The sequence below is a fragment of the Melanostigma gelatinosum genome (assembly GCF_949748355.1).
Source record: "Melanostigma gelatinosum genome assembly, chromosome: 9".
NCBI lineage: Eukaryota > Metazoa > Chordata > Actinopteri > Perciformes > Zoarcidae > Melanostigma > Melanostigma gelatinosum.
The window spans coordinates 5724791-5868230 of record NC_136642.1 but is presented as its reverse complement, the minus strand read 5'-3'; the positions used below and the strand labels follow the sequence as shown (position 1 = coordinate 5868230).

Here is a 143440-nt window from a genome sequence, read left to right as displayed (position 1 = left end):
AGCTTTTCCACAAGTACGCCTTGAGATTTGATTCTCTAAAAAGCAGATCCCTGGACGCAGTGCTGTCCAAATGATAACACTGCCAGCACAGGCTGCTGTCTTGTATGAATCATGCATTTTGATTGCCTATGGTGCCTGTGGTGATGTACCAATAGTCATATCCCAGGTCTCCTTTATAAACATGAAAATGTGTTCTCAATGGGACTTCCTGGTGAAATAAACGCTAAATCATAAAATCAATAAAATATGAAATGGTTTATCACAAACCTTCACTGTGCTGCAATGTCATGCAACTCTGGCATGACAACATTTACATATACTATATATATATATATATATATATATATATATATATATATATATATATATATACAGTATATGTATTTATTAGTATGGACCTGTTACCTTGTGGGGAATAGGTTTGAAATTGTACCCATTTCGCCTCTGAAGTACAGTGGTAATCGCAGCCGTCAGTCATAAACATTATTCAGCTCTTGTTAATAGCAAGTGAATCATCTTCAGCGGAGGCACCTGGGATGCACTTTACACTGGAATTGCTGCCATTATGTTCACTTTAGCCACTTTAGCCAAACACTGGCAGCCATTCCCTGACACTTCTTGACACAGTGTAACTTTGTAATTGATGTCAAATGTCTGGGAAAAGTGGTTTCTGTCAATTGAAAACTTAAGGAGTTTTTTTTCTGCTCTGATCAAAAGGCAGGGCAATATTTATTTTACTTATTATTATTTTTAACTGCTATTTTGCCAGAATTTCCCGCACTCATCTTGATTCCCATTAACAAGTAAAACAGGGGGCATCTTAACGAGCCTCCGCATTTATTAGCTTCTACTTAAGTAATTATTAAATGCATTGATCTTGCCTCCTCTGTCAAGCAGAGGATTTATCATTGATCTGTCAGTCATGGTGATTTATGACAGCATTAAATGCAGCTTGCGCACTCATTTCATCACATGGTTCCGTAATGTGAGTCTAATGTTATTATTTTATGTTCCGATAAGCACATTTCAGTTTTATGATGATGTCAATAGTTAATGGTGTCTGTGAAGAGACCTCCTTCCGCTTTGCTGAGCTGTGAGCTCCAGGCCCTGATGAGATGACAATGTGGTGATTGTCAGCGCGCTGTTGCCACTTCAGTCATGACTTTTTAATGCTGTTTTCACATGGGAGCCCTCCGCAGAATGATAAACAGATGCCTAATGCTTTTATGGATGTGCTTTTCCTCCCCTCTCATTCTCTCTCTCTCTCCATCTCTATTTTGTTCTCCACCTCTTCTACTCTTACTTCCCCTGCCGCCCTTCTTTCTCGCTACCATGAACCTGACTCTTACTTTTTCCTCTTCCTTTATTCTTTTAACTCCTCTTCGTCTCCCTTTCTCTCGCCTCCTGCAGGTGTTGTGCCTGATCACGACTCCAGTGACCATGATCCTGTCCTCGCAGCAGGACGCCTCCTTTGCCTTTGCCGCTCTAGCAGTCATCTTCTCTGCCTACATCACTCTGGTGGTGCTTTTCGTACCCAAGGTGCTTTGACCCGTCACCGACACCTCTAGGAAATGTTGCACACACTGAAAAGTACACTCGTATTGCACTAAAACCAAAAGTTCAAAGCGTGCCGGTCTTTAGGGAGAAGGTCCAGCCTGTACTACATGGTGCACGAAAATCAGAAACTTCGAAAACAGTCTGATATTTCCAATTCGATGTTTGGAGTGGTTGTGCCGTCACATAAGAAGGCTACTTAAATGATCAAACCTTTAGTCTGTTGGTGATTTTACCACGCCGGTAATAATCTGTGATCTAAGATAGTTAATAAAACAAGCTTTAAGATGTGTAGCTGCTTTAAACATTTGGTGTTCGGATATAAAAACAAGGTCCTCTGGCACAAACAAAGTCAGACATTTTAAGTGTCTGGCAGCAGCTGCATTGATTTGTTTGGAATAAATAGAGGAGCTGGGTAGTGCACATGAGCAGACAGAGGAAAGAGTGCCACCTACAGAGATTCAAACTACATGGTCAGAAAATCCAAGGAAAAAAACAAACCCTCACAATGTCATCCTCACTGCGTGAGTGTCTGGCCGTTTTTGGAGCGCAGTCCCAGAAAACGCACAGCAGTGAGCGCTGAGCACCAAAGATGTTGCCAAAATAAGCTTTCAAGTGCGAGAGATTTGGCAGCAAATATAACAAAAAAAAAAAAGGTGTTATTATTCATTCAGCACACTGTCCTCTCCTGATCTGTGTTGTTTATTGGCTTCCTGTTCCCGCGGCGGTCCAGATGCGGCGTCTCATCACGCGCGGCGAGTGGCAGTCGGAGCAACAGGACACTCTGAAGACCGGCTCGTCCACCAACAACAACGACGAGGAGAAATCCCGGCAGCTGGAGAGAGAGAACAGGGAGCTGCAAAAGATCATCCAGGAGGTGAAGACATCACATACGTCTGACATTATACAGACACATTCACGTCGTGTTTGTTGTGAAACATGCATGTCCAAAGGCCAGACATTTAACTCTACATATTCACGAATTAATTGCAATCAATTAGCACTATAAATACGAAAAAATGCCTGCAAATGCTAAATATAAGGTGAGGGGATGAAGTTAAGTGTCACACCTCTATAACAGTCTCTCTCTCCTTGTGTCTTTAGAAAGAGGAGAGGGTATCGGCGCTCCGCAACCAGCTGGCTGAGCGACAGGCTCTGCGCAACCGCCGCCGACCCTCCTCAGGCCAGAATCAGAACCACAACGCCCCGCCCCCCTCCTCCCAGCCGGACCCCAAGTCTCTGCTTCCCCCGCCCGGCTACCCAAACCCCACCACGGACAATCACGCCCTCCCGCCCTCCTTCTCAAACTCCTCCAACCTCTACCCGGCCGACAGCAAGATGAGCCGCAACCACTGTCACAACAGCCAGATCCCACTGCTGTATAAATAGGCGAGGCACTGGGGAAGGGGGGGGGGGGGGGGTTGGGGTGGGAAGGGGAGACCGTCGCACAATACACACACACACACAGGGGACACAAAACACAATGGGACACTGTGACTTTCACTTGTTTCGGCGACGAGCACAGCGGTGTAGTGACACTGTTTTACAATACGGCGTGGGAAGCACAATGAAGTGCACAGGGGTGCTTTACACTTGGCATCTTCGGGGAGAGTCACGCAGGTAAACAACCGTCTTCACAGTTTTGATCTCACCGTGTTCAACCCAGCAACGAGGCACTACTCACTGGTCAGACTAGCAGCACTCGAGGTCTTTTCAAGGGTCAAGTGAACAGATAGATCTCTCAATCATTCCTCTGCCCCACCATTCGTTATCTCGTTCTGTTGCGGAGACACCGCGTCAAGGATCTCAAAAGGAAACGTTTGTGTTTGTGTCTTTGCTGATATCGTCTCCACCTTTGTGTCTCTCGAGTTCGTTGGCTTGGCAAGCACATACAGTAGTGATTGATGTTCTGTAATAGCTGTTCTGTTTCGTCATGGAGTTGTTGTTCAATTATTTGTTTACTTTTTAGGAGAGTTGTGAAAAATGGAATTTACAAATGGACAAAGCAATGTACAGATATTTTCCCAAATGTTTCCCCCGAAGCGCGGCTGAGCTCGACTGTGTGGAAATCTTAATAATGTGCATTATTCAACAGCCATAACTTAGAAGGGGGGCCTAGGCGCTTGGCATGTATGGATGTCTGTTTTCAAGACTGTGTATTCAACACTGCATCTTAAAAATCCAGTCCTCTGCTACATATTAGATCCATTTCTAAGGAGAAAGTGATCCAAGCTTGTGTATGTAAAGGGGAACATTTTGATAGTTTTGCCATTTGAAATAATGTTTTACAATGTATTTTTTTTTTTAGGTTTGTGTTGTATCTATTCAGAAGTCTAGTACAGCAGTAGCCCTCAAATAAACCCCTCATCCTGCATCTTATGTATCGCCGGCTACTGCTGCAGCCGCATTCACTGCAGCTGATTCTCACGTTTTGTAGGGGAAACGTCCAACTTGCCAGAAGAATAGTTTGTACTCTCTGCCTCCTGGAAACGAAAGCCAATTTATATTTCTACAGCAGCAGTGCGGTGAGATGTGGGGCTTCTACGATGGCTAGTCCTGTAGACATTCAGAGAAAGCACAGTTTTTATACTCGTGAATCTGTTACACGTCATTCTTGTGAGCCTTTTTTATTTTAAAAGTATGTTTTACTTATGAATTCCCATAACAGACAATATGGATGGATGCTATTTTGTTTTGTATTTTGTTTCTTTTCCATTTTGCCTTTGGGTAAACTGTCAATGTATCAAAAAAGGATATGCGTAAAGTAACGTGACATACTGTATTTATTCAACAGTTAATATGAATGTACTATTTCATTCATGAGCTATTTCCAGATTTTACAAAAGCAATGTACCTGAACAGCTTTATCAGCAGGTAAAACAATACTTTATCAAATATTTTTAAATATATATATATGCCAGTGTGCACTTTAAACCGAACAAACTATGGCTACTCCACTTTATGTTGCTGTTATTCTAATAAATATTATTATTTCTCATTTCAGCTCAGGGTATGGAGGAGGACATCAATGAATGAAATAGGTCATATTTATTAACTGTGCAGTATCAGATAGTGTAACATATGAATGCAGACATAATTTAGGAATTGTTCGATTATCGTGCACATATACGACAATATACATGGATTTGGGGATATTTGTACTATATCTAAGATCTTAAATGTTAATATATTTCAGAGTATGTGTATGCAAATATATGGGTACCATCAATAAAATAATTGTTTTTCCATTGGTTATTTCTGTGTTGCATTGATACCTTTCACTTTAGTGGAAATAGATAAACAATAGGGAGCAAAACTGGAACAGTAGTTTTTCATCAGCAGTTTTTCAGCTCGGGTAACGCTACATCCTATAAATAAAGCCACAACTCCATGATTCATTTTTCAGCTTTTTAGCAGTACTTATAAACATGAAACAGCTCCCTAAAGAGTCTCCGTGTCCTGTGGGTTACACAGCAGAGCATGATTACATCATCCACTAGATGTCACCAGTTATGTATTGCTTTTCTGACTCCCAATGACCTTTTGAGCAATTAAGCCTGTCAGGTTGAGTATATTTGTCAGTGAAACTTGATATTTTTCTCCGGGTTGACCTGTGGGAGTCAAAGAGCTCATTTGCTCAGAAGAAGAGATCATTAAAGAAACGTGGGAAGCTGCGAAGGCCAGCGGGAACCTCGTTACTGAGGCAATAAGTGGATGTTTGTGGATAAAAAGAAACAAATGGCTCCCAAGTACATCCGAGATTTGTATGTGTGTTTTTTTTTTACATGATGACAATGTGACAAAACCAGCTGTGCTGCAGTCACACACACACACACTCCCATGTCATGTGTCTTTCCAGCTGACTGAAGATGAGGTATGTGGTAATACAGGGGGAGTGGTGTGGAGGAGGAGGGGGGTTGTGTGTGAGAGAGAAGGTGGTGGTGGTGGTGGGGGGGAGGGGAGGGGTTGTCATCGGGGAAAACCCGCTCTGGGTTGAGGCTTCTGTGGGCCTCCACCTGACACAGCACTCAACAAGAGCGCAACAAGTAGGAAATTCCCCTCATCTTGTCTGATCCAACAAAGGAAGTATTTGCTGGCTGTGGAGGAAATTCATAGCGACCATTGCCAAATAACAGACCAAACCTGCTCCAGTGTGTGTGAGCTACAGTCCTTTCTGGCTGCTGTTTGCCAACTCAACTTTCTATTTGGTATCTCAGCTATGAAATGAGTTTATCCACATAGTGACACAGACTTGTGACTTTTTTTTGTTCGTTTTTTTTCATTTTAATTAAATACATGTGCACATAAAACATATAAATAAAATATTTAACACCTAATCCCATCAATTTAAATATAAATAAATACAAATAAATACATACAGTTTGTGATAATAGTTTTGTACATAGTCCTTGAACCTAAACTCTCCAGTAAAGAGCTGTGTCTGTATCTGATACAGCAAAGTCCGGCCTACTACAATCTCAGGTCAGCATAAATAATGTAGAAAAAGTGCCTAAAATATAAAAAACAAATGTTGCAAACTGTTACAGTTTATAGGATTTAAAGAAATCTGCACTGCCTGTTTGGCTACAAGCTTCATCTCCATTGAGATTTAAATCTTTCTACATCACCATGAGATGAATAATAATATTAAATAATGTAAAAAAAAAAAAAAACGAAGCCAAAACATATGGCACTGTGCAGAGCTTTGTATCATGTTTGTTACTACCACAGCAAAGAGTAATTTCAAAGTGCAAACACGCCGAAGAAAGTATTGCCATCCTCGGTCTCCAGCTCTGAAAGCTGGTTGGTTTCAGTCCACACTTTGTCTCCTTTGTCCAGCTGAAACACTGCGCCCAGATAAATGGCGTTGTACCAGCCCTGTCCGTCTCTGAAGCCATCCTCCTGGGCAGTGTTTTGACACGCCGACCTCACCGCGTTCATCAGAGAGGCTTTCCTGCCTAGGGAGTCTGAGTAGCGCCAGATCCTGTGGCTGAGAGGTGTGTGGCGGTTTCCCGCTCCCTCCTCGCCGCCATCGCTGCAGGAGACTCTGAACGATGCCTGGCTGTAGACGAAGTAGAGGCCAGTTTGTGGGATAACGATCTGGTTGTCCACCAGCCGGAAGCCGCCCTGAGCGAACGCCTGGCCTTGACCGCTTTTCCACTCGAGCTGGTTTTGCAAACTCTCGCCGTCTTCTTCGCAGCTACCTGGAAACAAAGCAAGAAGAAGCGCTGTTACAGCCTTGAAACACTTTGGTTCTTCTCTCCACAGGGTGTTTAATAATCGACAGGTATGCTGTCAGGAAAGCGGGATGGAAGATTGACTGAAGCTAATGAATAACTTGTGCGACAACGTCCTTAATAAGTGCTCCTATCTAGCAGACTTCTAAAAAGGAAGCTGAAAATATCACACAAGTGGAAGAAAGAGTCTCTTTATGAACGCCAAGATTATGAGCGCATTGTTTGCTGAGGACCAAATGCATTATGACTCACCTTCTAAATGGATGGCTGCCTTGGCTTTGCTGCTGATTTTCCTCAGTGTGGAGTGGGGATCTGAGGAGAGGAAGACAAATGTGAGCACGTCTCAAATAATCCACAAAGACTCAACCACATCTCACAAAAAAACAAAACCGAAGCATTATTTCTTCACATGAGCACCCATGCATATAATCACCTGTTTTCTCAGCAGTGTCCTTGATTAGCGCTTCCGTGTGGCCTAATTGCGTCTGTATAGAGAGAAAAAAACACATTGATTAGAGATATTAACTCGGAAATGTTCTTTTTTGACAGAAAATACAAGATTGTAAAAGATGAAATAAAGAAAGACAGTCCCTACCATTAATTCTGGCCTTCCACTCCAGTACCAAGCAAGCAACAGGACGCCCCCCAGGCAAAGGGCCACACCGAGAAGGGCCAAGGACACCTTCCATATCCGCCCTGCGGAGGACTTCTTTTCCACCAAAACCACCATCCTCTCCTCAAGACCCATCTCCATGTCACCTGCTGCTGTTGTGTAGGCCACCATACTGTGTACAACACTGACCTCACGAGTCTTCACTGAGTGCAGTTTAGAAAAAAAATAATAATTCTACCAATTAAACACTGGACTGTGTCTGTGTCTTCAGGTGCTTCCAGTGCTCCGCGTTGACACTTCTCTCTTTGTGTTGCTATTGTGTTAGGAGTGAACTTCTGCCAGAGAGCTTGTAGTATTTATGCTGTGGCTGCTGCTTCTGCAGAGGGGAAACTCCAGTGATGTCACTCTGAAAGCGGAGACAGGAGGCAGCAGCAGCAGCAGCGCTGAGCGACCTGGGCCACGGAGAGAAAAGAGCCGCGGCCGGGAGGGAAAGTAAAGTCACAGAATCTTCGGTGGCGTTTTACCAGAGCATGGAACCCAACGGGAGTTGAGGTTGCAGGATGGGAAAGTGGTTGGTCTCTACTTTTGGGTTTTTGAAAAAATGTCAAAAGTGTAGTAACACAACCACAGACACAGACACACACACACACACACACACACACACACACACACACACACACACACACACACACACATACATTCATGCGCAAACAAAAAGACTGCACACACACTGGGACAGACACAAAGTCACAAACACATATTGAGCTCGTCACTGACTTGAGCCACCACAGAATGTAATCGCTGTCTGTAACTGCTGAGGTTTACACATGAATCCACAGCTGCACCCACACTTAGAGGTCAGATGAGATGTTTTGAAACGCCACAAAAATGTGTGGATTCTGTAAACAATTCACCTGTTCATCACCTATTTTAGTAACAGTTTACTTTAACCCCCCCCCTATTTACCAATCAAAAGCACATTATGAACATTTTAATAGACAATTTGTATAACTCCAGAGAGTTGTTGTAAGGACAGTTTCATGTTTATTCATGTACAGCATGTGTCAACTATGACTCGTCCTATGAAGCCATATCTTGTATTATTAGATCCATTTGTGTTCATAGACCAGCCCCCACTTTTCAGTGCACACGAGATGTTTTAGTTGCTAACAAACAAACAAAAAGACGTATATCTGCTATATTTTAGTGCGTTAAATGCTAAATCCTTATGTTTGTAGCATGAGCAGAGGTTTAGTGGCCTGAGCCAAATACCTAAGCTGTGAACTCAATGTTAGGTATCTGCTTTACACAGATGATTTACAACGTATTACCGTAAGTCATGTAAACTAAGGTTAAGATCTAATCAGAAGAGATCTGACTGCATTAGAATATCCATGACTACACAAAGTACAGATTTACAATGAAAGACACCTAAAAACAAAAGATAAACATTTAAAGATAAGCTCAAATAGATGTATATAGATGCATGTCACTTTTTCCTCATGACATCGTCACATGAAAGTGTTTACTTTTGGGATCTATCTCAGTCTCAAAAGAGAAAACTGTTTTGAAGCAAAACTTGGCAACGCTCGTCTTTCTGTTTCAGAACTGAAAGACGACGCAACTCAACAAACCGGTTTTTACACTTCTCCTTATTGGCTAAACTGTCTCTGCCTCTGTTTCCCCATTTCACTTTCCCACCTGACGTTTTACTCTCAAAACTGAACTTTAAAGTGTTTGGGTTTTTCTTCACAGATGAAATGTCCAGTTAGTTCTCTTTTTATCCACCAGCGTTTTTTTTAGCAACAAACTTATCTCTTTCTCAATCACTATCCATTGCATTTCAATGACTGTTTTGTTTGTTTGCTCAGGCTGAAGAGTGGCTTTGAGTGAATTGTGTGTTTGTGTATCTTGGAAACCTGTCAGGACTCGAATGCTTCGACGAATAAATATTAACGCTGTATTCGTATGTGTGTGTGGTATTTCCTCATGTGTGAAATCAGCGAATTGTTTCATTCCAACATGCAAACACAAACCGCAAAATGTGATGACATCATCATCATATGCACACACCCACACACACACACACACACACAAATAGATACATTGCTTCTTTGCAGTTCCTCCTGCTAACTCACCCACCACCACTTGATTATTCATAAGAAGATTCCCCAAATGAAGTTCATGGTTATGATATCCGGTGACCTCAGACTACAGTAAGTTCATGTACGAGTCCCAATTTTATCCTTTCAAAAATAAACATGATAGAGTTTACAGCGCCATGAAGACATTCGCTCTCTATATGTCCAAGTACAATGGGAATCAAAATGAAATGCAGCACAAACTGTAATTTAGTTGGAAGAATTCAATTAGCTTTTTCATCACCCCTCACATTATAAATAAAGAATTCAACAGCAGTGTTGGAGATTATGTGGACGCGTGAATGCTCATCCTTCAAGCATTTTCTGGTCATGTGAAAAGATTTACATATTTTTATCTTTAACCCTTGTAGGTTATGAAATTCCTGGACGGGAGGATTTTGTATCTTGGATATATATCAGTAGAAGTTGTGCTAAAAAGTGATCTGTATCTTTGTAAAATTCTACTGGTGCCTGCAAAAAACCTCACAGTCTTAACCAATAAATGTGCATTTTAAAGGATATATATATATATATATATATTTATATATATATATATGCAAGATTCTCCATGACGAATAGGGGGAAGACCGCACCCAGGAAATGGTAGAAATTGATCATCATCATCATCATAAATCAAAAGGACATAATGGACACAAGTCAGCAGGCCAAGAAAAGTACACAGCACGTGGTTCCCATTCTTTGTTGACGCTTCTCTCTCTTGTAAAATATACTACATTAGTTTTAAATGAAAACAAATTGACCATGACTGTCTGCCATTCATTCAGTGTCATTTCTATCATGCTGTACAATCTGTTGAACCTCTCCAACCGGACAAAAACACACACTTTCCAAGTCAGAGGTCATCTGTAATATGTAACTCACAAACTCCCACTGGATTCCTCCAAGAGACAAATAGCCCTTTTCATGGAGCCGGGGGAATATAGAACTGGTAACTAAACCTGCCCAGTTTGAGCCCTCATATCTGGGTGCCCTTTTCCTCTGTGTGCCTGTGTCATTATCAGTTCTTTCCTAATCGTATGGTGACATACTCCCACATGTAACTCCCCCTGCGATATCTGGAACACTTTGAAAAAAACCTTTTGTTCTTTGCAGATTTTGCTCTTGGATTGCATCATGAAATCCCAGGATTGTGCGGTCATCAAACAGTGGAGCTCAACCACAATTCAAACAAAGATTACATCATGGCGGGAAGGAAAGGAAAGGATGGAGGAAAGAAGGGGGTGGGGGCAAGGAGGCAGGAAGTGGAGGAAGGAAGCTGTTGTAGGCAAACAAGATGCCACATAGTTTCATTTTCAGATTTGGTTGGTGACACAATCACAGGTGCCACATCAAGGAGGTATTGGTTTCCCTCTCATCATTCCTTCCTCAGTGTTGCCATGTGTGGGCTCAGAGAGAGAGCTGTTGATGTGTAAGGGAATAAACTGGGCCAAAATGAGGTTTCACCACAGATGCAAGGTGGCTTCCGCTGCATAGACTGTATAGTCTGGTGGCCTACAAACCTCCGACACCAAGACGTTACGCTTCACCTACTATTAGGTGTTTTACCTCCTCTGCATCTGTCGGGAGCTTTTAGAAAACCAATAGATAAGATTGTTATCTGAATCTGGGATTTTACAACATGCCATAATTTACCATAACCATAAAATGATCTGTTGTAAAACTCAGGGAGTTTACCAAAAACATAAATAAATAAACTAAGTGATAAGAAATACATTTGTTGGGTTTAGTGGGAGAAATGGCCTTCGAGATAAGCACAGAATAACAGAGGAAGAAGATAAGCACAGAATAACAGAGGAAGAAGATAAGCACAGAATAACAGAGGAAGAAGAGATCAGAAAGTTGCTGTGTGTGTGATGTAATACAAAATATAGCTTAAATGTTATGTGTGTGTGTGTGTGTGTGTGAAGAAAGTAGCCTGATGACTTTATGGAGTGTTTTATTATTTATACTTATTCTATTGTCATTTATTTTTCATTATATCTATTTTAATCTGTTTTGTGGTATCAACATTTTATTGTTGATCTATATGATTTTGAAGTTTTGTCAATCACTTGAAAAGCGCTTTGAAGAGCAGTTTGTTTGAAAGGTGCTATATCCATGAAGTTGAATGAATTGATTGATTGACTGATTTCAGTCCTTGCACGCTAATTACTTGATTAAAAACTGATCTTCTATGTCAGTTATGATTCAGTGGCAAAATTGCACAAATTTAGGTTTAAATGTAGCCTAATTAAAATGCAAAAGCACATTTGGAATTTGTCTCGGTGGAATTAATGCTTGTCACAGCATTTGTGATACATCAAACCAGACAAAGATCCATTGTATCTACACACTCAACGTTTTTCTGTACATTAATACATTATTGTGGGTGCTCTCACTTTCAGTTTAACCTCCACATAAAGTGGTTCAAATAATCTGACCAGTCTGGTTTGTTTATAACTCATCATCATTTGACCCCGTTGGCTTTGTTTTGTCTTTTCACCGATAGAGCCCAACTTTGGTGATCATAATATTACCAAAACAGAGGTAAAAAATGATTAAATGCTGTTTTCAGCCGCTTTAATATGCTTGCTCTTCTCTGTTTTGTAGCATATTCAACTCAATAACTTTGGGGTTTATTTTGACTGCCAAAACAAGATGTTTTTGCACTTTGAGAAACTGTGATGGACATTTTTGCACTGTTGTCTGACATTTTACAGACATTTTATCGTGAAAATGATAAATAATCATTAGTTGCAGCCCCAGTCAAGAGGCAAACAGAAACGGTTACATTTCGTCCACAAAGCGTAGATAGATTGACTTATTTTGGCCACTTGGGGTGGTGCAACGAGCTGTAAACACAGCTGTTACATATCATCCTTAATGAAGTTGATGCGGGGAACTTATTAGCAAACAGCTGCCTCTTTAACGTTAACATTACACATCCTACAGGCCCGGAGCAACATTAACTTTGCATTCATTTGGAGTCATGTTTCTGTCTGAAGCAGGTCAGTCCGACACTCACTCTCTTTTTAGCTCCAATTTGATCTCTGCCAAATCCTGAAGTAAAAGTCTGACTGTTCAGCTGCTAAATGCTCCGCTGTGTTGACCCACTGGCCGCTATGTACAGTTTGAGTACATGATAAAGCACAGATAGTCATTGTTGTAAAGCGTGGGTAAGTTTATTTATAGCACCATCAGACACAAGGCAAGTCAAAGTGCTTTACGAGGGCATAATACATGAAGCAAAAGATGATAAGAACACATTCAAAAATGTGTTTAAAAGAATAAAAACATAAAGCCAGAACAAGCATAATGTAAAAAAAACAAAAAAACTAGCAAAGAAATACAAACTGATGTAAAAATAAGTTATGTATATCATTTTTTGGAAAGCCACAGTAAACAATATTGTTTTTAAGCACTGATTTAAATTAGCAGAACTCAAGTATTCAGGAAGTTTCTGCTCCTGTGGCAGAAACTCCTGTAGAAACTAAAAAGCTGCTTCGCCTTTTCGATTTACCCAGTCCGAGGTCCACTTCTCTAATCTTGAGGGCATAGAGTCCTAAATTTCATAAATTTCATGTTTTCCAGTCGATTCTTCCTATACGCTTGTTGCCTTGTTGGTCTTTGTGGCCAGATGGTTTGTTGATTTTGTTTTTGCAAACGATGATGCAGCAGCCCAAATGAGTGTAAATTCATCCCCAATTATTCCTCCTTCCTCAGACTGGAAACTCTAAAATTACAGCTTGATTCTCAGTGAAAAACCCTTCATTTGTAAACACTTTCCCCCAGTAGTCTGCTATCACATGATGAACAGATGGTCCAACAACACGCGCGTGAGTCTAAAGCTACGATTAAATTAGCCCAAAAATATACAGAAAAACCACACTGGAATACAGGATGCACATCCTGTCATCATGACTTAAAGTCTGATGATTGACCACTAGCGTCACTGATAAGACATCGGAAAGATCATATGTGTTCCCCTTTCTTTTGTGGTCATGCATGCAATACACTTACTTTAAAAACAGCTGATATTATCTGATGGAGCTGGATATGAGGCAGGAAGTGCGAGGGACATATGAGGAAGTGGCATTTTTACGTGTCTACACACACACACGATCTGTGTCTTAACTTTTAGTATTACCCGTGTACACTGATGAGATGACTTGATGCAGATATTTGAATCATCATGGTAATTTGCATAGCCATTTTCAACTAAAACTTTAGTCTATTTCAGTTATTTGTGTATAACGTGACTTCATATTTGTTTTTGTTTCTTATGTGAATAAGAATGTTACCTGCTGAAACACTTTAATTTCCCTTTCGGGTTGTATCAGGTTTTATGAGCTCATCATGTTTTCAATGCGAAAAATGCGAAAAAAAAGTACCTAAAACTTGTACTTGAGTAAATGTACTTGTGACGTACAGCTACTGTACATGTTTTTATTCGTTTTAATCTACAGTATGTTTGATTTGGAACAGTACTTTTGATAGAAAAGTGTAAACGACCCACCAGCAAGAAACTGTCTTTTTCCAGAGCATTAATAGAGCAACACACATCTATCTGTCATGTAAAGATATAGTGGAGTAATGTCTACCTGAGCAGAGAATGAAGTCGCTCTTCACTGTGCTGATAGACCAACGGCGTCCTTGCGGAAGTGTCGTAGCACCATTAGCTGCGTGCTGCCGACTGAGCCTCATTCATGCAACATTTGCACCTTCTAAAAAGTATATATTGTTTTGCTCTAAGAATGTTTGCATATAAAAGTTTAATAGAAGATAATTATAATATGTTAACACTACAACTTGCAAAAGAGACTTTGTGAAAATAAATAAAAGTGAACTCTCTGGCAGTAATTGTAGAAATGTCTGGAAGAATGAAAGAAGAGACTATTAGAGGTAATGTGATTATTTAATACAAACCAGAAATGCCCTGCAAATTGAGCATTATGGCTTACAAACCCTTAAAATGAATAAAACCCCTCTCCTGAGTGCTCAGGACAGCAGAGGAAATGTTTCAATACACAGCACACACCATCACATGCCATTATTTTATGCTAATCTCCCCCACATTACCGCCAGAAATTCCTTAACTTGTTTTCTTCCCCACGCTGTTTATTGTTTGATTATGTTTTTTTGGCTGAACCAAATACAGACGAGAACATTTCTGTTCCTGTGTAAAACTCAGAATGTCATCAGAGTCCTGGCTCAGAAGCTGATTTTAAATGACAAGCCTGACAAACAATCCCGACAGAACTACAAAGGCACAAGAGAACAAAGGAACAAGTGTTGTGGTGAATGTGTGAGGAAGTCTAAGATACCTGTTGGAGGTGATGTCATGCTGCCCGCTTTCTCTAAACCCTGCTCTTAAAGTGGCCCACATGTCCACAGGTCGTGTGAACACTGATAAGCTGAAGGGCAAGCGTGGGCCTCACACAAAAAATGAATGTTTGCCACGTCACACAGTCAAGTTAATCCTATTTATAAAGTGTTGACAACAAAGTGGGTGAATCACACAGTAATTCAACTTCTGAGATATTAAGTCAGCTTGCCTTTCATGCTGCATGTGAGTTCATGGGTTCTTTGTGAGGATTTATGTAAGTTTCTTACCAGGACAGTGAAGGTATCTTTGAAAGTGAGAAGAGTTTGGACAGACATTAGGTTCAGTGTTCAGGAGAGAGTTAAGGCTAGAATTAGAGCTTCATGAATGGCCTTTATCGTGGCTCTCGGGATTACAGGTGAAATATCTCAACAATGACATGATTGATTGCCATATAATTTTATATATGCATACATTCATTGCTCCCAGAGGATGAATCCTAAGACTGCTGTAATATACTGCAATATAGAGGTTAAATTGCACTACTGGACTTAAGAAAAGCTGGCTGTAGCCTCTTAGTCTTGATAAATCAGAGTTCTCCTGCATAAAGAGGTATAAACATTTGACCAACTTACTTTAATTGGGGTCAAATTTCTGGGCTTATGAACTTTTTAAAAGTCTTAATGTTGGCTGTATTGATTAATCCTGTTCAAATTAGCAAATAATTCTCAATCAAGCTGCTTAAAATCCATTAATAAAGAGGGGATTGCTGTGTATTTCTGGGCAGATACATATCAGCAGCTTAATTGGTATATAGTTGAAGGACCGCAGTGCTAAGGTCAGACAGACACACCATTAACGTTATGTGTGACTGGTTTATATGCACTCAGCATTGAGTCTAAGATACATTTAAGCTCTTATTGCATTAGAGGAACCGAGCTGCCACCAAGGAGTCTGATCAGAGGGTGTTTTCAGTTCAAATATATCTGTGGATGTGCTGTAAGGGAAACAGTGTGACTGATGTTGCACCAAATATGTGGCTTCCTGTTCTGCACCTGTTGCTCCTGCCTGCAAAATGCAACTCCTAATTAAAGTTGTAAAGCGTCACGTACCGTGCAGTATGTGTGTACACTGTTGGCACTAGGACAATGAGCAATACTCTTGAGATTTCTCAGGCATCCATTGGTATGTCTTTGTGGTTTGGGGAATTTTTTTAATTGATTATTGATCGATGATTAGAATGTGTTACCAGGCTGTGTAATGTTATATGTGGAAATAATGGTGAGTGGGTGACTCCCTCTTATTGAGGGGAAGGTGGCACCACCATGTGGTCAGCTGGCAGCTGAAAATACAAAGTCAGTAAATTGGTTCCAAAAAAACCAACGTTTTTTATTACTTTTTAATTTGCCTTCCCTCCTGGAAATCAAACCACAGCAATATAATATTATAATTTCATAAATTACACAAGACCATAGCAGTAAAAAAAAAAAAACAGGCAGTCACAGTTTACGTTCATTTACAATGCAGTCATCTTAACATTGTTAGAACCACCAAACACCACACACATTTAAGAGTCAGAACCAGGTGACTTACTAAAATATAGAGATTTTGCTAACGTGGGAATGATACAGTAATTTGTTTTGCCAAGATATTTTTGTCCAAAGGTCAATATGTGAAGATGTGACCTTTTTATTCAAAGGTCAGTAAAAGTTGTGGTGAAAACCTTTCTCACCCTGCGGAACGGCGCTCTAGTGTTCCATGATACCCTACAAAAACATGTATTCAATAATAGTTGATGACTCCCTGTGATTTTGAGTGAATATTTGGCACAACATATTGGAAGAAAATACAGGAGATGAACAGCCTTTCTTGAAACAAATTAGTATAGTCCTACTACTAATACGACCATACCAGTCCAACCCCTGTACAGTAACAAATCCTGGAGTCCTGCCACGCTAATGAAGCTCATAGGCACCCCAGAATGTTGACCTGCAGTCTTTTTTAAACTCACCTTTGACATCTAAGCTGACACTGTCTCCCTTTGTGAGGCTGACAATATTGGCCACCCACACCGAACCCTCTGTTGTGTCCGGGAAGGTCCCCTCAACCAGTACCTTAGGCTTTGTACCAATTGTTGGATTTCTTTTAAAAATCACAGATTTGGTCTGACTTTTCTGGTGGTGCTTGTTGAAGGTGACCTGGGCGTAGAGGAAGTAGTGGCTGTTCCTGGTGCAGTGGATGGAGTTGTTGCGCAGGACAAGGGAGCAGGATTGACATCTGGGGGGTGACTCTTGCCAATCGGGATTCCCAAAAACTGTAAGAGATTTGGCAAACTTTTCTTTAATCCCTCTGCTATGCAAACTTTTCACCTCGCTCATGAAACTTTAGGCGGTGCCATTTGAGAGCTCTTTGGCTCTGATTGTAGTTCTATCATCTACCGAGGCCCTTTGAAAAATTCACACTCAAATTTTCACCTCAACTTGAATAAAGACATCAGCTTAACAAAGTTGATCTTTAAATTAATGGCTAATTTTTGGCCGACTAAGCACCCTTTGACAAACTGTATGATGACTGTTGCTCTGGGCTGCAATTATACCTTCATTTGGTGCAGCCCACATTACAGCTCTGCGTCGGGTTTGTTGAGGTTTCAGGAACCCACTTCACAGAGGAAAAAAGCAGTGTGGTGGGAGGAACACGATGCATGAGACTGGAAACGCAACAGAGCTGTGTTTCTATCTCAGTCTGTGGATGCATGCAGATGCATTGTGTATGAATGTATCTGGTTTACATCTATTAGATATACTAGTTGTTCAACTGGAGAGTGATAAATACACCGTCCACTTTAATTTTCAAGTGGAAATGTAGACAAGGTTGTAGCACAGCTTTTTAACATATGCAAACAATTGGTTCACTGAAGACATGTGTCATCACCTGAACCCCATTTTAAAGGCATGAGAAAAGCCAGGACGAATACATTAATCTTTCATGTTGAATAACAAAAACCGTTGTAACTTTGGCAGAAAAATGTTTGTTCATGTAGGATCCCATCGCTCGTAGCAAGAAGCTGAATCAGAAAATGTTTTCAGGGACTCTATTTAGACCCAAACCCCATCTGGTCCTGTGTCTAAAATGGGACTGTGGGACTGCAGTTGAAATGAAACCAAGTTGGCTAAACTGGCACATTTACAGAAATGTCTAGAAATGTTCATTATCCTTGTAACTTTAAACTGTACAAATAAATCTGAATATCTCACTTAAAATGATAAGAATTCAAATTGGGAGTTATTTTGTTGTTATTTACTCTCTGAAACAGCCATTTCCTCTCAACCTGCTGTGTCATCATCTGCTTCACTTAAATACTTCCTACGTTTCTCAGAATGACTTTCAGCAGCTCCCATAGAGCATGTTGCACCCGGCATCTGTAGGCGTCAAATGTGGTAGCAGTTTTTTTTCTCATGCAGTAGAGGCACAATGACAGCAAGAGAGATCAGTAAAAAGTGAGAGTCAGGGCTTGTACTCGAAACACATCTTGCATTTTGGTCAGTTGAGACTTCTTTGGACAAGAAAGTGGCATCTCTGTCTCTTTTTTTATGACGTAGTTTTCTCTGTGTGACGGTAAAATGACAGCTCGAGAAAGAAGTTCTTGCTGTTTGAAGTTTTAGGCACTGACAACAGAACCTGACACAGACTGTTGATTTTAGAAAGCTGAAAATGTTTCTGCGGGCATTGGAAATATCTCATCTTGACATCTCAATGTTTACGCTTGACCAGTTCTTCAGGGTAAAAAACAACAACACTGAGAAATGCAAGATGGAGCGCTGACATTTGAACATACACCCTAACCAAAGAGATTTTTAGATTTGCTCTCAAACTCATAAAAAATACAACCGAGGAGTAAAGAAGTAACTTTGACACACGCCATCTACAGCTATCTAAAACGCATACCACACAAGAAGAAGCAATGATAATGAATCTGAATATGAACCAGAAGAGGAAGTGTACTTACTCCTGGTTAGCTGGATGTATGAGCGAGAGGATCCTGAAAAACCACATCGTTTTAGAGTTATTTGACAATGTTCACAGTATATTTTACATTCTCTCATTGATATCTTTCAGTTTGTTGTAATTTCTTCCTAAATGAACAGTGTGTAGCATTTCAGGGATCTATCGTCAGAAATCAAATATAATATATTATTAAGTATGTTGTCTGAAGTATAATCACCTAAAAATAAGAATCGTTTTGATTGGTTGCAACCTCACCGGTGCCACCTGAGATATTGGTAATGAAATCATAATAACTCACCTATTGACTTCGAGGGAGCCACACTACCGTTGACTGTAAAAGAAAAGATTTGAGTTGAAATCCAGTTTGATTCATGTAAATGTGGCGTTTTCTTATTGTTTTCATTGAAACACTCATCAAATCTTAACTTTTCAATAATATGAGGTCACCGGTACTTTAAAAGGTATTGTTTGAAGTGAACAGTGACATTTGACATCTACTCAACGTACATGTTGGATCTGTTGGAATGACATTAACTGGCTTCAGTGTTGAGACTTCTTCCTAGAAAAGATGCAAAACAACCATCATCTTCTGCATCGTCGCCATCATCACCTTCATCACCCTTGTTAGCTTGCTGTCTCACCGGCAACAGAGAACTACAAGTTACATTTTGTGTCAGGGAAAACCGTGCGTCTCCAAAATATCATCTTTTCCATAAACTTGGTGGGAAATGTGCCTTTTTTTGTTGTCTTTAAATTTTTCTGACAGAAATAAAAAATGACGGAAGCCAGTGTTCTACTTTGTGGCAAATACAACTTAGTGTCAAAGAGGTGTTTATTCAAAAGCTTTAGTACTTTCTGTGGTTGTAGTTTATGATGATGTTTGTAATGAATTGCGTTATATTGCACAGGTGTTCTGTTATTGTATCCACCCTTTAAGTGGGCATGTACTACATTGAGGATGTCAAACATAGCTCAGATCCTGTCACTTCCATTTAGAGGCAGCTACTGGGATTCTGGCCTTAACTTGTAGAAACAAATCTTATTGAAACAGAGACAGAGATCAGACAGGAAGTGCTTTGGCATAAAACACGCTTCTTTTTTGATAAAATAACAATAATATTAATCACACATTACTCGTGGTTTTCAAGTTGAATTGTACAACTGAGACATGACTTCACATGTGATGGCCATTCATTTACAACAATACATTCTGCTCACTTCATCAGTATTGAGTCATTCAGTAAACTGTTGGGTAACTGCTGACGCCTAAAGCAATCACCTGAGCAGTGAATATCAACCTGAGCAGTGAATATCAATCTAAACTCATTTTCTCTTCTCCTGTGACAGGTGTACTGACCTCAGTGGATCTTGGTTTGATTGAAATCAGAAGTGCAGCCATAACCACCATGGCCACAGTGAGCATACCACACCACACCTGCAGCAGCAGGTACTTGTGAGAGGACCTCGATTCACCCTCCATTCTGTCAAATACACACAAATACACATCATTTTTTTTTGTCATATTTGAGGAGATTGTAGTGATCTTAATTCCTTCCCCGGAGGCGTAGCGCCATACCAACATCTGCCCTACTTTTCTTTACATCTTGGCTCTTATTTTGTAGTTTTGATTAACAGTGAAGAAATTTTACTCACCAACTGGTGCAGCTAACATTAGGCAGTGGTGGAAAGTAACAACACATTTACTCAAGTACTGTTTTTGAGTACATATATTTTGAAGTACTTCATGTTTTACATGAAAAACGTACAAATCTTTGTAGGAGATTAAAGAAGAGAACTTTGCTTTTCTTCTTCTCCCTTTAATTGTCTGATGACCCTTTAGGTTTATCTTGTGACACTTTGGAGGGGCCCGCCGTCTATAGGTTGAGACCCACTGGACTAAACAAGCTAAATGTATAAAGTTGTTAAAATTAGCTCCACCATGACCAGCCAACAGTAAACTGATCAGTATTAACAATCTAAAAATGTCAAAGGGCATTTTACTCTGGAGCAAGTCCTTTTATTTTGACACTTTGAATATATTTTGCTGACGAAACTTTGAAGTGCGATATTGTATTACTTGAGAATAGTAAAGGTCTGATCTTACATCATTGCTTTTATGCAAAGGCAACAACCACAAGTGGTCAAACAGTTAGAAAGTGGACAGTGAAACTGATGAAACCCTGTCTCACTGTTAGTGTAGCTCTTAATGAACCACAGTGAAGCTGCAGCAATCTTTAACAATAAAGGTCAAAACTCATAAAATACGATAAAGGTTGTAAAAAAGACGATGCACTCACTAAGTTTTAAATCAGCTTTTTCTGGAAGACTTTGACCTGACAAGCATAACTAGACTACACACAGCAACAATGCCACATGTGTCAGATTAACTGCACCCATTGCATTATGGGTAAATGTGTCCTCAGCTCATAGCCACCATGCTGCTGCTTCTCTTGGATTTAACCTCTGGAGAGTATTTCTCTTTATTGTTTTTCTTGGTCCTGCACAGAGTAGCCTGTCAGTGTATAGTTCGTTGTTTTTTTCATTTTTATTTGTCATGACAGCGACTGTAACTCATCAGAGGCTGCTGAAATACCAGTGACCCAGAATTGTGTATCAAGTGGGCGTCAAACTCCAAACCTTTCAACAAGAATGTTACAATGGTCTGCAGGTGATTTCCAGTTGCATACTTGACATACTACAAGCACGTTGCTCCGCTTTACATTCCACTCCATTGATGTATGAGCATTTCAGGTACAGCATGGTTGACAGTGAAAAGACCAGTTGCGAGTTAATCTCTCATTGTTAACATTGCGTTTTGTTGACTGACAAATGCACTAAAATTATTATTTTTGCCTCTTTCTGATGAATACTAAGAGAAAATCGACACTGGAAAAACATATATCTTCTGTAGTGGAAACATGAAACTATTGAACCAATCAATGCTCATTTGAAAGGAGTATTTTACATCACAGTGGACAGCAGCATCTTTCATGTAACTGTGGTTACTGAAAACATCAAGTGTGTGATTCTACATCACATCCTCAGTTGTACTGAGTGTCCTATAAAGGTTAACCGCTATTAGGTTAATTACTCAGTCAATGAATACAAACAATATTCCAACAAGGCTTGTTAAATTAGTTTTTCTGTTGATATGAATGCTGCATTTGACATCTGACCACTGTGGGAATGGAGAGCATTTGAGTATTTGAACATTTGTACATTTGAGCATTTGTACAATTTGAAAATTTCAAATTGTACCAAAACATGTAATTATTTCCCTTGTTATTATGACCCTGAGGAAAACACTACAACTTTGGCTGAACTGGCTCGATATATTGGAAAAAAAGCTAAAAACATCCTTGAACACATGTCTTCTCCTGTACACACATATGTATAGTTTTTAACAACAGCAATGATCTTACCTGCAGAGCACTGAAAACCATAATCATCAAGACATAAAGACTATTGTACTTGAAAACAATATTTTGACACACATTTAAGAGAGGAACTAAATTCACTCACTAAGTCTTGACTCACCCAGTGTGTGTTGCACTGTCAGTCTCCAAATTCATCTGCTGCTCCTGTTTGAGAGACATGCCAGGTTGACAGGGTTTTCCCTTTTCACTGGACAATGCAGTGAACATGACATCTCTGTAGAGAGAGTTTGGTGAGACAGAGGAGGAGGAGAGAGGCAATGATATGTAGGGGGGGGGGGGGGGGGTTAACAACTGGTGTGGAACTTTTATTGGGTTAATAAAACCAAAGTTTAGATTCAGATAGTACAACTTTGATATGGAAACAAATGGACGGCTTCAAATCCCCTGATATGAGAATTTAAAAAAGTAAATGTAAGTAAAATTTCTTAGGTATGTGGAATAAGATGTGAAGCTATCCAGTGCTTTAGTGACACATACAGACATACGTCTGTGGTCTCGGCCCACCATTTATGTTGGTTGTGGGTGTTCTGTGTTTACCCATGTTCATAGGTCACTGACAAGAGTTTCACACCCAAACAACTATGACGGGGACTTTTTCTTCTCAACATGCATTTGATCTAAATTGAGCCGACGTGATGAGGAAATACACTTGAGTGCTGCACGCCATGACATCCCTTTTGACACGCTGCTGTATGCTGCTTCATTCTGCTTCTCTTCAGAGTCTATTTTCACAATGAAAGACTCAATAACAATATCTGCTAAAGTAGATTCAAAGTGTAAAGGACAAATTGCACAACGTTGGAGGTTTGATCTTAGTTTCTATGAAGAAAAGTGCACATCAATGGCATGGGTATTTGAGAAAGTCTCTTCTAATCTATGAGGCAATAATATTTGCAGGATTTACCACATATTTTATGAATGAAAGAAGTATGAACATTTGTTGTAGATTTAAAGATCAAGGGGTTAAAAAAAGCTGAAACCAGAAGTGAGAGTTGCATTTAGGTTTTTGAGAACATTGTGAGGTAGAGAGTGAGAGGGTCAATTTCCATTTCACGTTACTATTTTTGGTTTCATGCTTCATGCTTCATGGGACATCCCCAACTAACCAGTCTATGGTCTTCGGGATTATGTAAATGTCACCAACTTTCTCCCTCCTCATCTCTGTGAAGAACACACACACACACACACACACACACCTACACACTCAGCATGACAGACAGGTGGACTGAATGTGGCCTGTTAGGTTCTGTCCCCACTCAAACCAACAAAGGGAAGAAACTTGTTGTCTCCAGTACATCGCGACTCTAATTGTGAGTTAAATTGTCTGATGGAAAGACAAGTATGAGTTCTGCTTTTCTCGTGTCTCCACATAATTCCCCATCAGCTACGAGAGGTCAGTGCGTAAGAATGGAGGTTGAACTAAGCTTTGATTCTATAACATCTGTATTCCCCAAGACTCGATATAGAAACCCAAGTTGTTCTTTAGTTTTAGGTCATTAGTCATCACGTCAAACTTCAACTCTGCCCAACAAGAACATGATGTCACTTTGCTTAGTGCCACATAACTCACAGTTCTGATTATGTGTTCTCATACATCAAGACATTGCAGTGTTTATTTTGTGCAATAACCGCACTGAATACCAGGTGTACCGGTAGTTTTGACCATTCGAATGCCTCGTTGTGGGCGTCTGAGCTTTACTTCTGTGTCCCTGAGGGGCGGTTACTCTTTAACTTCATGGCTTCATCCACTTCCGCCCTCCAAGGCTTTATTATATGTACTTCCCTTGCTTTCTTTCCAACTTTTGGAATACAAAGTCAGTTAATATTTATACCAGCGCAACACCCGTACTTTTTCTTTTGATAGCTACACCAGTCTCCTGTCTGTCCAATCTCAAAAATATGTGTTAATAAGGGACTGTGGTTTGTTTACTTATCAATACATGCAGGAAGATATGGTATGGCTATCCAGTTACAGCCTTCATTCAAGTTATGTGAACAGGAATCTCTGTTCAGAGAACAGCATCATGGGAATTCCCTGGGTTTTTGCTGGGCGATTGTGGGTGGATCCTCTCCCTCAAAGGTCATTTTATTTTCTCAACCCAAGCTATATTTCCTGTGGTTTTAAGGACCACAAGTGACAAGAATAATGAGTGGATGAGCAAACAATCAAAACAACATCATGGCTTGCTTCCCTTTTCAGCACGGCTTTTCATCATGTTTTTGGAACCACTAAATAACTGTTAATTATGATGTAATTTGATGTTTGAAGACTATTGTGAAAGGTGAATAAAATAACATGTTTGTATTTTTGCTTTATTTGTTTCAATGTTACACTTTGACAACATGGAATCATTTTATCGTCATCCAGGATTTCCATGGTTCCTGCAACATCCTGTAAACATGTGTAGAATCAAGAGAGCGTTATTTCAGCCAGCAAGGACAGACCAAGTAAAATGTGAAAAACCATGCAAATGAAAATGGAAGTAAACTGATATTCATGCCTACCTCGATGTTAATATTTAGGTGCAAAACTCTGTAAAGGGAGATACAATTGTTAGATTTGAGAAACACTGAGATTCAAAAGCATCATCCTTTCTTTTCTTTGTTTATCTTAACGACAAACCTTTCTCTTGAGGTGGTCTGACACTTGCCAACACGCCATAACAAGCCAGGTTTTTCAGAAATGCTTTCACCAGCTCAGAGTCGACGTCACTCTGCCGGCCTACAGTCAAAGGCCAAGACGTTTACATGTGTTGATGCAGTAGACAATTTGATTTACAACAATCACATATCATAATTGTTTGTTTAAATGAACCTTTCTGGAGGTAGTAGTTATTTATTAAAGAAATAGTTCATCCAAAGATGAAAAAGGTGGTTTACCATACAGCAGGTATCTGCCGAGGGAGTCCTCCGAGTCTGTCTCATGTAAAGGTGGTTCTACTTCCTGGAAAATGATGCACTCGGGGCAGTTGGCCCACTTGCCACTCCAGAGCAGGGTCCTCCGCTCCGGTCTTCCTGCGTCAAAAACAACAAGACATGAGTAGGCTGTTGCAGCAACATGGGGATCAGTGCGAGTGACACAGGTCAACATTCTGCAGTGCACTCCCAAAAGGCTACAAGGTTATCTTAGTTGATCAGTTGATCAACATACTGCGGTGCTCTTGGTCAAGGCTGGATTACCAACTGGGTGGAGCAGACAAATGAGACGATCGTTTATTTGTTAAATTAGGCTGCAGCCAGCAGCCATTTCGCTTTGTTGAGCACAAAGAATGGAAATGGGAAACAACCTTTTGTTGTAATTTGTGTCGCTGAAAGAGGTACTTTCCCTCTTTGTCCTCTTGGTACACACTTGTTGAATTTCCTTTTTTTGCACTGGAAGTGCTGTAGAGATCACAATAACGTTAAAAACTGTCCATTTTGGAAATAATCTTTGGTTAAGTTGTAGCTTTGTTTTCAGTCAGTAGGACACTAGGACTACTTGTTTTACATGAGAGAATGTGAGCATAGATTAATTAAATGTTAGAAGTTTTGAACTCTATTGATGTGAAGTTTTTATGAATTGAATTCATTCAGGTGCCTGAAAACCCGAAAAATCCACCCAAAACTAATTTCAGTAAGCTTTACAGATGTTCTAACATAAACCCTCTGGGGTTTTCCCACCCTGCTAAGAATAGAATTTGGGAATATTACTGAATCCCTGTAATGTTTTGGGGTGAAGTTCTTATATTTATTTTAATACTGTCTTTAATCTCTTCTGTGTGCATATGTGAGTTGAGCATCTGTGAATGCAGGTGGTTTTGTTGTCACCTTCCAGTTCCACATCATCCCTCTCAGGACGTATCTTGTAGGTCCAGATCTGTTCCGTGCAGTTATCGCCTCTAAAAAGAGTGTTTGGAAAAGAAATACACATTTAGCATGAAGCAGTTTTATATTTCATCATATTATGACATAATATGATAAACATGGCATCAAGACTATCATTTTGAAAACATTTATTCACACCTTTTACACATTCTCAACATCACTTCCCTCTTTGTTTTCACTTCCCACATTTACACTTTACTGTTTCGACTCATTACCAACTGCTTTGAAATTCATTTAAAACCTGCATATCGGATCAGTTATTGCCACGATGTCAAAACCACAATGTTTTCATTAATATTAGGATGTTTGCGTGAGTGGTCCTTTAACCTCATTACCACATGTGTGTTAAGAAACATCTTCTTGTTTAGACTTGGTGTGTGGGTGTGTGTGCATGCTTATTTGCTGCCTTACATGCGCATATGTCCAGTCAGCAGCAGTGTGTCATTGACCGGTTCCTCAATGGTGAACCACATGTTGTCCAGTCCTTTGAACGTCTGAATGTCAGCCTCTCTGTGACTGACTGCTGCTTTAAAGTACCATTTCCCCAGATACTAAAAGAGACGGAGACACAGCGGGGTGGCCTGACAGTGTGAGGCTGCAGCAACGGTACAGGAACAAAAGCTATTTTAAGATATAAGCCCACAACTTGAGAGATAGACCACTTATGGAAAGAGCGGAGGAGGTGGAAAGTGTGCCGGTGTGGCCACATTTTGTTTTTATCTCGATAAATCTCTCCGTATCTGCGGTTACTGGGAAATTCCAGTGCATTACTTGTTCAAAAACACACTTAATTAAAGGGTATATATTAGGACTAACATTAAAATTAGCTTAAGTGCATCACAAATGTGTCATAGAAAACCCTGGCGAGTGACAGAAATGATCAAATGTTTTTCACTCTGTAATAATAAGTTATGGTAAACGGGTACCTTTTGCATTTTGATAAACAGAAAATCGAAACATTTCGTTTCTCACCTGCTGGTGGTCGATAGTGTTGGCAGACAACAGCTCAGGAACTAAACATGGAGCAAAGACCTGATACAACAAACCAAAATATGACAACGCTTTATCCAACATAACTGAAACCTCAGAGCAAACACTTGAATACAGTGAACCTGATGAGAAAGTCTGTTGGTCCTGTGTACAGGAATCTGTTTGTTCCAACATGTGACTTTAAAAGACGGGGTGGTGGTAAATTATTAACATGTACTGCTGCAATACCCCTGATCTCTCAGTGAGGCGAGTAATGGGTTAAATATGGGGTGGCTTTAGGATTAACACAATTATAGTCAAACTAATCATTCTTTTACACAGTAAGCTTTACTCATGTTCCAAAATCTGCTCAACGGAGAAACTCACGTAAAAGCCCTCTTCCTTCTGAGTCATCATATGTAGGAGGTGGTTGTTTCATTTAAATCCTTTCAACAAAGCAACAGTTAATCATAGAACAGTTCTTACTGTTGGCAAGTAAACTAGTATGCTGCAACCTTAAGTACACTTTTCGAAATACTTAACCAAACAGTGCATTGCGTGTTTGTTTGAGTTCGCGCTGTCCTGGCAGAAGAAGTCCCACTCACGATGATAGGACATAGGACAACCTGAAACCTGAAGTTAGTATGTTTTTGCTTAAAAATGACTGACGTAATTATCAAAATATTTGATTAATTTTGTTTTAATTGACTAACCATTTCAGCTCTAACACGTTATCATGAGGTTGAACTTATAGTCTGAGATCAGGTTATAAAAGTGTTCGACACATACTTCCACAAGGTGGTGTCACACGACAAGCTTGTCTGCCCACATTAAACCTGTAGAAAGTTCTCCAGAAAACACACGTTTTGATGTCAATGGCATCCTAAATCAAACCCACTGATTTTCACATGTCATGGGGATAGGATTGTATTCAAATGAATCACAACTGCAAATGTTTCTGTTATCTTGGACATCTACATTACAAAGTGTTCATATGATGCAATGTAAAATCATAATTAGATACATTTTTCTGTTGCAATCTTTTCCTCCATGTATAAGTCTACTTCTAGGTCCTGCAGACTAAATTGTACATTTACTACTAAAATGAGTTGAGCAGAAAACCGCTCTTCCCTCCTGACATTCACACTACAATATGATGTACAGAGAAATACTCTGAAGCTCATATTTTTGAGGCTGTAGTTGGCACAGCTGTTCACTTTATTTGACCCCCGTTGTTGAATACCACTTTGAATTGAATGTCAGTTGAACAGCTAGGACTTGTGGATGTGCTGAATGTACGGTCACAGAAACAATCTTTCCTCTTACATATTAGGTTAAAGGACTTGTTGTATCCCTGTTTTTGAATATGGGATTTGTTTGCTTTCCGGTGGATTCTACAAAACGATTTTTCACACGTGAGGTTTGGAAGTAGCACCAAAAACAATATCAAATCTTAAGTGCTTTTATTGTTCAATTACAATGTTATTGACGGACCATGTATCTCTCTCAATAAGTGGCACACAGACTTAGTATTTAAACCAGAGTGATTATTGGATGAAGTTAAACAGTTTTTCTGTCTTTCAGGTGAAGAAAGTGTGGATAGGATGGCATGAAAATTCAGGAGGCTGGGTAAATTATGCTTCATTAAATATAAACATGTTTGGTCTGAGGCTGTGAATACTGGAAGGACAAATGTAACCCCAACAAATAAAGACAACAGATAATATGAACTCAATTCAGCTGTTCAGATAGGGACTTATAAACTCAGGCCAGGCACAGGGATTGCTTAACTTTCACTTTAAACACTTGTTAAGATGTATTTTCAAGAATTACTGTGAGAAAAACTTCGAAACCAAAAGTCAAATCTCATTAAATGAAGTTTAATGTTTTGAATTAAAGTAGAATGTGAACTTATCCAAATGCTACAACAGTATGATTCATCTATTGATTATTAAATCTAATAGTTATCGCCACTTCCTCGCCGTGTGTATAATCATCAGTGATAGAGGGCCGATCTGGGCATGTGCAGTAGCTTCTTGTTGGCTCTGGTGGTGAATCCACCTACGACTCCCCCTTCAGCACTGCCACCAGGTCTCCACTCTCCTTCAGCTCCTTGAGAATGTCCAAACCTCCGATCAGATCTCCCTTCACATAAAGCTGGGGGTAGGTTGGCCAGTTAGAATAGGTCTTGAGCCCCTGACGCACCTCTTCATCCTGCAGAATATCAAAGGTGTCATAATCGACCCCGGTGCCGTTCAAAACCTCCAGTGTCTGCCTGCTGAAGCCACATTTTGCAGCCTCCTTGTTGCCTTTCATGAACACCATAACTGGGCTCTGGTTGATGATGGTCTTCAACCGGTGCTCCAAGGTGACGGCCTTCGGGCAGGTGTTCTCCAGCTCCCCAGACTCAGCCAGCTCCTTCACTATGTCCAGTCCTCCCACCAGCTCCCCGTTCGCATACAGCTGAGGGTAGGTGGGCCAGTTGGAGTAGGTCTTCAGCTCCCGTCTGACCTCCTCGTCGGACAGGATGTCGAAACTGCTGAACTGGACGCTGTGCTCTTTCAGCAGGGCTACTATCTGCCGGCTGAAGCCGCAGCGGGGCTCCTGCGGGGACCCCTTCATAAAGAGCATGCATGGCGCCGCGTTGATCAGCTTCTTCAGCCGCTGGTTGATGTCTGTGGCGCTACTCACCGCGGCTCCAACAGGACTCCCGGCGACTGCTAAGCGCTGCACCTTCTTGGTCAGCTCCGGAGCATGAGCGCCATCCATGCGGTCCACCTTCTCCCCTGCCTTGAAGAAAAGGAAAGTGGGGACCGAGTTGATTTCGTACTTCTCCGAGAGCTCTGGCACCGCCTCCGCCTCCAGCTTGACAAACGTGGTGTGCGCGTGTTCCTTGGCCAGCTCGGCCATCACGTCGTTCATTTGGTCACACTGAGGAGCCCATGCTGCCTGGAAATGCACCACAGTCAGGCATTTCCCAGCTTTGGCTAAGAAATCTTCAAACTGCTGATTTGTTGTCGCCTCCACTAGATTCGCCATTTTTCTTTTGCTCTGTGTGGTGCATCCGGTGTTGAGCCTACGTCACATCCGTTCAGCCCTATAGCTTCTCGCAAGTACTCGAGCTTGCACTAGGAAGTAATTTGCATGTTATTTGATGATAAGAAACAGCTTCATACACTGGATAAGTTGAAAAGATAGTGTGACTTTCAAGGTAACCGCTGAACAACACACAATTGTTACACACACATACAAACGTGTGAAAAGGAATAGCTTATCGTCTCTGACATATGCGTAATGTAACGTTTAGTTTATGTAGCATTAGCTTAGCCGTAGTTAGCCGGTCAAAGTTAGCTTTGTTGCAAACGTTTCGAATTTAGGCTAAGCTAAATCCTGCTAGCAAGCCGATGCTAACTAACGATAGCTGGCTAACTGTTTCCGTAATTACTCTTAGTGTTTGAATTTGTGCTAATACCCGTGCGTCGACTGGCCTAGCAGGATACAGCTAACTTAACTTATCTAACGTCAATCCTCATCGCTGATAGTTAGCTACTGTAACATTATGATGCTAACGTTACCTAGCAAGTGAGCTTAGCTAACGTTAGCTGCTCAGCCTCTACTTATATCTTGTGAATTACCTCTGATTTGGATTAATTAGCTAAATTTACACATGACTGGGAACAAGATTTACGTGATCAGCTACTGCTATAGGTTAATGTTATTTGTTATCAACTATACTAAGGAAGTGACATTTTAAATATTGAGTCTATTGTGTGTGTGTGTGTGTGTGTGTGTGTGTGCGCGTGTGTGTGTGTGTGTGTGTATTTGATTGTATGTTATTTGTGATTCCGATATTTTTATGGGTGCAAGAGGATTAAGACAACAATTGTTTTTATTGTTGATTAATCTCTCAATTACTTCCTCTATTAATCGAGTAACTTAGTTCAGGCCATAAAAACGTGTTGAGCCCACGGTGTTGTCTTCAAACTGCTTGTTTTGTCAAAGTGTAGTCGAAAGACCCACAAATCATTTAATTTACAATGATATAAAAATGTAAGAGGCAAATCCTCACGCTTAAATAGCTGGCTAAACAATAATTTTGACGAATATTTTTCTGTTGCTCAACTAATCAAGTAATGGATTAATTCTGAGCACTAGCTCGTGGTGCAGGTGTGCAGCAGTACTGAGTTCAAGACACATTAATTAACATTAACATTGGAATAATGCTGAAACATCTTGTTAATTGAATTGGCTATCCATCAAGTGAAAATAAATTGTCTAAAATGTTGGTAAACAGGTAGTGTTATCACGTTTAATTAATCTATTAATCAAAAATGCATCCAAAACATTTCCTAGTCTCAACTTTTCGTATCTGCTGCTTCTCTTCTCTACATACTTTGTAACGCGAATATTTAGGGGTTTGGAACTGATTAGTCGGGTCATAAAATAAATGAAAGACTAATTGAGAATGGAAATTACTGTCGGTTGTACCATTGCATCAGACTATTATACTAATTTGTTATTTTAGCCTATATAATCGATCGATATCAGCTAACTAGCGATATATATCGTATCAGTGTATATGGCAGCTGACAGTACCAAGAAGTCTACCAGTAAATATATGCCAAAGATATGTTTGAAGTCATTTAGAAACATTGCCTCCCATACGTAGTCTGTCCCCAAGTTACAAGTTTATTTTGCAGATATAAAATGTCCTACTTAGTCTTGTTCACAATTCTTTAAAAACAGATTCAAGGGATCCTCATCAAATATTGATATTGGCCTTTAGAATTTAGTATCAGTCGGGCTTACTGGAACCGCTTATTTTTTGATACAGGAACACCATGGAGGAACAAACTGCAGACATAGAGGTGACAGTGAAAACACTAGACTCCCAAAGTAGAACCTACACAGTTGGTGCACAGGTAACTCATTCAGTTTCTTCTACAACTCGAGAGTGAATTCTCATTTTCATTCAGCCTTTGTGGTAGTCTGACTCATGTCTGTTACATCTTATTTGTAGTTGACAGTGAAAGAGTTCAAGGAGCACATTGCCCCTTCAGTGGGTATCCCTGTGGACAAACAGAGGCTGATCTATCAGGGCAGAGTCTTACAGGATGAAAGGACTCTGGCAGACTACAGTAAGTAATCACTGGGTTAATTAAGGCAATGCGGAACTCGATTTTTATCTTGTTTCAAGATTTGTTTTTGAGCTTCTTCCAGTTTTGTTTTGTTGGGTATAATACTTGTGCAAGTTCTGTTTTTCTTATTTATATATTATGTGCTCATTGATTCTGAACATTTGGGCCACACACATTGAGTAAGTAAGTAGGATTTTACTTTAAGGGCTGCTTATATTGTAGGAATATTTTGTTAATTTTGTGTTTTACTGTTGCGGTGGACCACTATTGTGGGAGAAGGTAATGTCTGTGATTGCTCTCAAGTACCGGCTTGAGCTCCAAGAATTCATTTCAAACTAATTAGTGCTTTGAACTCACTTGTGTCCATTCGTATTTATATAGTATTTCTGGTAAAAGTAATTGCTCATCTTGAGGTGTTCAGCAATGTAATACAGCTAGAATTTCTTTTGTTCCTCAAAACCAAAGTGTGACGTCAACACACCATGTGTACGTATGTAACCGTAGTTCTCTGTTGTTGTCCCAGATGTGGATGGCAAGGTGATACATCTTGTGGAGCGGGCGCCCCCTCCGCCCTCCCAGCCTGGCTCAGGATCAGGAGGCACTTCAGCTGATAGTGGACCCTCCTCGTCCTCCCAGGGAACATCACAAGTGCCTCCACATGATCGCAACGCTAACAGCTACGTAATGCTTGGCACCTTCAACCTCCCTGTCAACATCATGGATCCCCAGCAGATACAAGTAAACAGTTGAAACAGCGCACATGATCGGACTGTTGCATTGGAATTCATTCCTATTCATGTGGTTCAGAGTAATCTCATTGACCGGCTCATCTTCTGATTGCAAAGAGCTAAACAGCTGAAGTTAAGGTTGTGTTGTCTTGCATGGTGCGTTCAGGCTCTACACAGTAACAAATAAATAAAAACATTTGGCGAAAGGTAAATTATGTTATGATGTTTTAAATAAATGCAGTTGTTTGAAGGAGATGTTTTCACGGCAATATAAATTAGATATTAGAAAGTGAATTATGATCTGTTAAACTTCCTAACAGCAGCTCTCAGGACCTTATAATACATCATTAAATCTACTAATGCCAAGATTTTTTTAAATTAAAGCAAGTATTTAAATAAAAGTTATTTCCTATTGATATCAATTGTGTAGTTTCTGCAAATAACCACGATAAATGTTTACAATGTAAAAATAGTTTTCGAAATTCTGCAATGCAGTTGCTTAGCCAGTGCTCTACCTCTTCAGAAGCATTTATTTTGACATTTTTAGAAAAAACAAATATATCGTTTCCCTCCGTGCTTCAAAATTATACCAAGACGTATATTTTAGGCCGTACCAGCCCTACCCAGAAGTCTCTTTACAGGACTTGCGGGAGTGCCATTGCATGTGTGATGTGTGTTGTGATTCCAGAGGATATAGAAGGAAGTGAACTCACCAGACCAATCACAGTGACAATAATATAGAAGTGCATTGCTAAATAGATTGACTATTCTTTAGCTTTTATTCTAATCAAAATGGTGTATTTTCACACTGTATTGTTCAAATACCAGCATAGTACAAAACGGCTAACTCAGAGATCTCACAATAGATTCTGACATAACTGAGCAGGCGGTCCAGTGTGATGAACAGCAACTTGAAAAGCTGACCTACTTATTCCTTTCCTGAACACAAATCATAACATATGTAGAAGAAGAATGTCCTCTGGTTTGTTTTTGAATAAAACAAATAATATTTATTGTTTCATCTCATGACCGGAGGAAGGTTTGTCTTGCGTGCAGGTGCATTACTTCTCTGCTGTTATTCTTCTTGTTTAGATGTCAGTGCAGCAGATGGTGTCTGGTATGGGAGAGAATGCCAGGAATGCCAGAGTCACAACCAGCACTGGGGTAAGATGCCTGCTGATTGCACACAATCCCAGTTAATCTTGCCCTGTGTTTTGTTGATTTACCCCTTTTCTATTTCAGAGCAATGGGTCTGTGAATGTGCACATTGATATGGACCAACCAGTGCAGAGCGAGCCGAGGCTGAGGCTGGTGCTGGCAGAGAACCTGCTGAGGGACATCAATGATGTCATCCACAGGATGGAGGTGAGAGCTCACCTTCAGGGTATTTGCTGGCTCCGAATGGGTCTTTAAGGGGTGACTAAGCACAAAAACACATTTAAATAACTTCAGAAAAGAACAGAGAGAGAATGAGCTACCATGTCCTGACAACTCGCGTCAAATGGATCATGCGTTTTTATTTGTTTGTATACTTTGACCTCAGAAAGATGTCTGTATTGTCGCTCCTCCCGGATGCAGGTAGTGATTCCGCTCTGTAGCCGTTTTTGAATGGTGTGTAGCAGTAATCCAGAGTGTTTATTCCCATCGTTGCGCCGCCAGTATGTTGATGGAAGTCAGACATAAGCGACCTGCGCGCAGTGTGCTTTGAGCAAGACACACGGCGGGCCTGACTGACTGACTGTTCTGACAAACCATAGCTGGCTGGTTATCTCACTAACACAGCAAACAGATGTGATAAGCATGAGTGACATGACACTTGTCAGGGAGTGTTTATAGTTTCAACCGTTAGTGAGCTGTCTGTTACATTTCTTAAACTCATTCGGAGAGGATTAGGATCGTTATCATTCTCAGCTGATGAATCTCCTGTGGCACTGGCCACCTTTTAAGGGGTTACCAAAAATTCACATAATACATTTGCCTGGTGTCTTCTTTTCAGGGTCGGCCAAGTGACTCATCTGCTCCAACTGAGACCACTTCTGCTGCTGCTTCTGCTGCTGCTTCTGCTGCTGCTGTTCCCCCTCCATCTTCATCTACCACCTCCACTCCCTCTCCCTCTGCCCAGCCCATGGACACCTCCCCACCTCCAACAACTCCCCCTCCTCCAACCACCTCTTCAGCACAAACTGAGGGACCAACACCCCAACCTAGACCCCAGTGAGACAACCTCTCTTTCTCAGTGACTCAGATTCTTACTTATGCCACATACTTTAGATTTTTTTTATTTCAAACCTTAGTCAGGCAAGTTTGAAAATAACATGACTGTATTTAGCATAGAATCAATGTCGTTAATTCCTCAATTTTGCAAGCATAAAGGAGATTATAGGGGCCACGGCACGAGTCATTTCTTCTGATTGAAACTAACTTGTAATTTGATCCATGTATTGTGATGTCAGTTGTATGTCTTTCTGTGTAATATTCTACATTTTTTGTCCGTATACATAGTGATGCTGTATGTCTGTGTTGACCAGTTTGGTAAAGAGTTGTTGTGTTTGATTTTAATCAGCTCTGCCCTCCTTCTGTCCCCTAGTCACCCCAGACCTGCTGAGTTGGCGGCGATGTTGTCTGAGCTGCGGAGGGTGGAGGAGAGACTGCAGCCCTTCATTCAGAGAGCTCACACCATCCTGGAGACGGCCACCACTGCAGAATACAACAATAATACAGTAGGATTCAAACAGCCTAGTGATCCTTAGCATATTTCTGAAATATATGCTTTTTATAAGTGGCCCGTATATCCATATTTAAAAATCTATTGTTAGAGTTGCTTGTAGGTGAATTTTGTTATTGTTGGACAGAGACATGAGAGTGGTATCAATCTTTTCATCTGACTTTCAGCAAGAAAGCGATTAATCGTATAAACCAAAATGTTGAACTTTTTCTTTAATACTCAAAATCTGGTGTATTTAACATACCTGTAGGTTATATAGTTGTCATTTAAGATGTTGCCCAAGATGGTTTCTTGTCTGTCTCAGGAGAGAGAGGAGGACCAGCGTACTCTCATCCTGACGTGGGAGTGTCTCCGTCTTCTTGGTAACGCCCTCGTGGCCCTCAGTGACCTGCGATTGCACCTCATGAGTCCTGTGCCCCGCCACCTGCATGTGGTCCGGCCTTTTTCCCACTATGCCACCCCAGTCACTCTGCCCGGAGCTGTGCACCACCACATCCCAGTGCAAGTACGTGATGGCGAGCGTATTTTAGTTATTAATGTGAACTTTTAGTGTAATCCGACTGACTGTGCTTGCATCTTCACCGACAGATGAACCTGGGTGCCACAGTGACTGTTGCGGCTAACGGCACTGAGGGACATGCCCCGTCCACACAACCAGCCAGCCAATCGGAGCAGGCAGATCAGGGACAGACCCCGCCCACACAGACTTCCCCGTCCAATCAGCAGGCTGGACCGGGACAAGCTGGCCCACGTGTCATCAGGATCAGCCACCAGGCAGTCCCGGTGGTTATGATGCAGATGAACACGGACGGTGTGTTGTCCCCTACCGGCCACTGATTGAATGTTCCACTACCTCACAGCTGTTTGTGTGTCATATTGCTGGGCGGCAGTGCATTGGAGTTAAATGATCGCTCATACCGCACTACTGCGTCATCCGTGCACTGCGGCCACAATCCCAGTGAATGAAACTTTAAACTTATTTGATTCACTGGCTCACATTTCATAGGTTCCCTTTGTTGAATGATGGCTCTGTTATATCGTCTGTAATAGAGAGTAACACTGGCAGTAAATTGAGTATTGTATTAAGGAGTTTGTGTGCTTTGTATGTATGTACAGGCTCAGGCGCTAACCCTGCCGCAGCTGGACAGCAAATGCCTGGACAACCAGGTACATTTGGCATAATACGTTTTAAACAACACAGTGTAGTCGTGTAAAACATGGAATACTGTATGTTGGTCGTATCGCAAATGAAGCCTTCTTTTTGTGACTCCTGAATATCATTTTCTGCTTTTCTTCTGTAAGTAATGTTCTAATTTATTGGTCTCTGTGTCCCCCTTAAGGTGCCCTCCCCCCCGACTTTATGCGGAATCTCATGCAACAGATAAGCCAATACGCTGCTGCCGTAGCTACTAGTGCTGCCACCGCTACCGCCACTGGCCACCCGGCCGCACCCCAGCCCACCCCTCCTGGCTACAACTCCACAGCCAACTCCTCAACTACCACCACGGGTCCCAACACACCCACCACCACACCTACTGCTCCCCCACCCCCTCCCCATACTGGCCCCCAGCCCCAGGCCAGGGTTGTGTTCACCCGACCACCCTTTGCACCCAACATGCCCCCTCCAGCCTTCGGCACTCGGGGAACCACCATCAATGTGAGAGTTGCCATGCCGGGCCAGCAGCCAGGACAGGTGGGGATAATGACATGTGATTTGGTTCCTTTTGTTTAGGCTGATTGACCTAAATTTGAGAGTAATTGAAATATCTTTCTGCACAGCCCTTCAACCCTGCTGCTCTGAACCAGATGATTAGTGGACTGGTTGGACAGCTTTTGCTGCCAGGACAAATGCGTAAGTTAATAATATAGGAATTTAGATTTGGACTTTATTATCATAGGTCTATTATTATAAAAGCTTAAAAGTATAGAAAGATTAGTCAAGAATTGCTGCCCATCAGTAATTCTTCAATCTGTTTGTTTTTTAACAGCTGGTCAAACAGTCACATCCTCCTCCTCCACATCCACATCCTCTTCCTCCTCTCAAACATCCTCCGCCTCCTCCTCCTTTTCTTTCTCCAACTCGGGTCCAACTCCTCCGCCTACTGCAAACACTACTGATCCACCGAGCCAATCTGAGACCAACACCAGTGAGCCCCAGTCCCAGGAAATGCCCCCAGACCTCAACCAGCTCCTGGGTTCTCTCCTGGGGGTAGCCGGCGGTGCCACTGGGGGCCCTGTAGGGGCCCCTTCAATTACTGTCACCACATCTGGTGTCCCAGCCTTCATCCAGGGAGTGAGTGAATTCATGCAGCAGGTCAGTGTTTGAATATTTGACTCCAGTGCACTTAATAGTCATTGCATGTGAATTGTACCTTCATTTGCATATCATTTCTGTGGCACCTGTTCAGAGATCATGTGAAAGGAGTGAGTCTGATTTTTTTTTTTTTTTTTTTTTTTTTTTTTTTTGATGATGCACTGTATTTGCACTAGTAAATAAACCTTTCAAAATATACCCGGCCCTAGTCATCACCATGTCTCCTAATGGCCCACTAGAGGGCAGATAGGCTGACAGTGAGTGAGTTACCAGTGTAATGCATGTAGCACATTTTTTTTAAATCACTGCATTCAAAGTAAAATTAACAAATCCTTACTCCATGTTTCCATTTCATTTCTAGGCCCAACCCATCTTCTCTCCACCCCCACCTCCCTCTGGTACCACTCCTGCTCCTGCTGCAGGGCCCAACCCCAACGCCACGCCCAACGCCCCCGCAGGAGCCGAAGCCCTCAACCCGGAGCTGTTCACAGGCATCGTCCGCGGCGTCCTGAGCACCATGATGGGCTCTCTGGGTCAGGCCCAGAACGACACAGAGAGCATTGCCCAGTTCATGCAGAGGCTGTCCCAGGCAACCAACATCTTCATCAGTCCTGAAGATCCTACCGGTAACAAACAAACATAGGAATATAATGTGTTGTCAATACAGCAGCCGAGGCGAACGCATTATGATGTAATTCAGTCCAGGAGCATATCAGAAACTGACTTGGTCTGAATATTTCATTATTTGTGATTCCCAGGGTTTTTTGGAGAGCTGCTGATGTTGGTGTGCCAGACGTTCACCATGTCAGACCTGGTGATGCTGCTTCATGGCCAGCACCAGCCCCTCGGCCGCATCCAGCCTCAACTGTCCCAGTTCTTCACCCAGAACTACCTCAACGGCAGAGAGCCCACCGATGAGAACATTACTGTCAGTAACACTCACCAGTTGGAGGAGAAATGTTTTTCCTTTCAATTACTGTTGATTTCAGATCTATTAGTCCTCAAGTGTAGTTAAAAGTAGATGGAGCTAATTTACTTTTCATTATTGGTCCCACGTTTGACGATTTGTCTTTTTTATTCTTCAGTGTAACTGATGGGTTTTTGTCTTCTTCTCCCTCTATATTCGTCTCTGTTTCCATCCCCCAGGCTGCTGCTGAGAGTCTAGTGAACGAACTGGAGGAGTACATCAGTGAGAGCTTTGTAAGTCCTTGATGTCCCCGCCTCCTCTAGTACCGTCAATTAAAGTACAAAACAGTATATCATGAAATGTAGGCCTGCTCATAGTGAACTCGCATCTTGTCAGTTGAATCAGTTCACTTTTAGACGGTGTGGATATCTGATGTATTCACAGATGATGAACAAAGCCATTAAAACAATGGTCTTATGTGTGCTGATACAGGACTGTAGTGTGGGGCGGTTAGTTTAACTGACACTAAGCGAGCAGGGGGGGGGGGATTAATAGCTTTCTCATATTTCTATTTGAAGGTGAGGTTTATTGAAGAAAAGACATCGGTACTAAAAAGTGCACATGACAAATAACACTCCTAATTCAATGAAATATCAGTAATTCATTATAAAAACATACAGATGACTAGCACTACAGATGACATTTTAAAACCGTTTAGTTTAAGTAGTAAGCCTCCTGTTGTATTGACGACACCTTTATTCAACTCCCACAGAGAGAGTCTTCAGTCACAGTGTTGGAGGGCGTTGACGTCACTCAGACCAACATGTCCTTCTTCAGACAGCAGCTGATGCAGATTGCCACGCATATTCTACGTTGCACGGGTAAACTTAAGGACGTTTAAATCAGTTGGTGATGGTTTATGTGGATATTTAGGTTCCAGTTTAGCCTCCATGTGTGTTTTTAAGTGGACGTTGCAGCACTAGAACTAATCATATTTGGATTTTTAATCAGGAATATTGCTGTTAAGTAGTAACTTAACAATGTTTATTGTCACTGTCCCTGTAGGACTTGTAGTGTTGTGTATTTTTCTAATTGGTTAATATTTTTCTCATCCAGATGACTCATTTGGGCCTCGGCTGTTACAGATGTGCAATCAGGCATTGTTTGAGTGTCTTGCCCTCAACCTGCACTGCCTGAGAGGAGACCAGAGAGCTCTCACCGCCGTCATCAACCACCGCATAGTCAGTATACACTCCCTCACTAATTTTCTGTTCAGTAGGCAGTTGACTCCAGATGAAACTGGCTTTGGCATGTTCGTCAAAGGATATCAAGTTTAGTGCTTGAATGCACGAACAAATATTTACTTGCAACAGGCATCGATGCCTGATGATGGCGCCCTTGAGTGCTTGTGGCAGGAAATGGAAACTAAAAACTAAAAGCCAAACAAAGTCACGACATTATTGACCAGGTGAAGGCCAACAGTTTATTTCTCTCAGTAGAAATAACACGGCATTGTAGATTTTGAAACCGACTCAAAATCAACACCCCTCAAGTACAGAATGGCAACATCATAAGCCAGACAGATTGCATCAGATAGCTACTGTGTCCATGACATGTTTTTGTGACGTTCGAATGGTCACATGAGGAATAAGCAGACAAAACAAAAGCTACTTAAAAGTTGAACAATCCAAAGAGAAAATGCTTTATTGTCTCTTGTCGTTCCAGCGGAGGATGTCCAGCGACATCAGCCCCAGCCTGGTCAACTGGATGACCAGCATGATGACAATGAGGCTGCAGGTGATTCTGGAGCACATCCCCATCTCACAGGAGCAGATCCAGAACTACATAGTTCACACACAGGTAACGGACCAGCTGCATGCTGTCTTTTAAACATTTATTTGATGTTTTAGCTCCGTATCTATGACTTCCTATCATAATACTGATGGACACATGTTGGCAGTTGGAGGAAATCATAACTGCAAGCCTCCTCTACATCATGTAGCCCCTTCAGGCCTGAGGCCGTCAGTTACACTTGAGAACTTAAAATACTTTAAAAAGTGTTATTTTAAGTATTTAATGTCTGAAAGCTGTGTCTTCATAACAGAATACAAGAGTCCGTCTTATCTGATGGCTGTTACATATCCTGTTACTTAGGACAGCACGTCTGAAACGGCTAATAAATATTAAATGACATTCTTTCACAGACTGAGCAGTCTTCTGCTGCTGGCACACAAGAGCCCGAACGAGCACAAAGTGCAACGGTAAGCATGGCCCGTCTTTAATGCCCTTTTCAGATGAGCTCGGTTGAAGGTGGTCAGGCATTGCTCCGCCTTTTAGTTCCGTCATTTCGTTGTTCTCCACTTCCAAAGGTCGGGGACACCCTCTCACCAGCGGCAGCCACCACAGCAGAGGAGGCCATGTCGGTGTCACGCGACACGAGGGCATCGTCACGGGAAGCACGGGTGTTGCCCGGAGACCTCGGGGCCTCGGGAGGAGCTGCTCCATTATGGGGCGACATGGCAGCAGCCGGAGCCGAGGGAGGCAGTGAGGAGTCTGCTCGAGAGTCGGAGACCTGGGCGGCTGCTGTTCCACCTGTAAGAGCCCACACTGTTTCTAAACCGTTTTAACATTTATCTTTTATTTGTTTTCATGACTAAACTATTTGTAGCACCGCCCTGCTTCACATTGACAGTGTTTACTCATAACTCTGGGTAATCCCATGAACAAACGTTTCCTTGTTCTGTGGATTATAATAATATAAAGACGCACTGGATCTTGTTCAGTCAGATTTTTAGGATCTTCTCACTAGTACTTAAAGGATAGACAAACAATGTTGCACACTGGACGTTGAGATCCCACACTTCCATGTTCCACGGTGTTTGTTAGTACAGTATTCCCTCTGAGCGGCAATGGAGGAACAGCAACAAAGTGTTTTGACTCGAAAACATTCCCCATCTTCACTGTTCACTATGTGTTGTAGGAATGGGTGCCCATCATCAGGTGTGATATGATGACCCAGAGGAAGATGAAGGCTCAGCCCCCGCTGTCCGACGCTTATCTGCACGGCATGCCAGCGAAGCGCAGGAAGGTAATCAGATCGCTCGTATCTTCACTTATTACAAATGAATGTCACTTGTCGTTACCATCTTCAAGGTGTGTGTGTGTGTGTGTGTGTGTGTGTGTGTGTGCGCAGACAGGACTGGGTGGTGGAAGCCTCCTCTCCCTCTCTGATGCCGTGAGTCAAGCAGCCAGGACAGCGGGGGTGAAGCCCATCACTTCTGCTGAGCGATTACAAGACGATCTGGAGACCCAGGAGCTGAAGGAAGCGTATGCAGAACAGGTAACGAAGTCATTAGCACAAACCAGGGACACGTCATTTGGGGTTGTGATGACCGCTGTCTGGGCCTCTTGGTTTCATAGTGTTGGCCATGATATGTACATTTTCTTACCATCTTAATCACAGAGATGCATGGTTACACTGCTAGATGTATCTTAAGAACACAAGAGGTTATAAATTAAGCAAATTGTTTGAAAATGACGACGATTCATATCAGTAGATTAGATTAGTGCAGACCTCAAACAATTTGTCGAATAATAATATTGTCAATCAATTGAAAAATAACTATTTTTGCAATCAATTAATTGTTGGCATACAATCCACAGAATAATTGATAATTATAATGTTCTTAATAAATGCAGCCGAAGACAATTGTATTTTGTTAAAAGTATACTGACATCATTGTTACTTGGTTTCGTCCATTTCGTTCAACTCATCCGCGTGCTAAAGTACATCTTCATTTTTAATCTCTTTTTACTGTCAGGTCAAAGCTGTCGCATTTGTCCCCTGAAGGTCTAGGACTTATGGGAAATGGTGTTTGTTAAAGAAAGCTAAAAACAAATCGTAAATAAAGAATGATTTTCGATTGTTTTCAGAAGATACCGTCCTTCTCTGAACGCGTTAGGCGAGCCACACAAAGGCACCTTCTGACATTCTGCTTGTACGACACCATGATAATCGTATCTTCTTCTTCTTCTTCTTCATCTCAGGTCAAAGCGGACATCAAGAAGCGAGTGAGGGAAGACCCGGATTTCACCTCTCAGCAGTCCCCCAACGCACACAGAGCCTTTTCATCAGACTCATAATCAAGTTCAACTGATATGAAACCTGCAAGATTCTCGCTGTTTTTAATCTTTTTTTTAAATTTCTTTGATCTTCATCCAACTACTCCTCATCGCAGCCTCACACCCCAAACCTGTCTGTATGGCTTTTTAAGCAGTTAGGAGCTCTCTTGACTAATTGCCTCATGCTAATGTGACTACTTCTCCCAGTGCCTATTTATTTCTCTGTTTATTTTGGTCCAACATTTGGCTGAGAGAAGTTTCCTGATAAAAAGGTGTCAGATCTAAGTGAGACTACATCCGGTCACTTTACTTCAGTTTGAACACTTGTATGTCTATTCTGCCCTCATATCCTCGTGTTGCTTTGTTAATATGGAGCCTAAATTCTCATTATTTAGTGGACTTTAGACTTCCTGTCAATACTCTCCAGTGCAAGAGTATACTTTCATGTGACGAACAAGCGGTTTGTTAAATGAATATATCGTAAGCTTAATAAAAAATTTAAAAACTTGATACAGTATAAAAGTATTGTGAGTATTGTCTGCTTTGGGAAAGTTGAAAGAAGACTTTGCTTAGCACAGTTATCAGGATTGGCGATTGTTTGATGGTAAGTAACAATAAATTGCAGTACAAAAATGTAGTGGTTTAAAAGTACTTTAAGTAAAAGCAAAGTGTCGACATAAAAAGTATTGGCATCACACTATATAGTACTCATGCAGATTTCAGAATGTTTTATATCTGAATTGTAGATATAGTTGCATTCATCACTTGCATGTTGCAACTGGTGGTACTTCTGTGTGGCTATAATATAGATTTTTTTTTATTGATAATATTTTGTATTAATAATCAGATTCTGTAACTACATTTATCAAATAAATCTAGTCGAATAAAGCACGAATTGTACCATGAATATAATGGAGCAGCAGTATAAAGTAACATGTACCTGTAAATTGCAGTACTTCAGTAATTGTACTTAGTTCCTTTCCACCGCTGCAAACATGTCAAATATATGTACTCCTGATATTTCATGGTTTGTCCACCATCCAGCACAAACAACTTGATATTTCTAATATAAAATAGTTTTGTCACATTTGGGAATCAGAAACATCTGGATTATATCTTGAACTGTAGAGTTATGAGGAATGATCTCATCTATAAAGTGATCTATGAGAACGCCAAATTGTTGTGATAATTTAACCATGATTAGGGAAACCTTTTCTCTCCCAATACAGATGTAAAGTGTAAACAAACTTTTTTCCAAAGTAACTAAAAAAGTAACTTTTTTTCCAAAGTAACTAAAAAAGTAACTTTTTCCAAAGTAATTAAAAAAGTAACTTTTATTACAAAGTAACTAAAAAAGTAACTTTATTTACAAAGTAACTAAAAAAGTAACTTTTTTTACAAAGTAACTAAAAAAGTAACTTTTTTTACAAAGTAACTAAAAAAGTAACTTTTTTTACAAAGTAACTAAAAAAGTAACTTTTTTTACAAAGTAACTAAAAAAGTAACTTTTTTTACAATAACTAAAAAAGTAACTTTTTTTAAACCTAACCCTAACCCTAACCCCTAACCCTAACCCTAACCCCTAACCCTAACCCCTAACCCATTTTTGTTTCTTCAGCTGTAGCTCAAAACAAATTCACATCGACTCTGACCTCTGACAAAAAGGTAAATAAACCTTATGTTAGTGTGAACAGATCGGGGTGGGATTGCTTACCAGACAGGATCTCGGTGAAAGAGTCAAATCCCTGTATGGTCATCAACACCATCTTGCACAGAAAGAAAAGGCTGTTGAAATGTCTGCAGCCCAAAGGATGAAACCAAGTTTGAACTTTGTCGGGGTTGCCAAGTTCTTTCTCAAGCTGCCAAAAGTCAGACCGCTTGATCTGAGAACGAGACCTGCTTCCCAGATCGACCAGAGATATTAGAAACTCAAGGGACACCACCCATTCTATGAATATTGAAATATGTATAGTATATATACCGGTATGTATATATATATATTTTTTTTTTTTGTGTATTTTTTACTGTTGTTGATTTCTGTTTTGTTTTTCTTGCCGGACAACCAATTGAAACCCATGTACATGCATACATGAACATCCATATGCACATATACTTACCTGTTTTTCATTTTTCATTTTTTTTTGGTTTGTTGTGTTTTTTAAATTATTATTTTTATATATATTTTTTCCCTCCATCTCAAAAGGCTCAAGGACATTCTCACACACACACACACACACACACACACACACACACACGCGCACACACACGCGCACACACACACACACACTGACTATATGATATTTGCTGGCTTTTATCCCACTGTTCTTGTCATCCTCTTGTTATGTCAATGTATTGTCTTAATATTGTCTCGTGTCTTTCAATAAAAAATGTATGAAAAAAAAAGAAAAAACTCAAGGGCCTTGTTGAAGTTTACAGCCAAGATTATGTGCAGTAATGTCTTCAGACTAAAACCTGACATATTTCTGTACGCACCCCCATTTCAGCAAAGACCCCCTTCAGGCAATATGAGGTGACAATGTGACAAAAGCTCCACAGATAACAACCTCCGAGTGCTGGACATGCTTCAGGCACGATGCAAAACACAGCTTTAGAAGAAAAGCAGCTTCATGGCCTTTCAAATGTGGCTTTGAAGCGTTCAGCTGAGGGGTACAGTTTGGAGTGTGCTGACAAGAGATTGCTATATTTTTCTTAACGAGCAAATGTAGCAAAGAAACATGGGTTTGATGCAACACACACTACTTTGATCACTGTGAAGGAGGTATAAGACACGGTATCAGAATGTCTTATGTTGAGATGTAAGTGACTGAGGCCCTTCCTAGTTGAGAAAACAACCCGTCAACTTCTACATTTCACATGTCAACTTCCAACAGTTAACTTCATTCTTTTCAACCATCTGGGCTAATTTCATTTCAGCAGTGGTGGGCCGTCAGGGCCAGCTAAGCCTTCTCTGCTGGCCTAAACAGAATCACAAAGTTATTGCTATTTTACAATTGAATGCGTGTTTGCCGGCCGGCGTTTGGCAAAGACTTATGGTTATTGTAGTATTTTACAAATACTGGAGCTTAATTAAAAAATTTTAACTCATCACACAAAATGCTCCCAAGTTTAGTCTCAAAATGTGCATGTTAAAATAAAGTGGTACTTTTCAAATAATGCTTTTTAAATATTTGTTTGTTCCTGTAAATCCCATTGTTTTCTCATCAAAACAGAGTATGAAATCTTAAAGGACAAAAGTGCAGCCTATGCAGAAGACCGTATTTGAAGTTGTGTAGAAGAATAAAAACTTATGTTACTACATGACATCCCAGCAAACTTCACATTCTTTAATTTAGCTCAAAGCTTGCTTTTTCTTCAAGACACCAAAGCTGAGATATTTCAATCACTTGTAAATATCCAGTAAGCTACAATACCCTAACTTTGGAAAGCATACAGCATTAAACCACATTTCACACATTTGTAACAGACCCTTTACATATTACAACAAACTGCATTCATTTAAGCTTTATCCACTACTACCTTACAACTTACATGTTTGGCAGTGGTGGTGAAGCAAATAACTGTTGCAATACTGCTCCTCAGAGTGATGTTCAGAAAAAAACACATTACAAGGATTCGGTGATCTGTACATTTTGTAATAAGCCTGAACATGTGTGTCAACAATAAAACAATCAACACGTTTGTCTTTCAACTTATAAACTGAAATATTTAAATAAATATACATATCACCGTCTAAATAAGGTCATGTGATGGGTTCCACCCTGCCAATGTATGCTTGTAAATAATTATCTGTTCACAAAATGAATAGATCTACATGTAGAGTGCAGTTAATTACATGCAGTTCACACAGTGGCATATTTTACAACGCCATTGTAGCATTCAAGTTCACCTTGCTGAACTGGTTGGACCAACTGAGGAGCCTGTTGAGGCTCTTCAGTCAAATGAATCGAAACCGCCGGTGCAGTTCCTGGTCAGGATCCTGTTTGGGGCGAGGAATGTGAACAAGTCATGTGTCACCAAGTCGTCGACTCCTGAGTGAAAGCAACGCTCTCCATTAGCATTAAATCTGACAAGCAAGGCATGAAATACAACATTCTTCTTACATGTGCTGCAACTCAGCATGTTTATTTTTGGATGGAAAATGAGCATATTGTTACAAGAGAATATTTAGTAGGAATGCATAAGATGTGTTTTTTAACAGGAAACAAAGAGCAATAAATACACATAAAACAAAAACCTGGTTTCATGACAGAATGTCTATCAAGCTGCAACAGGATTGACTTTAATACAATCAATTGAATATAATCTTTTCCTGCTGTTAAGGACACCAAACACCCAAATCCACTGTCTGCAAAACACAACGTCAATGAATAGTTAGTCTGGGAGTGGTGAGCACCAATGGTGCAGTTTATTTGCATAAGGTGTGTGTGTGTGTGTGTGTGTGCATAGCGAGCAGACATCTGCTGTTAACGTCTATCACTTTGAGACAGATTTCGAATTAAAGAGGCAACGCTTACATGCACCAAGTTTCACTTCAAGGAATAGTTTTATTATTATTTGCTTTCTTGCCAAAAGTCAAGAGTCATCCAACTCAAAGAACAAGCTTATTTCCATAATCCTCGAACGACTCCTGAAAAGAAATAAAATTCATATTCACAGCAAAAAAAGTACATTTTTAATTAAAGTAATCAAGGAGAAAATATTAAAGCAAACAGATGTATTAAAAAGCTAAAATAAAACATGTCCTCAGTTCAATACACTCAGGGGTTTTGTAGTTACAGCGTCACTTGGTCTAAAGTAGGCTAAAGTTAGCAGTGAGCAATCTTTAGACAGATTCTGTGGAGCTGTCTTTAAGACTTAAGAGTGATTTTTCCCTTTTTGTATTACTGTTACACTTTATTTTACCATCATTATCATATAATGGTCATATGAGACAATACAGCAAAAAGCTGTATTAAAGCGTACAAATGTCCCGATAAGAGTGACTTACTAAGTTAAGAGGAAAAACAATTATTCAGCAGTACATTTTGGGCCTTTATTAAATTGTGAGCTGTTATAGAAAGGCTCCGGGATTTGATCGAGGATCTTTGAGATTTCTGTATCTGTGGGCGAGCCAAACTCCAAGGATCTGAAATAAAAGAAAGAGGAGCGTAAAGAAGTGTGCGAAATACAGGCGGAAACGAGACCTTCTGACACTTGAGACCGCGTGACGAGCTAAATGATATTCAAAAGATCTATTTGTCACTTAAAATGTATTTTAAAAGATCACCATGTCCAACTTTATTCTTAACGTGGAAAGCAGCAGGGTTTTTAGCCTTGGTGACGCGCCTGCAAAGCGTGCATAGCCTAGTTGGCTTGCATCCATGACATCTTGTCGGCTATATTGCGTATTGAGTCCAAGTCTTCAGTAACACTGGAGCAGTAGGTAGTGGGGAAACCCTTGATTGCCAACGGGTCTTTCGCACTCTGGCGCGTCAAGTTTTCTGAATCTTAGGCCTACAATAAACGTCAACATGCCGCAAATGTATCTTAATGTCTCAGCACCCACTTCACCCTTTACTGACCTCTGTAAAGCTGAAGAAGAGTCCGATACCACCCACAAACCGCAGCACCTTTCCCGCAATCTGCTGGATGGTGTTGGAGCACGTGTCACAGGCTGACGGAGTGACAGGCTTATAGCAACTCTAGAAGAAGTGAGGGTTGCACATTAAACAACTGCCAGAGACATCATCATGAAAAGAATATAAACATGAAAAGAATATTCCAGTCTGATTTACTTACAGCAGCACATGAGCCATTGATGGGAACAGATAAGAAGCCACAACAGTTGAGGGTCTTTTCTACGTCCCTTTGAGTGGCCTCCGATTTGTTCCATCCAACCTCCAGCAGATGGTTCTGTGAATGAATAGCACACAGCCTGGTTGTATTTATGTTTAATTTTCTATTTCAAAAGCATGAGAAAAATCAAGAGCAATGAACAAGAATAAACATTATTTGTGCAATTATAGAATTTTGTGAAATCTACACTGTTGGGATCATTAAACCCATGTGAGAGTATTTCACTTTTACTGAAACGAATGTACACAAAATAAACATACCTGTTGGTTTTTATTCAGGGCCAGACAAGCACAGGACACAGAAAACTGCATGACAAACACTGTGAACAGGATTATCATGTACTGGAGCAAGTTTAGGAAGTCGACATTGGATTTAAAAGTCTGAAATTTCGGCGTTTTGCTGCTTCACTAACCATTTAAAAAGGACAATTACAACACACGCTCATGAGAGGATTAAAAGCCTCTCGGAGCTGTGGGTTATTTACTTTTCATTCTGCTTCGGGCAGAAGGTGTGAGGTGAATGACTCGCTGTACTTCTACAAACAAACCAAAGGATACGAAGAAGAGGAGGACCTGGTGGTGCTTCAGGGCGCCGCACAGTCCCACGATGGCAACCAGGAGCAGGAAGATGCCCACGCTGACGACCCCTGCCACCACCCGGAAGCTGGAGACCAGGTCGAACCATTTCCCCCAGGCTGCCACTCCGATCAGCAGCAGACTCACCAACTGAAGAGGAAGTAAACAATGTAACCATGGAGATAAGAAGGAAGTACAATCAATGTCACCAGGATGTCTCCTCTTAAAGAAACGGGACTATCAGCCACGGTCCAGACTACAACAACAACATTTTGCTTTCCGAAAACAGGTCGATGCACAAATGTTCCCAAGCACCGTGTCCCCACCACGTCTGAAACCAAACCAGTAAGTACGGCCTTGAATAAACTAAAAAAAGTCAGTGTTGAAATTAGTTGGAAATCTTGGGCTACAAATAATTATTATTAAAATGATCAACATTCATCGAAAGATTATTTTCTTGATCAATTGTTTTGTCTAAAATGTTCGCCTTTTAGAATTTCCCACAGACGAAAAGTTTACGTCTTCAAATATGGTGTTTTATCCGACTACCAGCTCAAAACCCAAAGTCAGTTCCTATCATATATTACAAAGAAAAGTATCAAAATCCTCATGAGAAAAGCTGGAACCCACAAATATTCAGCAGTTTTTAGCCTAAAGTAATTATGCATTCATCAAAAATACTTGCAGAGGAATTTTCTGTCAATCCACTTATTCGATCAATAGACTAATGTTGCAGCTCCAAGTAAATCCATATTATTGGTGTTTGAATAATTAGTGACTGAGGACTTTCATAAAATAAACATCGTTCATCTCTGCGCTTTCAAATCAAAAGGCAACTGGATTTACTGCTAAAATAGACACCTTAGATATGCATCCATTAGATATGGATATGTTTATTTATTTACTTTTACTAAAGAATATGTGACACAGTTCTGTATGTCGATAGCAGCTCCAGAGTTATTACACAAGTAAAGTATACAATTAAAAACAGGCTCCATTAAAAGAATTAGCGTGCATTGACAAAAAGGTCACTCACTGGGTCTAATCATCACCACCAACACCTGTCCGTTTCCACAACAAGGAGACTGAACAAAACAAGCGAAACATTTGAATCTCTCCTCGTCTTAAACTCAATATTAGCACAAGCAGAGACAGCTGTTGCCGCTTTCAACCAGTTATTTCGGTTTCGGTTATTTCCCATGGATACATTCATACTTACAACATAAAGTACATTAAGAGCGCTGAGTGCGTTCTTGGTGCAAATAAATCCGCCGCATACCATCGCTGCTCGCCGGTACAGTCCTTAGAAATAAATCGATTTGACTTCTCCAGGCTTTTCAACGAGACTGCGTCAGTCGCGAGGCTCTCTGGTTCCTTCACGCGTCTTGCCTGCAGGTGAAAACGTTTCCTGAACAAATCCTGCACGCTGATTGGTCAGTCGCCTTTATCACACACACGTCATGATAGTTTTTTTCCACAGTCAAGTACTAATTAACCCAGATCATTGAGCCCCTGAGGGTAAAAGGTTACCAATGACCTCATCTTCATTTTTATCCCGCATTTTATTCACTCATACGTTTTCATGAATATACGGTATGTATGATTGTATATTTAATTGTTTCACAACAAAACGGAATCAAAATAGTTCACAATGGTGTTAAAGATGTATTGCAGGACTGTTGTGTTTGACTGCATTAGATTTAGCAAGGTGTACCTTATTGACTGCCAACTGAGTGTAAACTGAGTGTAAGACTACATCTGTCTGTAAATGGAGTTTTAGATCGCCATCTGCTGGTGTTTACTTATAGCTTAAAAAGGTCAAATCTGTCTATTGAGCCATGGAAGTCTCTCACTCAATTCAATTACATTTATTTTCGTACAGCCCAAAATCACAAATTACTAATTTGCCTCAGAGGGCTTTACAATCTGTACACATACGACGTCCTCTGTCCCGGAACCCTCACATCAGAACAGAGAAAACTCCCCCAAAAACCCCCTTTAACAGGGAGAAAAGAGTAAGATCCCTCCTCCAACAGTGGAGAGATCCCTCTCCCAGGATGGACAGAAGTGCAATAGATGTCATGTGTACAGAATGAACGACATAACAGAATTACACCACATTCAATGCATGTGACAGAGCCACGGCGGGAGGCCAGACCAGGGTCCAGGTATCACCAGGATCCACGGAAACCTGCGAGGCGAGAAAACGCAAAGACTTTTCTGTCTGTAAGAAGTTCAAGATCAAGTAAGAAGAGTAGTGTACTTCACAGATAAAGCAAAAAGAGGTCGGAGACAAGGTATCGTTTGAGACTTATCAGTACAACTAATGTGCTAACGAATGTCTACTTTGATAAAGAAAAGAAAAAAATAAATAAGAGAGGCAGTCAAAATAGCAAGCCATCTGGTGTAGTAAAAGATTTCACTGCCAACTCTGTTGAAATTAAAAATCAGACCGGTGATGGCCTGGCCTCTGCTCAGTGTATGCTGAAATATGTTCCTGTCCAAAAATATCACATCCCAAAAAGCAACACTTTGTCAGTCTTACAACATTCCACAAAAGAAGAAGTGCAGGTCGCGATCACTCACAGTTGTTTCTACGTGTCTGAAACCAAACCAAAGTTCACTCACAACAGCCTGCATTCAAACCTCTGTGGCGGTTTGACTTTTATGCTGCTGTCTTTGAGATAAAGTGAATCCTGTCTCTGATAAACCTGATAAGAAAATGGAGGAAGAACTGAATTACGTGACGGTGAAGTTCAAGAGCGATGGTGAGTCATGTTTTTCGTTGTACTTTGATGATGTACTATAGTTCTGTCTGCTGAGCTGAACCCAGAGCTGTCTAACTGAGCTGTTGAAAGTGCATTTACTCCAGTACTTACAAGCTTTCTGCTGCTACTTCAAACTTACATTTGATTGGATTTGTTTGATGTATACATTTTGTAAAGCAACATTTTTGCATCAGCAATGATCTTAAATTTCCACTTTAAGTTTCTTTCGATTTAGAAAAATCTTTTTCTCACTTCAACACATACAGCTGATCTGTGAGACATCTGTCGTTTGCGACTGCAGCATTTCAGCATTGCCACATTTTAAGATCTAAACGTAACTTCACTTAAAGGTGCTACATTCGTAATCACTCGGATCCTCCATCAATCTTACGCATCCATGGGCCCATAGAGCAAGCGCGCTCGCGTTTCCTTTAACAGATTTCACATGATCGGAGGAAAGAGATGATCTCTGGATTCATTTCAATGATCCGCTGATGTATAGATGACTCTTTCCCAATTTAAGTTTATGGGAAGAAGTCTTTTTGAGCCTAAAGTAGAACACTACACTCCCGAAACGTGAGTTTATCAGCAGACTCTAAGAAGTCTCTCATCTCAGAACTTAAAGTTCTCATTTCCTTTAAACTCTTTTGTTTTTTGCAGAGAAACCAAGCGACCTAGACGTAATCTATGAAGAGATGAAGACCTGCGGGAAGCAGGCATGCGATACAAATCCTGCCATACCAGGTTAATTAGAGTTCACCATGATTAAAACACATGAAATATGATTGATAATGATGACTATTTTGCTACAAATTAGTCAAATAAATTGATTGTTTTTTTGCTCTCGGTAGAAAATACAAAGAGAGCTCCACTGTGCACACTGCTTCATCTGGTGGCAGCGGCTTTGGGGATTACTTGTGTCCTCTTGGTGTTGGTCGTCATCACACTCAGTATCTACTGTAAGTCCGTCTACCTGTTGTCCAGGACTTTCAAGGCAGTTTGATATGAAAAGTAAGTGCAACAGTAACGGTTTCTTCCCCAACTGCAGTCAGCACAGTCATGTCAGAGCGGCACAGAGAAAACATCAACTTAACGGCACAGAATCTGCAGCTGTGGACAGAAAAGACCAACTTAGAGAGGCAGACAGAAGAGCTGACCAGAGAGAGAGACGGGCTCAACTGGACCGTCGGAGTCATCCTGCAATACGACAACTTCTCAGTGAATACACACTGCCCACAGAAAGGTGAAAACATGGTGTACTTTTTGTCAGTAGTGGAAGTACATTTACTCAAGTGTATACTTTTTACAAAGTCAAAGTATTTATACTTCACTTGAGCCTTTACGAGGCGAATATTGTAACTTTACAACATCACTCACTCTCACAGGACAGCGCCGCCACAAACATATGATGATTTTGATGTTATCTGCAATAGAGCACGATTATGATTTAGTTGTCTCGTTCTTGTTGTCTCGTTCAGTGTGTAAACCTTGCCTGGATGACTGGGTGCTGTTCCAGTCAAACTGTTACATGTTTTCAACGTCTGCATATTACTCCCAATGGAGGAGTTGGCAGGGAAGCCGCGATCACTGCACACAAATGAAGGCAGATCTGGTGGTGATTGAAAGCCAAGAGAAACAGGCAAGACGGACTTCATTTGATCTATTTTTCTGTTTTCATAGAGATAGAAATGAATCATGTCCAAAACGGTCAACACATGAAACAAAGATATTATATATTTATATATATAGTTCGTTAATCCTTTCATTATAATTGTCTACATTTAATGTTTTGCATTGCACCATACAGTTGACCACAAAACCTCCGTAAGCTTCACAGCTACTTAAATTATCAATGTTTAGGTTTATTATTACTATTTCTCGCATATGTCTTTTCATGTGTTTTTTCCATCTTTGTGAAGCACAATGTATTGCATCTTTTTGTACGAAATCTACCATCTAGCTATCTAATCTACCGAATATTATATATTGTAAATATGTTTTATGAATCTATTATAATGAGGACAAATAGATAAATCTTTCTCAATCATAACAAATGTAGGAATTCATCAATAAACACACGAAATACTACGATGATGAACGCCATGGCTATTGGATCGGCTTGAGCAAAAGGGGCGCGTGGGTCGATGGAAGCAACGTCACTGTGAAGTAAGTGCAAAAAAGTGCAGATGGTGAAATTTGTAAAAAGCAGATGGAGAAATCCCGATCAACATCTCCCTCAGTAACGCAAAAGACAAAAACTTGGCCAAAAGAAGCAAAAAGGGAGGAAGCAACACATTTAAGGAGACAACCGTTAATCATACAGTAGACTTTAGCATTAAAGGAATAGCTTGGGGAACCTTTTGGGTAAATATGCTTATGCTTAGGAACATATTATCAATCTTCTCATCTAACTCGCTGCAAGAAGCAACTAGGAATATTTCCCAAAACGTTGAGAAACACAGATTGATATCGTGTGATTTTCTTTCTTCACCAGGTACTGGAAAACACAACAACAGTCCAGACGCGGAGAACGTTGTGGTCTAATTCAGAAACGAGCAGATCCTCTGGCCAACTGGCACAACGCCAGCTGTACCATGAGGAACCGCTGGATCTGTGAAACCAGAGCCTTGATCAAACCAGATTAGCAGCCAGCTGCATTATCAATATGGGTTATAAAACATTAAAGAAATATATCGACTCGGGATGTCAAAACTGATGTATGGCCTGTTTTGTTGTTGTAGTTGTTTTTAGTAAAGACGTAAGCATATTGTTGTATCTATTTCTACAAATGTTGCAGAGTACAAACTCACCTTTGATATATATATGGCAGCTTGAATATATGTATTTATTAAAGAGACAAGAAAGCAAACCGAATAAAGACTATCAATCAATCTACTTTCTGCTTTTTGAATTTTATATTCTGTTCACATTCCTTGTACATATACACTCAGTGACACTTAATAAGGTACAACTGTACAGTTCAATGGCTCTGCCATAAATTAAATAAATAAATAAATATACATATAAATTATGATGTTACACTGTCATAGAAGTTTTGATTCAATGTTATTCGATAGCATTCCCTAACAATTAAATACTCTAATTTAATATATAAAAAAGACCTAAACAATATCTGATATATCATTTTTCACCGCACCATACAACCTCCATTAAAAAGATGAAACTATTGCAGTGGGTGACGTGTTCTCTCGTTACTTGGAACATGCTCATTGTAGTTTATTTTGAGGCACTTCCACATACCCCATGTTGCTGCCAGGAATACTGTAAAGCATCAAATGTGTATTCATCCACTCTAGTCCCCAACAAATGCACAATTTACTCCTGCTTGATAAAACCTGTTAAAATCTGTTTTAGGAAAGTACTGAGTCTTCTAAACAAATGAAATGATGTATGTGACTCATTTTTTAATACAATTGGGGCTGAGTGCTACAGACAGGAGGGGAAAGTCAGAACAAATGTTGGTACGTGGACGAATACATTGCAGGTTTTAGCCTTTCATGGGATTTGTTGACAATAAAATAACACACCATCCCCAGCATGGTGACAGATACTGATTCAGTACCAAACTTACCAGTGACAACGATGAAGACAATACACCAATGTTGTCCCTTCACCAGACATAGCGCGTTACAGTTAGACTGATCATCAGTTCAGCATTAGATATAATACATAACCGTGTCAACTTCTTCTTTTGCAAACGTTTGGAACATTTGGTGGTTACAGAAGCAGATGTATACTTTTTACAACACCCAATACATCTTGTGTACTCAATGGCCGCAAAGCCAGATTGGACCTTTTAGTATCACTGTTTGAGGTTGTCCAGGAAAAATGTGTCACAATAATGCAAACTCGGATGCTGCACACACACACACACACACACACACACACACACACACACACACACACACACACACTTTCTCTGCACTGAAGCAAGTACGGCGATCTCCGACTTTTAAGGATGGAGGCAGAACTCACCTATTCTACGCTGGTGTTTGATAATAGTGCTGCAGCTCCAAAGGGTAAGTGACTCCTGCTTTTTTAAATCGTGCATTTCATAAACTATTTAACATCTTTATCAGGTATCACATACGCTGACCCTTGTGATGTTGGGTGGTTTAGGTTCATATCATTTTGCCAAATTTACTCCTAACATGCAATATAGTACATAACGCTTTAACAACACTTTTATTCAACAGCACAGTTTCCAGTATTATTAATATTTGCTGTTGCTCAAATCAAATAATCCATACAAAGACAGCATTAGCACAAACTCCTGTGTGCGATATGTGGGATGCTGTTTCTTTTGTCTTTTGTCAAGTAATCTTTCACAATGTAACTATAATCTGATGACAGATCTTCTTTCAACTGTAACCTGGTCTGATTACAATTATTTTGTTCACACGACCACATGTAATCCGTTACTACCCAACCCAGATGATGCCACTCATGTTTCAACAGGAAGTACTTTACATCAGTCACACTTAAAGACATTTCATTGTGACATTGTGAATGTTTGTCCCTATTAAGTCACGTGTCTCTTCTCATTTCCCTTTTGTTGTTGTTTCTGTCGTTCAGAGAAAAAAGAGGACCCGACAATTTATTCTGAAGTGAAACCTAAAGAGGCTGCTATCGAACCGGGTAAATTAAAAAAAATCTGTTGACTGTCCTTTTTAGTTTAGTCAATAAAATAACGCTAAATCTGCTCTTTTTGACCTGCTTTGACTTCTAACTGTTGGGTGGTTTAGGTTCATATCATTCTGCCAAATTTACTCCTAAAAAACATCAATAAGTATTATTTATATGTCCTGTATGATTATAGAAGTGATGATAGTAGTAGAGTTTAGAATGTACATGGATCAAAAACGTATAAGTCACAGTTATACAGTGTGTTACAATACAAAATGACAATACATATTCCATAATAATAACAACAATGAGTGACTTGATTATAACTACAATTGTGATTTGAATATGAGTTTTCTCACTAGAAGCAGATGGCAAAGCAGCTGCATGCTCTCACTTTGGAGTGTTGGCGGCGTGTTTGGGGATACTCTGTGTCCTCCTGGTGGCGAGCATCAGTGTCATCATCCGCTGTGAGTTAATAATAAGGCTTTGTTGATGACACCAAATGCATCTCCTGATTGATTGACTGACTGATGTGCTGTCTCCTTCCCACTCTAGTCAGTTGTGTGATGAAAGAACAGAGAGCAAACCTCAGCAACCTCGCCGCAGAAAATGAGCTGCTGATCGAGGAGAGGAGCATCTTAAGCAGAGTCACGGACAATCTCAACTGGACGCTGGGAATGATCATGACATTTAACACCTTCCCAGTGAATGAATACTGTCCAGATAAAAGTAAGTGCGTCCTGCTATGTTGCTGGCCACATTAGCTGGGAATACGTATGTTAATACTCTGCTATGCAATGAAAGCTGAGGACAGCAGTTGGCTTTTAAAGTTTCAGAAGGATAAAACACAAAAACTCCCTCTCCCTTTTCCTTCCAGCTGTTGGTATTTTATTGGTGTTTTAATATAAGAGGCACAGCTTGTAATTGTTATACTGGATGCATACAAATCTGTTCTGTCATTGGGACCTAATACCTTTTTATTAAACTTCATTTGTGTTATTCCATTGTGTTTTTTAAACAAAAGATTCTAGTATTGCTCTATTTCTCTGCTTTTTTCATGAATGCAGAGTGTCAGCCGTGCCAGAGAGACTGGATTCTGTTCCAGGAAAAGTGCTACCTGTTTTACAGTAAAGATCTTTGGAAGACATGGAAAGAAAGCCAAGAGTATTGCCAAAAGGCAGCTGCAGATCTCGTTGTTGTTGATAATCTGCATGAACAGGTGAGCTCCAACAACATGAAGCCACAGTAACTCAAGAGGAAAAAAAATCTATATAAACAGTATTTTAAATGTTCAGAATCTATGTCTGGAAGTGTGAAATATGTTTTTCATGATCTGTCTACGGTATGAATTACAGGAATTCATCAGTAATCACACCATGTACTACTACGACGACTTTCATGGATATTGGCTCGGATTATATGAAACCGAAGACAACAACTGGGTCTGGGTTGATGGACGTAATGACACTCTAGGGTAAGAAAGTCTTTTTAATTCATTCATTAAACATTTGAATCATCTCTGGTGAGCGTCCACCAGGTCTCACCTGCCAACAACCTCATGATGAATCCAGTTACGGCTGTTACGAAACCTGGAATATATGAAAGTACCCTTAAGCAAGGCAGTACATTTCATGCAACTTATGCAACTAAGAACCTGCTGAAAAAAAGAGGAAGCGTGTTCATTTCTTTATTTACTTTAGTAGCTTGTCGTGTGTTTGGAGTGTGATTTTAAAATGAGGACAATTTTTTACGGGCAGCTTTCTGACCAGAACATCATGCAAACTAAATATGTTTAAGACTGATTTATTTGACTAATTTAAAAAAGGAAAACACAAGTTAATATCACAGAGTCCCAATAGTGTTACACGTTTATATACCTTAAGTACATTTTGACAAATAGTCTTACTTAAGCTAAGTGAATGCAAGACTTTTACTTGTAACATCGTCTTTGTTACTTTTAAGGATCTGAACTTATTTTGGTGATTGATTTTCTTCAGTCTTTATATTTAGTGATTCTTTCAATTTCAAGCTTTAAGCCAACATGGACGACAAGTCCTCAAAATGCTCAGAAATATTTATTTGTTCATGGGCAGCATATCAATACAGGTATTGATATGCATGTTGTGTCTTTGAAGGTACTGGTTAAAGGAAGACTTCACTGGTCACTGTGCACTGATGATCCCCAAGAGGAATCCTACAGCCAGCTGGGATCCAGCATCCTGTGAAATGCACAACAAATTCATCTGTGAGAGTGACGTTCTGACCCGGTCTTATTAGTGAGCGCTATGTTTGTCTTCAGCTTGTTTTCTATAAAGTAGTCTTGCTCTTCACGTTGCATGGAAAACTGTATCATCACCAATATAAAACAATAATATACTAATGTTCCTCGAATAGCCTGAGGATGTTTTTGTGTGCAAGTGTTCATCTTTTTTTTTTCTACCTGTGCTACTGTTTGATTCAAATGTATTTTATTAGAACAAATGACGAGTTTGACTGAAGGTGTGAACCGTCAAAACCTAAGAAATGACAAAACAGACGATATGTTTGACAGTATTACCTCTCACAAGAGCAGCCTAAACCTGCATCATGCTATCAGTGTAATCTTCTTTGAATTATTGCAACTATATCAGTACCCTTTACTGTGCATTATATCCAGATATCAATGTGATTCAATGTAGTGTCATTGACTTAAAAGAATATCAGTCAATGGAACACGCGTTTCCTACGATGATCCAAAACTCTAAATCCTTTAAGCAAGTGTACTTGTGCAACGTCTACACCAAACATCTCATTTGCAAACTGATGCAACAAAGTTTTGTTCCTGCATGTTGTGTACTCAAAGTTTCTGGCATTACATAAAAACAATGTGTCAAAATATGCTGTGCAAAGAACATGCATTTCATATTGTTGTATATTGTGTATTAGTTTGTCCCTTCTGTTCTACCAGTCGAACTCAAACTGTTTCCTGTTTTTTAATCCCAGGTGTCGCTCTTCTTTTTTTTTTGTTTGTATTGCAATTATTTTTCATTATTACTATTTTATCTTTACTGCCATTACTCTACCTTTCCGAATTGTTTTGTCTTCATATATTTTTTAAATAAATTGTGTTTTTCAATACAACTAAATATTTCATTACATTTTTTTCAGAAGCAACAGACAATAAAGGGAGATTATTTTTTTTCATGAAGATGGTTTCATCAGGCGCCAGTGGTGCAAGAAGTACGTTTTACTTAATGTTACTGTGATGAACTTCTTACTGGTTACTGGTTCTTCCATTACATGCAACCTGAGTCAGCAGTATAAGTCAGTCTGTGTTGGTTACTCTTTGCAGTAAACATTATGGAATATGTAATTTTACACGCACCAACATTGCACGCACTTCATACGTCAGTCGAGTCACAACTGTCGTAAGCTATTGAGACAAACTGTTGACACACGTTTTGTCCTTCCCGTCTAAAACGCAATTTCTCAATTTCTAGATCTTAAGTAATCCGGTGTACGTTAGAAAGGTCAACGTCGTTTGTGAAAAAAGGAAGAATAGAAGTAAAAAGCATATAAAGTTCAGATGTAATACCAGTAGTTTCATTTGTGTCGTCAGTTAAACAAGACGCAGAAAACCACTTAATTTCTTACATTTCATATTCTTTTTCTACTAAAATGCATATTTGACATTTAGTGGCGACTTGCTATCTATTGGCTCGTGCTATAATTATTTGACGTGTCGTTACCTAAAAACGTCAACACTGCACTGACTCATGAAGTCAATGACTTGTAGCTTGAATCTAAAAAAAAAAAAATCAGATTGATTCAGATGAACACGTTTCATGTTGTATTCGATCAATGATCTTAAAGTCTGCATCACCAGCAAAACGTAACTAAACTGACCTCATTTCCTCAGTCAATTCAGCGGCAGGTTATCGTCAATTTCACAGCTCAGATATAATTGATTGTGAAATGTATTAACTAGCGTACACGCGAGGTTGGTTAACAGGCACAATGCCTGGAGGCCATAACCGTGTTACGGGCCTGAATTACTAATTAAAGATGTTCTAACAGTTAATTTACAGAACTGTCCAATCAAAGAGCACAGCTTCCATCAAGTCCATGTTTGGCACATAACTCAGAGTGATTCAAGAGAATGCCAACTGTCCAACCAGCCAAGACCAATCTGTTTATTAAACAAATATTACTCTTTGGACTTCTTCTTTTTCTTCTTCTTCTTCTTTGGAGGAAGTGTCTCCTCATTTGAATCGTTATCTACACATGATTTGTCCCTTTTACACTTCTTCCTTTTCTGCTTTACTTCCTCTGTAACTTCTGCTTCCTCCAACAGAACTGCAGCTCTTTTCTTTTTGGGTTTTGGTACGCAGTCCTGGACCGGCTCTGATTGGCTGGGTTCTGTGTTGTTACCCTCCTCTTCCTCAGCAGGTTCACTGTGGGTTTTGGTGGATTTCCTCTTCTTCTTCTTCTTCACCTCTGTGTGCAACTCAACAGTCTCCTCCTGGCTCCTGCTCTCTGCTGCAGGCGTTCTTTCTTTGTTCTGCTCGGCATTATTATTTTTCTTTTTGTGTTTCCTCTTTGTTTTATGAGAATGGTCCGCTTCACAGTTTCCTACACAGATTACATCATCTGCATCAGTTATTACCTCAATGTCCTCGATTACTTTCTTTTTCTTCTTCTTTCTGGGATCAACATCCGTTTCAGGACTTACAGACACTTCATCATCATCATCATCATCATCTAGCTCAATAACGCTCCCAGTGGATTGAATCTTTTTCCTCTGAGAGTCCTTCACTGCCTCTTCCTGCCTCTCAGCTCTCTGGTCAGCTGACTGTGAGGTCAGAGTCGTCGGTGCAACACAAACCGGTGGAGCACTTGCCGGTTGGCTCTTCTTGCTGTACTTAGCCATGAACTCCGCCTCCTGCCTCTCTAGCCTGGCTAACTTGGCACTCATGGTCAAGCCATACCTGGCTCCTCTAGAAAACAAAAACAGAAATGGATCAGAAAAGAGATCCATTTTCATTTTACTTAAAATACTTCAAGATCAACTTACTTGTGAGCCGTGCGTCCTCCACAAGCCCTCAACAGATCAGCATCCGAGAGCCTGTTGAGTATTAATGAATAAATTAAACACTTTTAAAAACAGAGTTAAAATGTGCTTCTGAAGTATCGTAATTAAAAGCCGATTGATTATAAACAAATGGAAAAAGCTACGCAACTTTTGAGAAAAGAACAATTCTAAATCTGAACCACTTCTGCATCAGATGAAGGTCTCACTTTGTGGTGCTGGAGAGATCCAGCTTCTGGTCGTCCTCCTCGTCCGAGCTACTGCTGTCGTCTGAGCTGGAAGGCTTTGGATATGGCTGCTCCTGACCAAACAGCAGCGTGGCTGACTGAGAGAGAAGCATGGAAATAAAAACAGTGAGTCACATTGTCAGACAAGAAAGATTTGAAAGCACCATAAGTAGTAGTTTATTTTAAACTACCAAAGGATAAAAAACTGATGTTTCACTTTCAGAACAAAACCAACAATAAATTCATCCCACTAAATATTGCCTCTGTAGCTATTCCTCTGTGCCATTTACCTCCATTAATTGTTTAGCCCATGAACGAGAAACAAATAAATTACCTTGACAAAGCATCCATAAAGTTTGGCTTTAGCCAGAGCGGCTTTCCGTGGCTTTTTATTGGAGATCATTCCATCCTCTTCATCTTCCTCCACCGTCTTCTTCAACTGAACACCGTTCTGGATCACACAGGAAAATGTTTTTAGTTGAAAGTGACTTTAAAGGGTAACTTACATTGCCACCTAAATGCAGCTACATTCACCAGTGGAGGAGGTGACTCAGTGAGTGTTGAGTGTTCCCACTCATGAATCAGCTGGGAACCTTTTCAAACGCTAATACATGAACAGAATAAGTGAGAGTCAGCCCATTATCACAAAAACAGGTTACACAACTCCCTTAAATTAACATTATTAAAAATAGCAAGACAGTATCACTCATTATTCAGAATAAAGATGTCCCCTGATCATATTGCTTTGAGTCCAGGTGACTGTGAGCATGTTTGACTGTGTGTTGTATCAGAAGGTCGAGGAGTCACCTGATCAGATTCCACCTGCAGACTGGCAGAGGCCTTATTGAAGACATGATCCCACCAGTGGAAGGTGAACTCCTCCCCTTCTTTATGACCGACCTGGAAGAGAAGAGCAACATGCGAGTTTACACAAAAGCACCAGTGATGGACGTGATGAGAGCGAACGCTGCATAAAACCAGACATCACTCACCCCTCCTCTGTCACATTTCACTTTGGCCTGGACAGCCTCTGCTATGCCGTTCTCCTGTCGCCCCAAGCCTTTACCTGAGGAGAGTGGGCTGGATAAGGAATCTGCGCCTGTATCTGACACACTGCAGTGGCTGAACAGTTGCACGAAAGACATGCGAGTATCTCACCATGTTCCCAGCCGTGACGCAGGAGTTGCTGCTCTGCAAACTTCAAGGCGCGACCTTTCTCTGGTACAACCTCTGCCATCTGATTAAAAAGGACAGTTTGTAGAATATTAGGCAAACTTGACTTATTCACTTTTAATTGTAACACAAAACATCTTTAAATGCGTGGTACCCAAAACAGTTATTCTATTAAAAGTATGGTACACGCTGACATCTGACTGTGTACAGACGGTTGTTTCAAACATTGCATTTCGAATTTTTCTGATAAACTGAATATGATGCATTGCTGTAGATTAAACAACCCAACATTATAAGAGCACAACCTTAAACATCTACCACAATAAAATACAACATCAACTTTAATACAGCAGCAATAATAATCCCGAAACATTATGTAATCGTGAAACACTGACAGGATCATTTTACTGCACAATGGCAACTTTTGTTAAGTAATAGTTACGTTTAACAGATAATACTTTTACATTTGACTTAATAATAAACACTCTGCTCTGTGTAAACACTTTCGTCACATAAACATGAATTCAAAGGTTCATTTTAAATATTGTACTGCTATGTTAAGCGCACTTGCATCCGGGAAATAAGCATTTCTGGTGGATAAATCACGTTTTAAATTGTCTCAGGTTTTTCCTCTCTGGTAGGAGGGAGGACGATAACATACCTCTGAACGTCTTGATTCAGTAACACTGCAACTGACGCAGGAAAAACACATTCATTTAAACGCGGCAGCAGTCGCTAGCCATGAGGTTTCAGCAGAAGGCTGACATGACACCGGAAATACGTCACTACGGGTCCGACTTCTTTTTCTTCTTCTCGGCGTCTTTTACAGCAGGGACGCATTCAGCAGGAGGACCCGGCAGCACACGTTCATCTCTATAGAATAAAAGCACAAATATGTTTGTGGACCTGTATTAAAATGATTAAAATACCGTTTGAAGCCGAAATAATATCTCCACCTTGCTCTGTAATAATACCCGTGGTGGAAACAGTATGAAAACCCCTACATTTAAAAATATTGACATTGAAATATACCTAAAAGTACCAAGAGTAAAATGCAGATTGGCCCATTTCATATGTATATAATATATAAGTATATATGTATATATATATATATATATATTACTGGATAATATTTATTGGTGGATTTATATGTGAGTGTCACGAATGTAAATGCGAGGCTCATTTCAGCTGCTTTATAGAGTGCTTTATGGTTTAATCTAACAACAATTTATCATGATTCATAGTGAATTCATATTTTTCTAATAATAATCGGATTTATGAGTAACTAAAGCCGTCAAATAAATGTTGTGGATGTAGTTTTAAGGTTGGAAACATCTGTATCATATATTCGTCAATGGCTTGTTCCAGATGTTCCTTTAGCTAAATTATTTTTATTGAAAGCAAGCACCATCCCATCAAATGGAAATCTTCTCCGATGCATTCATTGTACCTGATTTTATACACATTGCCCCCAAATTCACCCTGACATATCTGGTGCCTTTGAGAACATTTGGATCTCAAGAATTTAAAATAATGTTGTGCAGGTTTGAAAAAAACCTTTGTCTGTATGCGTGCAATTTTAACGTCTGTCCCAGCGGTGGATCAGAGAATATCGTAGTAGCCGGAAAACATCAGGATGGCAGTAGATGGCAGTGTTTCACACCAAAATAATAAAACATATCGTTTTCAAGTTTTAATCTGAAAAGTATCCCAGGTGCCAACATGCAATGCTCATTACATTTACATTTTGAGTTCCTATAACACATTAAATAAGCCATATGTAATATATTGAGGGGGTGTTACTGGTTATGCCTGCATGCAGAAGCAAAACTGATATAATGACTGCTCTTCTCTTTGATCACAGCATATCTGATGGATGCATTAGTCAACAAATAGCTTGCAGGATTCATCATCTCCCTTTTATGAGATTCATGGTCAAAGGCCAGCTCAATACCTCAGATGTTGTCATACCGGACTGAAAACAGGTTCAGGCTCTCTGCTTCCCAAACAACGAGAGAAATAAAATAATCTAATGATACAGTGAATAATATAACAGCCACTGGGGACATTTTTTTCTCTTACTTTTACTTCTTTTAGTACATTTTCCTGATTATACTTACATCCTGAAATACATAAATGAAATAACATTTTCAATGTAGAACTTTTACTTGTAACAGAGTATTTTTTACACTGTAATCCTTAAACTACAAGGAATTTCATTTTATGTTGATTTTGGTGGTCCATGTGGACGAATGTAGTAGAAAGTTACATCCAGGATTGATCACTGACGTCTTTAAATACCTTTTCTGACCTCACAAAGACAACTAAAAGCAAATCTGAAATGAAGACATCCCCTCTCTGTGTCCTCAGCATGTTGCTGCTGCACAGCCCCTATTAGACCAACAGGAAATAATTTAATTTCCCCTTGTTCTTGGTTTCGGTGCAGTGAGGATGTTTGTCCCAGCAGGCCTCCATCCACGAGCTGTTTATCTGTGTCAGCACCCAGCAGGGGACGGACACCGGCCCTGAACAGGCTGGTTATCATGGCTGGCCTACTGTTTGGGAGGAAGCCCTCCAACTGATGCCTGCAAAGGCTGAGCCACAGTTATCTGAGAGGAGGTTATTACACAGTCAATACATCATGTGTGTGAGAGGAAGAGCGTGTGACAGACAGAAAGAGTGTTTGGACCCTCCACATACTCTATTTTATGGTACATGGTTTCCAATTAAAGTGCATCTTCATGCTACAGCATGCACATATATTCTATGCAACAGTTTGGAGAAGACCCTCTCCTGTTTCAACAGGAAAATGCACCCATACTTAAATCCAGATTTGTTTGATTCTTTGTGCTAAGCTAAGCTAACCAGCTGCTAGCTGTAGCTTCATATTTAAAGACATATAAGGTATCGATTTTCTAAACCATCAGGGGAGAATAAATATCAAGTTCTAAAAAACAAATATCCTGCAATCGATCAATCAATTAAGTATGTATGTCGGTCTATCTATAGACATCAAGGTCTGCAGGTCGGTTAAAGACAAAAACAACTCTATCTCCTCCCCTGACCTCCCTGAATCTCCTCTCTACCCCATCCCTCTTCTCTCTCCCCTCCTCCTCCTCCTCCTCCTCCTCCTCCTCCTCCTCCTCCTCCTCCTCAGTCCCCTCGCTGTCACAGTTTTTCCAGTTTCTTTGGCTCTACTTCAAGACCCTCCCCGTTGGATGCGACTGCTCTCTTTCTTCTACATGTTTACACTGCTGGACGATTTTTCTATATGAGATCCAAGAAAGAAACGCATTTTTTTTCCCCCATCTGAATTGCGTCCATGGAAGTTGGTTTCTAATTGCGATATTAGATATTATAATCCCGGAGTTCTTGGCTGGCAAGGTGAGTAAAATACTGTCAATGACTTCAAACAAAACGGGATTGTCACCGAGGATTTTGACGGTTTTTTTGAGAGCCAAAGCTTTTTATGACAACTATGATGATAAGCTCCTGGTTAATAGACTCGACAGATAAACCGTGTTTGCTTTCGCCTCTACTGTTTGTGAATGTACTGTTGTGGAAAATATTGCAACATCTATCAGAAATTTGAAGTGTCGCAATCTTCTGTGAGTTTACAGTTACTTTTACAATTGCTGTAGTCAATGGTATTTATTTGCTTAAATGCGTCAACTTCAGCACATTTGAACATACAACGGTATTGATTTCCATCTGGCTCTGGCTCTACAGGAAGACTACATTTATTACTTAAAAAAAAATAAAGATTGTATCTTCTAGATTTTGGATATTTGTGAACAATAATGGAAGAAGTAATTAAAATCTACTCCATTTACAGTTAGAGTCACACATTTAAAATGTTGCTTAGAGCAGGTGGAGAGTGACTATAATTACATTTATTCAAGTACTGTTAATACAACTTTACTTCAGGTATAATGTTCTTTATACTTCTACTGCCCTACAGTTTAGAGGAAAATACTTTGACATATGATGAACTCATGAAATGTCAAATTTGTGCACTAAACTACAACAGTAACATGTTTACACATCAGTCTAATAGTTTAACACTCACAGGACCATTTTAGAAAGAATGTACTTCCATGTACTTTTGCCAACAATGATGTACTTTTACTTACATGATATTTCCAATGCACCTTTACTAGTACTGTGTTTTTATATTGCAGTGCAGCACTGCTTAAAGGAAAGTATTAGAAGCAAAAGGTACTTCCAACTATTACTCTAACAGTAAAAGTACTCTTTAAGCAGAATGGTCCCTTTGATACTGTTATGTTACAGTATAATATTGTTTTAATATGTTGATAGCAAATGTTAATACTTTATCTTCGTTACAACGTATCATATATTAGAAGGCAAATGTATGTTTTGCACATAAAATCTTAATTTGCAAGGTAAACAGCAACTACAGCTGTTAAATAAATATTATGGAGTAGAAGTATGAAGTGGCATTGAATGAAGATACTCAAGTAAAGTACAACTACATCAAAATTAGGTAAAGTCCTTGAGTAAATACTTACTTTCCTCCACTGGTTGTGAAAGTTGTCACATTTCTTTACCATTTCAGGCAGATGTCTCAAAACTGTTTGATGTTTTGTTGCTTTATTGATCGCCGTGTGAAAAGACACTTCATCAATAAAACCATCTGTCTGTTCGTCAAGTTATGTTATATGTCAGCACACACATCAATTCAAAAATTTAATTAAAGCGCGTGCTCAAGTGAACATTGATTCCATTGTGTCACCACTTCAAACACTTTTTTTGGCAGCTCTTGCCCTTTTTTGTAAACTATCGAGAGTGTGACTCAGAAAAGCTGAGATCCTCTGGCGTGTCGTCTCTATAGATTCCTCACAGAGGGAGTTACTGGGAGTAGGTCTGTTGTTTCCTCAGTGCCCTCCTCCTCCTCCTCCTCCTCCTCCTCCTCCTCCTCCTCCTCCTCCGCCTCCTCTGTTGTGTTTGATTTTCATTAAGTGGTTAATCCGAGTTCTGGATTCACCTCTCTGTCTGTGTTTCGGGTCCCGGAGTTGCTGTGACTCACGCCAATGAAACGTGGCGACGAGGTGGCAGCAGCCCAAACAACTGTGTGACATCCTGTGTGTGATGGCGTGACTCAACTTTCATGCCGTGTCAGTGGAGTTAATCAGGTGAAGCAGATGGTTTTATTTGTCTCTGCAGATGTGAGTGCATGTGCATATTTACTGACACTGAAAACAATATGGACTCTGCTGTGTAACGGTCCACTTATAAAAGGTAATACGATTAACTAAAGATGCTTTCGTAATCTGATTGTGTCCTCATTTTGACATTAATTTCTATAGAGCCAATGCAGGAAGCAGTGAAAGATCAGCAGTTATTGATTGGAAGCACTACATTTAACTACCGGTATATGCATAACATCATGTTGTTCATATTCCCTTGTTGACAAATTGACTCACGCTTTTACAGCCATGATCCTCTGCAAGTCTATAGTCATAAAATGATGAACTGTTGCACATCCAAGCACATGTTTTGGAAACAAAGGGGGAGATGCTATTTTTGCAGATGCAGTGATTTGTTGACACATGTTTTGGAAACAAAACATGTGTCAACAAATCACTGCTTTTCCTCAGCAGAGCTGTGAAATCACCTCGTAACTTGAGCATTTCTGCACTTAAACACTTATCTGTGGCTTATGAATGAATGCCTTTTGATTAAAGAGACCGTGGCACCATTTAAGGCATTAAAACATCTGCGAAGGAAGGTGAGATATGATTAACTATCAGAGTAAATCTCAGCCACCTGGTTTGGACTCCTGAACTCACATCTGCTCTGGCAACCGAATAGCATCTCTCAGACAGCAGACTGAACTTTCCTCTGTCATTCTCCAAGTATTCCTAAAAGTACCGTGCCATTTTTAAATGTGCCATTATTCACATACATTGGGTTCATTGAAGTATGCATTTGAGAAGTAACGCAACTGTCCCGCCCTGAAAGCGTCTTTGTTTTTCTTCGGTGTCTTCATATGAGATCCTCATTAGTGGAAAAATAGCATCTCCCCCCTTGCAAATGTGTCTGCCCTCCTCCAGACTGTCTCAGCTATCAGTGGTATAACGGTGACCCATTTCTTTTCTTTCGTCTGGTCGCACCACAAACCCGTCTCTAGTCTGACAGCTGCAGAGGACTCGGGCTCAGGCGAGCTATTGGATATGTTTTGGTTGGAGATGACACTGGCCAGAGATACAAAGAGATAGGAATCGAAAAAAAAGTGGAACTGAGGTATAAGAGACATTCGTGTTAATTTGATCCACCAGTGCCTGGACATTTGTTAAATGTATTGTAACACCATATTACCCACAGTCCCTGCATGTTGTCTTTTGAAGGCCATGATTTGTTGTCCAGACATTCATTGTTCCCAGAGGATGAATCCTTAATGACGTTCATGAATCCAGACTGCTCCTCTACGCCATCGTGATGTTGACGTGAGGATTTCAGTGAAGGGTGAAGGAAATTTGGTAAAAACATCCATGTCAGGATGAATTGAAATCATTTTGTTGATCACTTAAAGGAGCAGAGAGTAGGATTTAGTGGTCAGGTTGCAGATTGTAGCCAACTGAATAGCCCTCCGCTCACCCCTCCCTGTTCAAACGTGTCAGAGAACTACGTTGGCCTTCAGGGATTGTAAAAACACAAAAGCCGTCTCTCGAGCCAGTCTTTGGTTTGGCCGTTCTGGGCTACTGTAGAAACATACAGTGCAACATATTAAGAGGACCCGCTATGTATGTAGATATGGACGGCTCATTGTAAGCTAACAACAAGACAATGATTCTTAGTTTCGGCTGGTAATATACTGATGAAAACAATTATGAATATTTATTTCTGATATTAAATCCCCCTAAATCAAGACATATCTCATGGTAAACCGATACATAGAAAGAGCTGAATGAAGATTGATCTTCATTTGTTTTTCATGGGAATGTGGATCTTTCAGATCGATTTGAGGAGTGTCAAGGATTAGCATGTTCCACATTTTATAGTAACTGCGTCATGCAGTGCAGCTCTGGTCTGGTCTTTGTCTTTACTCTGTCACGCCTTGATCTCGGTCTTGACTTGCCCCTCAAAGTCTTGGTCTTGTCTCGGTATCGATACACGTTGGTCTTGTTCATGACTTAAGTCTTAGGACTGAGGTTTAGGTTTTAGGTGGTCTTGACTACGACACTGGTGAGGGGTCTGTGGTGATGTTGGCACACCCAGCCTGTCTCGTGAACCATGCTTGGTTGGTGTGATCTTTTTTCTGCTTCATCACCATTCATAACTATACAATCAATATATTTATGATTCAGTTGTTTACAATGGCACGAAATTGTTTATCTAAGTTTTGCTATCAAAGTGCACCAGAGTATTAATTCATCTTTAAATTGTAGCATAAAAAATTCAAGGTGAATATTTCTGTATTTTGTTATATATCACAGAAAACAAAATTGCAATGTCACTTATTTTCCAGTACTGTGCAGCACTATCGTACTGGTATCTGAGTTCTCTGATATAAGCAGCGAACAAACAAATCAATGTAAACAAAAGGTTTTAGAGCAAAACTAATACAGTTAACTGGGGGTGACCGTGGCTCACTGGGATAAGAGGTTGTCTGGAAGGTCAACGGTTTGATCCTCCTGTCGGACGTGTCATGTGTCGAAGTGTACCTGAGCGATACACTGAACCCCCGGCTCCCCGGGTGCTCCCCCGGCGCCTGTCATTGGCAGCCCACTGCTCCCTATATGCAGGGATGGGTCAAATGCAGGGAAAAAATTAACCTGTTGCAAACCATTTCTCTATTTTAAGCTACAACCAGCTCGATAAAGCTGCATGATGAGGTTATGGCAGTCTGCTGTGTATGATATGGGTCTTTAGTAGGATTGGAGGTAGCTGGTACCACTCACTGTCTGAGGGCATCTTTCTTCGTGTTTCTTTAGTTTTTTTGGCTTTTGGTGCTAAATAGTCATTGGTGGAGTGTTTCTGCATTCTCGTGTGGGTGGTACTGGGTGGCGCTCTTTTTCCTTATGCTGCGTGTTGATTTCTTTCTCTGTTACACTGACTTTTATTTATGTGTAAAATGTTACAAGCTTTCCTTATGACAGTTAGCAACATGAAAAGACCTTTGTCTACTCAACCAAGCTTTTTATTTTTGATGCTAAAATAGTTGTGATGAAACAAAACAAAGAGCAGAGGGAATTCAAAAGAAGGTGACATTGGGTTGAATATTCCTACCACAGGCTTATATAAGCCTTTCAACCCCATGTGCTCTGCAGCCGTGCAAGTCATTTGCAGCAGATTGGACTGCAGCCTCGGGGGGAACATGTACAGTTTCATTGGGCTCTGGCTCAAATAACCAATCATAAAAAGCAGAGGTCGGGGGGTTTGGGGCTGGAATGGAAGGAGGAGCCAACAGCGGCTTGATGAAGTGACCACAGGCTACTTGTACTGTGGTGAGGGTCTTTCCTGAAGTTGCTTATGTTGGTGGTTGGTGGGTGGTGTTTTGGGGTGGTGGGTGGAGCAGCAGTGGAGACATTGTTCATTCAGATTTCAGGGGTTTTCATTGGTGTCTATGTCTCGCTGTGAAGTCTATGCAGGATATCTGGAACCAAGTGAAACCTGAGATGTAGAATTAGAGAAAATGCAGCACCAAATATGAGGTTCAGAGGGCTTCTCGCTTTTTTGTTTTCATATCTGTGATGAAAATGGGGTTATGTTTGTTTGTATTTGTTTTTAATACTTTCCCAAGCAAACGTGGTTGTGCAAATGGAGCGCTGAATGTGTATTTAGTCAGTTATGAGATGAAATATCATGAGTTTACCATACAAGATGTGAGTTTTGCATGTGGAAAACAAATGGCCTTTGTGTCATGCTTGGCACCAGGCGGACATGAACTGCTAGAACACTTGATGTTTTTCTTGAGCTCATACCCAAATCCACTCCACCAGCTGCGTTAAGCTATGACTCTCACAGTCGTCCATCTTGCACTTCATGAGAGGACTTATTTTCTTCTTCTTTCTTTTCATTCTATTTTCCAGGCCACTTCTGAAAGACAAACCTAGGATCAGGAAAGACAGGATGACAGATTTTCATTATTTGTCAGCGTCCTCATTTGGAAAAAAATAAAAAATTGGACACAGAAGGCAAAAAGAGGTTTGCTGTTGGAAAAAAAGTGTGAGCCAGGACAGGTCTGATGGCATCGTTCAAGGACTTTTCCTTTTACACGCCTGATTTTATTCCCAACGCTCTTCTGTTTACATGTCAGAGGAAGAGAATGTTGAGATGCAGACCTGGATGTCCATGCAAGATGTTTCCTACCGGCTTCCTATTGTTTGTCCCCGTTTTCATTCCCCTGGTGCCGCCTGGTGCAAAGATGATTGAAGACAGAACACAGAGCTCGGACCTGAGGGGCCGGGCCTGACTTTATCGAAAAACTGTAAGAAACTCAGCTGAAGAATAATTAGTTGGAGACAGACGATCATGAACCAGCGAGTTGTAGTCAATTAAAGAGTAATGAGGAAAGCATGTTAGCTTCAAAGACATTGTCAATAAAGTGCTGACAAGATACTCTGTAGTAACTTGCTTTTTAACAACTAACTTGCTTATTTGCTCATTAACTGGTAAATAGTTTGAACTAATCTGCAGCACCTTTTGAAAAGCTGGGAGAATCCTCACTGCAAATAAAAAAACAACAACAAAAGAAACATCCATGACTCTCAGACGACCTGCTGTGTTAGCTGCTTCCCGTTTCCCTTTTGGGCATCCAGAAAAAGAAAAGTGTGAACAATTTCCCCTCCACTTGGTGTCCTTGAGTTGGAACATCATACCCAAACAAGATGACAGGCTCCTGGACATTCTCCCTCCTTCCACCCTCAGTGTTTGCCCTCCCACAGCGTTGCCCAGGATGTCCTGTGTGGTGCCTTGTATCTGGCTCTTGTCTCCTCTTTGCCCCCTGTCTTCCTGTTGTGTTGGACAGACATGCATGTGTCACACCAAAAAGCCCTAACGTGTTGCACAATGCAGATGCCAGGGCTTTTAACTTAAGCACATTTCACAACGCCTCGTCTCATCTTTCTTTAGCCACGAGGCTTTCCAACAAAGTGAATTAATGGCACCCCATTAGTGGGGTTTGAAACTGTCGAGTGACACTGCTGGGAAAAGCACGGAGGATAAGACTAAGTAAAGGAACATCTCTGAGGGCAGCACACGTGGCTGAAGCTTTTCAGTGAAGAAAATATGGCTTTAACTTCCAGATGTTTGCAGGATGAGGCCAATCTGGAGAGAGGGAGGGAGAAGGAGCTTTTTGGGTTACAAAAAAGCCCTAAAATGATCACTTAATAAGTTGCAGGTTTCCGCCTTGTCCTCCAGAAAGGCAGCACACCATGTGCGTGAGCTGGGCCTGTAAATCAATGGGGTTTAACTTTTAGGAATTTACTGGCCCAGACTGGACTTCCTGGAAATAGAGATAGAGAAGGAAAGCCAATCGAGATAATAACTGATAACTGTTCTGGTGAACTCTACCTGCCTTGATGCTACTCCGCTGCTGCTGCCTGTGTTAATGTTTCGCCAAGCGTTTCCTGGTTATCTAGGTGCCTCAGTTACTGTAGATGCTTGACCACATGGGAGTAATTGAAAATGCACATTTGTCTCCCAGTGTGCAGCTCCCACTCTCCTTGCATAATGGCTGTACCACCCTACAGGCAGAAACACTTCTTTGGTAAAGCACCTATTCATTGTCCATGTAGAAGAAAGGGTACCGTAAATTAACCCTTGACACAAGTGGCAGAAGAAAGTCATCAACAACAACAACACAAAAATATGGCCACACGGTTCCCAGCTCGCTGCATTGCAGCAGCTGCAAGAGAAAAAAAGAAATTCTGCCATCCAGTCACATTAGAAGTGTTGTCTTAATAGAAACCAGATGTGGCGGAGTTAAAGTCTGTTTCTGTAAATTGCTCTCGCTCTCTTTCATACAACCGTGACTCAAAAACGTACATTAAAGCTGTTGCATGGGAACGTCATACACAACATGAAATATGTCCCTAAAACATTGTGTTTGCAGAAAGGATGATGCTTACTGTGATGTTTTTCAGACGCCGCAGACATTCAGACGGATCAACATAATCTTGTCAGGAAGCCCATATTTTACAAAACATATATCAACAAAACACAGAGATGTTTTTAGACAGTAGGCCTCGATCAATACAGAAAAGAAAATTCCTCCTAAGCACAGCATCAATTATTTAAAATAAGTTTATAATTGGGTTTTGTGGACACATTCAGCTTCCGTGCTCGTGGAGGGTTTTTGCCAAAGCAGATGGGGTTCGATTTCACACCTCTCCAACAGAGTTTGGGCAGCAGCTCCCCCACCCACGAGGGTCAAAACCACAAGAGTAAGCAATCTGCACGGTCTCCAGCCAAAAACAAAAGTGGTAATGGAAAGAAAAGAGAGCAGTGTGCCTGTGTGTGTGTGTGTGCCTGTGTGCCTGTGTGTGTGTGTGTGTGTTGAGGTACATGGAACAGGCAAGGTCTGTGTGTGCACATCTGTGTTTATGTCGATGTTCGATACAGAGTTTTGTGATGACTTGGCAGTTTTGTCTGCCTGCAGTGGGTGAGCGTTTCCCTTTAGTGGCTGCAGTCTGGTCGCCTGTTTCCCCTCGTAAGAAACTACGAGTCAAACAAGCGATCGGAGAAGTGCACTCCGGTTATGGACCATGCATATGAGCGACGGGCTGTAAAGTTTGGCAAAGCTGTGGAATAGATTGCGTTTCTTTCTGTTTTTGCATCCGTCACCACCTTGAAGTACATCCAGATGTGCACAATGCATGAATGAAACCATAGAGCCATTAAGAAACAGTAATGGAGTCTTTGAACCAATGACAATACATAATATGACGTAATAATCGTGTGACTAAATGATTCTCTCATTCTCAGATTTGAAGGATGAATCTGGTGTTGTCTTTTTTTTCAACAAAACAAAACAATGTGTTATTGCGGTGTATGTTGGATTGACTCTAAATGAACTACAGATCCCGTGTTCATCATCACTAAGAAACATGTCATCCAGTGCAACAGTGAAGCTCAATGATGTGTTTCACCCCCCCCCCCCCATTAAATAGCTGCTTGCTTAATATAATTACTGACTTCTTTCTCTTCACAGAGTTATTTTGCTCGGAGACAGTAATGTGATTGTTGCAGGAGTTCAGTGGAGATTGTTTCTGTTTTCTTAAGCTCCTCTGAAGATGTCAAAGGCTCTTGACCTCGAGCTGCTCTGTATATGTTAAAGGAACTGTGTGTACTCATAAATACGGATGAAGAAGCGTTGGCCTTTGCATAGATTTAACATGGGAACATTAAACACAGTGACAAAATCTCCTCATGATTAATATTTTTTAAAGCAGTGTTTCCCACAACTTCTTGACCCCAGAAAGGAGGAGGACAGAAATAACTTGTTTTTGAGGCGATATTAAGCAAAGAGAAAGACGTTACTATTGAATAAATCTGCTGGCAATGGTGGGAAAATGAGCATGAGGATGATGCTGTGATGTATAAAAATGGATAAAGACCGAAACCTCACAGGGCTCAATGGGGTAATTAAAAGGACAAATACAGGCTCAGGAAAATGTCGCTGTGCAGCTACAGCTCAGAGTTTCGATGTGTGTTTCATACAAACTGTGAAAGGAATCTGATAAAGTATAAAGTAGAGATGTTTTACTTTGCAGTGCAAAGATAACATCTCTAACAAGAGCAAACAATTACGGTAGTTAATCATTTTATTTGCTAAGATTCAAAATACATTCACAATGTCCAGATTAGCAAATCATAACATATAACACACAACACACAAGCTCAAATATAAGTTTAGAAAATTGTTTTGTAAATCATCACCCAAAACAACCGCTTTCTGACAAATACTTCTGTAAATGAAGTTTTCAGGTTTTGGACTGTTTGTCGGTGTCACTGTGGGCTCTTGGATATCGCGATTTTTGACTGTTAAATTATGTTTCACAGGCCAAACAATTGACTGACTAATCAAGAAAATGAACGTCAGATTAATTGATGGTGAAAATAATCGTCAGTTGCAGCGCTAATTGTTTTGTAAATTATCCAAATCACTTGCTTTTTGACAAATGAACTAATTCCTCGATGAGACTGAGGTGAGTTTAATGGGAGTAGATCTGCAATGACTAGTCAGTTGTCGATTAGTTGTCTGACAGAAAATTAATCTGTAATTATTTTAATAATCAACTAATCATTTAAGTCATTTTTAAAGCAAAAAACTTGGACTGACAAAACAAAACATTTGACGACGTCACCTTGGGCTCCAGGTTGTAGTGATTTTCACTGTTTTCTAAAGTTGAATTGGCCGAATGATTCAATGATCAATGAAGAAAATTATTCGATGAATTGCCAATTAATTGATAATGGGAATAATCACCATAAAAGTGACCCTTTTTCAACTGCCATATGAAAACACAGACCAATGCCATAACTTATGATTAGGAAGTACCAGATTAGGAAGTAATAAAACATCATGACTATTTAGTCAAGAGTCATGGCCTCATTGTAAAGTCATAGAATGATAATTCAAGAGAATGACTTGACTCAAACAAACATCCATAGCCGGAGAACAGAGCGCTTCCTGAATGGCAGCAGAGAACGAGCTCGACAGTGAAGCGCAGGAAGAGATGAGGAGGAAGCGTGCGTCTGAATCAACAACTGGTCTGTGATGCGTGCAGAAACAATGGCACAAAGGACATTCCGACGGATCAATCAAGCGTCGCAGTCATTAGAAATATCCTGCCGATAGTCGTTATGGCAGAGATCTCTTCAAATAGTTAGAACATGATTCAGCAACGTTTGACATTCTTGTCCTGTTCATCACAACTCTTTTAAGCAAATGTTAGTGGAGTCAATGTCCGTGAGTCGAACCACCACTGTGGCGCCGACTGAAATATCTGACATTTTTTTCATGTTGCTCAGAGGATGGATGTCAATGACTTTGATGATCCAGGAAACATTTCCGAGTGATCCAGTGAAATATCTCAGCATCTGAGAGGTGGATTGGCACATTATCCTCAAACATTCTTGGTTCACGGACGATGCAGCCTACTGATGCTGGTGATCCACTGACTTTTCCTCTGGTGCCACCATATGAGGTTCACATTTGAGGTTTTGACTGAAATGTCTCAACATATATTATATGGGTGGCCATTGATGTCACCTTGGTGATTCCTCTCATCTGAACATTTTAATTTGTCCAAATCTTTGATTTATGACAAAATACATCCAAACTATAACTTGTGGTTAAGTGCTTATAGGTTGTTCGAATGAAGTTGTATGTTTCTTTTTAGGGGCAACAATCTGTGTATCTAAATATATAACAACTAAAATGTCTTTTATATTGAAATGTTTTTGTCATTATAGGTACAAGCAGGAATCTGCTACACTTGAACATGAAGCTTAGTAAGACCAGTAAATCGGCAGAAAAAGAACAGAAAAAAATGCTAAATTCTTGTTGTTGTAGGTCTGAATCGGTTTCCGTTTTAGATTCTGGTTTTCATGGTTTGTCGCACCATCCCAAATTCCTTGGTGTCAAAACCTAAATTCCTCACAAGTTTGAACTTTATATCACGATGTGATAAGCCGCACTGTGGACGCAGACGGTTCATGTGACAAAACAACCGACATGAGGCGATTGTGAATTTTGAACCCCTACTTATGTTTCTTTCCAGCTGCAGCCTTCTAATGTTGTGGACTGAGAGGTTTCTCGCACGTGTTCTTCCTGTGAGAGTTTACAATGCAAAGCTATGTTTTCTGGTCACGGCTTGTGGAATAAAGCTGTGTTTTTTACAAGGACTCTGTGTGTCTCTACACCAGTATGATCCACAGAGCATTACAGCACATATAATTACAGCTCTGTATGGTCAGGTCCCTCTGAAACCTCAGCCAGGGCTGCCATTTTGGGTTTTCCACCATTTCACTCACTGAAGTTTGGATAAAACACTTGTTGTGCAGAGACCAGACATGATCTCAATCCAAGGTGTGCAAGTCTGTGTTTTTGTTTATTTTGCTCGACAGGAGGTGAGCTGGTGTATTCGTTACAGCGTCTCAGTGTTTAAGCTTGTTTTTGTGGACCCTCTGCTCTCTCTGACCATTGAAGCCACAGCCATCCTGCCTGCGGTTTTGGTCTGCAGTGTGGAGGACCAGGCAGCAGTTTGCACTGTGGGTCTGTGTGGGAGAGTGCACGAGCCTCAAACGTGTCGGAGTAATGCAACAGGGAGAGCAAAGAGCTCCGACTGGCAAGAGGCCCAGCTCAAAAAACAAAACAAAAAAAAAGGATTTCAGTGTAAACCACGTCAGACCACACACATCTGCACCAAGTAAACATTTGACGAAAGAAGAAAACGAGGATTATTTATTTGATTTTTCATCAACGTCCCCAAAGACTGCGGTTACAACAGATTTGATTTGATTCCCTGTGCAGTGATACGGTTGAATCATGTTAAATATTTGGTCATAGGGATCAATGCATAACATTGTTCTTGAGTATTATAAGCAGGGTTGGCAATCTTCAGAAACTTAAAGACTGAAAAAAATGATCCAACAGAAAAAGCCAGCCCAGTGTTTGCCAACTCTTCTCAAATGAAAGCAGTACCAGCTGACAGCCCGTCCCTTTAGGCCTCCATCCAAAGCCACTCCTCCAAAATTATCATTATGGACGTAAACGAAAAACATGGCTGTTGTTAACACTCACTGCTGTCAAGATAGCAGCATGTGGAGACTCTGGTGACCAGCATTGCATGGGAAGAATGCGCGCAGGCAGACAGGCAGCTCAGCATATTACAATCCACATATATTTACTTCTTTTTCGTTTCATTGAAAGGATCTTAGAATTGAATTGAGAATTGTACAAAATACATAAACGTATAGCTTTAAAACTATTGGTATTTGTGTAAAATGTGGTTTGTTTGAAAGCATAAATGTATTGATATTATTTTATTTTGAATTTACTCATATTAAAATACATTTCTTAATACCGGTAATTCTAAGTCTGTTCATTGACATGGATTGTTGCACCGCCTAACATTTTGGTAGATTAAGATTTAACAGAATATGTATTATTTGAATATATTGAAAATGTATTAACTGAACAAAAACTAAACTAAAAAGGTTTTATAGAATAAAGTGATGCATTTCATGAATTGGTATTTTCAGAGGAAATAATGGACTTGGACACAAAACTATGCCTGTCAACCCCCCCGTCTACAAAATGACGTGCCTGAACACTTCCAGTTTTTAAACTTCCAAACACGTTGGTAACGAACAAAACAGAACAAAAAACACTATAAAACTGCTTCAGTAGGTTTAGTAGAAAAACATCATGTTTTGGCTTAAAATGACAATGTAATTGAAACTAAACTAAAATGAAACAAGTACTTGGTTTGGTTTCGGCAACAAAACTACTACTTGGTTATTTTTAGACAATAGTAGTCTCCGAGCAGTCTCGTTGTGTTTTGTGGCCCATCCACCACCCTGACCCCCCTTATGTGGACTTTGTCGGACTCATTTCAAACGTATTTGTGAAACATCAAATTTAAACGTAATCCATGACAATTCCCTTGATACATCATCCACAATGCAGTTCTGTTGTATGGGAACGTAATTTGGGGCTGAAACAGTACCTCTGCTGTCGCATAAAATACTTTACCTCACAGAGCAAAGTATCTATTTAATCCTACGAAAGGGCAATAACAAATGTACGACCTTTGTAAAAGAAATTCAATACTTTTTACAGCCTTATTTTGAGAAAATGAAATGCATGTTTAAGACCCCGCAGGTGCCCCGAGACTGGAGTCAATACAAAATCAACTCTGTCCTCCGCTCGGCTCATGTTGATGTCCTCATGCGCTCCAAAACAACAGCATTGCCATGGTGACCTTATCACTCCGACCACTGATATCCACGGGCTCTGTTCTCCATCACCGTGGGGACAGATGCTGTCACATGAGCTCCAGTACCTTCTGACCTCACTCACAAAGGCCCTCTCCAACATCAACACACACTCACAAGCTCTATCGTAGTACTACTATAGCTATTTACCACGGCAGGAAAAGGTGTGGACATCGCACATTGCATCCTCTCACTTCCCATCATTTTAAATTGGCTTCTGCTTTCATGTTCACGTCGTCAGAGTTCATTTTTAAGTTCCATTTCTTATCTCCTGCTTCGAGGTCTTTAGTTTGCTGCAGTACAGGCCTACATTTGATGTAGTTATTGCATTACTTAAGTTTTGTTTTCATTGGCCGCTGCAAGGCGATATGAAGGGGAAATAAAGTGAATGTTAAAGACAGCTAAATGACCTCAGACCTGCTGCCTGATGAATCTGTCATTGGTTCCCCCTGGAACTTTAACTTGAATGAATGTAACGTGGGGACCGGGAAGGGACACACACACTGCATCCTGTTTTTCTCAGTTAAATAAAAGATCCCAGACCCCAATGACTGAGATTGCCAAAGTAAAGCTGGCCTGACGTTCGCTTAGAGTTGACTTGAGATGATTTTGTTCGTTTTTCCATTGCAGCTCCCCTAATTAACAGAGCTTTAAAATGACTCGAACCCAAGGACAGATTGGCAGGCAGCACAAGGCATCTGTCGTTGTATTTAAGAGCCTGATGGTACAAAGTATTTTGTTGCAGAGGATCCAGATCATTTATTCCCATGTTATTACTGGGAACTCAAGCAAAGCCGTGGGGCAGATCGGCTGACATCATTATAAGATACAGTCGCAGAATAAGGGGTCAAATTAAGACAATTAAAGAGCCTGAAAACGGAGACACAAAAAACAGACTTTGCAAAGGTGTGCAGTAAGTTCAAAAGGTCAAAAATTCTCACTTATTTTGTGTCAGTCTTGCAGATAGCAAACACAGCAGAGCTCACTCAGCGAAATTCAGACTTCCAAGATCTGTGTAAGGCCTCCCCCTCCTCTCTACTTAGATCATCCTTTTGTCACGCAACTCCCCCGAGAGCCGTCAGCTGCATTTGAGCTGCCAAGAGTTTTCCACTGAAAAGCTTTTTTTCCAGTGTGGGGGTTCAGCTCTTGTGGCAGAATACCACCTTTTTCCATATATGATGTCTTTACTGTAAACAGAGGGAAACGTGTTGACGTAGGCGTTGTGGATTTACTCTGGACTGAAGCTTCATAATGTGGTCAAATTGATGAACACCGTGAAATATGTTGGTGTGTGTTTTTATGTTAACTTTTATGTGTGTTCTCACATTACATTTTTGGGTGTGGCATGTAATTGTTTCTCACAGTCTCTGGTGTGTTGTTAAGGGTCTCTGCTCCCCCCCCCCCAAAAAAAGACCAGCCACCCACCCAACATGAGGCATAGCAGCAACTGGGGAGCGTGTGCCAGCCTCACTGTGGTCGAGCAGCCGAACCCGTCCTGCGCGCCAAGATGAGAACCCAGATGCAAAGGATTATGGGTTTTATATTCAGTTTACAGTAACTCTGGTTTAACGTGGGGGTGGGATGGGGAGGACGGGGAGACGGGGAGAGGGGACTGCGGTCGGTGTGTCACATGGAGGACTCTGGCTAATATATTTCAGTTTCTGCCCTCGGGCAGTTTTATAGATTTGTTTTTCTACGAGCTAAACTGTAAAATTGCGACGCAAACCTTCGGCTCTTCTCCCCTGTGGAGGGTATTGTTTCGATACCCGTGATTACAATCAGAGGGCGATCATTTAAACCTCCTTAAGGCGACACACAGCAACTTTACAGGCCAACTTTTAAGTGCAATTGTGCGCAGCAACGCTTTAATCATGTACAGTGCGACCATCTTGTTGCCAGGAAACATTTGAATTGATTTTCGTCCTTTGGTCTTTCCTTCTTTGTCTGTTGCTGGCGGTTTTGCCAATTTATAATGCAAACACTTTTGCAGGCCGCATTGGTTTCCCATCTAGTTTCCATGTCAAGGAGTCCTTAAAGGGCCAGCAGTCAGCCACAGACTCCTGTTTGCTACGACTGCGTCTCAGTGAGTTCAATTAGTTACAGAGCTCACTTTGGGTGGGCAAAGGCACTTGGGAGTAAAGTCTGAGACAAGAGCAATGATTCTTCGTTGCTGCTGTCTCATTGTTTTAATGGTATTATAATGGAGTTTAACCACTCCTCATCTCTCCCTTTGGGAACCACAGGTCGATTAAATCACTCCTTCAGCCGCATGTCGATGGGTTGGGCAGGCTACTTTTATTTTGAAAGTGTCTTATGACTTATTACCAGGAGAGCACAAGACGTAAATTATCTGCACTTTGATTCACACTTCTAAGCCACACAAGAATGCACCTGCAGGATCGTGTGTCATAACCTGCAGTATTTCACTATATGCTGCCTTTCTTTTGTAGCCTTGTTGACTTCAGTTGTAGTTTTAAAATAGCACACGTAATAAAGACATTAGAGGCAAAGATGTTATGCCATTGATTCTGGAAGAACATGCTGGAGTCTGCAATGCCAAGAAAAGCTCTGAAAGCTTTGAAAAGAAGAGATAAAAAGAGTCTGGAAGATGGGAGACATGCGCTGTAGTTTCTGTGTTGGACATCAGAGCACCTCGACATGAAAATGAACTCGTATTTGGCAGGGCTGTTTCTATCTCTCTTAACACCGCAGCCAATATCTCATTACGTCTACCGTATTTATTTTTCTTTCATCCATGGCATACACTTCCAGGGGGTGACTAATAGTTTCTACTGCAATTAGCACAGAGACAGAAATCTGAGGTTAGAAAGAAGGGGAACAGGGAAGCAGTTTGATCAGTGCCTTGTGCTTTACTGAGAAGTCCACCAGAATAAAAAGGCTTTTTTTTTGTGTAACCTGTTATTAGTTTTAATACTCAAGAAGATAAAATCTAAATAAAGAGGACAATTCAAATGTTCGGTAAATGTGCAATTTGTTTTTGGGTTGGTCCACCACTCTTATGACATGACACAGATTGCCATGCTATTTTGGACAGATATTCGTGGTCCCCAGAAGATTAATCCTATAATGACTTTAGTTATCCACTGACTGTTCCTCTAGCACCACCAGCAGGTCAAAATATTCAGTAATCCAGTGAAATATCTCAACATCTACGCTGGATTTGTACAATTATCGGTGCAGCTATTCATGGTCCCCAGTGGATGAATCCTAATGACTCTAGTAATCCCCGGACTTTTCCTCTAATGCCACCATGAGGTTGACATTTTTGGTTTATAGTGAGATTTCACAACAACTATTGGATGGATTGCCATGCAATTTGGTACATTCAAGTTCCCCTCAGGATGAATCGTAATAAGTTTGGTCTCCTGATTTTTCATCAGTGTTAATAATCTGTCAAATGCTTTACCCCAATACTCTTTGCAGCTAATACGATTGATAAACAACTTAAGTTAAATGTTTTCAAATTGTCAATCGTCAATCACGGCTCATGCAAGAAGAGGCTGCAAGTGGTTTCATTTGGTAATTTTATGTGTTTCTAGATTTATCTACTGTTGTTATAAAAGGCATGGTTTGATATTTTGGGAAATGGGCCGAGGCTTATAGTCTGATGAGAAGATATATATTCATCAATATTCTCATATGTGTCATATTTCAATATGAAACTGGAACCAGCAGCCAGTTAGCTTAGCTTAGCATGAGGCAACCAGAAACCTCGTGGTGACAAGACTTCTTGATATCACTGTGAAAGTCCAAGTAATAGTCCTGCATAAAACGCCTCATAAAACCACTTGTTGGTCCACAGCTTATGAAATTAAACAAACAAGATATAACTTTTAATTTGTTAACTTTATAGATACCGGTCGGCAGATTTCTATCCATAGACAGAACCAGCTGTTTCTTCCCGTTTCCAGTCTTTAAGCTAAGCCAAGCTTAGCGCCCCCTGGCTGCATGCTACATAAATAATGGACAGACATAGGATTGGTATCAAACCTTTCATCTCTTTCCCAAAATGTCAAGCTATTCCTTTAACAAGTTGTTTTTACTTCATGCTGTTCAAAATGATATTAGAGAGGGAAGTCTTGTATATTTATGGGTGTAGCCTTTATCCTGACTGTTTCATCCAATCAAACACATTTTCTAGTTGTCAGCGCTTATGTGTCCTGAAGGGCCCTTGATTTAAGCAGAATATGGTAACAACATGGGTACGAGTATGTACTGAGATGAATATAAAACCACTGCATCTGTTTTCATTTGGGCTTTGTTTTCACTGAAGCCCCCTGTGTGGTACTGTTAGGAGCATTGTGGGGCCCCTTGAACATCTCACAGCATTCCTCAGTTGGTACAATGCGTGTACGCGTGGGCCGCTGCTTTGGTCCTTGACAGAATGAGTCACTCAAGAGCAGTGAATTAGCAAAATGCTCTCAGACACCAAAAATAGTTTCTCTTTGAACTCGTTTCAGCGTATGGGACTCATTTGATGTGCGTGTGTAATGTCTCCAGAACGTGACAACACACGATCAGTCCTTGAAAGCTCTACAAACTGTGTAGTGGGTGTTTGGAGTGCGCATGCGAGTGGCTTTATGTGTTTGGTGTAAGTGTACATGCACGTACACTTGTGTGTGTGTGTGTGGTGTTTCGCCTGTTGTACACTGGTTTATAGAGCCACATGAAAGTTTCATTGCCACTGGATGAGATTGTCTGTTTTTTTTCCATTACAAACAAGATCAAAACATGTTGGAGTGACCTCCACTATAACCTCTTTGACCAGTGGATGTGAAATGTTGACGTGTGCATACAATGCCACCAGTTAGCCGCTAGCTAAATGCATCGAAACTGAATGGAAAAACAGTTGCGATACATCGTGCTACTTGTGCTTTTCTGCTGCCGAGCCAAGCTTGTCAAAGTCCAAAGGTTCAGGGCTGCAGTTTGGAGAAAGCTCAAAAGGAAATAATGATAGCTTAGGGCTGGATGTAATGGAGTAGAAGGCTATTATGTGAAAAGGAGGAAAGGGGGAGAATCAAAACAGTCCACAGTTGTGGTGGAGTTTTGTGTAAAAGTAAAATTTTAGAGTACCTGCACTCCTTCATTGCACCAAAAGGAAGGGTAGCCTCCTTGAAGAGTCCGGTTTCCAGCTGATGATGCTACCACATGGAGCACCAGACTTCTACCTGCCTTCCCCTCCCCACTGTAGGTAACCCAAACATGTGATGCAAACAACATCTGAGCTCGACTTCAAAACAACTCCGTCTGCACTCATTCAGCTCGGTTTCTCAGCATTTAAGAATTCCCATGCGGTTTGAAGCCTCTCTCCTAATGAAGCACAATTCAAATGAAAAGGTGGTAATGAAAAATATTTACCCGCAGTCCAATGAAGTGGCTGGTGAAGTTGACGAGTCCTCTTAATAAAAGCCATATGCTTGTTCTCGTAAAATTCTGTTTTTGTGGCACAAATTTTTGAGGCGTTAGCGTTGGTGCCAGTGAGTGAATTAACTCCTGGCAGTGGGTAGGAGAGTAGTAACAGGCACAAGATGTCTGCACTCACACTGATTCATGCTGCAACCCTCACCATGCCACATCTCCAGCAGTGATAACCAGCCACTGGACAGAGTTAACATAGAAGTTAATCAAGCTTCTGATTGATTACAGTGGTGTTTATGGTGGACTGCTTCATCTAAAATATCAAACAATCCATATTCTGATGGAATCTGTTTTCTGCAAAGTACCATAAAGAACTAATTTTGTAAACATACACGAAATGGCTCTGATGGGAACTGAACCGCTGACCTTGGCACCATTAGAGGCATGCATTATTCACCAAGCCACAGGCAAATCTTCTCCTCATCTTTGGGAAATTGACCGAGCAGAGTGACTGAAAATGCAAATAAGTGCATGAAAAGTGAGAGAAATATGTTTCTCCACCACAAAGTGATGACATGAAGGAAATAGGGCTTAAAAAGCAGTTTGACAGTGAAATGATGGAGTGGACGCTAGTGCCAGAAACTAGGGTCAAATCTCTAAATCATACATAGTTTTCTTATAGATTTACGTTTGTGTTGATCCAACTTAACCTTGACAAAAATCGTACCCCCTTTCTTACCAAAGTCAGACACTTAAACTCTTACTAAGCTTTTCAACTGACAACAGTCGGGTGGAAAAGGTCATGCAAGTCACAGAAATTCACAGAGGAGACACAATCCACATGGGAGAATCCGTTCTCATTTTAAGAAAGCCAAAAGTAAGTATTTTTTTGTTGTGTGCATCAGCATTTTCCCTCCAAAATGAGAAGAATTGCTGAAAATGCAAATATGTGCTTTTAATGTGAAAGAAAGTGTGTTTTGTAGTAGTTTTGGCCCAGCTTGAAATATATCTAACTAGTGGATGGATTGCCATGAAAGTTTGGACAGACATTCAAGGTCCCCAGCAGATGAACCTTAATGACCCACAGACTGTTCCTTGAGAGCCACAATCAGCCCAACACTTTATTTTGTTCGATATACTTGGTATGACAACATTTCTGCAAGACTAATGACATTCCCATCAGCTGTACTTTGCCGAGTTGATTAGGAAATGTTCGCTTGCTAATATGCTAAACTAAAATGGCAAACATGGTGGACATTACCTAAACATCAGCATGTTAGCATTGTAATTGTGAGCATGTTAGCATGCAGATGTTAGTTTATTGATTTAGTTTTAAGTTTACCTTATTTGACGGAAATCTTCCACTACTTCTTGGGGTAACATGTTGGGAAAGGTTTAGTTGCCTTAACGGTCACAGGTGATCGTGGCTTAAAACTCAAAAGTGTGACATTTCATGAAACTTTGTTGAGGATGGACCTACGTTTTACCAGTAAGAGAGACATTTGTTGTTCCTCCCTCTGAGATCTAAGATGTTTCTTCATGAAGAACATATCTTGATTGGTGTTTACAATGTCTCTGTCCCATCAGAAATCTCCTAAAGGCCACGAGTAGATGACATGAGAAGCTCTGGAACAGTAATTCTGTCAGGCGTGACTTGTTGAGAAAACGGAGGGGAACAACAGGCCTGACTGATCCCATGTCAACATGACGTTCCTTTCTCTAGAAATGCCGTTGCATTCCCACGATGCTTTTACCAGAGGGCTCACACCACTGGCCTTGCTGAACTTCTGTTCGTTTCCATGGGACATTTGTGAGGGGGGGAAAAAGGGGGAAAAACTTGCCTCCCTTTGCTCCCCGAGAGCCCAACAAGGTCCCCGTGCCAAGGCGCTCTCTTGGGCCGATGCACTGATCGGATCCAGATGTTGCTGGAGTGTGGAGGGGACAGCCGAGGACTGTGGAGGCCTCACTGCAGCACTGATTGATAGGGGTCAGGATGAAGTAGGGAGTCACATTTCTTGACTCCGATCCCCTTCTCTCTGCTTTTCTTTCTTACTTCTGCTCTCACTCTACCCCGCCTGCTGTCAGCTTGTCTCCTGATGCCTGTTTTATGAACCCTCTTGAGACGGTGTGGAGCTCGGCGGGGAGCAGACAGCGTTACGCTTTAAATCTGGCTCTTTGCCTCGCCTCTGCTGAGCGTTTAACGAACTCTTTAACAGTCAGTGGAGTCTTAACCGCAATTTATAGGTACAGAGAGCCAGCTTTCAATGAATCTTTCTATCTGCCACGCTGTGAAATGTTGATTATCGTAAATGAAAAACAAAGATTGTAAATCTCGAGTTGAGAGAAGGAATGGAACTCCCCTCCCCATTCTGTGTGTCAAGAATTTTCCATTGTACTTTCGCCTCACAGAGAGCCACAAAGTTATTGCTTCGTTTCATGGCTGCTCAGTCACTCAGTGAAGAAACTTTAAAAACACATTCACTTTTTTGGGGGATTTTAGGCTTTAAAATTGGACAATAAGGCAAGTAAATGAGTTGGACTGCTAATAATTTCCAATACAGTAAAGAAATCAAATTAAACAACCTCAGAACACCTCATTTAAAGCTACTCAAGACATCACCTCTTCAACATGGCCTTCACAAATTGCTTTGCACCGTACAAATGTTTCGTTTATTGTGCCCGTCATCTATTTTGTTGGCAAATAATAAAGTGAATATGTTTTGGCCCGGTGCTGTCCTCGCTGAAATGTTTGTGTTTTTGCATCCCTCAGTAAGTGTCTGTACTTTTCTCCCCTCAGGACCATGCCGACTGTGCAGAGCTCCGCCGCCCTGCTGCTTTTGAGCCTCCTGATTGGTCTAAGCTCCTCTCTGAACCCGAGAGACCCCAATGTGTGCAGCCTGTGGGAGAGGTGAGGCCCGCTTCACTGTCGCAAGCAAATACATGTTGCTGTTATATCATGGGTTGGTCAAGACATTCATTCATCACATCAATTACAAAGTCAACTTTTAAGGGGGAAAAAAAAAGCAGCCTCACTGTTTTATACTTGATCTGTAGCGGCAGGAACTAACTTTCCCCACTTTTACTGCTTTTGCACGGAAATTGGTTTCCAGAATAAAAATTGATGGTTGGTTACCCGACGATCAAATTAAACACCAAAATCAAAAACCACCATTACGGCTCGTGGTCACTGCTATTTTCTATCCAGAGATGTGTAGTTATTTACATGGATCCATAGCTTTCAAAAACACTTTCTACAATTCACCGAAATCCGAGATAAGTAAAAGTAGTTTTTCAAACACTGATTGGCTTTTTCTTCGTCTTCTTCATCTGAGCTAATTCTGTTACACTTTATGAATTCACAGAATTCCCGGTGAGTGGATTAAGAAAGCACAATTCATGTAACTTTTGATTTGACTGTAATGTATTTCTTAGTCGACTCTACAGCCACCGGGATCCCCAAAGTCATTAGGACTCATCTAGGGCACCAACAAACAGGGTTTTTCATGATTGATGAATCCGCTGATTATTTTCTCAACCAAACGATTAATTGATTTATGCATGAAATGTCAGAAAACAGTTTAAATGTCTGTTACCATTTCCCACAAGTCGGGGTGATGTATTCAGATTGCTTGTTTTATTTGAACATCAGTCCAAAACCAGAATGAATATATATATATATTTTTATTTATTTATTTATTTACTAAAGCAGGATATGTTTTGTATGGACGGTGAATGATTGCCAGTGCTTGTGATGTTCTGCTTTTCAGCTTCACCACCTCAGTGAAAGAGTCCTACTCTCATCCTTACGACCACGTGACGGAGGAGCCCTGCTCCGACCCTCGGACCGCCTACAGATGCATGCGCCACAGGTAGCAGCAGCGCGATGACTCTCTTCCTGTTGCGGCTGACTTCCTGTTCCTCTCAGCGGAGGGTCAAAGCGTCCTGTTTGACTGCGTTATTGTTTCAGGATCACCTACAAGACGGCCTACAGGCAGGCGGTGAAGACAGACTACCGCAAGAGATACCAGTGCTGTCCAGGCTACTACGAGAGCAGAGACAAATGTGTCCGTAAGTATTTATGGAAACATTTTTATTGATCAATTCTTCTTTCTTTTTTAAATCACTGAGACAAACGGTAGGAAAGCTGAAACAGTCTTTGAGAAGAACATAGGTTTTGGGCAATATTCAGTTCAGAGAGGTTTTAATACACCATCGCCGCAATACATGACAAAGTAAATTGACCCACAGGCCCTCGCCTTCTTTCATGCCCACCTTGTAGAGGAGTTAAAAAGTCAGGTACACAATCTCAATATTTAGATATACTTTATTTATTTCAGTTGCTTTTTAATGGTGTCATTTTTAATTTCCGCTTTCCAAGGACTGGATCACTGTTGAGTGTTCAGCTTAAGATTTCTCCTTTATTACAGTTTCGAGCCCAATTTTTCTCTCCGTTTGTCAGTCACAGAGGTACCAAAGACACTCAGGTGTGTGTCATTGAATATATAGTCTTGTCCCATAGGACCGTACCCAGTATTTATTTTAAAACATAGGTACTGAGTCCAAGTGAACTCCTCCAAATCCCATCCCTCAGAGCAGGTCAGTGTCATTTAAATGTTTCATATTTACCAACATGAACAGCTTAATCATTTACATTAAGTTACAAATCCCCCTTCACTAAGAGAAACGTTGAATACTTACTTTGTTGAATTAACAGGGACAGTGCACATTCATGTACATTTGTGTAAATGTAGCAGAAGCTATTTTAAGATTAAATTTCAAACTTATTGAGATCACTTCTAAGCATCAAAAGCAATCTTAATTGTATCTCTTTTTGTTGAGCTTAAAGTTGTCAAATCTAAATATATAGCAAAATAATACTGGAATCAGTTTGGTAAATGTCCACAAAGTGTTGGTTTAGTTATAGATTGTACACGTCTCCGTAGTTTGCTAAAAAGCCCCAAAATCCCAGAAACAATACTGAGGACATGACCCGAGTGTCCTCAGTGGTAGCTACGCCCCTGGTCCCACCCGTGGTTGTGCAACATCATCGCAAGCAAATAGTGTACAAACAGAATTACCGGTATGAAGAGTTCTCAAAATCAACTCGAAGAATATATCCAGTCAAAAAACATCTATGTAATGGAATGTTCTGTCCGGTTCCTCTGTCCGGTTGGGCTCGATACATTTGTGAATGTAACAGATGAAGAGTGTTAAACTGACTATGTCCCTTTCATAGTTTCCTGAAAGTATAGCTATTGGTGCACATGTGAAGGAGACCATGTAGTAATCCAGCACAATTCCAAAACTTTTTGGAAAGTCTTTTTTTTTTTCTTTTCCATGCAAGATGCAGAGTCAATATGAGCAGCACACGACACTGGAAGAACCACAATTATGGGTTCTGTTCTTCTCTTGCTGATACTGGCCGTTCTAACTGGAACTTTAAACTTAACTGTGTGTTGCTGACACTATGAAAACCCTCTTCATAATTTTCATATTAGTTCAAGGACTTCACATCATTTCAGCAACTATTATATCATCAACGAGGCATCTGTTGCTGATGAGTTCAGAGGGGTGGTACTGCTGCCTGCACAGCTCAGAACAACAGAAACATATGAAACACGATATGAGCAGTGTGCAAACTCACTCAGTTTAACTTTAACACTACGGACAGTTCTAATGAATACAGTAAAGTTGTCCAAAACACGAGAGACTACAAAACTATTCGACTTGTTGTATTTTATGCGTTTTGATGAGAATAATTACTTCGATGTGGTTTCGTTTTATTTTACATGTTCTGTGTCTTTCTTCAAACAGCTTGCGACCATGATAGAAACAATTACGCGCACATGTCATCCTTTAGATTCCGCATGTTTTGTAGATCCAGAAATAAAAGGAAATCAAATTAGTTTGAATGTGAAAAACATTCCTACATATGGAGTCAGTTAGCATGGAATCACCCGGAGAAACTGAGCTTTTTATGTGATTAAAGTAATCATGAGCCTATCAGCTCACTCCTAATCTTAACTTTAACGTGAAGTTCATTGTCAATTTCAGGTCGTCGTGTTTCACAATAAATGTTTGGGTGCGCTAGTTAAAATAAACAACAGTTCGCTGTTGTCGTCTGAAAATACCAAATGATGCAGCTGTCAACAGCTTGCTGACGCAGCGTTATTGCCGACAGTCAGCGGTGACATATATAAATAAAGTGAAACCATACATGGCCCGCAAGGCTCGAGAAAATTCTACCTCAGCTTTACAAACCTTTGCACACATCACTGGATGAGCTCATCAGTGCACAATGGTAATGACAAGGTTTCTGTGCTTTGTGCTTAAAAAACGGACATTTTGGAGATGAATGTTTTCATTCGGCAGAGATAATATGTATTTTTGGTTGCTTATTGTTGCGCCGCCTTTCACAGCAGTGTTGCATGTGTGTATCGAGGCTTTTGTAGCCAAACACAAAAGCCCTTGATTTTACTGACTGACATCAGAAAGGCAGACTGGAGCCTACCGATTGCCGTTTTAAGCTCTATAATTGAAATATCTCAGCCTTCAACGTGTCGTGTCACACCCACTTTCTGGACACCGTTTCTTTATTTCCTAAATACATATAATTACCTCCTTCATTGGATGCTATGTACGCCTTTTCTTAGATCCCTCAAATCTCCAGCCTCCAGTTTTCAAACTCCTTCAACTAGAGAGGAGAAAATAATCAGTTCAATTATTGTTTATTTAAAAGAAAAACACTATGTGCATTATACAGCATTTGGTTAGAAAACACTTGTCTAGAGTAACAAAAACTGAAGAGATCTCTGGCTGAATTATTAGTCTGCAGTCATGAATGAATGTCTGAATCAACTTAATTAATAGCAGAACCATTGATGATGCCGGCAGGGACCAACAACTGAAAGACTGACTTTCTCCTTGACAGTGTGAATGGCACTGGTGCTTTCAATTGTACGGTCGAGCCCAGCTGTCGCTGTTCATGATGGGTGGAACACATTTAAGAGGGAAAGAATGCAATTCAGTTGAATAGATTTTTAATTGAATAAAAAAAAGCACACCCTTGAAATAGTGCCCTTCTGAAATAGAACACGTGCTCTTTAGTAATATTAATAATCATTTCCGTAGCGCCCGTTCTTTAAACAGTGTTTCACACACAAACAGGACGCACATAATTACATACTTGAGGATTCTACAAAAAGGAAATATAGACATCTGTGATAACACCAGTAGTTATATATGCCCCGTATGAGTGATTCCCAACAAGACTATACTTCTACAGGTACCAGTGTGTGCAAGGAAAGAGAAGAGGAACTCAGCGTCTTCAGTGTATTTAGTGTTTAGCTGTACACTGGAACTGAACACTACATGCTGCAATTGAGATTGTGTGAAAACTAGTACAGTAGAACAAAGAGAAGCCTCTGAATCTAGCTAAGGATGTAATTGGAATTAGTTTGGCGCATATCAAAGTTATGAAGCACAATGGGAGAACACCGACTGGTTTAGACCTTCACTGGGTCGTCCTCAGTATCTAAATGGCAGCCAAGAGAAAAGCTGGTCGATATGGTTGAAACGCTCAGGAAAGATGCTTCAATGCTTCCCGTCTCATGACCCTTAGCATAGGGAACACCATCCTAAGGAGATAATGCCATTTAAAGCGACGCACCATTCGGCCGCTCGTAAACTCTGCCGTTGCCGTTGAATTGTACACTACGGATACATTTAAAGCATCCTCTTAGGAGGTGTGATTCTGTTTCAGCATTGAGTTTGTCACTGTTGCTTTAAAAAATATCCATAGCCTAGTGTAAGAACAGTGAGATTATCTTAAAGTAGTTAGAAAAAGACACAAGGATGTCATTTAAAAAAGATTCAACCGTAGCCAAAGTCTAAACGCATACAATTCCAGGATCCAGGATGAAAACAATCATTGCAACGATTTCCACTTTGACGTAATCACGAGTGCTAAATCGCACCAGTTCCATTCGAATGATCAGAGTTGGTGAAGTGGTTCTTGAGCTCACACAAAGAACACAGTTGGGAACCATTGGCTGATCTGATCCGCACCACATGCTGTATGTCGCCACAAAGCCGGCTCTGTTATAAAAAGTGTGTTTCCCATCAACAGCTCGCTGCACCAAGGAGTGCGTCCACGGCCGATGTGTCGCTCCAGACCGTTGCCAGTGTGAGGGAGGCTGGCGAGGAGACGACTGCTCCAGCGGTATGAATCAGTCTTTTCCCCTTCGCTCAGACATCTCACTCTCTCGGTTGCTTTTTTTTTTTTTTTTTCTCCCAGCTCTCTCTTTTCCCTCACTCTCTTCAGGTGCGCACCCACACAAATAAAAACGTGACACACACACGCAACAGGAAAAGACAACTGGCCATTAGTCAAGTGGCTGATCGTCACATACACCACTCCATCACACACAGAAGGCCTTTCCAATGGAAACGGCAAGGGCGCATTACCGCATCAACAATGAGTCATGAATCTCCGCCTCAGTCCAGAAACCAGTTTACTAGACCAGAAGGAGCTGCAAGTCCACCTCTCACTCAGTTACCATTCAAAATGAATAATAATAACTCCAACAAACGCAGCGAAATAGCACTGCGAGATGAATACTACGTGATGTACTGACAGTCCATTAAATAAAGAGTTAAGAGAGACAATAACCCTGCTTCTTCTAGTGGTTGTGTCTTCTTTCACGAAACTAAAGTCAGCAGAAATGGTTATATAATAGTTATTCAAGGCACCAACTCAGAACAGCGAGTCTAACCCAGTTTGTCTGAAATCTCCTTGAATGCGATCGTCCAAACAACGTGGCGTGTGAAACCAGAGCCACGCTTGGCGGGGCTGCTGTCCCTCTCACTGAAATCACGTTTTCCACCTTCAGCCCGTTTCAACGCAGTCAGCTGGGTCAGTGGTACACAGCACCCCCCTCTTATTCCTCTACAGAAAGAGGGAATTAGCTTTAACGGGTAGCGGTTGATGTCTTGACAGGGGGATGATGGGAAGGGGAAATGGAAAAGGTTACCCCTCTCTCTCTTGCATGGACCAGGTCTCTCTGTCTCTCCTTACACTCTCCCCCTCCTCACTTAAATTTTCTTTCACTCTGCTCTTTTCTCTTCTTCCACTCCTCCTCTTTCCAGCCTTGGCTCCACAGTATCGTCCTATAATGGAGTATTTTTGGCAGAAGGAGCCCCGATACTTCCTGGATGCCTGTGTGTTGAGCTATCCAAGTATGGGAAAGAGGAGACAGGGGGACTGAGGTTTTCATGCTGACCACTTTTAGGACTCTTTGCCCATGAATATGGAGAAAAGAGGAGAGTTCTATACATGGCAGAATGTGAAAAAAGCATTCAAAGAAGCATTCAGTTCCTTTACTTAAGTAAAAGTACCACTACCACACTATACTCCACAAGTGAAAGTACTGCCTTCAAAACCTCACTGAACAGGAATGGTATAAAAAAAAAGTCAAATGTAGAAGTAAGAAGTACAACGATTCTATTTAAGATGTAGTGGATTAAAAGAGTGCATTGACTTTGTACTCAAGTAGAGTACTTGTTTGTGTACTCTGTTGCTTTCCACCTCTGACAAAAAGCGAGGAAGAGTGGGAGAGAATGAAAAACGGGAACATTTTGGTAATTGCAATGGTTGAGGTAAGAGAAAAGCAGGAATTGCGACTACAAAACGTCATGTCAAAATATGTAATGCTTTACGTAGGCATTGTTTCAGAGCAGATTTTGATCCAGGGACGCAGAGTGCTGCAATGAAAAACGAGCAGCGAGGGTTGTTTGAGAGATCCAGGAGATGATGTGGACTTTGTACGCAAGCAAAACCCAAACCACTGCTTGGACAATTCTCAGGGGCAAGGCAAGAATTTTCCCACCATACCAATGTGCATTCCTAATAAAAGACTTTGAAGCGTTGCCAGTTCTGAAGTGTACGTCAGTCAGTGGGTTTACATGCGCGCAGTATTACAGATACTGGTATGCATCACTGTCGAGGTCATGTTCATGATGGTCTGTATAGATTACATGTTCATAACGCCATCACAGAAGTCTCCTGAGAGGACAAGTTCAGAGCGTCTGTGTGGTCGCACCGCTGTTTTGTTGCGTCACTGTGATAAATAATCAAACTCTTACATGGAAAGTTGGCCATGAATTCCCTTTGGGTGTGAAATGTCAAACCTTCTGGCAATTTTGGATTGATCTGTGCTTGTTGTTACTGCGATCACATCAAAGTAAGACACACTTAAGCCGAGTTAAGTGCATTTGATGAAGGTAAACTATAACTCGGCAACGCTTTGCTCATGTTTACGTGACGATAAGCAAACACACTGGCTGGTCGCTCAAAAACAGCAGGTCCAATCTGGCACATTTCAGCCAGTCACTCATCTTACCGTCTCTGGATGCATCGGCCCCCTCAGTTCTTGAGCCGACCGAGCTGCAGACCCTTCAGTAAATCTCCCCTGCTGTCCTGGAGAATGTCTGTGGAAACATAAATCGCTGCTCCAGCTGAGTTTATCATTAGTCAACGTGACACAGAGCCCCTCTCCAATGCCCACACAGAGAACACGTGAAGGTACGATTCATTTAAACAAAACAAAAGAAACCAAGGGTCCTGCTCCGCGTCCAGAGCAATAAACACCAGTCCATGGCAGCGCGCTTTGTTCCAGGCCAAATTTGGCTCGACTCTACCCTCTGTGTTATTATTGTCAAAGCAGTCCTTGTGCTTTTCAAAAGATGAGGTAGGGCAACGGTAGGGGGGGGGGGGGGGGGGGGGGGGGGTGAATGTCTGCTGTTCAGATAAAGAAAGACGACTCACAGAGGCCTGTATGAAATTGTTTTTAGCTCAAGTTCACCGACGGCCATCCATGCGTTACGTCAGTGCTATTGGATATCACATTTTCTCGATGATGTCCAACACAGTCGTAAGGCACCGACGACAAATTTGAAGAATGCACCCTTGACCAATAAGGCGACCCGGTGGACTGAGATGTCTTCATCATGAATTGAAACCCAAACCTTGTGTGAATCTCTGCACTGCACTCTAACCCCCGCCGGAGCCGATCCTCAAGCTTCTGGAAAATGAACCGTTTACAACTCGTCCATCTTGTGAGCTCCATGCAAATCTCCCTGCCGAGTCCAAATTATTTGTTGGTAATATAACACCGCAGGACTAAAAGAGGGAGATTCGGATGTGGAAGCACGAGGGACATCGACAGTAACGTCTGGAAGAGTCCCGAGCTCTTCCGCTCTCGCTTCTGTTTTTCATCTGTGTTGTTGAATTTAAATCAGACTTATTTCTGTGTATTTGTTTTTCATGACATCATATGTTACTTTAAGTGTACACCACAGTGTACGGGAGGAAGACAGCATGAGGAAAAACAAACCTGACACGAAATGATCGCACATGCATCATAATGCAAGTTACAATAATCAGCAGTAATCATATTTTGCGTCTGTGTTTTTATTTCGTTTCCAGCATTGCAGAGCAGGTTTGACTCAGTGCTTAGGGAAGAAGGTGAATTACTGGAAGCCGACTGCTTTGAATCGTTGAATGTGCGCAATGAAAGTGAGAATGTGTGTCGCTGTTTAACTACACGAGTAGTGGTGGTAAATACTTTTCTTGGACAAGAAAAACCTTACAAAGTGAGGTGCCCAATGAAAATACTACACCCCCCCCCCTCCAGGTAGTATTAATGACAATCTAGTTTATTCTAGAATCCAGTAAACGGTAGCATTAAATATCTCAAATTTAGAAAGTGAGATTAAACAAAAGAAAGCTAATCCAATAAACCAAACATCTACAGTCACACAATTCATATTTTAAAAACTATTTTGCATGAATAAACCAGAGTACGGTTGTGTTTCAGTATCTTGGCAGACTTCTTAATCAATAAACTACCGTTTGTCCCGTTGCCTTTCAGCCTGTGACGGCAAGCAATGGGGGCCAGGCTGCAGTCAGCAGTGCAAGTGTGAGAACGGAGCTCTCTGCGACCCCGTCAAGGGGACGTGTCAGTGTCCTCCGGGGTTCATAGGACGCCACTGCGAGGAGCCCTGCCCAGCGGGCACCTTCGGGAAGGGCTGTCAGCAAAGGTGCAAGTGTGGCACCGGAGGATCCTGCGATAAAGCAACCGGAGAGTGTTTATGTCGGGACGGATTCACGGGGACTTTGTAAGTGCACAGAAATAAAAAATCAACATTAAAACGGGAGCCTTGCATATTAGGAGGTTCATTACTTTTATCAGATTCCTAAATAAATATAGCATTTTCGGAATGGTTCCCCTTTTTCACAGTTGCTGCTGGAGGAAGTCAAGGGCTCAACAAAGACCATGACTGTCTTTACAAAACTGAATGGCAATCCATCCAAAAGTTGTTGAGATATTCAAGTCTGAACCAAACACACACTGCCATCCTTTGCTTATGCAGCTAAAATTGACACAACGCCAATTTCAGTACAAGCCATTTTTATAGTATTGTTAATTATGTAATTTAGGAGACACTTGATACCTCACTTCATTACACAGCATTACACTTTATCTTCATTTTCTCAGGAGGTCTGTCCGTCACAGATCCCAGTGATTTGTTTCCGCAACGTTATTATCCATGAAGTTAATGAGTCATCTGTTACGCCTCGTTTTTAGTTGCCCCCCCCGAGGACGAGTAAGCAATGAAAACTCTTCCCCACTAAATATTAGTGGAAACTCTTTTACTGCCAATGTGAACAACACTTCCAGCTGAATAAGAAAGGGGGCTTGGCAACACTGACCATTGGATAAAGCTCCTTGATGAATTGTGTATTTGAAGTACGGCCACATTATTTCACCTCAAGGGTGTATTCGAAAATATAATATCCCAACACGGAATTGGACAAGAGGTAGTTTTAACCAAGAAATCGTATTCGTCGAAAACACGTTCCAACCGTGCTGATGGAATGCCAAGCCGTCCAGTCATCAGAGAGCTACTGTTCGTCTTTATGGAACCTCGCCTTTTTTTGTTTTACTTTTACTGCTTTCCTTCAGAATAGTTGAGTAGAATATAATAAGACTGTATCAACCACGAACTGCTGTCTCCAAAAGTCATTATGTTTGTATACAACTGCTGGAGTTACTTTAGTTAGTTTTCAAATGTTAAAAGGTAAAATTAAGTCACACATTCAAATGAGTAAAAGCACAAAAATATCAGCATAAAAATAGACTTGATGTGTGAAAAGTAAAAGCAATCATTTTGCAGAATTACCCATTTTCTATATTATAATTATTGACAGATTAATATGTGCGTCACTTTAATGTTGCAGCTAGTAAAGTTGGGATAAATGTTTTATTTCCCACGGGGATCATTAAAGTCTTATCTTCTATAATACATCATGATTTATTGATTATGATTTACTTTATCTGCAAAAGTACCCAGTGACTAACATCAAACAACAAAAAGGAATAAAAATAACAAGATTTACCTTTTAATTGTGGTGGAGTAGAAGTGTAAAGTAGCAGAAAAAAGAAATACTCAAGTAGAAAAGCTCAACATCTTACTTCATTGAGTAAATGGACTTAGTTCAGGTGAGATACGTTTCATCTATATCGAACATTTAGAATGGCAACTGAAAGTGCTTTACATGAGCATAAACATACAAAACAAAATAAACACCTCTAAGCTGGTGCTTGAATAACCACTGTCATAGAAATGCTGCAAACATTTATTTTCTTCACTTTTACTGGAGAACAAAACATTTACTACATAAGTCCTCAGGAATGCCCCAGGAGGACACATGTAGCGTTTTTCACTAAAGTGGTCCATTAAGCCGTTATTAAGCATCGAGTCCATCCTCCCCCTCTCTCTCTCCCCCCCCCCCCCCCCCCCCCCCCAGCTGTGAGAAGGCGTGTCCCAGGAAATGCCAGGCACGGTGCCCCTGCCAGAATGGAGGCATCTGTAAAGGCAAAGGGATCTGCGATTGCCCTCCTGGATGGACGGTATGTTTTCAAGTTAAAGCGTTGCACAGACACTGACCTCCATGTTATCTGTGGAGGTTGCCAGATTTTTAATTAGCCTGACTTTCAAGCGTTCTCCAAACTTTGAACGAACAAACAGTCTCTGACTTGTTGTCCAAAGACAACCGGTCATCTCTGGAGACGTGCAGATGCAAGGTTTTCCCCTAATGTAACATTTGGAAGACATGCACGAGGGCAGAAGAGGTTGTGATCTCATCAGGGAGCAAACTAACCACTTATTTTCTGAGTAACTGCGAAAGTTGCCATGTTTGTGTCTCCTTCCAGTTCTTGCAGTGATGCATCTGCGTTCACTTGGCATTTCTTTCGGCCTCAATGTTTTTTTTTCCTCGTTACTCTGCAGGGTGCAGTTTGCACGGTGCGATGTTCAGAGGGAAGGTTTGGACAAAACTGTGCTGACGAGTGTGTCTGCCACAACCGGGGCAAATGTGACCCCGAAACTGGACAGTGCCAGTGTGCTAAAGGTTTCACCGGTACTAGGTGTGTATATGTTTGACTGTTTTTGTGCCTGTGGCCTTCCTAAAAGTCCATTCATGCCAAGGGACAGCTCCCTTCTCCACTCTAAGAGAAGAACCCAAACATATAACCGTTTTCTCTCTGGAGAAATCGTGATTCGGTATTTTGTTGTCCCCCTACATTTGATGTCCTTTGGTATTAAAGCACCACAGCCCAGCTGGGTTGGATAATACGAGCATTCTGTGTGCAGTAAAGTGATTCCATGATTTCTAGTCACTGAACTGAAATTTAAACGATTCAACATTTTTTCATTCATGTGCAAATCTCGCCCAGCTCTTCCGTGTGCCTGTCCAACGTTCTGTGTTGCTGCCCTCAGGTGTAACGAGGAGTGTGCTGCAGGCACGTATGGTCAGGACTGTAAAGGTGTGTGTGACTGCGCGAACGGCGCACGCTGCTACAACATCGACGGAGGCTGCCTATGCGAGCCGGGCTTCAGCGGCCCACACTGCAGGGACAGAATGTGTGCACCGGGCAAATACGGCATGCACTGTGAACGCAAGTGTCTCTGCCAGGACAAGCAGACGCTCAGGTGAGTTGATGGCTTCAGCAAAAACTGGTTTAAGCGACAAACATTTCTCTGTGGCAGAAATTGTCTAATTATGGTTGAGCAAAATCTCAGTGAGCAGAGCCTAGGACGCACAATTTTAGGTAAGTTAGCCAGCTACTGGATTGCCCCACATGCTAACTTAGCTCATCCACTCATCAGACACCAGTCCTTGTTGGTTAACACAGTGAATGGGCTTACATGAAAGTGGGAAGGGTTTACTCAAGGTATTTTACAAAATCAAGACTTATCTCTTGTAAATACTTCCAATAAAGCAAACATCTTACCTTTGCAAGGCTTGTCGTCATGGTTTCAAGTCCTCAACACCTCTTGCTGGTAGGTCTGCCGAGCTCGCCGCTGCCACCTGTGTTCGTAAAACAACCGCGAGTTTGTGTGCACAACACTCGTCCAGCAACATCTTATTCCTGATCCTCTGTATTTCAACCGCAAAATTTATGACCACAGCAATTAGTGCCAAAAAAAACCCCCTTCTTGTCCAACGCTCGTTCAGGCAACTCCTTTTCAAAAGTCAAACGCACCACAGGTGTTTTCATTCCACGCCATTAGACCTCTTCTGAGGACTGTGTGGGCGTGTGCAGTCTGTGCTCGATGCACATCTCTCTCTCTCTCCTGTTGCATCTGTGGTGGAGGTGGGGCAACTAATCGCCTAATCAACCACAATAATTAAAAACACCTGTGTGGGTGAGCACGGTTGCTAATGAGTCGAGCTGAACGGTCCTCAAGTTCATTGCCGCCACCAGCTGAGATGTTTTTCAAGCAATAGGATTGTTTCTGATTTCAGAGCGGCTCTGCTTGTCAAAAATGACTGTATCAATTTAAAAAAATATGGACAGAAGTGACTACCCACATCCTAATGATAAAAATTTAATTTAGGAGTGGAGCTCCTCATTGTTTTATTTTGCAGAGTCAGCACTTTCTCACTGCCCCTGTGTAGTTCTGTAGCGATTCTCATCACATTTACCTTTATTTTAATTGTCCAGCTGCCACCCGATGAAAGGAGAGTGCACATGCCAGCCAGGGTGGGCCGGACTGTTCTGCAACGAGACCTGCGCTCACGGTTTCTACGGTCACGGTTGCCTGGCGCCGTGTCTGTGTGTGAACGGAGGGGTGTGCGACAGCGCCACGGGACGGTGCCGGTGTGCCCCCGGTTATACGGTGAGTGGTGGAGTTTAGCATTATTTAGTTTGGATTCAATGAAGAAATTTATAAGTGAAGACAATGAATAATTTGACATTTTCTGTGCTCAGATCTGATTCCCTATTTTATTGTATATTTGTCTCATCTGTCATATGTGGTCTAGGTTTATCATCAAAGTTAATATTTTTAATTTTTGCAGGGGATTCACTGTGAGAGTCTTTGTAAAAGTGGCACCTACGGCAAGAACTGCTCCCTGGAGTGCTCCTGTGAAAACTTCGTCGACTGCTCGCCTGTTGATGGGACTTGCTTCTGCAAAGAGGGTAAGACAAATATTCACACAGACAGGACACTGTGAAAGAGGAACTGTTTGACTGCCTGACAGGTCAACGCTTCACTTCTTGACAGACTGGAGCAAAATTGGTGAAATAACATTCTGTCAAACGTGGCTGACGGTCCTTTGGTGTGTCTGCAGGCTGGCGTGGGCCGGACTGTTCCACCCCCTGCTCTGAGGGAACCTGGGGCCCAGGATGCAACGCCACCTGCCACTGCGCCAACGGGGCAAAATGTAGCCCTGCAGATGGATCCTGCGCCTGCACAGCCAGCTGGCAGGGGGCGCGCTGTGACCAGTCGTGCCCGGTAAACGTCTGAATATGAGGCTTTATAGCTTTGCCTATTTGTTTATGAAGTGGTACGGAGGAGAGCATCAGATCATCTCAAACTAGAACAAAATAAAGTGTTTTTCATGCAACAATTGCTTTAATCCAAGATATCGATTTTCTTTAAGGAGACAATGAAAGCAATTTTGAATACAGATACAAAAAATATATATATTTTAAGAAACCTAGAAATTGTACTATTCACATCACTCTGCAGTAGATTATTCTACCAGTTTTTTTTTAATGAAAGGTGGGTAAACTCTAACCTCCAGCCAGAGCTGACAGCCACCAATACTGACAATTATCCGTTTTATTTCATATAATTTGCATTACTTTGATGTTAACTCGAGGAAGAATTTGGATAAAAAAAGAATAAACTGCAAATAAAAAGGTAAGATAAGATAGAACTTTGTTAATACCGGAAGACATTTTTGTGCCAAAGATGCTCGTTATATGTAGAAAATATATATACTTCATATAAAATACACATGCATTCTAAATAATATAGAATACAATTAATTTACATAGCATAGGGTGCACCGTTTTAATGAAAAGATCAGCTTTAAACTCAGTTAAACTGATTATCCCTTCATCTCCCAAAGCAACAGAACATGTCCTGGACTAAAGCCACAGCGTTGCATGAAAACTCAAGTCACATAACACCGCTAACTGTGGAAGATAAGTAAAATGTACTGTACGTTTGTTGTATGTCGAGCTGAGTGGACAAATGCGCTGCTGTCTTTGATACACAAATCACAAGGGTGATAATCATACAGAACATGTCGGGTTGTGATTGGACAGTCTTCAGAAATGCTGTCCATCTTTTCATCCCTTACCTCACCCTCTGTATGTTTTAATCTGTGATTTGGACGCGTGCCCCTCGTGTCTCCGCCATGCCAACCCACCAGGCTGTCTGTACAACCACACATTGCCAGTGTAGTATTTTGTCTGACTCTGACTGAGCTGGCCCAATGTTGACGAGATTCCCCTGACAATTCTGTGCCCGTTGGCATTTGCTGACATGTGCAGATGGAGACGTTTGGGCCAGGCTGCCTGAAGAGGTGTGATTGTGTTCATGCCGACGGCTGCCAGGCTGCCAGCGGGGAGTGCCACTGTCTGCCAGGATGGTGGGGTAAGTGATGACGTCCTCCTGGCGTCGCTGCCAGCTCGGCTTTGGTACCAACAGAACTGACGGCGCCACAGGTTTTAAACCACTCGGTCTCTCTTTGATCCGGATTGTACTGTTCTCTGACTTAAAGGACCACCGTTGACTTCAAATCACCTAAAATTCACATTGTGACAAACGTTTTTTACCCTGCACCAGAGCTTTTCTACTTTCCCTGCTGCTATTAGTTTCATTTTAAAAGCTGTATAAGATGGGCAATACATGACAGAGTTTATGTTTATGCGTTTTCATTTTAACGCCATTATCACATTCAGTGTTGGAGGAAGTATTCAGATCTTTTACTTAAACAGTAAGTGGAAATACTGCAATGTAAAAACACAAATAAAAGCCCTTCATCCAAAATTGTGTGCAGAAGTACAATCAGCAAAAAGTACTTTATTAAAAGTACTCATCCATTAATAAATGAGCCCCGAGTGTTGTTTTATTATATATTGTATTACTGTTCCTGATGTATTGTGTATAAGTATCATTGTACTGATGTAGTTTGACATTCTGGGTCGAATTTTGACGATTTTAAATACTGCTGGATATTTATTGTAACAATACATCATATTTACAAAAATGTTCTGTACAGTACTTGCAGTTAATATTCTTCGTTACTTCCAACCACTGATCACATTGTAATACAGCGCAGCAAGGATTGTGGATGTTAAACACTAAAGATGTGATAGTCTGCTCCCAAACAATGAGAGCAAGAAACTACAAATAACATCATCCCTTTCACTCCTTCTCTATTTGCTTATCATTTGACGTTATACATGAATATAGTAGTCTTAGATGTTGGTGGTTCATTAAACACAGCAACAAGGAAATCCTTTAAAACGGTCTTTGATAGCAACTGCCTTGTGATTATGAATAAACTCAGATCAAAGGGACGATTTGCTCAGTTGTAGATGATTTATCTGAACAAGGTTTAAAATCTATGCAAGCTGATTTTCATGCAGTTCTAAAATGATTTAAAACCAATGTCTTTGTTCATGGAAGGAAATCAAATACGCTACACATCAGTCAGTATAGTAGTAAATGGACTAAAACGTGCACAGATTATTGCATCAACACTTTAAACTCTGAGAGGAACCATTGTTCACGTTGACTATTTTTCCATTTGATCGTTGAATACATTGTACCTGTTATATTTGCTTACTTCTACTGAAGTACATTTATGAGTGCATGACTTTTACTTGGATGGAGTATATCTCCATTGTGGTCTTGCCAATTTTCATCCACCCTCCTCATTTCCTCCCTCCAGGTTCTCGCTGTAGCGAGCCATGTTCAGAGGGCCTGTGGGGGCGCCGCTGTAACCAGACCTGTTTCAAGCATTGCCCCAACAGCGACACGTGCTTGAGGGAAAACGGAGCGTGTGTGTGTCGCCCAGGCTACTGGGGAGTCGCCTGTCACACCAGTGAGTGTTGTCGTCAGCCAAACAGCAGAAAACCGATCAGATCAAACCCAGAAGTGTACCGGACTGACATCTGCTCGCTCTTTATCCGCTTGTCTCCCAGAATGCAGAGCGGGTATGTATGGGGACCAGTGCAGTATGTCATGCCCATCCTGTGACCAGTCGTACCGCTGCCACCATGTGACCGGAGAGTGTGACTGCCTCCCTGGACACACTGGACCCAACTGTGATCAAGGTTGGCGTTGACATCATAAATCACACACCAATCATCTCAGATGTTGCAGAAACACTCTACGTTCAATCCCGATTCAATCCGCTACGGATGATTCTTCACATGCCATCGTGTGTGTCTTGCAGTTTGTCCAGCTGGCTACTACGGCAAACAGTGCTCTCAAGTGTGTGTTAACTGTGCCAACAACTCCACATGCGACCACCGGGACGGTCACTGTGAATGTTTGCCTGGCTGGACCGCTACTGACTGCTCCATACGTGAGTGCAACGTCTAGAGAAGTGCATATTCTGGAGGAAACGTCTTAAAGACGAACATGAAAAGTGACTGCTGATGGAGGATATGTTGATGTGTTTGAAATAGCTTGCAAAGACATTCAATTTATTATCCGACATGAAAAAGAAAAACAGCAAACCCTCACATTGGACAAGGTGACATCAGAGAGTGTGTGGTAATTTTGCTTGAGAAATGGCTGAAACAATTAATCGATTGTTAAGATTGTTGTAGATTAATGTTCTGTTGATTGACTAATAAATAAATCAGCTCCATCAGTGTAAGTTGTAATGGATGTGATTCGTACCTTGTGTTTTCCAGCCTGTAGTCCGGGACGTTTTGGTCCATTCTGCACTCAGACCTGCTCCTGTCCGACCAACCTCATCTGTGACCGATATACTGGAGACTGTGTGTGTGAAGGAGAAGACTGTAAACGAGGTATAGATCCAAACATGTTTTCAATCTTTTTTTCTTGAGAAGTAGTGGATTAAAGTTGTCACTGGCTTGATATTCCATTTGTAAATGGAGTGGCTTCTATGGCTGTCATTTTAACTGTCAATTTAATACTGATAGTAAAAGGCAAATAGACTTGCACTTGTATAGCGCCTTTCTATGTGGCACGAGAGAACCAGAACCAGGCCTGCACGGGACAGACTGTCAGACCCTGCTGCAGTAAAATGAAAGGTTCTCTTGAGCTCTTGAGGGACTCTGTGCTTGGAAACACTACCACTTTTGTCCACAGGGTCCGCCAAAATCAACACAAAATGAAAATCCCTTACAGTAGCTTTAACGAACTGTACTTTATTTCTCTTTCCACCTCCTGTTTGACAGACTCGTTTGTGAAGTCAGGGAGCATGATGGTCCCCCTTCCTCCTGGTGAGAGGGAGTCGTGGGGAGCCATCGGCGGCATCGTCGTGCTCGTCATCTTGGTGGTCCTGCTGCTGGCTCTGCTGCTGCTCTACCGCCGCCGGCAGAAGGACAAACAGAACAACACGCCGACCGTGTCCTTCTCCACCAGCCGCACAGTCAACTCTGAATACGCCGTTCCAGGTAGGTCAATATTCATATGCTGTATATGGTGGTGGATCAAGTACGACTCAGAAGTTTTACTTACCAATACAATGTTAAAATACATAATTAAGTCAGATATTTAGCTATTTTTTAATTAAATAGTCATTATATTTAGATGTTTAGATGCTCTGGGTCTGAATGTGGTTCTAGTAGTGTGTATGTGTCTTTGTAATCATGATGCATTTTATTGCCCTTGAGGTCATTTAATTGCAGCAGACGTGATTCCATGTGTTTGTTTTGGCCTACAGATGTTCCTCACAGTTACCACCACTACTACTCCAACCCCAGCTACCACACACTGAGCCAGAACAGGCCTCCGCTGCCACACCTCCCCAACAACCACGACCGCACCATCAAGGTGAATGCCACCTCTGCCACACCACCTCGGTGATATCATACTTCAGGCCGGTTTTTCCGGCACTGATATGTAATTTATCCAGTCGACAACAGCTGGCCGTGTTTTCAGTAAATTGTTGACCCAGTAAGTCACAGCTCTTTAGTTTATTGTATATATATAGCTCTCTTTTTTTTGCCTTTCTGATTGGTGTACTGTTCTGTCTGTCTTACAGAACACCAATAACCAGCTGTTCTGCAGTGTGAAAAACATGGAGCGGGAGAGGCGGGGCCTGTTCGGGGTTGAGAGCAACGCCACTCTACCTGCAGACTGGAAGCACCACGAGCCTCGCAAAGACGCAGGTCCGCCTGGGTGACTCTCTCCGCTGTGTGATTCACATTCAGGACCAGCAGTTAGAGGAGACCCTTGTGCAGATAGACCTGCAGCAATACAAATGAAATGAGTGGATTAACATTTTAAAAATAAGGATTTGGTTTCCGGACAGCCACATCAAAAATAATCTGTAAAACCTGCAACTTGCTAGAAATGATTTATTATTTCATAAGTTTTATCACACTGAATTTCTTTATATTTAACAAAGAAGTAATCACTCTTAAAGACATTGACCACCAGCAGTAATTATCAGCTGTCAATGTGACAATACCTGTGTTGATAAAGGCTTTTAAAACCGAGTGTCCGTTCAGGGAAGAGACGCGCAGTGACAGCTGAGGAGAAAAGTTCTCTTTTATACACCAAAGTTTATCGTCTATTTCCTTTTGGACAGAAAATCATTCTTGTCAACAATGCACATTTAATGTGAGACTATAAAAACAATAAGGCCTTAACAGTGGTAGTTTCATTGCCAGCATGCACTCACCTGGTATTGATTTTGCAGGTTTCCAAAGGGGATCATCTGCCTTTGATTAGTTTGCCATAAATAAGATCAAGATGCCAGAATTGTCATTTATTGCTTACAGGAGCTTTTGGAATTGATCGGAGCTACAGCTACAGTGCCAGCCTCGGAAAATATTACAACAAAGGTAGTTTATTACCCTATTTTCACCCTTTTTGCTCTTCTATTACCTACTACAGAGAATTAGCAAAACATGCATCAGCAGGAGGATGCTACATAAAACTGTAGGTGCAATTATGAAAAGATTACATATTTGTCTTAGTCGTAAAGTGTACAGATTATAGACTGACCGTGGTCCTGCTGCTGTGCCACATGTTCCTGACTGTCACATGACTTTGCTTCCTGTGTGGTGGCAGAGCTGAAGGAAGCGGTGGCGGTGAGCAGCAGCTCTCTGAACAGCGAGAATCCTTACGCCACCATCAAAGACCTGCCGGGTTTGCCCTTCTGCCCCCCAGAGAGCAGCTACATGGAGATGAAGTGCACCGTGCCCAGAGAGCGAGCGTACACCGAGATCAGCCCGCCACCCTTCAACACGGCCACCGTACGCCGAGGTGAGCGACACTTTAGACCTCCTTCAGATATGTACCGATGAGTTCCACCTCTCCACAATAGCAGCTGGTTGACATTCATGTTTTTAGTCTTCTTAAATAGTGTGATGATGATGTTCCTACATCATTAGTATCACAAGGGGAAAAGATCAGGTTGTTAGGAAGAGTCAGAGTCACATATCAGTACATTCCTGTGAGCCAATCACATGTAGGACCTCAATAAAGACTCAACTTATTCAAGTATGATGTAAGAATTTAAAGGAGATGCCAGGAAGTGGAACGAGACAAAAGTCAACATATCTTACTGATTTACTAAAATATGATACATTCAAAATTCTAACTAAATTGATAGCACTGCTGTAAGTCTACAACTAACAATTGTTTTTTGAATGATCCACTGATTCTTTTTCTCGATTAATCACTCGGTTGTCCATAACAATTTGAATCCTGTCTGACCAAGAGTCCAAAACGAACAAAAAGATAATTAATAAATCACATATAGGATTTTTTTTAAAACAGCAAATCCTTGCAATATTGAAGATGTCATGAGTGAGTGTAGTTGCTGACTGTCTTTCTGTTGATGGACTTATCAATCAATAGACTTATTGTTTCAGCTCTGAACCCTGTCGGCTCAATCAGGGCAATCCTTCTGCACAGCATGACACTCATTCAAAAATGCGTCATCCTTCCATCCTCAATCAACAATCAAAATCCAGAGTGGAGACTGAAAATAATGTGAAAAACTCATTACGTTTCTTCGATCAGTCAAACGTTGGAGCGTATTTGTGCTCTGACAGATGGGGAGGATGGGCTTCCTGAAGGCAGAAGGCTGATAAATGAGCAACTGTTTACAGGGAAGAGGAAGAGCGGGAGAGAGGGTGTTCTTCTGTTACTCCAGACACCAGTAATACATCAACATGAAGCCAGACTTTATGGTGGGAAACATGTGAGAAACAAATGCTTAGATTCATGGAAATATTGGCTTGATATGAGTCTTTCTCTGCAGTAGAATATCACCATTTTGGATCCTGGTGGCCAATTTGGGGGAGGAAAAGTGGGAGAAAATAGCTCTCCCTCTCCTCCGTCAATAACTGGTATTTACACTCACTCAAGCAGAAGATTAAGGTTTATGATAGAAAAACTTATATATTAAAACAGCTTTACCTGTGTAATTATTTAAGGGTAAAACACGTTTCTAATAATAAACTCTAAACTTTAAAACGTGGTTCTAACCACTGTACAACCTGATTCAACTGCACGTAATGCTGAGTCATTTGGTGACACTATTAAGCATTTAGCATGATATAAAAAATAAATGGTTCATTACACACTATAATTAGCATGTTTTTAAGTGTTTCATTGTGTAAATATGTTCACATTTTATATTATTACAACTGTGTTTTACCATATTGTCATTTGTTTATCTGACAATTTATTCATATGTAAGCATGAAAAGATTTATATTTAATTACATTCATGATATCATTTGTGTGTCCAGCAGACAAGTATTACTTGTTTTTATAAGAGGAAGGATGATATTAGTTTTAAGATGCAGAACAAAGGTTAAAACATACTCTGTATCGGTTCATTTTCTCCACACTTTGCACCACTTTTTACTAGATGATACAATTATATTGTAAACATAATATTCAACCTTTTGTTAGAAAGCTTGAGTCAGGACTGATTTAGACCACTATGAGTAAATCTCAAAACCAACCAGTCCAGTCTGGGTCAATATCGGATGAGAAGCATTAAAATAGATTTTTCAGCATTTCACTCTGCAACATTAAACTAACCACTCTCAGTAATATTAGTATTACTAGTACTAAAGTACTCAGGTGTAGTCTATTTGCAGTAATAGGAAGAAAAATACTGTTGAAACATGACACTGTGATCATTTCAGACAATTAAAGTCAACATTTTCTCTCAGGCTAAAACCAAAATATCAAAGAGATGATCAGCAGCAGACATGGTATTTAAAACAATAAAGGTAATGGATTGAGAGGTTATAAAGAGCCCCTCATATAGTGTTCTTCATCTTCCTCCCCCTCACAGAGCGTCAGAGTTCCCTCGGTCATGCTCCATACGAGGACCCCCAGAGCCACTACGACCTCCCCGTGAACAGTCACATCCCGGGACACTACGACCTGCCGCCCGTCCGCCGCGCCCCCTCCCCCAGGAGAACACCCCAGTGACAGTCACAGCAGCGGCGCAAGCCTCCCCCCTCCTCACTTTGGGGATGATTTCAGGCCTGTGCAAACTTTTTGGCTCTTGTCTGACAATCAGAGCTGCAGACCACCCACAGACCAGCGCCGAGGCGTCTGTCCCACTGAGGAACTATTGTTTACTGTGGATGCCCCCACCCGCCCCCACCCTGCTGTCAACTCAACACTGCCCCTGTGTGGGCTAAAGTGGTACTTGCTTCACCGTGACAGACTTGCCATCCAGACTGAGGAGCCAGCGGGCTGCGGTTAGGACCGTGGCGACGCCAGCGGGGCTTCAGCTGCATTCACATCCCGTGGGGGACAAAAAACACGGCAGAAGACTTCACGCTTAAAAGCAGCAACTGGGGAGAAACTCAGCTAAACATGCTGCGATTGAAGTTCTACATTTAGCCTGCAACTTATCAGCTGGTGTGCCTGTTCAAAAGACCCATTTTGTCTGTTTTGGGTTTTTTTTATGTAGATATTTTACATTTTCTAAATCCTTTTTTTAAAACTTTCTAAACCTAACAAAGGAAAGAGAGACAAAGGTCATGGGACCTTTTTAGAGATGTCCTCCAACACGTGTTTGTTTTGTACAGCAAAAATCCTGCCAGTCTTTGTCTGAAGACACCATAAAAAAAAAGTGTTTGTTATTTCTGATATTCAGGCTTTATTAATCTGGAGAAACCAGGTTGTTTCACCAAAGTGCCAGAGATGAAAAGTATATTTTATGATTCATATCACTTCATGTCTCCTCCAACAATGATGTCCCCCGTTTGTTTGAACAAATGTGGCTCAGTTATTGCTGCTGTCATATGAAAACATTGTAAATATAGAAATGAATATATTAGCTTCACAGTAATGTTAAAGAACAGCGTTATTTCAGATGTTTAAGGGGTTTGTGACCAAAGATCGCACCAATAGATACATAATTATGTTGTGAATATTAAACCATCAATTGTGGGATTACAAGCCAAATGAAAGCAGCATTATGAATGTCAAAGCAGTGTCCTACAGCAACTCTTGTCTTTGTGGTATTTAAAGGGCCGGTTCGCCCAAAATACAAAAACATTGTTACTCAAGTACTCAGACCGTAATCATTTTAAATTGCTATTTTGTCAACCAAAGTCTTGTGTTGTCTCTAAATAATTTTAGAAAAGCTATAATGCATTTTGTTTATCAACAAATGAAGTCAATTAAATAACAGAAACCCTGTGTACCAGAAAGAATGTTTTAAATATGAGAGCTTATAGCGCTTCAGCTTTCTTTTATGTATGAACATATATTTTTGAATGTAACCATGGGAACATGTGTATAATGTAAATAAAAATGGCTGCACTTTTCATCCGAGGTTTTGAATGACAATGAGAAAATAACTACAAGTCAGTCACTGGAAAAAAAGAATTTTACTCAGTATTATTTTAGAAAAGCAAAAAACAAATATATACATTACATAGACTTAATGGCTTTTTCATAATGTTAACAGCATCAATGTGAGACACAATCCTACATCAAGCAAATTACAACTACACGTAATCCCTCCAACATTTCTAATCCTCAAGTCCTTCAAAAGATTCCTGAGGCCTCAATCAAGACTTTGAGAGGGAGGGTTCACGGTTCCACAAGTCAGTCACATCTGTGATTTCAATCAGTCGGTTCTTCATGAACTTGAACTAGCTTTGCATATAAATGTTAAAGAGCCGTCTGTTTCTTAAGAAAGCACAAACAAGTCGTTTTGTACATGAAGAAGTTTCTTTCTGCTTTATAACGTGTCAGACAGGCCTCTGAAAAACGCTGACCACACCCTTTAAATGATCCGTTTCGCGTATTGACGATTCAGTTATTAGTTGCATATATTTCACAATTACATACAGTAATCATGTCTCATATTTACACTCTGAGATAAATACTAAATCTCTTTCAATTATAAATCTATCTTTGGAGCTGGTCATTACTTTAACGAACAATTGTTACTTTTTAAGTCACTTTGGGGATCATAGTCAAAATCAGACCTCTACTGAAGGCAAAAATAAAAGAATCTAATGTGCCACAAATACCATCATATAAGTACAATACAAAAAAACAAACAAAAAACATGAAAAGCTATCAAGTATTTTCTGTAAATGCTTTGCGTGTCACTGGAGTATAAATGGCCTAAGCTGCCAGACTACAGTACAAATCTACCTGCTGTGCATACTTGGCGAGGCCCTCAATAAAAGCAGTGCATGAAGCCAAAGTCACAAAAATATAGAAACCCCACAATCCCACTCTGATCATGCCTGGAGATTTGCAAAGTCAGTGAGCTTAAGAGGAAAGGAAAAGGAGGCCCTTATGACCAGTATCCAGGACCAACACAAATCGGACAGCTGACAGTCACACGACCGAGCTACGAGCCAGAAGAACAGTGATTGTTGTTTTCTGTCTCTAAAGGCACAGTTTGTTTTTTAGTCTGTGAAAAAGCTTGTTAAAATGTTTCCAAAAAACTGTTGCACTCTGTAAACAGCAGCAGCTCCCTGTTGAAACAATGTTCATTTGCGTTTATATCTTTTGTAGCATTTGACTTATCCAGTAAACTATAGTTATTTCCATACACGTTCATAACCAAATACATCTCTGGAGCAGAGCTGTGAATTACAGAAAAAAATATATCCGTCTATATAGTCTGTGTGTGCGCCATAGCAGCCCAAACATATGATCGAAATGCACATAAAAAACAATGTACGACGACATGTTTGTCTGAGGCTAAAGGTGGAAAAAAACAATCTGCTTCACACCCTGAGCTTCAAGAACTTTGGTTCTCTTTTACAACATAGGTTATCAAAACAAAAACTAACTTTTATGCATTTTCCCTGCAGCTTATAGCTAAACATTCCAAAAAACAACGATAATTAGATTGTAAACATCAACAGCATCTTAAATATAGATTTGATAAATTTGATGGATGATGAACATGATGACCAAACGCCACGGGATTCATTATCCTGCCTGTACGGCTGTGGAGACGTATCCCTGACAGGGTTCACGAGCTGTGCGTGTTGAGCGTCGACAGCGCGGCCATTAAATGTGAAACCTCGGCTCGGATCGAAGCACAAGTCAATGGAGCTGTGTGTGTGTGTGTGTGTGTGTGTGTGTGTGTGTGTGTGTGTGTGTGTGTGAGAGCGAGAGAGAGTGCAAGAAGAGCAGGACAAGCATGAGCACAGCACACATGCAATAACATAACTTGAATATAAAACTTGAAAAAAAGATGAATATGAAAATCCCATACCCTTTACCCAAAAAACCTCGAAGCAATTCTAATCTGCAGATTAATAATCTGAATACAAAAAAATATCATATAAAAAAAAATAAAGACAAACAACCCAAGAGAGGAATTATTCTCCTTTGTAGGCTGCAGGAGGTGTAGGTTCGGGTGAGGTGAGGTCTGGTTTACATGACGGAGCAGTTCTCCGGCTTGGCACGGCCCTGAAGGAGGAAGTGACACATTGCAGCGTTAAATGTGGAGAAAACAGGAAAAAGGAGGAATATGAACAAATAAACTAGGTTAAAGATGAAAAGATGTATTTTGGAGCAGCTGTTCTATTTCATTTGTAATGGTATAACTTTTACCTCAATACAATGGACTGAGCAGTGGTTGTGTCAGGAAAAACAGATTTCATTTCAAAGCAATCAAGAGATCTTCTGTACGTCCTTTTGCACAGTTTGTTTGTCCTTCTAGCATTTAGAAATCAAATCAACGCAGATGATGAAGGACGGAAAATGAAACATCAGATGGTGACTTCAAAGCCCATCAAAGCAAATAGGGAGGCGCCAAAGTGTACTGCAAGAATGATGGATATCATCCAAGAGTGCAAACAAAATGTCTGCGAGAGAGCCCTTAGACACTTTACGGTTGTCAGGTGTGTAGTGGAGTTCAAACTTCAAAGATGGGTGTGGTGCGAGCAAGGGCGTAGGAAGTAAGGAGGTAGGAAGCGGTCATTTAAAAACATACTTTTCTCTTAAAATAAAGAACAGTGCTGTTGTGCTCCATGCGGTGTAATTAGCGTTGATGTTGTAACACATAACTGAACAGTACCTGTCTGGGCTCGTTGGTCCCCGTGAAAAAGGATTGTCCCACCATGCCCTCGGGTAGACCCCCACCACCACCTGAGCGGTCCGACATCTGCCCGCAGGAGTCGCAGATCACCGTGCGGCTCCGGAGGTTGTACTCGTTGTCTCCGCCACTTGTGCTGTGAGCTCCCTGAGGGGGGGGCGATACACAACAGGGTAGTGTGTCGCCGCTGCTTACCTGGGAAATGCAACAGGAGTAACCTTAAGAGAAGTGGTGCTTACCATGTCATCGTCTTCGTCATCATGGAACAGCGTGCGCGTCACATTCCTCATGGCCATTTCCTGATGGTTCATAAAGGGACACACCGATTCAGTAATTGCAGTTAAAAAGGAACAGAAATAAGAGGCAAGCTAAAACAAATACAGGTGAAGCCAGACCTCTCCGTTGGCGCTGATGAGGGAGGTCTGCAGGAGGTCGCCGGTTCCCCAAGAGCTCTGGTTCTTCCACACCAGGTCAGAGGGAGGGCTGTGGGTTCCACCGCCGGAAGAAGCCCAGATCTGCAAAGGAGTGAGCAAACTTTTAATCATTTTAAAACTCATGACATACTGTGAAGTCAAGACATTTAAATAAACAGTAATTCTACTTTTGCTCCACAGCACTTCTAGTGGTCAAAAAAGAACAGTACCTTTATGTGGAGGGAGATAACAGTCAAATTAACAATGAGACGATCAAGAAACGGACAAATCTAGAAGAGTCGGTGTAACTTACAGTGACCGTTCCTCCCGCCTTCAGAGTGAACTTGTGGGGAAACTTGTAGAGGATGGGAGTGGTGCTGCCTACTTGTCTCTTCACCTGCCAGTTACCCAGAGACTGGTCCTGCATGACAGAAATAGGAAGAGAGAGAGATGAGGAAGGGAGAAAACATTTAAAAACAAAAGCTACATTTAGTCTGGCTTGTAAATGTTTTTAAAGACTAAAAATGACAGCTATCCTTCTTAGAATACATACTCCAGCATTAAAAGTAATGCCAGAAGGTTACTTTTAACCATACAGAGGATATTGTATTGTTATGAAAACCAGACAGTCGACATTACATCTTTTACATCCTGTGGAATCCCCTTAAACCAGGTTAAAGGGTTGAAAAGCCACCCGACAGACGGACTCACTAACCTCGTCAGCCTTGTTGCTGAGACGGATGAACTTGCCCTCTAGGTCGACCTCGTCCACCGTGATGCGGCCGCTGGCTGAGGCTTGCTGACTAATGCGGGTCTTGGTCACAGTGCCCCCCAACATGCTGGAGGTCTCGCTGTCGTTGTCATTGAGGCGGCGCTTCTTGGAGACGCTGGCCGTGCCGGAGGAGTTGCGGCTGCTGGAGGCGGTGCCGGTGGCGGTGGCAGAGGCGGTGCCGGTGCCGGCGCTGACGTGGAGCAGGCGGCTGGTGTGGCTGTGACCTGAGCCGGAGGAGTGGATGACGCGGCTGGTGTGGCCGTGGCCTGATCCGGAGGTCCTGGTCACTGTAACCTTGGAGGTAGGTGGAGGGATGGGTGACAGACTCAGCCTGAGGAAAGAGAGAAGAACAGATTCAGATGGCAGATTTAGACCAAAGCGAGTCTCACGGTCGGTAAAGTGCCTTTTGATATCTCTTCCTGCTCTGGCACTTGAACTCATACAGTAGCTACTGTAAGGCCATTCCTCGTTACTGTAGTCTGCCTGTGATTGCTTTCACTGAGCCTGTTCACGGTCAGTTTACTGGGATATTAAGTGACTGTATATTATGTCTGTATTTTTGTGCACTTATCCTGTTAAACAAATGGGTTTAATGCTGCTCAGGTGGGGCTGCAGTAGAGAGAAAGATGATTATTTATATTTTTAAACTGTTTGCTAAGCTGATCTGTGCCTGATTGGCAAAGTCCGTATTAAACGGTGACTTTACAGTTTGTTTTCTGACTGGTTAGTGTTCATCTGTTCCTGTAACAACCTGTAGACCTCCTGTTGCCTCACCTCGCCTCCTCTCCCTCCAGCAGCTTCCTGTACGCATTGATCTCCATGTCCAGGGCCAGTTTGATGTCCAGCAGCTCCTGGTACTCATCCAGCTGCTGCAGCAGCCGAGCTTGGATATCGGCCATCTCCCGCTCTTTATCCTCCAGCCGCCGCCGCATCAGGTCCCGCTCCCTGGACATAACCACCTCTAGCTCCCGCACCTTGGACTCGCTCGCTGCCAGCTGGTTGAAGAGAACACGCGTACAAAGGTTAGGCAATTAACACCAGTTCAGCAGTCTGTACACAACTCGTTACAGTATAAACACTGCGAGTCTGTTTGACCGGTAAATGAATCAATGATGCTCAGCAAGCGTGACCAGTAAAACCAGCAGACTGATAACAAACCACTGACATACTGCGAGTGAGTGAGTGAGTGAGTGAGCGAGTACCTGTTTCTGCAGCAGGCTGAGCTGGCTTGACATGCCATCCATTTGCATGCGGCTCTGCTGCAGCTCTTCATGAGCGGCTCCCACCAAGTGGCTGTTCCTGTCAGCTGAATTACGAGCGTTCTCCAGCTGACAGACGGAGAGAAGACGCAGTCTTTCAGCCACGGCTCAAACAAATGTTAACCTCGCGTCTAAATCTACATTTAACCAATCCTACGTATTTAGGGGCAGGGGGCCCCACTTCCTGCACTGAACCACCAGGCAAACGTCTGAGCTGTTTGGTTTACTGGATTTCAGGAGACTGTCATCATTTAAGGAATTAAATATTTTTCTCTTTTGTTGAAAAAAAAACACCACAAATAAATACCTCTTTAGCCTCTTGCAATACATTCTGTTGAGTTAGCTAATTTAGGAACAGTAATTCCTAAAATAGATTTTCTAAAGGAGTCTAGTAAAACAAATAAAAGTGTAGCTGTGGTTTTATTAAGTAAATTCCAATGACAAACAACTTATGTTGTGTTTATACACTGATTATGGCTGTTAATTGAATCCCGTCCTGTATGAAGATAAGAGGCAAGAGGCAAAGGGAATAAGGATTTTACACACCGAGTGTAAAAAGGGTTTCATCAAGAAGCATTCCCTGAGCTGTGGGTGTTGGACTATTCGTAGCTCATTAAAGCCATTTAAAAATGCAAAACATCCACACACACAAAGCTGAACTACGACTTACTAAGACAACTGCATAACAGCCTCTACTGCGACTCTAGGTGGCGACAGAGCTGCGTCTGCTGCAGAGCATCCGGACGTACCTTAGAGCTGTAGGTCTTCTCCAACTCCTCCTTGTAGAGGCGGACCTGCTCCTCCTGTTGGCTTCTCATGTCGACCAAGGCGGCGGCCAGCTTGCTCTCAAAGTCCAGCCGCTGCCCGCCGTCCACCACCACGCGAGACTCATAGCGGCGCTTGGACTCACGCTGCTCCTACAGACAGACAGGTTGGCGCTGGACATCAGTCTCAAGAGCACTTACTTTTAGTTTCTCGTGACTAATCCGACTAGGAGTTGTGTTGATTAGAAGCTCATCTGACTCTCAACTCTTTATTAGACTGCAAAAAGAGTAATTTAGGTTTATTTTCAGGCACTATAAACACATTAAAAGACCTGCAGGAACCCGTTATGATCAATGAATTAATTACATTGATTAGTCGCTTTGCCGTATTTACAAGTACAGAGCTCCAGCTGAGGAATCTATCTCCATGCTGACCTTTAAGAAACTCCTAATCATTATGTTTAAATTAGTAACAGACAACTCTGTTGCCAGTTTTGGTCAGAACATGACGACGACCAGAGCATTGTGGAAAGTGACTTACTTATGGCAAGAATATAAATCTAAGCATTTAAATACAATTTGTATATTTTCTGTTTCAGAATAAAATAAAAGGAGAGGTGAAAGGGGAGACATATCTGAAGGGGAAATGCAAAACTAACAGGCAGGATGCTGGAAGCGAATCAATATCTTGTGGAAGAGATGAAAAGTAGCACAGATGACTTAAGACAGCCGAATAAAAATAGAAGGGTTCAGGTGAAGAGTGGGAACCTCGTTGTAGATGTTCTTCTGGAACTCCAGCTCCTCCTTCATGGTCTGCAGGCGATTCTCGGCGTCCACTCTCCTCAGCATCTCATCCTGCAGCTGCCTCTTGGCATCAGCCAAGCTTCCTTCCAACTGGGAGGGAGGAGGAAAGAGAAAGGTTCTTTAGTGGAGGCACTCAAGTGAAAAAGAAAAAAAAGAAGTCAAACCCAGCTCAAGGTGTAATCTGGGCGGACATTGTTTACGTTCCCGAGTGTGGCCAGTAGGTGGAGCAGGGCCACAACTGTATCTCCATCAGGCCTTAAGTAAACTTCATTGATAAAACAAACGGCAGAGAAAGCAACCTTGTCTGCCTCGCCACCTCATTCATAATCAACTGCCTGGAGGGTTTACATAAAGTTACTACTTCAGCAGCTTCACTTCAGATGTCGGTCACTGCAGCTTAACACTCAACTACTGACCGCTTTTTTGGCAGCAAACAAGGATTCAAATTTTTATTATTTTACGACCTCGATTACAATCAATGCAGGAGAAAACAGGTTTTCTGCTTACAGTTCAGAGTGATGTGTAATGGGGAAGACGTCCTCAACAAGCTAAAATCATCCTGATATTGTGCCGGCTGTGCCACAGCAGTATAAATAAACATGCGTTCATGTCATTTTTCAAAGCTTTTTGAATAAGTTTGTATTCGCTCTGAGCCATGAAACGTGCATGTCCTGCCAACAACAACAACCACGTCAGACTCCAGTTCCAATAGAGATGTTTTTACCTTGGCCAGCTGGGCCTTGAGGTCCTTCAACTCAGCCTCCAGGGTCCGCTTCTCCCCCATGGCAGTGGCGAGGGAAGCATCTTTAGCGTTCAGCAGGGCCTCCAGGTCCCTCAGCCTGGCCAGGGCCGCCTCCAGGTCAGACTCCTTCTTACCGTTCCTGTAAAGACACGAGACAGACAAGGTGTGCACGTCAGTCTGTTGTCCCTTCAATACTGTACATCATGGCGTCTTCAGAGATATGCAACTCAAAAACTCACTTGAGCCTTCCGTTATAGCTGATAAATGCTGCCAAGAGGCATTAAAACAGAAGATTACCCACCGCTCACTCTATGGTGTTTTTAAATGTCATTCTAATCATTTCTTTGCTTGATGTTAATCGCTTTGAACTGCTTCTGTGTTTGAGAGATGCTGTACAAATAAAGCTGGCTGATTCCACATGTGATTAACGCACTAAAAGTAGTTTGTGACAGGTTTGATAGTCTATTCTTATCCCCCAGTAAATTGTTGGTAACCGAGTCATGACAGTAGGTGTCTGGTCTGCTGAGCTAATATTAATACTGACGAGAGCATGTTCCTTTATTTCTACTTAAAGGGAAACTTGATAGGCACTGGACAACTGGGCTGCAGCGACACAAACCACCATTGTACGGCGCAGAGAGCGCAGCAGTTGTCCCCTGCATCACATCGACGTGCTGTCGTTAGCCTTCTGTGCTAAATAGGAGCCCATTAAAGTCTCTCTCTCGAGGGAACCGGCGTTGAATCAAGACAATTCACGTTTGTTGCGAATGTGCATGAGAGCGCCGCCTCTCATCTAACATTTAGAGTTCTGGGTTGGAAAGAAAAAAAAACACAACTTGGAAACAGCCATGGAAAAACAATACATACGCAGGAGGAAACAAAGAGAGCAGAGGGGAGAGAGAGGTTGTTTGCAGTATAGGCGGTTCATGCAGAGTCAAGAAGGAAATGAGCTCCCTGTTATTCTATTTGCCCTGCAGGCTAGTCTTCATTGTCACTAATAACGGCCATCTGCTGGGGGAAATGGCTTCCAGGCTGCTCACACAGACCTCGGAGTCCTCCAGTCTCTGGCAGCCGAGTGTTAGGACAGCCAGGGACGAGCAACACGCACACTCAAAGTTCCTCATCAGAATAATGATTTACGACGGCGATCGAGTCCCTTCAGAAGAGGACGAAGAGCTTTAGAGGAGCTTAAAAATGCAATTGTGCTTCCTGAAAAGAGGAAGATAAAGTGGCAGGAAAGCAGAACTAGACTGTGGTTGAATAAGTCTTTCATGTCAAAAAAAGAAACGTCTAAAATGAAATCCTGAGAGAACATATCTGTGATGCTTTACAGATGTATGACTGGGTAATTACATAAAAGCCTCTCAGACTGCTCATTGTTCAGATTCAAAAAAGAAGAAGCACAGTGGGTTGAGTGGGTCCGAATCAAATGTACACACACACACACACGCAGTACAGTATGCGATATCTACACATCCTCTAAATGTTACACTGGATTACAGTCAGTTGCCAGTTTATTAGATACAACTAGTGACAATACTTTCATGAAGGTTAGAACGTTTGCTTTGTTTTTAAACTGCTTTAAGGGGTGTTGGTGATGTTGGAAGCTGTAGTCTGTGGTGCTGTTGACTTGTGTTACACTGAGAAGTGTTTCTTTAAGTGTAAGTATTTAGTTTACCCTCATTGTATTAAACTTAAGTTGTTTTGCTAGCCGTACCTAATAAACTCAAGTCGATATATTCTACAGAAACTCCATGATCTTATCCAGAGCCCTTGACCAAGTTTACATTAACAGATGTTCATACATTACCTTTTTTCCACAAGACTACACCAATTCATATAAATAAATGTCTTCTCTAGTAGTTAAACACAGTCCTCTACCATTTAACAGCTGGTCGTACAAGTTGTTTTGTTGAAACAGAACTTTGTGGACATTTTGGAGAATGCAGTTCATGGTGCTGTTGAGTTGTACTCTATTATTTTGTCTACCACATTCATATCCATGATGGTAGGCTAAATAACACGTTTATTTACTGAACACACAAAGTGAAGTAATCACAGAGCTAGGGAGTTGTTTTTTTTCCAGTCAACATACTCTTCTTCTTTTGTTACTACTTTTGTTACATACTGTTCTTTTGTCAGGACGAGTGGTGTGAGGTTCTGCAAAACAATTGAGATGATCAGCTGGCCAGCCTGTAAACACTGCAGCTATCGAGCCCAAATTTGGTCACAGAGATGGACGAGGCCAGCATGAGTCAACGTATGGACACACAGAACAGTTCAACTCTGTAAATGAATATCACAGGAAGCCCGGCATTTTATTTTACTCAAACAGAGTAACCGCAGTTTGGAATCAACGGACCACCAAAGCACGACATAAATGTTCTGACCAAACAAAAAGGGACATTAAGGGATTGTAAAATCTCTGGATTTAATACAGATTAAGGGTGAATATGGGTTATGACAACTACCACAGGCTTCAGTTTAGAGTATGCAACACAGAGTGGTATGATGGTCTGCACTGTATTAAACATGTTGTCTTTGCTTCTTACACCTCCAGGATGCTGCTCCTGCATGTCGGCTTAAAATCCAAATGCAACGGAAGGCTGTTGGAAAGCCTCGTCAGTCAGAGTGTGTGTGTGTGTGTGTGTGTGTGTGTGTATTTATCTTAAGCGTTTATGTGGGCGTATTTGTGCATGTTCGAGTCGGTTCTGTACTGTGTGGGAGTGTTGGCTGCAAAAACTGTGTGTACCACCTTGTGCGTTAAGTGCATCTGTGTACTGTATGTATGCGTGTCCATACAGTACATGCATGTTCCTGTGCACATGCATGTTCCTGTGCACGCGTTAGTCTCATATACGAGTTACATAATCTAGTGCATGGTGTGTGTGAGGCATTTGCTTTTGACTACCCGTTTATATAATACAGTATGAAGTGTGTAATTAGAGCATACATATCCTCTGACTTCATGTTTATATTGTGTTCCATCAAAGCCTCACAGCCTGCGCTCAGAACACATGCGAGGAGTGTCTGCAGTTATTTCCCAAAAAACTAAAATCACACTGTTAATATTTACAAAACAATACAGTCAGCATGAGACTAACAAGTGTGGTACTGAGAATGGCTGCGAGCTAACAGATGAGCAAACAAATGCAGATTACATTTGGGAAACTAGGAAAATAAAGCCTAAAAAAATAAATAAATACCAGCCTGTTTCATCAAGATAAGGGAAATGTGTTGCAAGTAAAACAAGGTGGGCGGCAGAGTCGTTTCTAAGCCTGGACACTGAGAAAGACCTTTGAGCCGAAAGGGCACCGCTGTGCGATTTACATTCTGCTCTGAAAGTAGGAATTCAAAACAGAAAAGCGTCATTTTGGAACGCTTTATTTTTAAAGCGTAGACCACTTGTCTTCTTTCCTCCCACACACACGTCTGCACTCGTGAAAACAAATGCATACATTACTGAAAAATAATTACGGTTTCACATATCAGTCCACCCTTTTTACGCAACAGTAGAGCCTTGAAAGGCATTTTGTTACTGAGCAAATAGATTAAATGACACATTTTGAGGCACAAAGACAAAATGGGAGCCATTGGACGGAGACAGTGTGAGATGGGGGGGGGGGGGGGGAGAGGCTTGGGGGGGGGAAATGGAAATGCGAGAAAGAAAGAGGCAAAAAGAAAAAGAGGGGGAATAATGGAGACGAGAAATCTGAGGAGGAGGAATGTGTTGGCTCGGCTCCCGGCCTCAAGGATGACTCACAGCTATCTTTGTCCACCCCGGTAAGGAGGAACGAACCCCGCCTTGTGGAGTGAAAGAAGCCCACTACACCCCCCCCCCCCTCCTGTTTTGCTATGCCGTTGCCGTGGTAACCAAGGCCTCGTTGTCAGGCCTGCTAGTGTGCCGTTTGTAGCGTGCTGTGGACGCTAAAGACGACAAAAAAAAGTGTCGACTTCTCGGTGCGAATTTTCTAAATATCTCCAGACTGAGAAAAACCGAACCCATAATTTGTACACGAGAGCCGAGTTACTGCACACGGCCCCCAAAAAAAGGACTTCATGAGACCTTATAGACCGATGCCTAGTTAAACCAGCACACAAACAAAACCTCAATTTGAAATGATATATTTAGCAATTTTAAAGCCATTCAGAATTTTTAAATAAGAAAGAACAAAAGATATCTTCGTGTACAATTCCAAGTATTTAGCAAGAGCAATATTTTAATGGTCTCTAGATTTCTAAAACTGCAGCAGAAGTTAAATGCGTGCGCTGAATATTTTTCAGGGCCACTTCAACACACCCCCACCCTCTAAGCTTTGCACTTATCGGAGCAGCCTCCCCCGTTTCTCCAACTTTGCAAACCAAATCCATGTCCTAGGGTACCGAGGGTCACCGTACTCCACTGTGCCCTGAATGTGGCTGCACAGGACTACGTTTGAAACATACCACCTTCCTCACCTCCAGTATGATCCACCCATACACACTTCTTTGCAGGCTTTGAGGTAACCGTCGGAGAGATTTCTGCTGCCACCACAATATAATTAAGGTGAATGGCAAATTAGTTTCATTTGTAATTTAATTTAACATCTTTCCGGTAATAACGTCCTCATTCATGTGGATAATTCACAGACCTCAGCGTCAACATTTATCAGAGTAACAAGTAGAACAGCATACTTTGTGGTGTAAAAAGAAGCGACGGTCCCGTTGTTTTTAACATTTTCATTGTTTTAAGCACCACAAATTAAATTAACCTACATTTTACTGGGGCGGTGGCAGAAATCGCAGATGTGAATATTTAAAACCATAGGCATTTAAAACCAGTTTTATCTGTCGGGCTAGTGAAGAGAATTTTTTTAATTTTCCTGTCTTTTAAGGAAAGTTGACTCACATACATGTGAGTTCATGGCAGTTGCATGGGAAAAGCAAAGCAGCTGCCAGGGATTGAGATAGCTACATGCACACACCGACACCTGGGAGCTGCCCAGCTTTGTGCTGCCTACCAGAGAGCAGCTCCCCTGCAGCAGTCGGGGGTTCAGCGCTTTGCACATGGGCACATCTGCTGAAGCTGTGGGTGAACGGGGCGGGGGGCATCTCATTCCCTTCACCCGTGAGGTTTCTCTCTGCGAGAGGCTTCTATAGTTACAAACAATTCATCACCTCGCTCATTTCCTGCAGTACTACTCAAACAATTCCTCCGACATGCAGTGTAAGTGTCCGTTGATCCATACTGCATGTTCCCACGTAAACACACAGTCTGGCAAGCATGTGTGGGTGGGGTTTCCTGATGACTCACGGCTCAAAACACTGAGGAGAGGAAAAAAGGGGTTCTCCCAAACTCCCTATAGATTGTCGAAAAATGTTCCCTTGTCCAATTATAGCCCCTCTTTCCTTTTTCCAGCCTCGCTACATTTATTTTAGCCATTCACAAAGCGGCTCCAAGTGGAGAGCGCTGGAGGGTGACTCAGAGGAAGGTTGTTGAATAAAAGGGGTTTTAGTAAACAAACGGGGGCCCAGAAACAGAAACCAGTAGTTGTAATACTGTGTTAATGAGCCATTACAATTAAACACCTTCTTTGAAGCAGGCTGCAACTAATTATCATTTTGATGTTGCAATCATTTATTTTTTTTATTCATCAGATAATTGTTTGTATAACTGTCGATATCACATTTTCCAGAGCCCAAAGTGCAGAACCCTCAGGTATCGAATCTCTTAACACGCAGTGGCCCAAATTCATGGTCGGGGGAGGAGTTTGTCTTCTGACTCGGGACATTAATCAGGATCCACAAATACATAATCTGAAGGCACAAGGCCTCACAACTCACTGAACTCTTTTTAAAATCCTGGTTTATTTAGTAAATGACTGACGGATCAAAATCAAATAATTACAATTATTCATAATAGGAAAAAACAGGTACCTCGATGAATTCATTTCAGTATCTCAGCGATTAATTCTGACTTTTAGAGGAGACCCGGATCTGGACTCCTCAAAAGAGTTCAAGAACCGCAACTATTTTATTTTAACGTCATGTTTTAGACAATTATTGTCTGCAGACCACCTCTAAGATGCACTGCTGTACTCCCATGTGTCGTACAGCAGGTAACAGTTTGATCAACACGCTAAAGATAAACAGATGGGAGGGGCACCGCTACCTCAAGTCAACTGGGCTTTTCCAAGTGTGTTGTTCAACCCCCCCCCCCAAAAAAAAATATGCAGTAAAATAAACATTACAGGCTGGCACATGACCGTTGCCAGGGGCCACCGGGACTCATCCACATGTGGCGGATGGGAACAGAGTTGCCAGTGTCTTAAGTCTTAAAGCAGAGCAAATGCCGACCGCGTCTGATTTTGGGGGAGCCGACTTCTGGCAAGACAACCACAGAGCGAGGGGACAGCCAGAGAGGCGATGTTGTCTCATGTCAAACTCGTGGTTTTGTTTGGGCCGTCTCCAAAGCAAAGTTTGGAAAGTGAGAAAGAACCATACGTTACCCCTGTGTGCCATTCACGCCTGCCACAATTTGCATTTGTTAATACAGTTCCTCAAACACAGTCAGTCAACAAGGGATGAAAGAGAGGTGTTCCTCCTTTTACAGAGAAAAAAGCACATGTCCTCAGACACCAAAAGGCATATGAACCAGCCTTTGTTCCTCCCTGCATGATTAGTTGATGATTCATCTGACAGTGAGTCAGGTGCCAGTCTTTGAGCTGGTTTATTAGCCACCCTTTCTCTCAAGCGTTGCTGAGCCTTAAGTATAAAGCATTGCCTTGCTGCCAGAAGAGATTTTATAAGCATCGTCGCTGTGCACACACACACGATGCTGCACTGTGTCTGAATCACTCTCAGTGGACGAATGTCTCCATTTGCATCCTTGAGTTTACTTCTCATTTGCATTAACGAGACATCTCCCCGGTGTTTCCGCCCCCTCCCCCCTCACTTGTGCTCCACGTAGTAAACAACAGATTGTTATAGCCTCCCCTCCAATGAGGCAGCTGCACTGAGTTACAACAAGAACTCCATGAGCAGAAAGAGTGCTGCTAATGTTAGCTTTAAGCTAAACAAAAACCCACTGGCATCGAATACGGACGTACAAGAAATGCGGGGGAAGCTCTCTGGTGAGAACTCCACAGAAAACAAAACCAGTTCTAAAAGCACACAGCGAGTGTAAAAGGTGGAGTTCGCGTGAGGATAATTCATGTAGCGTCAGGTGAGCTGTAAAACGCTGACAATAATGCTTCGTTGACTTTCCTGTGATTGTCTCAACTCTGGCACTCTGTTCTGTGTTCTGTGGAAACTCCACCCTTCTGGCAACAAGTGACAAGAGTGTGTGCGTGTGCAAACACCAACTGCTTTTAAAAATTCCTTACTCCAGTTGTGTGTAACAAACACATTTACGCAACAGTAAAATTGCTGAGCGGTGCAAGACTCACTACTCAATACTGGTAATAAAGATTGCAAATTAAACTAATCAGCACCTCCTATTATTTTACTAAAGTACAGCAAACTGTAAGTGAGGAACAACATGGAGACGTTGGCTCCTAACGGTCGTAATAAACAAAGAGTACAACAGTTAATGCAGAACATCTGAGACGTTTCAAAGCTGAAAGAGCTCCCTCACAAACTCAGTGCCCCGTTTAGATGATACAGCAGAACTGCTCCAAACATCCCATTCAACTTGCATTCCTGTCAGGGTAAATGAGCGTTTTGCAGACCTGGAATCAGAACATTTTGTTAAATAACCAACGAGATGGTAACAAGGGGAGGGTTGAGGTTACAGTCCAACCGTGCACAATCCCCAATGGGCTGGTTTTTGGGCAGTTTTTGAGCGAGTGAGCATGAGAAACAAAAGACAAAGTAAGAGTGAGTGAGAGAGAGAGACACTGGAGTCCCACCATGTTAACGTGATTTACTCCGTCCATGTGCGAGTGAGTCATCGAGGCCTTGGCTGGTTCTGAAGGCTCTATGGAAACTAATTCTATAAACCACACACACACACACACACACACACACACACACACACACACACACACACACACACACACACACACACATGCCAAAACCTCTGCTTGGTACCAGGTTCTGGTCAGCTGAAGTCCAAGAGCGACTCATTACTCGCACACCAATGAACCCAGCAGAGAGGCGGCTCCATACAACCGCCATTCAGCGCGTTCGCAGGCCTGTCACATCTGTTTCCCATTACAAAGTATTCCGCTAGCAGCCGAGAGAAAAGTAGCAGTTCTCTCAGCAGGACGTATAGCCCCTCCTGACATTATCCGTAGGATAAAGAAACATTTACAAAACACAGAACCTCGATAGACCATCAAACAAACGGTGTGTCCTTAAGCTACAATACCTCGGCATAACAAAATCGGCTTTATCAGGGGAAAAAGGTCAGGAAATAAGAATTCTAAAAAATGTATTATGTAACGGGTAACTAATTACAGGCAATTCTTCAAGCAAAAATGCACTCTCCCAGAAATTATTAAAGTATCTCTTAAAGATAATTCAGGTCTAAATTATATATCGCTCTCACATGCAAAGCACTCTTTTGTACTTTTGAACACGTTCGACATGAAAGAGTGTCTTCAATGGTGTGACGCTTACAAAGAGGGATTCAATTCACATCGCTGCAGGATGACACGCGATCTCACGGGCTCCTCTCTGCCCTCGTGTGACGGACAGATTGTCTGCCGTCACACAATACAAGCTGAGATCATCGTAGGGGGAACCCTCCCTATCCCCTTCCCCTCGAGGCAGCCAGAAGAACAGAGGAGACGTGCCGTCAAACTGCATGAGGAAAGCTGTACAGCAGCGAGATGAAATGTGCCGCTGGTGGTTCGCAGCCCGTTTGGGAGCAGGACTCGTGATGCCGAGTCTTACTTTTAATCCATGAGACGCTAAACGTTCCCGAGTTCGTTTGGTTCAAACCCAAGAGGGTGTCAGCGACAGTGCGACGGGTGCATTCGAGGAAGAAGTAGTACATTTTGAGTTTTGATTGACGTCGCTCTGGGCGTAGTTAATAACATTAATGAAGGCCGTTCCAGGGTCCTGGTGTTGTGCGTGCTGCCCCACTTGCATGATTTACCGGGACACTTACTGGGAATTAATACATGGTTAATTTAATTAGTTCTACCTGTGAGTCTGCTGATGGGACGAGTCAAAATGTCTGCAGTGAAAAAGGTCCATTGCTTATTAAAGCTGAAGGACAAAAGACGTTTTCTAACGGCAGCTGGCTTTGTGTCATGGTGACGCAGTCAATTATGAATGAAGTGGTCAGACGATGAGCTTCCACATTAAAAGAGAAATACCTGTCACGGTGCGTGTTTGATATTTAAACAATGATTTACCAGGATTACAAAGACGCTGGCGAGCCTAATTTTTCATCCCACTAAGTACTCTGACCTAACAACAGCTCGTTGCGGTCATTCATTTTTTTTACCAAGTCTGCATAATTAGTCTTTTAGATGTCGGCGGAAGGTGCAAACAGTATAATGTGCCATAGTTTCAAATGAAGCTCGAACATATTCACGTTTTATCTGCTGCACTCCAGAATACTTGAATCATCGTTCGTTGCAGAGCTTTCGGCGGAAAATTAAATCGGCAACTATTTTGATGATGAATCCATCTTTTAAGTCTTATTTCTTTAGGAAGAAAATGTCAAGATGTGGACTGTTTGTCGGACAAAAACAAGCAATTTGAAGACATCTTGACATCAACATTTTTCACTCTTAGAGCAAGCAAATAATTAAAAAGAATATCCTGCAGATGAAACAATGACAGTTAGCCCTAGTTTCTTGTTCCTGGAACTACCGATTAATAGAGCATTTAGTGAATATATATATATATTTCTCTCTTTTTTTTTTTAAAGAATAAAGTAATTGGGCTTATATTACTTGTATTGCGTTTCCTGGAGTTTAAAATATTTTGTGTCTGGTTCTTGCATCAAACTGGTTTGTTATTTGGTATGATGACTGAGACCGATTTGGTCCGAGGTACTTTCCCAATCACAAGAAAACTAAAAACAGTATAAAGCTGTAACTGTTGCCACGAGACCTTTGAAAGAAAGCTTCACTTAGAAACAAACAAACAGTCGAGGCCTTAGATCTGCTGGACAGCACCATTTTAGGAAGAGACTTTGAAGGCAAACATTTTATCTCAACAAACTCGACATGAGCAGCTTGAGTGAGTCCTCCTGTTATCCACAACGTGGCCCCATAATAGCGCAGATGTATAATATGTCGCCTTAGACACATTTGAAGTTCCCCTCCAGTTAAATATATCGGCTTTACTCACTGAAACTCAAACTATGACTAATGTCAGATCACTTCTTATGACATCCACCTCTGCCACCGCGCCATCACGCTCTCCCCTGTTTTACTTCCCGTCTTTCCTCACCAGGAGGAAGGTCGTCTGGATATTAAAAAGCTTTCGTTTATCACATTGTGCACGTTGCTTAGTGAGTGTGAGGTCTGTTTCCTTTGTATCAGAGATGCCAGGGCCTACCGTGTAGCTCAGAGGACAATACAAATATATATCAAGTCTCCAGATAGAAACAAGGTAAAAGGTCAGAATACAACTTTACAACTACAGTGGAAATGGGTCATGGGAATAGAAAGGAAATGGGAATAGTGCTATAAGATAAGAGCACTTCCTGCTGTGTTCTCTGATAGTTGGCTTCAACATCTCAGCACCACATTTCAGTTATTGCTGTGCCTGGACACGTTCTACCACATCATGTCTACCCCAGCACTTTTTACCAATTTAAAAAGAAGCAGCATTGTTCCAACGGTCTGGCAGCAAATGAAATGTCTGCGAGCTCCGTCTACCTGCTGCCACACCCTGAACCACCCTGAGCTGACAGGTGGGGCCGACGCAGCCGCCCTAAATCCCTGCTCTTATGTATTCAAAGCAGCTCTGATCCAGGAAAGGGTTCGGCTGTTTACTTTTCAACCTTTACAGTTAAATCTCGTCCTATCAGGCAGACTGACGGAAAAAAAGGAGCTGTTCAAGTGTTACAAGGAAAGAGGGGCGTGTGCAGCAGGAATGAAGACTCATGCAAGGCACAAATAATACTACATCAACATCGGTTACGGCTGCAAGTAATAAACTAATTCAATAATTAATCTCTTGATTAGATCAGAAATTAAGTTGACATATGGCTTGACACAAATATATTTAGTTTAACATCATAGATCATAAGGAAAACCAGCAAATGTTTATTTGTGAATTCATCACATTTTCAATTAAGAAAATAGTTTAAATTGACGCAGATACGTTTGCTGTTGAATTGTTTCAGGAAATACACATGTGTATATTGTAAACACTCCCTACTCTAGTCTGGCTGGGTGGAGCGTTAAAGGAGGATGTAGAGAACAAGTCCTGCCAGTGACAGATGAGCCAGTTCCTCTCCCCCCCCCCAACACACACACACACACACACACACGGGGCTAATGTTTCACAGCCAGCGGCGCAGCTGGAGATTAGACCAGACACCAGCAGACGCACTATTCCAGTCTTAAAGGAGAGACGACTGAACGAGGTCTTGAGTTCTGTAGCTCGGGGGCTCATGTTTAGTGTTCTCTGACCCGGCTCACAGCACCACATTCCACCCACACCTGCCAAGTTATGTGCAGCTTTCTTTTACTGTTCTCAATTATTTACCAGTCAAATAGTGCTGCAGGGAGAATGGGTGGCATTGTGGCCCAGCAGCTTGAGGTTTTTCCTCAGGAGGGGAGGGGGGGGGGGGGCAGCAGCATGTGTTCCCAGTAGTAGTTGTGCATACAAAGACGCGCAGTGTCACGCCTTTGGGCTAAACAGGTGTGTCCAGTCAACTGAAGTGCCGTGACGGCCCCACCTGTTGCTGTGTGTTCTGTCTAACACGAGGGGGATAACCAAGGGCACCCAGCAAAAAGTCAACACATTGTGAGAGGTAATGATGTCCGCTACCGCCTGATGCTCTCGCCACCGTCGGCTAGGGGAGCCCGTCAAAGCGGCCCGTCACCGCGGGTATAAATAAAACCTGACTTCCCGTTACAGGGAGTCAGCAGTCAGCCCATTCCACAGGCCATTAAAAACCCTCTGAGTCACCACCCCGTCACACGGCCCAGCCAAGAATCTCAGAGCTCCATGGCAACCCAACACCAAACACACTGGAGTGTAGCAGATAAAGCCGGCCCGGGCTGGATCCAGGGATTCTTTTCCACCACACATGCGTCAAGAGATCTGCTTCCTTTAGAAAACAATAATGCTGGGGGAGCCGTTGGCGCTTCTCTTGCCAAGTAGCTGGAGAGTAGCAAGAAGCACAAAAGGCACCGGGGGGGGGGGGGGGGGGGGGTATTGTGGAAGGGAATGGAAAATTCAATACTGTTCTCGCGTCACGTTGAGAGAGCACACACACACATCCATGCAGGAGCGCACAACAAAGTCAACATCCTCATCTACACCTACAGTATGTGCAAATTGACAAAGATTGATGAGCTTGGGACAACACACACGTGCCACGTTCAAATAAGGCACATTTCCTGCTGAATTTTTAAATTCATATTCATCTTTCCACACGCAGAGCTGAGCCATACCTTCTGAGTTTTGCTTCATGTGCTTCACCGCTTACATTCAATAATAATGTCAACTCCCTGCTGAAAATATGCCTTGTTGAAATGTAGTTTGTTTATTGGTCTTTGAGCCGGGTCGTAACATTATTATAAAAAGGCATTTGCTGCGTCTCTGTATTCCGTCGCTCTCACAAAATGAGAACAGACTGTAAAGGAGCACATGCTGTCTGGCACGCGAGTAAATGTACTGGGGGAGTACAAATACTTTCCATTTGGTATATTTTAATTTTCTCAGAGCCCTCCAACCCGAGGTCCACTTTGCCATGACGTCGACACATTCCTCGACACCGCTGGCTGAGGCCTACTGCAGCGGCCTGATCGGCTGAAAGGGAAACACCGACAACCAACTCTGCCAACCCGCTGCTAACACCACACTTCAGCTGAGATACAGTATGTGACTCGAAAGAGAAACCAGAAGTTAATCATCTACTACCCTCCACACTGACCTTCAGTGCAGAGTTAGCTTAAAGGCAGCAGGTCACTTTCATCGGACTGTCTTTCCTTGTGAACACAGCATGTTAAAAAAAAAAAGGGACAGTTCACCCCGAAATCAAAAGTACATATTTTTCCTCTTACCTCAGCGCAATGTCTCAGGGAGACATCGATTCAAATTTAGAAAGTGCACAATATGTCGCCATTTCCTCCAGGACCGAGTTCGTGCAAGGCAAAGTACACTATAAAACGCAGATCGGCAGAGATCTTATCCAGACGTGGTTTGTGTGCGAGTAATTGCAGAATTGCGGCAGTGTATGGTTGATTGCGTGCAGCGTAATGTCTCAGGGAGACATCGATTGTTGTTTCAATGTATGTTTTAAATCTCCTTTACTTTTGCCTTTATGCTTTTAATGGTTTCATGTGAAGCACTTTGAATTACCTTGTTGTTGAAATGTGCTATACAAATAAACTTGCCTTACCCGTATTGCCATCTATGAATCTAGATGTTTTGGTGCTTGGAGCACCAAATGCCGAGTGCCATATAGTTCCATTATATTCGAGAGACCTCTCTACGGCCGATATCTCCAAAACTAGCGACAAAAAATATGTATTTTTGATTTTGGGGTGAACTGTCCCCTTTAATGTTCCAACTCCAGTAAAAGTGCAACAGATCTGAATTCTAAGCTGTGCTTTGTTATCACATGGAGCCGAGTTGTGTCAAACACTGATGAAAGACATTTTGTCATCAGTACAGCGATCCTGATGACTTTCTGTGTGTTTAGGGTGTAGCCCGCCTGGCTGCAGGTTTGTCATTTGAAACATCCCCGGGGCTAAATGCTACACGACTGTGCTTGCCAACTGACGAGTCATACGAACGCAACCACCAGGAATGCAGTCTACAGTTTGGTGCGGCTGAACTGTGCATTCCTGATAGACAATTAAGGTGTTGCACCACCTCAGTCCTTCTAAATAACAGGCGTGAACAAGAGGCAATACATCAGAAAGGAGAACATTACAACATTCCGATCGACACGTTCAGCTTGAAATTTGAATGCAGCGCTGTCTTAACCACTATGAGGAAATATTTTGGGGGGGGGGGGCCTCAAACTCTGAGGTGAAACGGAGCATTTTAACACAAATGCAAGAGCAAACCTGCACCAGCTGACGTGCCACAAATACAGGGACATGATACATCAGTCATCTCACATAGAATGCGTTCTCATCCGGCCTTTGTGGCTTAACTCTGTTCACCAAATGAACAATTTACTTATTTCGTCTGTGAGATGAAGTAAACACTACTGGCCTACAATGTGAAAAGCAACTGGATCTCATGCAACAGAGCCACAGGAACGTTCCAGAGTCACTGTGGGATCGGTTGCCACAAAAGGTAGGGAATTCCCCCACACAGGAGCCGAAAAACAGCAAATAAATGTTACATTTTCAATCCTGCAACACAACTTGAAAGATCTCTGGATGCCAGGTGGTTCTGCTGACTTTGAACTTTGATTTATTCTAAAACATTAACGGTGCATTAAGAGAAACGACGTGTTCAGAGGGATGCACAAAATAGTGTGTACTTTCTGCCTTTAATATACGATCATATAAACAACTACGATAACTTGTAACGTGTGTTGTAACAAAGCCACTCCCTCTCAAGCTCCACCCCCTCATAAGCTCCTCCTACCTGGCTTTGAGCTCCTTGTAGTCCGCCGTCAGCTTGCTCAGCTCCAGCTGCATGCGCGCTCGCTCCTTGGCCACCTGGTCCAGCGTCTTGCGGGCGTCGGCCAGCTCGGCCTCATAGGCGGCCTTCATGCCCGACACATCGCGGGTGGACACGGACTCAGACTCGGTGATGCGCATGCGGAGCCCGGCGTTCTCAGACTCCAGGGAGCGCACCTTGTCGATGTAGATAGCCAGCCGGTCGTTGAGGTTGCACAGGTCCTCCTTCTCCTGCAGCCTGGTGATGCGGGCCGGGGAGGTGGTGGCACCGCGGCTGGTGCGTTTCTGGCTCGGGGTTTCCATGGTAATAACAGCTCAGCAAGAGGTGCAGAAGGGGTGTGAGTCACTGGCTGTGGGGGGGGGGGGGGGGGGGGGGGGAGATAAGAAGAGTTAATGAACTACAGTATCTGAGCTTCCTTCTCTGCAAACGCAGTGCACCAAATCATGGGTAGAATCACACGTTAAACTTTAATGGAGTTTATCCTGAAGAAATGTTCCACTCTTACGCAACCCTTGTCTGGGCAGCCCGCCTGCGGTGCTGGGTCTGTTCACAGATCCGCATGATAATATATTCCAGGATCCTTTTTCCACAGCCAGTGAGCGCGTCCATAAAACTTCATTAAATACCTACCGCTCTACAGCATTTGAGTTGGTGTTAAAAGCAGTGGGCAGAGGCAGAGCGCCCCCACAGGAATGTGATCAGTTTTTCAGGAGTTCAAATTACAACCCCACTCTTGTTTTATAAAAGACGGTGCTACAGTTTGCTCCTGATAACGTCCCTTATTCACACTGGTATTTTCTCCACATAGTGGAACACGCCTCTAAGTCATCTCCTCCAGCTCCCGTAAATTATTGCAGGAGCAGTTAAGCCACTTTATGCAATTCACTCCTGAGCAAATATATTTCCCACGAACATCAACCCGTACCGTCAGCTCACACACGAGGCAATTAAAACATTAAAACACTAATTACTCCTAAAATATGCAGCCTTAGCAAGGGACACCAAAATAAATAAACATTTCCCTCCTTCTCTGCTCTCCACAGACTTTTTGGAAAAATGGAGAAACCACAAAAAAAACAGCTTTTAATTGCTTCCACAGACGGCATGGTCTGCAGTGATCCTCTCGCCCACAATGATGGTAATACCAAAGTGTTGACTCATAACATCAACAAATGCTGCAAGATGCCCCAATAAGGACATGTGTCTGCTATAGATGTGTGCTAACCAAAGAATGAATAAAAGAGAGCAGTGGAATATCTGAAAATGAAAATGAACCTCTTTGAAATCTTCAATGGACTCTGTAAATCCTAAAAATCACTGCATTAAAAAAAAGGTACAATATCACTACATTTTCTCCAGCATCAGAGAGCTTCATACAGCGATTATGGATGAGGCCTTCAACAACTGTCATAGATGTATCAGTATTGTTATCAACTGCACCTGCACAGGTGTGACTTCAACACGGCATCTTACTTCTCAGCGGCGAACCGCTCACAACCCAAACGGCGGGGAAGCCGAGTCCAATTTAATTCAGCAGTGGGTGGACCCTCCACCGCCCATTACCAAAAGTGCACACAAGGACGTGCCCGCCCATGTGGGTGGGTTGCCGCACACATCACATGCGTGCACGTAAAGCGTGCACACGCCCACAGGAGCAAACCCATACACTCACAAGTGCTCTCTGGCCTAATTCTGAATAAATGAAGCATCCACTTAGGCTCCCAAAATGCGGCGAGTGTTAACAGGTGCTGTCTGATGTGCCACTCTCCTGTAACAGCAGGCAGGAAAATCAGCTGCAACTTTTAAAGTTACTCCACACCGCTCCCTGACTAAATCAAACCAACTCTGAGCTGACTGAAGTGAAACAAGCACTATATCATGAGCACATTAGTCGCACGATCAGTTGAACAAACAGAACGTCTCACAGGGAGACAGAAATCTGAGCACACTCTCTGAACCTTACCTCGGCTGTGTGGGAACCTCTCGACTTCAGCCTGCTGAGGGGACTAAAAGTGAGAGTACAGGACCTTTCTAGAAGTTTGTCTGCTGGTGTGAGTGTGTGAGCTGCTGTGTGTGTGAGCTGCCATACCCCAGAGGAGCGTAGAGAAGAGGATCCGTTGAATAATGCAGTCTTGCTCTCCACTAGTGGGTGCGTGTGCCTTTGGCTCGTGCCCTGAACTGCTCTCTTAGCTGTCGCTCACCGCACATGTACCTACTGCTGGAGAGGGAGAGAGGGGGCGGGAGCGCATGAGAGGGGAGGGTGGGGCTGTGAGGAGGAGTCAGCCCAGACAGTCTGTGTACACACACACACACACACACACACAGCTTTCTCGCTCCCTATCTTTTCCTCTCTCATTTCAGTCAGACAGAGCCTCCGCAGACGGACTGACCTCAGCGACTGGTGCAAGTGGTCTGTCAATAAACCGCAGTGACGCCGGCAACACTGAACAGCTCCCGGGTGGGTGAAAGAGTGTGAATGTGTGGATCTCACCCTGCTGCTATGAAGAATGCATTCTTTGCCCACATTTCTGGTTTGGAAAAAACAACAACAACAAAAAACAGCTGCGACATCTGACTCTGAAGTCGGATGAAGAGCAAAAAGAAAAGAGACGACCTCGACACACACGAACAACATCGCAAGGCCATCAAACAAATCCAGAGTACATGGAAATCTTTAATCTCCTCACAGCGGCGTTGTGATGTGATCCATTGCAGGAAACTAACCCGTCGACAAGCTCGTCCACTGAATCCAAAGAGGATAAAGTCCACAAATCTTTGGTTTCATAATCCCAGCGGGTCATAGGATAGTTGCCACACGTCATCTTGAAAGTCCAAAAGGTCTGACACTCCAAAACCAACTTGATTCTGGTCTTATATTTATTTCCTCTGGGTGGAGTTAATGGAGTCACAGGTCCAATCAATGCAGGGGGAAAAGACGTTTTCTGCGTGCGTGTCTGTGTGTGCATCGCCTCACCATGGAAATGGAGGTTAGTCTATTCGCTTGTGTGTCCGTGTGTGTGTGTCCGTGTGGTTAAACAAGGGGCAAGACAGCATCTCTGTTTTTGGGCATGGGGCCGGCCCAGTGGCAAAGGGAGTATCCTGGCTTCACCGTGGCCTTCCAGTGGAAAGGAGCTGTCAGCCTCTGAAGCTGCCTCTCCGAGTCACACATCCCGATACAAACAGCTCACTTGTTCACCACCACCTCCTCTCTCTCTTTCTTTTGTCTCTCCATTTTGAAGTTTTTGTGTTTCCATGGAAGCCACACTAAGACAAGAATGCCTGACTGCCAGCACAAACATCTCTCTTCAACAAGCTTTTCCACTACTCTCCAAACATGTTGGCCTTTTCTTGTGCTGTGTGTGTGTGCGCACCAACAATAATCAAATCATATCACAAACGCTATCACATTGAAATGTTCAGGTAAGAAGCATGCTAGATCCCTGAAGCAGGAAGAGGTAATAATTGACTCCCAGATTACAGAGCAAATGTGACGGTTGATCAATAATTAACTCGTAGTTTTAAAACTCTGCTCATTAGCATTTGAACACACAATGTATGCCCTTGTTACGCCTAAACACTTCTGAGTTTGCAAATTTTAACCGCTTCTTCACGAAGGAACTAACCGAAAACTAGACCTCTGTCCCTCCTCTTGGCTCGGTTGTTAGACTTCAGAAGATCTAGCCTGCGACGAGAGACTCGCACGCCATTTCAGAGAGAGGACGTTCCGATTGGCTGTTCTACAAATACAAATGCTCGCGCACGTCCCTTCGGGGAAAGTCTGCAGAAAAAGTTGCTATTCCAACATTGGCAACATCTGCCGACACTACAAAGCAACCCCAAAAAAAGAAGACAGACTTATCAAAAAGAGAGCGACAGTAAAAGAAATAAAACGTCTGTGTAGTGTCTCAGAGATGGCGAGAAGATGATGCTAATAGTTTAGCTTTCTGCTAACGGTAGCAAAAGTCTCACGGCAGCAACTAATTCATGTTCATGAAACCACAGTACGTCATCTCATAGGGCTTTACAGGCCCACAGGTTTGAAAAGTAAACGGCTAATTCTCATAGAATTGCTGCTATATAACAACATTAGGATCACAATCACCATCGGGACGATGTTTGAAATGGATGATGTGTAGACGTACAGGTTACTGTATAAAGCGCGTGCATATTCACGTGTGGTGAGCGGTGCTTAAGTCAGAGAGGAGGGCTGCAGGAGGTGGGCTTTAATTTAAATTATGCTGTGTTTTTTTCTCAAAAAAGCACCTACCTAAGCTTTAAAGTTACTGTTTGGAATTCTTTACTGGTTATGAAACTGTTTCAAGTTAACACTGATGCCTCGATATGCTCTACATCAGGGATTCCCAAAGTGGGGTGCGCGCACCCCTGGGGGTGCGCGAGCTGCCTCTAGGGGGTGCGCGAGAGGAAAAGTGTAATGGCGGTCTGATGGTGTAATAATATTAAATATTTAAAAAAAATGTAATTTTAATTTAAAAACTGTCAGGTGGGACATCTGAAGCTATCAGTCGTAAAAGAGGAGAGCGACGTAGAGAGAGAGCGGAATCGGAGGCGAGGGGAACGGAGAGGTGCAGCACAGACAAATCGGGAGCACATCGGCCCATCGCGGAGTCAAGGTGAAAAAGAGGAAACGAGAGTGAGCATCAGACTGGGAAAAAAAAGAGGAAATATGATGAAAAGTATCTGTGTCTGGGCTTCACTTGGATTGGCAACGCAGATTGCCCAAAGCCACAGTGCGTGGTGTGCAGTGAGGTTCTGGCTAACAGTCTGAAGCTCTTATTTACGTCGCCACCTGAACACCAAGCATGCCAGTGCAAGTCAAAAGCCCCTTACATTCTTTATATCGAAATTGGAGGAGTTACAAAACAGCCAAAAACAACTGCAGTCTCATTCATGTGTTGGTCTATAAATGACGCACTACGGGCTTCATATCTGGTTACAGAATAGCGAGAAAGGGGCTACCGCACACAATCGCCGAAGACGTGAGCTTGCCAGCTGCCAGAGAGATGGTGGAATGTATGATTGGGGAGAAAGAAGCAAAAAAGTTGGACATGATCCCGGTGTCCAACAACACTGTGACGCACCGCATCGATGCTTTGTCCGAAGACATCCTGGCTGCATTAGTCGCTCATTAATTGTAAATTAAATGTGATAATCTGCCTCTGAGCCTGTGCGTGTGTCCTCGCATCCGTATTGCTCTTTAAAAGTGACGCCTTGTGTCACTGAAAGTTATTGAAACTTTGTTGCAGTGTTTCAGGGCGTTTTCACACCTTCAGTTCGTTTGCTTTGTTCCGATTCAGGGATTAATATGATACAATGTTGCAGTTGCTCCTTTGTTCGGTTTGTGTTCACACTGCAACATTTAACAGCGGACTAAATCTTGTAAACAAATGCCACGCGCGAGCAAACTGTTCTCTCATTGCTCCGATTCTTATGCGGCTATGAAGGCTTAAATGGCTCTGTTGCTTGTTTTTTTTTTTTTTTTATTAAGGGGGGGGGGGTGCGCGAACCCAGTCGGGATGTAGAAGGGGGTGCGCGGCCTAAAAAGTTTGGGAACCGCTGCTCTACATAAATAAGTGAGATCACCAGCGAGAAGATTGACTGTATACAAAGCCATTCTTAAATAACTGAATATCAGTGAAATCATGCAGGTTCACCAGAAACTCCCTCAGCTCAGACTCCAGCGGGGCTGTCGGCAGTGACCAGCCCCCCGTGGAGAGACCCAGATCCGGCTTCTCTGCAGCCTTTGACCTGCAGGAGGATGCTCTGCTCAGAGAAAGAGAGCTCAGAGCAGAGCAGAAGCATCTTCTCCTACGGCCAGGAGCAGAGCTTCGCCTCGCCGCTCCGCTGGGAGCCAACACCGACACCACGCTGCTGGAGGCCCGGGCAGTACTGCAGGGCCCGCTGGAGACGGGGGAACCAGAAGCAGTACTAACCGTAGCAGACTGTCAGATGCCTGCTTCAGTAAAGCACGAATTTTACTAAAAGAGACTCCAGTGCTCCGAAACTCCACTACTGTCATCCACAGGGGCCAACAAAACCAACAGAAAATAAAAGTTCCTTGTAGTAACTTCAAGAAGCTGGTACCAACGAACGTTTGACTCAGTTTTCAAGCAAAATGCCAAACGAGGAATCAATTATTATAAATAGTTGCCGATTCATTGAACACTGTCCAACTAATCAATTAAGCTCTCAATTGTTCCCAAAATTCGCAGTGAGGCACTTCCAACTGTTGGCTCTCTGCTTTTAGATGTTTTGGGATGCTGCTTTAACTATAAAATGTGACAAATTAACAATAAACTGCTGCAGATGCTCTCTGCCCGTCTGACAGTCTGAGTGCCAGATGCACTCATCAAGTGGGAAGACAGGAGCAGGCATGACAGACTGTGACGCAACTCACGATTCAGGACAGGTACTCAACAGCTTGTCAGCAGCCTCTTCCTGACGCGTTTCATTCCTCGCCTCTCCCTCCCTCTCTCTCCGTCCTCGCAGCATTCCAAGCAGGTAGCAATAAAAACAAGGCAGGGCCGTTGTTCAACCTAGACGTTTGATTTCTCCATTATGAGCCACTGACTCGCTGCTCACGTGGGAGAAAAAGAGTAATGGCAAAGATATTTGGAGCGGTCCTAACCTGAGGAACACTTCCTCTTTGTCATCCTTTATAACCATTTCTCCTTTTCCTGCAGACAAGCGTATACAGCTCATGTCTGGATTACTTGTCAGATATTGTTGCGAAACCAAGATCATTTATTTGTGCAAAGCAACAGTTCACAGAGACATTAAACTTTCATTTGACAAACCAGCGCGGTCAGTTTCTCAGAAACACGTCGACTGTCCTCGAGTGCTCTTTGAACCTCAGCAGCTCTAATTGTGAAGCAGTCTCTCACTTTGTTATCTCTGCTGCTCAAGAGTCCATTGTTCACACAAAGTGCATTAATCATGAAGAAAAGACTCAGATACGGCATCATATCTCTGTCCAACGCACAAGAGCCTGTTAGTCACAATTCTGCTCGTTCTTTGTTTGCTTTTCATAGTAAAGCTAAATATTTGTTTAATATTCTATTTCTGCATGTATAACGTCAAACCATTGTTGCTTTGCTTACCATGCAAATTATTCTCCACGTGATCATGGCAGCCTTCACTCTTATGTAAATTCATTTTTATATTTTTCATGATGTTTGACGAAATATTGCTGAGACAGGCAACACAATGTGTTGTCGTTGATGAGGGGCTCTTCTTTCTTGTGCGTGTCTAAGCAGATATAAACCATGACGGAGGATCAGAAACTCTGATCATTATTCCAACAGCAACATGAGGAAGTGACTGTCCCAGGAGGAGATTAAGGAAACTTTTAACAGAGCACGAGTCCTCATCCAGGCCAAATAATCCGCACCACCGTGGGTTCAGCATTCACATGCGTGTGTGATGTTACAGTGTTGAACAATAAAATTAAAAACACAGAGTGTGGATGCGATCAGTGGCAGAAAGAATCATATTTACCTCAGTACTGTAGTACAACTCTGAAGTTCTTGTACTTTACATACATATTTGAGTTTACTGCACTCATGCTGTATTAATTTGACAATTACTTTTCCGATTAAAATATATAAAGTGCATATAAATCATTCAACCGTCTAATGTAACATAGGTAGAATAGGCTCCATGTGTATTTTTTTATTCTATCCTTTTTATTATCATATTACATAACATTTAGATATTTTCTGCACCAGTCTCCAGTTATTTTACGGTTTATATTCGTATTGCTTTATTATCTGTAAATTGCTCTAATCTGTATTTAAAATGTGACGTTCAGATGATTCAAACTTCTATAAAAGGACAGGTACGCGTTTCAAGTACTTACGTATCAACAGTATTTAAACGGTTTTACTTGTAGCCGAGTACTTCCACAGTGTGGTATTTGTATTCTGCTAAAGTAAGAAGGAATACTTCTTCCACCTCTGGGTGTCCCAGCGTGTCCGTCTGTCCCTGCTAAATGAAGCTGCATCGCGCTCACACTGCGCCTCTCTGGCGCCCCCTGCCGTGTGTTTAGTCACCTCGAGCCAGCCACAGATGCTAAGCGCCATCCACCGGCGGACCCACTGAATGGAAACGTATGCCTCCAAGTGGGTAATATCTCTCACTTAGTTCACGAGTTAGTTCAACACCCTGTCAGCTCGTCCCCTTTAAACAAATATATTTAAAAAGCCCCCAAATACACAACGTAAAGCCATCTTAGAGATATTTACACTGCGACATATTGTTGACTCGACAGTCTTACCGTCGCTCCTTGGAAGCTTTTTTCCTGCAGTCGTTTCAAACACCTTCCCCTCCTTTCCACGGTCACCGTTGACCTTTCAAAATGTCCACCGTCGAGTTAATCATGACGTTATCCACTGGGCCGGGGTTTTCTTTGGGACAAACCGGTGATGGCGAACTCCTTTGAGGCGAGCAGGCAGACGACAGCCACCTGCAAATCCACACGCTTGATTAGTCTGACAATCTGTGCTCATTACCATGCAGCCTGCACGCGCGCCACCTCGCGCCCACAATTAACATTTAGGTCCGCGTTGTATTGAGATTATACCGAGAGTATGGTTAACTGGTGCTGGTGAATGCAAATTTGTGAACCAAAGAATAAATTATTTTAAAAAAAGATACATGTACACACATTTGTGTATGTATATACATATATATGTATACATACGTACATGGCTCTTGTACTATCAAAGAGTTATTGGTCGTGTAACTGTTCCTGCATTTCCACACTATAGTTGCAAAGAGATGCACTCCAAAAGTGGGGTTGTGTGTATATGTATTAAACAAACAATTCCGATACCTGTTATCACAACATGATCGCTTTACATGGACCCCACTTTGGCAATGATTGATCTCCTGACCTGAATTGATAATTTAATTAAACCGCCTGCCAGGAAGCGCCATACAACGATTCCTCAAGGCAGCTATACCAGCGTGACTGCCACGAGCAAGCTGTACAGATGGCCCAGTTGAAGGGTGCAGTCAGTTTAATTCCCTGCGA

At 41.8% G+C, this 143440-nt stretch overlaps 10 protein-coding genes and 1 long non-coding RNA gene across 17 annotated transcripts in view; 5 read left to right on the top strand and 6 right to left on the bottom strand.

Annotated features, from left to right (window-relative positions):
* Positions 1-2943, top strand: part of gabbr1a (gamma-aminobutyric acid (GABA) B receptor, 1a) — a gene marked incomplete at both ends in the record, with an annotated part of 53467 nt that extends 50524 nt beyond the window's left edge. For both annotated transcript variants that reach the window (XM_079275111.1, XM_079275110.1), the window contains 3 exons: positions 1411-1539; positions 2288-2431; positions 2659-2943. In XM_079275111.1, the coding sequence (XP_079131237.1) occupies positions 1411-1539; positions 2288-2431; positions 2659-2943 (558 nt within the window). The remainder of the gene's footprint in view (positions 1-1410; positions 1540-2287; positions 2432-2658) is intronic.
* A 3354-nt stretch (positions 2944-6297) lies between these two features.
* Positions 6298-7575, bottom strand: tnfb (tumor necrosis factor b (TNF superfamily, member 2); the record flags this gene model as incomplete). Its single annotated transcript, XM_079274682.1, has 4 exons — positions 6298-6758; positions 7044-7103; positions 7225-7276; positions 7387-7575. 4 exons carry the CDS (start codon positions 7573-7575, stop codon positions 6298-6300), a joined length of 762 nt encoding a protein of 253 aa, XP_079130808.1.
* A 17254-nt stretch (positions 7576-24829) lies between these two features.
* apom (apolipoprotein M) lies at positions 24830-27248 on the bottom strand (the record flags this gene model as incomplete). Its single annotated transcript, XM_079276119.1, has 6 exons — positions 24830-24843; positions 24934-25032; positions 25191-25325; positions 26118-26188; positions 26586-26725; positions 27147-27248. 6 exons carry the CDS (start codon positions 27246-27248, stop codon positions 24830-24832), a joined length of 561 nt encoding a protein of 186 aa, XP_079132245.1.
* A 1358-nt stretch (positions 27249-28606) lies between these two features.
* Positions 28607-30188, bottom strand: glrx3 (glutaredoxin 3). Its single transcript, XM_079275939.1, has one exon. It carries the CDS (start codon positions 30180-30182, stop codon positions 29205-29207), a length of 978 nt encoding a protein of 325 aa, XP_079132065.1. The 5' UTR covers positions 30183-30188; the 3' UTR covers positions 28607-29204.
* A 48-nt stretch (positions 30189-30236) lies between these two features.
* On the top strand, positions 30237-43615 carry bag6 (BCL2 associated athanogene 6). The gene is made up of 25 exons (XM_079275732.1): positions 30237-30354; positions 31978-32065; positions 32164-32281; positions 32805-33019; positions 34102-34173; positions 34252-34374; positions 35006-35223; positions 35597-35729; positions 36039-36239; positions 36323-36545; positions 36851-36901; positions 37075-37427; positions 37514-37586; positions 37723-38048; positions 38410-38674; positions 38807-38976; positions 39195-39248; positions 39728-39836; positions 40072-40196; positions 40681-40815; positions 41160-41216; positions 41325-41549; positions 41936-42043; positions 42149-42295; positions 43003-43615. The coding sequence occupies exons 2-25, from the start codon at positions 31985-31987 to the stop codon at positions 43096-43098; spliced, it is 3678 nt and encodes a 1225-aa protein (XP_079131858.1). The 5' UTR covers positions 30237-30354; positions 31978-31984; the 3' UTR covers positions 43099-43615.
* Positions 43616-47270: 3655 nt separating this feature from the next.
* Positions 47271-50851, bottom strand: LOC306781664 (tetraspanin-13-like). Of its 2 annotated transcripts, none has more exons than XM_079274608.1 (6): positions 50728-50851; positions 49491-49658; positions 49194-49274; positions 48877-48990; positions 48660-48779; positions 47271-48223 (listed from the first exon to the last, which is right to left on the bottom strand). In XM_079274608.1, the coding sequence occupies exons 1-6, from the start codon at positions 50788-50790 to the stop codon at positions 48149-48151; spliced, it is 621 nt and encodes a 206-aa protein (XP_079130734.1). In that variant the 5' UTR covers positions 50791-50851; the 3' UTR covers positions 47271-48148. The 2 variants fall into 2 exon arrangements, with proteins under 2 accessions (XP_079130734.1, XP_079130735.1); XM_079274609.1 differs by having other exon boundaries at positions 48660-48719.
* Positions 50852-52151: 1300 nt separating this feature from the next.
* Positions 52152-54104, top strand: LOC306782674 (C-type lectin domain family 12 member B-like; the record flags this gene model as incomplete). The annotated part of the gene is made up of 6 exons (XM_079276118.1): positions 52152-52276; positions 52937-53020; positions 53128-53235; positions 53325-53519; positions 53755-53915; positions 54084-54104. Exons 1-6 carry the CDS (start codon positions 52231-52233, stop codon positions 54102-54104), a joined length of 615 nt encoding a protein of 204 aa, XP_079132244.1. The 5' UTR covers positions 52152-52230.
* Positions 54105-54215: 111 nt separating this feature from the next.
* LOC306782437 lies at positions 54216-55171 on the top strand. The gene is made up of 2 exons (XR_013772273.1): positions 54216-54442; positions 54771-55171. It is a non-coding gene; the product is annotated as an uncharacterized lncRNA (long non-coding RNA).
* Positions 55172-60435: 5264 nt separating this feature from the next.
* Positions 60436-64159, bottom strand: gpatch4 (G patch domain containing 4). The gene is made up of 8 exons (XM_079276229.1): positions 64053-64159; positions 63377-63455; positions 63211-63284; positions 63026-63118; positions 62553-62669; positions 62201-62316; positions 61977-62027; positions 60436-61899 (listed from the first exon to the last, which is right to left on the bottom strand). The coding sequence occupies exons 1-8, from the start codon at positions 64101-64103 to the stop codon at positions 61110-61112; spliced, it is 1371 nt and encodes a 456-aa protein (XP_079132355.1). The 5' UTR covers positions 64104-64159; the 3' UTR covers positions 60436-61109.
* A 2457-nt stretch (positions 64160-66616) lies between these two features.
* pear1 (platelet endothelial aggregation receptor 1) lies at positions 66617-112646 on the top strand. Of its 3 annotated transcripts, none has more exons than XM_079276266.1 (23): positions 66617-66775; positions 88539-88649; positions 89509-89610; positions 89709-89809; positions 93870-93962; positions 97672-97918; positions 99612-99714; positions 100094-100230; positions 100583-100795; positions 101812-101986; positions 102168-102288; positions 102441-102604; positions 103654-103756; positions 105060-105212; positions 105313-105444; positions 105567-105698; positions 106033-106149; positions 106543-106761; positions 107031-107140; positions 107352-107478; positions 108094-108156; positions 108386-108580; positions 110633-112646. In XM_079276266.1, the coding sequence occupies exons 2-23, from the start codon at positions 88543-88545 to the stop codon at positions 110770-110772; spliced, it is 3054 nt and encodes a 1017-aa protein (XP_079132392.1). In that variant the 5' UTR covers positions 66617-66775; positions 88539-88542; the 3' UTR covers positions 110773-112646. The 3 variants fall into 3 exon arrangements, with proteins under 3 accessions (XP_079132392.1, XP_079132394.1, XP_079132393.1); XM_079276267.1 differs by lacking the exon at positions 66617-66775 and adding an exon at positions 68485-68547; XM_079276268.1 differs by lacking the exon at positions 108094-108156.
* LOC306782812 (lamin-A-like) lies at positions 112169-142700 on the bottom strand. Of its 3 annotated transcripts, none has more exons than XM_079276271.1 (13): positions 142682-142700; positions 134353-134737; positions 119608-119764; positions 118848-118973; positions 118065-118232; positions 117259-117384; positions 116831-117051; positions 116000-116387; positions 115598-115705; positions 115267-115386; positions 115111-115170; positions 114854-115018; positions 112169-114243 (listed from the first exon to the last, which is right to left on the bottom strand). In XM_079276271.1, the coding sequence occupies exons 2-13, from the start codon at positions 134688-134690 to the stop codon at positions 114208-114210; spliced, it is 2013 nt and encodes a 670-aa protein (XP_079132397.1). In that variant the 5' UTR covers positions 134691-134737; positions 142682-142700; the 3' UTR covers positions 112169-114207. The 3 variants fall into 3 exon arrangements, with proteins under 3 accessions (XP_079132397.1, XP_079132395.1, XP_079132396.1); XM_079276269.1 differs by lacking the exon at positions 142682-142700 and adding an exon at positions 136478-136601; XM_079276270.1 differs by lacking the exon at positions 142682-142700 and adding an exon at positions 136352-136466.
* Between the last annotated feature and the right edge of the window lie 740 nt (positions 142701-143440).

Excerpts from the sequence above, each read along its gene's own strand:
- glrx3 (XM_079275939.1), bottom strand. The coding sequence starts at position 30,182 with ATGGCGAATCTAGTGGAGGCGACAACAAATCAGCAGTTTGAAGATTTC.
- bag6 (XM_079275732.1), top strand. The coding sequence starts at position 31,985 with ATGGAGGAACAAACTGCAGACATAGAGGTGACAGTGAAAACACTAGAC. Across the intron at positions 37,428-37,513 it reads CGGGCCAGCAGCCAGGACAG|CCCTTCAACCCTGCTGCTCT; the intron begins GTGGGGATAATG and ends CTTTCTGCACAG. Across the intron at positions 41,550-41,935 it reads GGGCGGCTGCTGTTCCACCT|GAATGGGTGCCCATCATCAG; the intron begins GTAAGAGCCCAC and ends TATGTGTTGTAG.
- LOC306781664 (XM_079274608.1), bottom strand. The coding sequence starts at position 50,790 with ATGGTATGCGGCGGATTTATTTGCACCAAGAACGCACTCAGCGCTCTT. Across the intron at positions 49,275-49,490 it reads ACCAGGTCCTCCTCTTCTTC|TACATGATAATCCTGTTCAC; the intron begins GTATCCTTTGGT and ends AACTTGCTCCAG. Across the intron at positions 48,224-48,659 it reads TCTTCTTCAGCTTTACAGAG|ATCCTTGGAGTTTGGCTCGC; the intron begins GTCAGTAAAGGG and ends CTTTTATTTCAG.
- gpatch4 (XM_079276229.1), bottom strand. The coding sequence starts at position 64,103 with ATGTGTTTTTCCTGCGTCAGTTGCAGTGTTACTGAATCAAGACGTTCA. Across the intron at positions 62,670-63,025 it reads TGCAGGTGGAATCTGATCAG|AACGGTGTTCAGTTGAAGAA; the intron begins GTGACTCCTCGA and ends TGTGTGATCCAG. Across the intron at positions 61,900-61,976 it reads GGAGGACGCACGGCTCACAA|AGGAGCCAGGTATGGCTTGA; the intron begins GTAAGTTGATCT and ends TTTGTTTTCTAG.
- pear1 (XM_079276266.1), top strand. The coding sequence starts at position 88,543 with ATGCCGACTGTGCAGAGCTCCGCCGCCCTGCTGCTTTTGAGCCTCCTG. Across the intron at positions 93,963-97,671 it reads AGGAGACGACTGCTCCAGCG|CCTGTGACGGCAAGCAATGG; the intron begins GTATGAATCAGT and ends GTTGCCTTTCAG. Across the intron at positions 102,605-103,653 it reads GCTGTGACCAGTCGTGCCCG|ATGGAGACGTTTGGGCCAGG; the intron begins GTAAACGTCTGA and ends TGACATGTGCAG.
- LOC306782812 (XM_079276271.1), bottom strand. The coding sequence starts at position 134,690 with ATGGAAACCCCGAGCCAGAAACGCACCAGCCGCGGTGCCACCACCTCC. Across the intron at positions 118,233-118,847 it reads AGAAGAACATCTACAACGAG|GAGCAGCGTGAGTCCAAGCG; the intron begins GTTCCCACTCTT and ends GTCTGTCTGTAG. Across the intron at positions 116,388-116,830 it reads CTGGAGGGAGAGGAGGCGAG|GCTGAGTCTGTCACCCATCC; the intron begins GTGAGGCAACAG and ends CTCTTTCCTCAG.